Below are 117680 nucleotides of genomic sequence, written 5' to 3'. Positions count from 1 at the left end.
TCAGCTTCAATATTTTGCATCTGAACAGCAACAAGAGGTTAAATTCTTTGATAATACTTTACATAAGAAAAATGGGATAAAGGTTTTCAAACTATGTGAACACTTGTGGTGGTGTGCAGCGCTATCACAGATTCTGTTCTTATTCTTCACTTTTAGGATCCTGATGTAAACATTTACATCCTGTGTAAATGCTTTTTATAGACCAACACTATAATATGTGTACACTCTCGAACCACTTTGTTAGGTACACCTGTTAAAGTGTTTTTTAATGCAAATATGTGTCTATCAGCCAATCAAAGGGCAGCAAATCAGTCCATTTAGGCACATAGACATGGTCAAGATGACCTGCTAAAGTTCAAACTGAGCATCAGAATGATGATTGAAGTTACTTTGCCAGTCCTTTAGTATTTCAATTGTCCACACAACCATTTCCAGGGTTTACAAATATACAGCAGCAGCAAATCTTTGCCTGGTAATTAAACATCAAAACATCAGAGTCTGGCTTTTCTAATGTGAACATTAATTCAGGTTATGAAACAAACTGATTAAAATAGAGGAAAGCCAATATCATCACTAGTATATTTCAACCTAGTACTTACTGATGGATTATAATCCTAATAATGAGTTATTGTTGTTATGTTTCCCCCTTTTATTTCAAGTTTTCGAGACCTCACATCTCTCCTGTCTTGTTTAAATGATCTGAAAGTGGTTCAACATGGCTCCACGTGGTCTGCTGTTAATCCAAGTGTGCTGCCTTTGGGCAACATATGAGCCGAGGAAGCAGAAGAGCTAAAGTCTTTATCAGATAGTTTCACAGAAGATAATAAACAGTCGAGCCTTGAACTATACTGGCCAAGTGTGCCCTGCATGTAGCCACTGAGAGATGTTTAAGTATTTATTGACTTAGCCAGCTTCTCTACTGCACATCGCAGGGCTTTGACAAGCTTTCCACTCTTCTGTATTTGTGATTTCAGTGGGTCTCTGGCCTCAGGACCACAGTGATGAAAGATATCTCTAACTATATCAGGTGATCTGGCAAAGCAAGCTTGTGTGTCTCAGCACATAGCTCAGCAGTCCCTGCACCAATGTTAAGAGTTATTCGGTGGATCTTTATAAAACGCTGCCCATCACTCAGGCAGTCAGGTATGAGTACGTTTACAAAGAAGGGTCAAGAAGTCTCAACCACACTAAAATGTTTCAGTACTTACACGAAAGAAAGAGAGGTTTGTGAATAATGTTGAACACATGCTTGAGAAATGTTAACGTCATATTAGGCTGGCTTAAATCATCAGCATGACCAGATTGTTCAGATTGTTTATCCACCGTGTGCTAAAATATTACATAAATGTTTATGTGGACACAGGGGGACCACATCCCAACAAAGTAAATGTGAGGCACATAGACTATGACTGTGTGCTACAATGCGGGGTGTCCTGCTGAAAAGGTGGTCTAAAAAATCAGAAATATCTCACAAACTGCAGGCTAGAAGTTTGGCGTCCAGCATGTGAAAGACAAATCTACTTGGTTTAACTCGCTCGCTAAAGCATTCCAATAAGCATACGCCAAAGTCTATTTTTATCATGTTATCTGCTATTATTGTTATCTAGCGTCTGTGCGGTCTGGTAACACTCTTTGAGTTTCAGCGGGCTTACGTCACTACGACTCTTTTTGAGCATCACATTTTTTGTGATACTTGGGTAAACTGGTCCTTATGCAGCACGTTTCTATTTTATCTGCGCACTTAAGGCACTTTACACAACTCGCCTCATTCACACATTCATACAAGCATTTTTTTTCTATGTAAGTGCTTTCTATCTAACGATGGATTTGTTAGGAGAGAGCAACTTGGGGTTAGTATCTTTCCCAAGGATTTTTGGCATGTCCCGCTCTATCCCCTGAGCTACAGCCACCCTGTGTCACTTCATGTCATATTTACCATAGTCATGGTAAGCAGCAAAAGACAGTGATAAATAGTGCTGCTATCTTCACAGCCATTAGTTATGACAGCGAGAATTTAGAAAGTATAGAAAACGGGACATCGTCTTACTGAACTGGAAGCCTGAAAGTCAGATTCTGACGCAATGATAGTCTCATTCTGTTTAACTTCAAAGGCCAGACTGACTCTGTGCAATAACCTATTGTTTTATGTTTGAGAGGAGACTTTGTTATACCATAACCCATAGAAGCTGTAGTAGCAGTTTGTCAGGCAAGTAAGTCAGCTTTTGACATGTTAATTGAAGACTTGCTATAGGCTGATTTAAGAGCCATATGTTTTACAACCATTAGATTCTTCTTGACTTCTTCCTGCTGTGCGTCATTAAGCGCAGTACTCGATCTATTTGAAAATTCCAAAGATTCGGCCATCGAGAGGTCTGGAAACGAAGGCAGTCTGTTTTAAACAAAGAAAAGCCACAGCTGCCTCTAAAACCTCCTCCTCTCTTCTACTCCACAACCACTTCAGACACTTCTCTTATGTACACATCTGAGCTCACTCCTTCGCAACAAACATTTAGCACATCTTGAAGCATAGTCACTGAGAGCAGCACTAAACAGTTTCGCCTTCAAAGAGCCGATCGTCTTGTCCCGTCACACCGTTTGACACGTTTTGAACGGTGGATGTTTGGGTCTTGGGATCCAGGAGCATTGCTCCCTGAACAAAGGTGGTAATTCTGCAAACTTTACCTTCTTACAAGTCAGACGTATGCATTCAGCTCAATGAGTGACTCTTTCATTTTTACTGTAACGTGCAGATGGTTGAAGTGTAAATTAAAAGCCTATCGCCTCATGTAAAAACAACATATATATATATTGCCAACAGCTACAGAAACAGACATGTTTCCTGGTGTGCACAAAGAGAAAAGTCTGTTTATTGTGTATTTTGGGTGAGACTGAAGGCAAAGCACAGTACATTTTATTGCTCATTACAAGATGATTTAAGGGTGGCATAAAATGTTCCTAATTCTGATGCGCTCCTCTGGATACGTGATTATGAGAAACTTGAGCTGTGTTTTGGGTAGGAAACTTTTTGTGCGGTTAATTTTATTTGAGCTCAGGACCTGAGACAAAGCTCTTTGTTTTTTATTATATAGAGGGTTTTTTTTGTCGTTTATATATTTTGACAAATGCATCACCACAACTACCAACGCAAGGCAACTTATATAAGACTATGAGCTTATACTGGATCCTCTATTGTCGGATCAGGTCGAGCTAATACTATTCCTCCTGAACCAGGTTTTCCTACCAAAAAGGAAGAAAAGAAGAAAAACGCTCGTTCGGCCTGATCAACTGGAAGAAGAGGCACTGACAAATAAAACCCAGCTGTGTTCTCCTCCTGGATTGGATTTCATATTTATCTCTATTTGCATTCTGTTGAGATATATGCTGGCCTCTAAACAAGTTTTGCATTGTGGTTTCTGGCTCATATCACAGGGGGCTTGAGGCCCTATGATGCACTGAAAGAATTTAGGTTACTTCAACTTGGCTGAGAAACTGTTTCACGTCGAGGAGCAATCAGGAATACAGCTGAGGTTATAATTAAACTGTTTACATACTCATCATTAAAGGTGTTGATGACTGTTAGGGGTTTTTTTTCTCCTTTTGGCAAAACAATCACGATTTAATGGACAAGTATATAGGACACTATACAGGATGCTGCGAGGCATATTTGTGTGTTTTACCTCACACATATGTTTGTGTTTGTGTTTAGCTAATCAGGAAGTTTGAGCAAGGACCAGTTTAATGCAATCATAGGGTTCTGATACTTTATATTATTAGCCATACACATTGGATTTAAAGAAAAAAAAATACAAAGTTTGTAATGCTAGTTCACCTGCTGATACTAGTACATATTGTGAAACAGTAATTTTATAATACACAAATATAGACTATATCCATTACTTGCACTTGGCACAAATGATCCCTAATACATGTGTTTACTACTGAGAAGCATCTGTAACATCAATCTGAGAGCATTAGCTCAAAATCACAATAAAGAGAGTGTTCTCCATTAGCACAATACATGGCACGATGATACAGTTTATCTGAACAAGGTTTGTTGTCTATCAGTGTTTTTTCCAGCATTTGCGACAGTCCCGTCCAGTTTGTGCCTGTTTGCCACAGTCATATCATATGAAACGGAGATTTTGAATGAATAAATATTGTTGTTCTGGCTATCCCCAAATCTCTTAATTTCCTCCTAATTTAAAGCTACTAACAAAGTTATTCGAGTATTTTCACAGACTAATCCAAAAATTATCTACAATGCAGAAACATCAATCTTTATAAAAGTAAGTTCACTCGTGGTGAACAGTGTGGGGTGGCATGGAGACCATGTGTGGCCAGCTCATTGGGAACGGCTAAGATGTTCTTGATGCCCAGATTTCTTTGGTGGCAGCTTTAGCATGCAAAACTTATCTTCATCTGAAAGCTTTGGACCCGTGACCACTAGTCCACTTTTAACCAAGCTAGGATGCTCCTGCTGTTGGAGTGGCTTTGCTGTGCTATTTGTGATGTGACGGTGTTACCTCCGTTTTCTGAAACTGTCTTAATGCACTGCGTGTGAAGCTTGTTACTGTTCCTACCACACTTTTTCTTGCAGTTAGAATTCCATTAATATGACTTACAGTACTCTCCAAACAGCCAGCCTTTTCAGCGATGACCTTCTATGGCCTCCTTGTGGAGGATGTCAGTGATGGTCATCTGTCCAGCTGTCAAGTCAGCAGTGTTCCCCATGACTGCAGTTGTGTACTGAACTAGACTGAGAGACACACAATATTTACACTGTTTAAATAATATTTAACTCAAACTGCTGTTTGTGATTTTCATAAGCTATTACAAGAATAAAGCCAAGGCTTTAAATATTTCACTAAACATTTATATAGAGGATATGAAAGTTTACTTTTTCAGTTAAAAAATGAAAAATAAAAACGTTTTCACGATATTCTATTTTTTTCTAGATGCACTAGTGTATTATAATCTTTGGGGAGGGACTGATTAAACTTTTTTTGCAGAATGGTTATAATTGTTGACCCTGCTGGTTACTAGGAGCTATAATAAGCTCAAAGCAGCAGAGAGGACGTGTTTTTGTCATGGATTTTGTTTGGACTTTGTCAACATTGTGCCAAAGAAAATAGACATCATCGTCCTCACTATCATCAATCACACTGGGACACTAAATTCAGACAATTAACATGTGTGCAGCATCTATTATACAGTGGGGCAAAAAAGTATTTAGTCAGCCACCGATTGTGCAAGTTCCCCCACCTAAAATGATGACAGAGGTCAGTAATTTGCACCAGAGGTACACTTCAACTGTGAGAGACAGAATGTGAAAAAAAATCCATGAATCCACATGGTAGGATTTGTAAAGAATTTATTCGTAAATCAGGGTGGAAAATAAGTATTTGGTCAATAACAAAAATACAACTCAATACTTTGTAACATAACCTTTGTTGGCAATAACAGAGGTCAAACGTTTACTATAGGTCTTTACCAGGTTTGCACACACAGTAGCTGGTATTTTGGCCCATTCCTCCATGCAGATCTTCTCGAGAGCAGTGATGTTTTGGGGCTGTCGCCGAGCAACACGGACTTTCAACTCCCGCCACAGATTTTCTATGGGGTTGAGGTCTGGAGACTGGCTAGGCCACTCCAGGACTTTCAAATGCTTCTTACGGAGCCACTCCTTTGTTGCCCGGGCGGTGTGTTTTGGATCATTGTCATGTTGGAAGACCCAGCCTCGTTTCATCTTCAAAGTTCTCACTGATGGAAGGAGGTTTTGGCTCAAAATCTCACGATACATGGCCCCATTCATTCTGTCCTTAACACGGATCAGTCGTCCTGTTCCCTTGGCAGAAAAACAGCCCCATAGCATGATGTTTCCACCCCCATGCTTCACAGTAGGTATGGTGTTCTTGGGATGCAACTCAGTATTCTTCTTCCTCCAAACACGACGAGTTGAGTTTATACCAAAAAGTTCTACTTTGGTTTCATCTGACCACATGACATTCTCCCAATCCTCTGCTGTATCATCCATGTGCTCTCTGGCAAACTTCAGACGGGCCTGGACATGCACTGGCTTCAGCAGCGGAACACGTCTGGCACTGCGGGATTTGATTCCCTGCCGTTGTAGTGTGTTACTGATGGTGACCTTTGTTACTTTGGTCCCAGCTCTCTGCAGGTCATTCACCAGGTCCCCCCGTGTGGTTCTGGGATCTTTGCTCACCGTTCTCATGATCATTTTGACCCCACGGGATGAGATCTTGCGTGGAGCCCCAGATCGAGGGAGATTATCAGTGGTCTTGTATGTCTTCCATTTTCTGATGATTGCTCCCACAGTTGATTTTTTCACACCAAGCTGCTTGCCTATTGTAGATTCACTCTTCCCAGTCTGGTGCAGGTCTACAATACTTTTCCTGGTGTCCTTCGAAAGCTCTTTGGTCTTGGCCATGGCGGAGTTTGGAGTCTGACTGTTTGAGGCTGTGGACAGGTGTCTTTTATACAGATGATGAGTTCAAACAGGTGCCATTCATACAGGTAACGAGTGGGGGACAGAAAAGCTTCTTACAGAAGACGTTACAGGTCTGTGAGAGCCAGAGATTTTCCTTGTTTGAGGTGACCAAATACTTATTTTCCACCCTAATTTACGAATAAATTCTTTACAAATCCTACCATGTGGATTCATGGATTTTTTTTTCACATTCTGTCTCTCACAGTTGAAGTGTACCTCTGGTCCAAATTACTGACCTCTGTCATCATTTTAGGTGGGGGAACTTGCACAATCGGTGGCTGACTAAATACTTTTTTGCCCCACTGTATATGTAAATGCTGTTAAAATGTTCTGTGTAGATTTCATGATGTAGATGACTGATTTATAATAAGTTACATAATTTCATGAATATATATAGTTTGTGTTGAAATGTCTTTATTTGAAATGTACATGTGTAAAGTGTAAGAGCTAGTGTCTCGTGAGAATACCCTTAACGAGAGTACACAAGACTTTTCATGGACTGCGAGTGAGCAGATGTCTCTCATGAAGCGATTTTAAGCTAAAAGTTTGCTAAAAGAAAAGGCAATACAAGGACTTAAGGACCTCTTTTCAGGACAAGCAGCCAACGAGGTATTTGTCATTTGAGAAATGTTTTTTTTATTTGTGTTTGGACTTAATATGTGTACTGTAAAGTTGCCAATTGGTTTGTACTGTTCGCTCGTGACCAGTTCTCACGGCGTAATGGCGTATCGGCGTACTGGTGATGGTGAAGCTGAGGAGAGAAGGCCCAAGTAATAAACGCCCGTTTCAAAGAACCGACCTGTGTCTGTGTTGTCGTGAAGAGAGCTACAATATATATTTCTCCACAAATCTATAAGCTCATCCATGCTGTGCTGCTGAAAGATTATATAAACATTGTCACACTGAGTGCACGTTCTGTGATTAATTTACAGGCTTCAACGCATTTGATAGGTGACAAAAGAAAAGTTAATCATCGTGATTAATTATTAATGAGGGCCGTTTAGTATTTATTTATAATACAGAGACTTTACCCACAGACATTTATAATCTTAACAAATGATAGCAATGCTATTTACCTACAGGATTAATCACAGAACAAGTAAGCTGCACTCTGTACCCATATTTACCTCAGTTTTTATCGGAAACATGTGGAACATCCTTTCGATGCTTTTCAGATGTTTGACAAGTGTGCGGGACGATATACACCAGAGTGCCTTGCTGTGCCTGCTCCTGATGAAAATTCATACAGACATGATGTGAGATAGCTGAGCAGAGCCAGGAACAAGAGGTTGAAAATGGGGTTCACGCTGCAGAACTGCAGAAACAGACTAGAACTGTTCTGCACATTCATGTTAAGAAGGGAGTTTCCACAGGATTGCATGGAGAACTGAGTAAACTTAATTTAGAGAAAACATCCATATCTCTTAAATATACGAAATGGTTCCTTACAAACAGCAGCACTATTCTCCATTCAAATATAAGTGATAGTTTTACTCTATGCTATTTAAGAGGAAAATGTTGCACTTTGCATTGATTGTTATGAGGACTCCAATCACCTTCTCTAGTACAGTCTGTTTCCAGTTACAGCCTAAAATAGTATATATAGAAATGTCCATAAGACATTTGGTAAAGAAATTTAGTTTACATTGATTCATAAAAGTCATAAAGGTTCGATCATCTTCAAAACTTCTTGAGCACCACAATGAAGCTGTGTCCCAATTAAGAGACTGCACGCTTGAAGTACGCATTTCAAGTGCGGTTACGTCACCGCCACACGACGACGGCTGTCCCAATGCGAAGTGTACTTCAAATGCATACTCCAAATGCGCCGTCGAGTTCCCCAAATATCAAGCGTGGTCCGGTGCACGCTTCGTGTCCCATATATCCCACAATTCATAGCGCGGCGGTGGGTGTGGATAATTTTGGGGGGGGATGTGACAGACTTCATAACAACTTTGTACTTGAAAGCTGTGACAGCTCATACCTTAAACATTTCTGAATGAACTTCAATCAATGATAAACCTTTTTTATTGGAAATTAATTTAAGAGAGTTTAAGTAATATTCAATTTCAATCAAAAACAAATTAAATGATGGGGTTGAGTTTTGAAATTTACATTTATATATATGGAATTTCCCTAATAAGATGGAGCGGCCGAAGAGTGAACTGTCAAAACTACTGAATATGACGTCACTTATTTATGTGCGAATGTTTAATAATTAAAGTCAGTCATATATCCACAAACACAACAAGCTGAAAGTTAGTGATATATGTATATGTATGTGTGTGTGTGTGTGTGTGTGTGTATTTAAATATATATATATATATATATATATTAGGGGTGCAACGATATTCGTATCGATATTGAACCGTTCGATACAGTGCTTTCGGTTCGGTATGCATATGTATCGAACAATACAATTTTTTTCAATTTTTTTTTTTTTTTTTTTTGTGTCCCGTTTGGATCTATAGCCATCAGAATTGTTGTCTTGAGGCCAAGAAAGATGCCAAGAGGATTTATTTTAAGTGGATCATCATATTGGTCCATTTGATTGACCTTTATTATAATTATGAATTTATTTTATTTTCAGTTGCAAACGGGACAGACATGACTGTGGGATAGGACAGGGGGAAAGAATGAAAGAAAGAGGGGGAGAGAAAGAAAGAAAACCAAAGGGGAGAAAAAAAAAAGAACAATACAAAATTTGTAATTTATTTTATCAACTTTCCTTCTGACGATGCTGTCTGTGTTGAGTGCTCAGTGAATCTGCATTTGACTACTCCGCCTAGGCTCGAGAGTGCAGCCTAGGCGGAGTAGTCGAACGCAGATTCACTGAGCACTCAACACAGACAGCATCGTCAGAAGGAAGAGCGCAGGGCAAGCTAGCGAGACAGAAGTGGACCTCCCCCACCCTCATTCAGATCTGACGTTTGGAATTATTTTGGTTTTCATGTGACGTATGACCCTGAAGGTAAGCGAGTCATGGACTAAAGTAAAACAGTATGTTGGATGTGCCATGCAATGCTCAATTACATGGGTGGGAGCTAGTGTGTTAGCGCAGTTAGCTCGTTAACGTGTTGGCCGTCTAGCCCCTCTGTATAGGGTAGCTCGTTAACGGAGATTTGCCGTGTTGTGGCGTTAAGGTTATTTCAACGAGATTAACCTGAAAGCACTAGTGGGAACACAACGAATATGACTGCACATTTACACCGACATCATCCTAGTGCAAAGACAAGTGGAAGCAGACAAAAACAACAAGCATGCATGCTACAAACTTTAGCCGAGTCATTTAGACAGCTGTTAGCACAGGATTCTCCTTATGGAGACCTGATATGTTTAATATGCTGCTGAGAATATAGCCCAGAGGAAGCGGATAGTATAGCTTTTATTTTGGAAAGAGACATTTCTCTGTAATAAACTCTCTTTTCCAAAGATGAGTGATTCCTCAATCAGATACAGGGCTTGCAATATCGCTAGCCCGACGTCCCGGGGCTATCTCTGCCCTGCCTGTCGGGCTATTGTAGGAAGGAAAAATATATGTCAATGCTTTCGCATTCTTTCAGAAATGTAGCTGGGTAATTATGTCATTGGCATCGGCGAGCCACTGTCAATATGTGACATATTGAAATCGTGTTTGAATTTGCGCTTGTTTTTTTGCTTTCACTTTGCAATCGCGCGAACTGTGTATAGAGAGCGACAGCACTGATCTGTGAGTGATGATAATTTGTGCACCAATTCCTCTGACATCGTCTTATTAATTGTTAGCTTACTATGCAAACATGACAAGTGAAATCTCCCGCAGCTTAAACATGTGAGAGGTTGATCGCGCAGAGAATCGCTGAGCTTATGTGAGTGCGGCAGAATATATATTTCACTACAATGACCTGGATGACTGAGAACCTTCACAGACAGATATATATTTTAGTTCTGCTGAGCCAAATAAGACAGGTCAGGGTGAAGAAGTGACAGCCAAAGAAAAGCTTACCACAAAACGGAGAAGTTATGACAAATCAGACTATAAGGCAAAAAGAAAGTGCAGCTTTATGGTTTCATGGACAAAAGAATTTCTGTGGCTGCAATATGACGAGCTAAAAAACAACACGCACAAGGGTTAGGGTTAAATTTAAAAACTGTACTTTTGTGTTAAAATATATATTTATAATTTTAATAAATGACAAATTAAAAAGGCATGAACATTTTTTTTGTATCGAAAAAATATCGAACCGTGACACCAAAGTATCGAACCGAACCGAACCGTGAATTTTGTGTATCGTTGCACCCCTAATATATATATATATATATATATATATATATATATATATATATATATATATATATATATATATATATATCATAATAATCTGACAATACTATAATATTGGCCATCTTATATGTACATTACCACAGTGAGATGACTTTAGTCTCATGAACAACATTAACTAATTGTTATTTACTAACTAATCTTAAATGACTGTTCAGCACAGAAATGAAGCCCAACAATCATGTTTTACAGTCCCGTGGTCTCAGCCTCAGATACTCAGCTAATCACAGTGATGTCATGACAAAAATGAATGACCAACAAAACATTTTTCTCCTTCATTTCTGTCAAACAATGCTGTATGTACCGTGTCTCGCGGTTAGTATCATGGTTGCTAGGCAACCTGAACAGCGCGACGAAGCGTATACCGTCCCATTTCACAAGCCTCTCACTTCCGCACTTCCCGTACTTACAGTACGCACCATCCGTAGTACGCGTAGTGTGCGTACTTCAAGCGTGCATACCCTGAATTGGGACACAGCCTGAGGCTGGTATTTTATAGCTTTGAGTAAAAGATATAGATGGATTGTTCTATGTTTTAAATTGATTTGTTTGGTTTTAGACTTACCCATAATCTTCAGTTATGCTTCTGTATTGGTTCACATATTTTTCAGTTCCATTATAAGGATTTTAGTCGGCTGAAGTTTTCGATTAGCTAAAACACTACACTATTGAGGTTTAGCAATCACGTGGCATTAACTTGCCTGTTGTTTTGGATGTGACAATGACTTTGACACTGTAGGAGCCAAGAAACCAGTTCATGCCCATCTTGCAACACCAGAAAAATGTGTATTTGCTGACCAGTTGACAAGTGGTTGATGACAGGCACTGGGAAAGTGATTGCTAAAGCCCCAGGCACAGTCCCCAGTCGGTGACTCTCTGGAAAGCAAAGGTTGCTAGGGGAAAATGTATATACCCTGATTGATCGGATGGAAAAAATCTCATGGAGCACACAGACTTGTTTCCCAGCACTCACTAAATACTGCCTGAACAAGATTAAAACTGTTAAAAAGTGATAACTAGAAACAGAGTCCATTTACCTTCAAAGTAAAAGCTGCGCCCTGGCAAACATGTTGGCTGTAGTACTGAGGCACAGCTTTTACTGTGAAAAATTTTCAACCTTTTATGACCTCTAGTAGTTAGCAAGTGTTTGCACAGAGTATCTTCCATGCAAACTAGAGGAAACTGCGACAATCTCCTAGCAACCAAAGCAACAATAAGGAGGGTTTTGGTAGAGAGTGTAAGTATGGAGTTTTGCTATTTGGCTCCACTGCTAGTTTTGTTCTTTCGGTGCAATGTGTATAAAATGTCTATATGTGAATCTACCTTAGACTAAGATTTTCAAAGCCAACTTTTCAGGAGTATTTGCAACTAGTACCAGAAGTTTTTGGATGACTTTAACATTGCACAGGCTGTCACTGCAGGAGTTGTGACAGAAGTTGTGTCACACACACACACACACACACACACACACACACACACACACACACACACACACACACACACACACACACACAGATTTAGGATTGGAGCCCCTTGAACAAGACCAGTGGGGAGAGGGAAAAGGAGCTTTGTTGGGAGGGTCAGACTTTGGATGTATGAAGGAGCCTCAAGCGTCACATTTGGGTCCAATCAAATCAGTGATGTTTTTTGGCTATGATATATAAAACAGATGGACAAAAAGTGGGAGTATGATTCTTTTGTTGCAAAAGCTGTTTGGAGTGAAAAAAAATAGCATTCTTTTTCTTTCTAAAGAAAAATGACCTGCACTTTTCAGCTTTCCTTTATATTTAATTAAATGTTATCTGCTTTTCCATGTTGTTTTTTTTTATATTCATGTGTGTTTTTTGTCTCCTTGCATGCAGTCAGTTTGACTCCAGCAGTGATTATCTTTCAGGTTCTGTTTCTTCTGTAGCCTGTGTGGCCGTCTGTTAACATTAATAAAATCTCAGCTTCTAACGTGCCCATAATTGTGCCACAGACTTAAGTGTGAATGTCACATTAAAAGAGTGTCTCTGGACATGCGAAGTTGTCTCACACCCTCAAATGACCTCTAACCTCTCAGGAAAACAGTGGGGGAAGGGGGACGCCTGGGACCGTTGGGGGTGGTTTTAGCCACAAGGTGAAAACCTAAGGGCAGGTGCTCCCTGGTGCGCCCCTGTTCCCAGTATAAGAGTCTGGTTGTCCTGTGATGGATGGATCTATCTGAGATGCCAGGACCCTATGGAGCAGAGTCCACAGCAGGGGAGGCACCATCTGGGAAAAGAATGTCAAGGTTGGCCCGAGGGTGGAGATTTATGTCCCAGCCTCAGGTTCAAATGGCAGTGTCTGACGGTGTGTAGACGAGGCGGCAATGACAGCTTTCCTTCCTTCTTGTCCAAAAAGAGTCGGTCCATTTTTGTCTTTGCAGACATCAAGAGGATGAACGGGATCAAACAATGTTAAGGGTCAAGTTTTTTCCAACTGGGCCATATTCTTTTTTCACTGGGTGTCCTTCACCCAGTGACATGAAGATAAACTTAAAAATAATACAGGTAGCAAATGACACAGGCACAAACATCAATCTCTTGTGGTGCCAGTTTTGTTTTCTTATGTCAGTAGAGCTCAAAAAAGGATAGCCGATGTGAGGGATTTTTTGTCTATATCCTTCCTCCAGAGCGTTCATAAATTAAGGACAGGCCGACAGACTGGAACAAACACAGCCAAAGATTTTTTTCTTACCCTGTGGTGGGCATTACCCAAGTTGTTTTCTGGGTCACTTTACCATCCTCTATACACACTCACACGCACAATCCAGCCACAATAAACATGTGAAATAAACACAGGTGGTAAGTACCATGAGTTCATTCTCTGACTACAGAACTACTCATTGGTTAGCTCAGGATAACTGAATCAGAGACCCCGTCAGTTTTTGTTGTTGGGCTTATAAGTGTCTGTGCCGCATAGAGACGTTTGAATGGCAGAGGTATTAAATAATAAAACCCAAAGACACAGATATGTGAGACAGAGGAAATTAATCAGTACGTGTGTGTGTGTGTGTGTGTGTGTGTGTGTGTGTGTGTGTGTGTGTGTGTGTGTGTGTGTGTGTGTGTGTGTGTGTGTGTGGATGAGGTGGGGGAAGGGGTGGGAGTTTTGGGGTAGCCAGCGCTGTACAAGAGAAGGAACAATGTTCCATGTGGAGTTCATTTTATCCCTTTACTTTGCGGATAATACGGAGAGTGTAGAAGCATAATGCATCTGTGCAGTTAAACATGTTTAGTTGACTGGCATGTACAAGGAATGCGACTCTGTGTGTTTTTATTTTAGTATACAGCACACGAACAAAGACATACGTACTGTGTGTGTGCAGCCTTTACATAGAAGGAAGATGTAGTACAAAAGTGCAAGAATAGGAACCAAACAGGATTTATACATCTCCTCCATAACAGGTCGGCCACTCTCAAGGAAACTTTGTGCGCACATTGCCTCACATATATATATGTTTGTTTAAAAAGATTTTAAATTACAATTCTCTTGTTTTTAATGTATATTGGATTTGTTTCTTCATCACAGTGCGATGTTACATTCGCTGTTTGAGTCTGTCTCACACGCTATGTGCAAAGTAAATTGCCTCTATATAACTTAACGGTCGCCGAAATTTGTAACCACGATGGAATTTTGCTCAAGTCGCCTTTAAATAAAGAGCAAATAATTACAAATAAAAGTCTTAGATATCATAGACAATTAGCTTAAGGGCAGATAATTTAATGTAGTTAAGCTGAAGATATTTTTGATGAGCATTAGGACTGCGTAAAAACTCTATTTTTTATTTTGAGTGTTTGTGAGTGTTGTTAATTATTCCAGTAGCCGGTGTTCATTAACAGCCACATTTTTTCGTCTATCTGTATACAGTGAAATAACGAAGATATTATCTGTTATTCCACCGTTGCACTGTTTTAATGCAGGAGTGATGCAAAAAAGCAAAGCAGACCTGACAAAACACAGCCATAGAGTGAGGTTTTTGATAGTTAAATTGATAGTGGAAGGAATTATTTCAAGCCAAGGTTTAAAATCTCAGTAAAATGTGAATGTAGTTTCTCTTTGTTTCAAGCCATTATACTAGACTAATGCTGGCTGATAGATTCGACTGTGTGCAGTCCATAAAGATGGCGATTTCCTAAATGCTGAAAGACTTGAACTTGTATGCAATTGTGCATATTTGGAGAGCCTAAGCCGTTGGATATCTTGTTTTCTGATTCCTGGATGAAGCAACAGAAAATAACATTTATTTCCAGAAATGGGGCAATCAAAACACTACTATTATCTTGACACTGAGCAAGTTTGTCACTTTTGGCTTGCAGTTTTAGCTGTAGACATTATGCATGGAATAGATTAGAATAAATGTTATTTTCAGTCTTGTATAGGCTGAATGTGTCATCTGATAGGGCATACGTAACTTCTGGCAGAATGAGGCAGAGCCAAGGAAATGTTTTGGCAGCAACGCTGGAAGCCATTGCCATAATTTAGCCAGGACTGTCAAGAAATTATGTGGAGAGCATTTAAGTATAAATCACAGTGAAAAACAGGAATGACTATGGTTTCTCTCTGGTCACGTAGCATCTTTTGGTGCAGTGGTGATACTGCAGAAAACACAAAACAACCAGAATGTCGAACAATTGGAGCAGAACTTATGAGGAGGCTGTTTCACTGGATGTTTGAGGTTGGAAAAGCCCTCAGCCTTAAAGGGGTGCAATCATTTAGCAAATGTGAGGCCAGTCTTTAAATGTGTGCAGTGGTGTGTCTCCCCATTTTCGGCTAACTCTGGGTCTTTTCCTTTACGTCTCAGCAGGGCTCTGCAGGTTTATTATGCACCGCCTCAGGCTTGTTCCATCTGCCTCCTTACACCATTAGTCTGAAACACACACACATACATGGACACAAGGTAGGGGTGTTACTCTAAGTCAGGGCTAACATGCTCTCTTCTGGGAGTGCACTGAGGAAAAATAAACAGCCTGGTGATTCTGTCTGGTGGGTCTGTTGGACTACTCAAGACTGGGACTTTTACAGATTACGTCCATATAGGAGAAAACGTCTACTTTTGGAAAGGGTCTCCAAAATAAACTTGCAGAACTGTAAAATAAGAGCACTAGACTTTATTTGATAGAAAACCTTTAACATGAGCTATTAAATTATTAAATGCATAATGAAGTTCATCCAGTCTTTCTCTGGCTATGTGTCCTAGTGCAGCGGTCCCCAACCTTTTTAGCGCCACGGACCAGTTTATGTCCAACAATATTTTCACGGACTAGCCTTTAAGGTGTCGCGGATAAATAGAACAAAATAAAACCAGTGGCGGTACCAAAACAAGAAGATTTACTCATAACACACAAGGAAAGACCCGGGGAAACAGAGTTAACGATAAAAACGATTTAAAAAAACAACGTTAAAAAACCAAAAAAAACCCCAGAAAACCAAAAATTTTACATCCATCTACACTTTAATAATTGCTTAGACATGTTTGTAAATTAGAAGACGGCATTATATGGATGTGATCACAAGTTTCAGCTGTCGTAGCTTGGTTAGCAGCTGATATAGTAGTGTAGCTGCTGTGTTGTGACCTTGTGAGTATTCAGTGCACCTCCGTCAGACACATATGAGATATATTTAACTGTTTTATAAAGATATTCGATTTTCAAAAATAAACTATTTTTAGTAGATTATTGTTTTAATATTAAGATACGATCAAAACTCTACTGGAGTCATTTGGTATCCCAACCCGGTACCACGGCAAAACGTGTAATAGACCCCTGTCCACCATGTCCATTTCATGATTTGTCTCTCCAAAATGTGAAATGGACATGGTCACTTTGAGGCTATTAACCATGAACAATTAACAGGAGATGGAAATATAAAACAGCTGACCTCTGAGGATAGGCTAACATTTTCAGTTTTAAAAAAAAGCCATTCTACATCTAAATTTATCTGGCAGAATAAACGACCAAGGGTCAGACTCAAAATGCTAATGTCTGGAAAGGAAAAAGGGGGCCACAAGTTGCCTAACTTCAGAATGTACTATTGGGCAGTTCAATTAAAATCAATGGCTGCCTGGATTATTCATGATTCAGAAATGCAGTATCTATGGAAGAGTATTCATTACCAGGTATCTCCCTTCGGAGTCTCCCATTTCTCAACCCACAATCACGGAAAAAGATTAAAATAACTAACCCATGGGTCACCGTAAAGATTTGGAACCAAGTGTTAAAAATGTTAAAAGGGAATTTGACGATGTCTCGAGCGGTTCCCATAAATGGAAGTGTTGAGTTCCTTCCATCGTTGTCAGATCGGAGTTTTGAGAGGTGGGCGGAGAAAGGATTGATTGCAGTCAATCAGCTGTTTGAAAAGAATACTCTTAAAAGTTTTGCCCAGCTAAGGGCTAAATATGCTTTATCCCCAGGGGACCATTATAGATACTTACAGTTAAGGGCATAAAGACTGGGACAATATTAGAAGAGAACCAATCGGGTTGGAAAACCATTTTATAAAACTGCTTGAAAAGTCAGGGACATTGAAAAACCAAGTGTCTTTGATCTGCCAGAAACTACTGATTGACATGTCTGATAATACCTATCATATAAAACAACAATGGGAAATGGAGCTCAATATAATGTTGGATGATGTCACACGGGAGAGTGTCTGTTGTGGCTGCCATAGAGGGGTGGGTAGTCAAATGTGGAAGGAATTTGACTACTAAATTAAGATTTTTTTGAACTCCACTGAAAACCTTTCTATCCAAAAGTAGTGTCAGTGATAAATGTTGGAGAGGGTGTGGGTTTGTGGGGGACCAGATGCATATGTGTGTGTTTACATACAAAAGTACTGGATGGATGTCAAGAACATTATACGAAACATATTGTCAGTCAACCTCCCAAAGGATCCTCTGATCTTTTTGTTGGATATCTTTCCTGATGGTTTCTCCTATGAGCAGCACTTTCTCCTGCATCTCCTCCTCATGACTGCAAGAAAAATGATAACAATTCACTGGCTCAAACCAGAAACACCCATGGTTGCCCAGTGGCTTCTGAAAACTAGACATGTCTATACGATGGAACGGATAACAGCTCAACTACAACTAAAAGTGCCAACCTTTGAGAAAAAATGGAGACTAATTATAGAATATCTTGAAAGGACACTCAAGCCTTAACGTCTGTGCTTAGGTATTGGTATGTATGTATATGTATATGTGTATATATGTTTTTTCTTTTAAATTAAGTTTTTGAATAACCCTCACCATTATATGCTGCAGATTTGGTCTCAGGTCATGTTGTTGATGTGAATTGCCTTGTTATTTTTGGCAATAAAAGTAAAAATAAATAAATAAAAAAAAGCCATTCAATGTAATTATTAAACTACACGCAGACACATAATTATTGAGCAGTTGATCAGTATTTCACACACAGTACATGTGCGTCACACTAATAAGGTTAGTTAGCCTCTACTGGCCTTTTTATGTATATTAATTTTCTTTATTTTTTTATTTTAAGTGTATTTACTCTTACATTTTTCAGTTGCTTAACTCATTATTATTTTTTTTTTTTAATTTGTCTACTATTGGTGGAATTGAGGAAAACATGGTTAAAATCGAAATGAATTGTTAACATAAGATATTTAGGTTGTTAAGTTCTGTTTGCATTCTTCATTCTCTATTTATGGTCTTTATGTTTACATTTTTTCTACCATCATTGAAACTGAGGGCTACAATGTATAATTTAAAAACCTGGATGCCAAAGGAGGGAAAAGCTCCTTATCTAAATCTTCATTTATTAAGAAAACAGACACAATGCATGACTGCTTCCCTGATGCTTGTGCCATAGCGTCACTGTTAAACCTGCCATTACTTTGTCACATTTTTCATTGATACTATTTTATGTGTTGTGTAAAATGTCTTGCGAACCATTTCCCATTTATACAGCACTTACATATTCATAGAATAAAAGCGTTACAGGTGTTACCTTTATTTTCCAACATACCTGAGTTACCGAGTCACTTTTCCATCACACTTCTAGTAACAGTTTGTTTGAATATTATGTCGATATTAAAACTAATTTAAAAAATCAACTAAACAAACCAATATCAGCCAAAGTGCTTCACGTGGTTTTGCTTTTAATTGTTATTCTACAGCACATTCGTATGTATATCATTTGTTTATACTCCCTGTAGTTTTTGGCAGGGAAAAAAAGTTGGGCGGATGTTGGCACAATGTATGTTTTTCTAACACATCTTTATAATTTAATGGTTTTGTCCCTGTATTCAAACTGCAAGAGCAAATAGCAAGTCCAATCCTGTTTCATGGTTTTGAGCCACTTTTAGGCATAGAGGATCGCTGATACATAAGCTTAAAAATAGACATATTTAACATATTTAATCTTTTATTTGTTTTAAAACTATTAAAATACAGTTACGTGAAAAAGAAAGTAAACCCTCTTTTTACTTGTAATGTTTTATGTATCAGGACAAAATAAAAAGGACATCTGGTCATTACCAAGTTTGAAAATTACTTAAATACTGAGATGAATAACAGCACATGTCATGTTCCACCGTATCACTATTCATTTAACAAAAATGAATCTAAAGTGTAGAAGCGGTGTGTACACAGAGTAGCTCAGTAGCTTGTAGAACTACCTTTAGATGTAAGAACTTAAAGTAATCAATTTATCAGTCTCTCACGTCATTGTGGAAGACTTTTGACCCACTCTTCTTTACAGCGTTGCTTCAGTTCATTGAGGTTTGCAGGCATTCATTAATGCACAGCTCTCTCGAGGTCCCACTACAGCATTTCAATCAGGTTGAGGTCTGGACTGGACCATTGCAAAAACCTTGATACTTTTTCAGCTATTCTGTTGTAGATTAGCTTTCAGACAAATGGCCGTACATTTGACTCCAGAATACTTTGGTATACAGAAAAGTTGATTCAGTGACTCACCTCTACCACTGTGCTTGACTCTGTGCTTGCTGCTATGCTGTATTTGTTGCATTATGGCCAAACATCTCCATTTTTTTTTATCTGTCTAAAAGACATTGTTCCAAAAGTCTTGTGGTTTGTTCAGATAAATCATTGCAAATTTAAGCTCTGCTGCCATGTTCTTTTTAAAGACAAGAGGCTTTCTCCTGGCAACCCTTCCAAACAAACCATACTTTTTTTTTTGTACTGTCATGAATTTTAATGTTTATCAAGTTTAAAATGTTGACTGAAGTTCTCCTGGGAAGACCATGGCAGCTGTCTTGTATGTTGTTAACAGTCTTTTTCATTCTAGGAGGGTTTGAATACTCGCTGAATACTTTTATAAAGGTGTTCACAGTCACTGATGATCAGCTAATCAAGAGTGTTTCATTAGCAGCCTCTGCCTGCTTCTTACTTTCTCTAATCCTTAAGATCTAAGAAGGTGCTATTTTTAAGTCCTGCTGAGGCTCATTCTGGGTAAAATCTCATTTTTCTCAGCTATGAAATGTGTCCTTGTTGTGGTGTCACAACTGTGAATGAATGCCATACCTTTATTTACACTTGAGCCCATGTCTGGTATTCCGGAGGTCAGTGTGGGTCAGCTGCTAACCTACTGCCACCATCACTAAAATGTCTGTTTTCCGCCTCTCAAAGTCCTGTGATGAATGTATGTGAGGTTATATTTTACAACCCAAACTGTCAAATGGCAAATGATCAGTGACTTGTACCAGCATACTAATTAGTTTGTGTACTGGAGAACTGTAGGAAGCAACTTAACATCCTATAATTATGTAATTTTATCAAAATATTGAATTCAATTAAACATATATGCATTCGGAAACACTTTACATATTTAAAAAAGTGCTCACAATAAAAAGCTAAGGAACAAAAAAGTTCTTCATTGAGATGTTTTTATCAAGCAACAGGCGGCTACCTAGAGTCAGGTTGGGGCACAGTACTGAAGAGCGAGCTAAATGTGCTAAGATTTTTAAAAAGCACGGTCACGGGAAATTAAAATGAACTTTGTGAAGTGCAGAGAGAAAGTGCTGAAGATTTAAAACATCATTGCATAAAAGATGCTGAACAAAGAAGGCTATCACTCATTTCTGCAACACTATGCCCTGTGGTCACCACTTGTTTGGAGGCGATTTCTTTCTACAATAGCACAATGACAATTTAAAGGCCTCGATTTCAGAAAAAGCTGCAATACAGTATTATTCTTATGCAAGGTGCTTTAGGAAGCTAGACCCAAAAAAGTCAGCTGCTGATGTATTTCTTATTTGACTCAAACTGTGAAGGACAAAATAATAAGCATTATTATTTCCACTATTTAAAATTACCTCATTCCTTTCTTTTGTCGTTGTAACCGATTTGACAAGTAAATGGTGGCTTTTGATAAGATAAGATAAGAAAAAAATTATTTTGCACTCAAGTTTTGTGAGTAAAAAAGTGAAGTTTTGAGGGGGTTTAACTTTTGTGGAATGAGTGATTTGGAGAGTGGCAGGACTTTATGATGCTTTCCACCATATGGATGGAAATTCTGTACATGTAATTTAGAAAGCACTTTAGTGACTGCAGTTCTGTCACCGCAAAGTTGTAAATATTCCATCAGAGCCCTTCACGGTGTGAGTCTTCCAGTTTCAGTATGAGTCAGCGGTCAAAGAGAGAGACCCTACAGATAGACCTGCTCTCCGTGCTGATCCAGAAATATATATTTTGTGTGCTTTTGGTTGTAAAAAATAAACATTTTGTTGTTATTACTGTTATTATTTCTTACCCAGCATGTGAGTAGTACTAATTACATGACTCTATACTAGTCCTCAGTAGAGCAGTAGTTAAACATTTTGACATTTCACTCATTTGTGAGGTTGCGTCAGGAAGGCCATACATCTGGCATAAGAATCTGACAAATATAGCATGTGTTGCTACCTGCTGTGGTTGATGCCTTATGAATAAAGAAACAGCTGAAAGCAACTTTTTTTAAATTTAGATTATTTAATCTGTAAAGGAATAACAACGACTATGGTAGTAATTCCTTTTTTTTTTTTGCTATTTCAAGGTACTGCTCCTAATCAACAGCTTCAACCTCAAGCTTTTAGACTCTGAACCTTTGAACAGAGCTTATGGTTAGCTGAACTCAGCTAACACCTGTTGCTGGGTGATACTCTACAGACATAAGAGTAGGATACACATACACACTAATTTGACATTGTGATAAAAACAGATGTATTTCCATAAATGGTGGAGTTATTGCTGTCTTTAATCACCCTACAACGACTGGTCAAATCACACAAATACAAATGAATATTCTTACCCTCCACGTATTTGCCCATTTCTCTGTGCAATGCATGCATCTGTAATATGGATTTGGTTATGCCAAAGCCTGGTATTTGTGTCCCAGCTGCTGCACTGAAACCCCATACTGAGTCAATTAGACCTGTACAATAGGAACATCAATTACGCCAAGCAGGCACGATCTATATAACTCAAGGGGCTCTAACGAGATTAATTCCTCTTGGATGGGATGAATACCTTCCCAAATGTTTGTGTAGAAAAAGAGTGATTCAAGTTGACACGCTCATTAGTGCATTTCAAGACAATGTTCAGAGCCGTACAGTTGATTCTCAGTTTGGTGCCTCTGAATATAAGTAAAGGTTATCAGTCAAGGCTTTGTAGTGGACTAAGCATATTTTGTAGTTTCACAGTTAACACCAAGTAAAACCATCTCGGTAAAAATGAGTAAAGAATTTTGACTCCAGCTTGCAAAATTATTCATTATCATTATTATTAATAATAACTTTATTTGTATAGTACTTTTTAAATCCCGTGGTTACAAAGTGCATCACAAAAAAAAAAGCAAAAAAAAAAAAGCCACACATTAAATACAGACACATGCAGTCCAGCACAACTTACACACATTAGATACAGATTATGGTCAAAATTAACAGGAGAAAGATCAAAGAAACACTAAACTATAAAAATGAGTTTTCTGCAGTCATTAAATAAAAACATCTGATCTGATAGGCTGAGGAAGTTTGAAAGTTTAAGTGCTCCAACCTCAAAAGCGTTGTTGCCTTTGGTTTTAAAAAATGAGAGTGGAACAGTTAGGAGCCCCTAATCAGAAGATCAGATTGCTGTTATAAGGTCACAGTAGCTCTGCTATAAAGGCAGGAGCGTGTGTGTGTGTGTGTGTGTGTGTGCGTGCGTGCGTGCGTGCGTGCGTGCGTGCGTGCGTGCGTGCGTGCATGACATGGACTACTTTTTTCCTCAACTCAACACACAGTTGGTGTATCAGTGAGCATTGACTATAGCTGGATATGTGGGGGAGACTTACACCATGGAGCCACTGTTCGTTATAATGAAAAACATGTCACCTGGTGCAGCGCTGTGCCTCATTCATGTGTTTCCTGTTTCAGACTGACAGTAATGGATGTCAGTGACACAGTGAAGGAAACTTGATTTGCCTTTGGCTGCAAATTTCATTCTTGGATCAATTTGTTTTTGTTTATGGCTTTTTAATGAGATTTGTTGACAATCAAAAATATATAAATGATTAGCAGACCTGTCCTTTCATTTACTGAAAGCTAATGTATGAAGCTGTATGAGCCTGTCTGCGTGGAAATGGTAAAACAAAACATACCAAATGAAAAACAGCAGGCCTGCGTTTGCATCATAGTTTGCTGATGCTCCTCACACTAAGACAAGTCTTATAAACAGTCAATAAATTGATGTCTCGAAGCATTTGCCCCTAGGGTCCAACTTTGTTTTGAGCTTTGCCCCAGTCTGTGATCATATCTGTCAGTAGTTTGAGTCTTTATGAAAGAAAAAGAATGAAAGAAATGAGAGGAGCATTGTTAAGTAAAAACAGTCAAAGCATGGGGGCGAGGTTACTGAGCTAAAGATGGGATGACGAGCTGCTTCTCGATTTTACACAGAGTTGTAATGAGAACCTGCTGGGGTAACGCTCAGCTCACGTCTCCGCTGAGCCCCCAAACTTAAATGTCTGTGAAAGTGCATTTGTAATAGAGGCTTTGTGTTTGGAGAGATAAACCCTTAAACACTGTTAGACTTGATCCAGGCCATCCCCCACCCTTTGGATCTGGTTAATCTTTGATTTAAGACTTTGGTTCTTGTAATTTCCAAAGCTGAGATGAAGCCCTGACGATGCACTCCTCTGTCTGTTCGCCCACATATTTTACATATGCGATTCTGCAGCATATCTCCCATAACGGTTTGCATATGAGGCCTGCTTAAATCTGATCTTGTTTAGTGGCCCTGGGGGTAGATTTAGTAACGCGTTGCGCCATCGCAAACTGCACTTTGGTGAAAAAAAAGTACTGTCAATACTTACAAAGAGAGCGCAGTGACAAGAGTGTGTATAAGAGCTGGGAACTACAACTGACCCTGATGCATATGTGTTTCTGGGAGTTCCTTTCCCAAGGTGCAATAAAAGGGAGGAGAAATTTTAAATCAAGTGCACAAACTGATTTACTAACGTCTGCAACTGAAATTTACTATCAGCACAGGGCAAACCCATACTTATCACACTTGGGCTTTAAGTTAATGTGTTTCCATAGGTCACTTCCTGTTAAAAGGGAGTTTTTCCTTCCCACTTTTGCAAAGTGCTTGCTGAAGGGGGTGTCTGTGCATGGCGGGGCTGTATTATTACTGCATTATTGTAGTCTTTACCTTACAATATAAAGCGCCTTGAGGTGACTCTTGTTGCGATTTGATATATACATAAACTGGAATTGAATTGAATTTGCTGGTGATAAGAGAAAATTAAAAATAGAAGAATCTGAAACAGGTTACGAAACAAGTCTCTGGAATTTATGCTAATAATCGTGTTCAATTTCAAAGTCAAAAGTCTCCCTGCTTTGTTAGTTCAACCAAATTACAAAAATGACATAGCATTTAGGTCACTTACTCTAAGTGGGATATTGTCTATGAAGAATAGGTGAATTGCATGAGAACAAACAGGCACTGGATGAATGTTAAATGTATCCATCATAGTGCTATTAAACTGGTGAAAGTGTAATCCTCAACCCCCACAGCACTGCGCAGCTGCAGCTGTCATTGGGCCACGGAGGCAATATGTAACATGTGCCACTGCAAAGGTTTTGTTTCATTGTTTTAAAAAAAGAGTGTTGAAATTGCAGAAATTGTTTGACTTACTTTTAATCAAAAGCATAAATCAAGATGTAAAAAAAGAAATTAACCAGCATAGTGAAACAGCTGTTTCCTAAGAAGCAAATGACATGATGCTGAAAATTCAAATGGATAATGAAAAGTTCATCACCCCAGAGGAACTATCATGCTGATGCTTCTCTCCACTTTTGAATGAATGCTTCAGTTATCTGCTGGACGCATCGCAAAGTTTTTTCTTAGTTCTGGACAACAGTGGACGTCTATGGCACTTTGTGACATAAGCTACTAAGCAACACTTACTAGTGGAGGAATTTCAGTGTGGCTTGGGAGGAGATTTATTCCAAATAAGAAAAACATAAATCCTTAGATTTCACCTTTAATTTTGAGGGCATGCAACATTGCAACCCTGTTCTATTTTTTTCTATAATTATTATAAAGAAAATTATTTTATTTCAAATACAGGAAATACACCATTGGGACATGAATTCGCTACCACTGCTGCTGTCCTCTAACGATTCTTGGAAATAACTGCGGCTGTATCTGCAGGAGGTAAACGGTTTAACACTTCATGTAAGTGTGCAAAACTGTTCTTAAGATACTCTTTAGATGTGCCAGGTTCACCAAATCATTTATATATTCTGTCTTGTTTTCTTATGGAAAGAAAAACAGCAAAGCGAGCCCTTTCAAAACTGGCACACGTGGACCCATAAACTTTAATGACATGTTTAATTCAGAGCAAATAAACTACAACTGTTTTCAGTTCAAATACCTTTTTGACTATTACTTAGAACAAGTGACTCATAACCTTTTGGAATGATCGAAGGAATATAAAGGAGCACTGACAACACAGGAATCAGTGTGTGGCACTTAATTAATGCTCCTCAGGTCTTCGCCACTGGAAACAAAAGCCACGTTGCTGCAGGGCTCTCAGGCAGCAGGCATCTCACAACAGATATCTGGATTTGGGTAAGTAAAAGCCAAAAGCATGTGCATATCTCCACGGGGGAGTAGCCTAAGGAGGAAAATATGTTTCTGTGATTTTGCTGAACTGATCCAAAGGCCAAAGTCCTAATTCATTTCAGCTCCATTCAAGTGAATGTGAAGAGGAAGTTCAAGCCTGAGAATAACCACGCTGCTCTCTGCAGACGTGACTGTAGCTCATGGGGGTCTGCGAGTGGACATGAGCCAGAGCTGCAGTGCCGGAGGAGGCAGATTTGGTTTCACCCCTGGGTGTGCTTTGTGCAGGTCTGCTTCTCACACCAGGGCAAACAATATTTCACCATGTGGTATGGAACCTGCAGACCTGCCCGGAGGATTTCACCACTCCTAATGATGGAAAATTAACGCTCCAGTGAACTGAGCTAAATGCCCCTACTGACATTTCTAAACTATTTGCAAAAAAAAGAAAAAGAAAAGAAAACGGGGGATCACTCAGGATGAATGTCTGTTGATTTGGGCGTAATGAGGGGAACCTGTCAGACGCATTTGTTTTAATTTCCACGGAGAGCCAGAGATTAACTCGGGGGAGGGAAGCTGTCAAGAAAGCGACTGGTGATAAAATACTACGAGCCATAATTAGAAATCAAAAATGCCTCTACGCCCCAAAGGAGTAAGAATTTCGCGGGGAGGGGGGTGGGGGGTGGGGGGGGGATCTTTGACCGAGAAGACAAATTTGTCCACATGGTTCACCTGATAGGAGGAAAACCAAATGTGCTGAATGAAGAGGTCTTTGCGCATATTATACAGACTCCTCCCAGACATGCCGGGAAGAAAACCTCCTGTCACAGTAGAAGCCTGCCACTGACAGAAGCTCCGTCCAAAGCCTGAAACTTTCACATACACCAGACAGCATGAGAGCTTTGACTCCGACCGTGGCGGTGCTGTGGGTGATAACAATGCCCTGCCTGCAAGCAATCCACGGACTGTATAACTTCGGCCAGCATGAACTATTCTACAAGAAGAACAACTGCAAGGCAATCCCTGCAAATCTCCTGCTTTGCCACGATATAGAGTACACGGAGATGCGCCTCCCGAACCTGCTCGGACACGAAACCATGAACGAAGTACTGCAGCAAGCGTCGTCTTGGATCCCGCTGGTCCAGAAACAGTGTCACCCGGACACGAGAAAGTTCCTCTGCTCTCTTTTCGCTCCGGTCTGTCTGGACGATTTGGACGAACCCATACAGCCGTGCAGGTCTCTCTGTGAAAACGTCAAGCGCGGCTGCGCGCCCGTGATGTCCGCCTTTGGCTTTCCGTGGCCAAAGATGCTGGACTGCGAGCGCTTCCCACTCGACAATGACCTGTGCATACCGCCTGCAAGCATCGACAGCTTTGCGCCAGCCACCAAAGAGGGTAACCAGGCGCAAACATTCTGCATGAATCCCAAATTCACTTTGAGGCACACTGGCTCAAAATTCACACATATTTGCAGCTTCATAAAAAAAAAAAAAGTTAAACAAAAAAATTAAAATCGACGCATGTGTTCTAGTCATGTATATTTAGTAAATGCACAAATCATTTTTTAATATTTGCCTCATTTGATTCCCGTTTCAGCGCCCAGGGTGTGCGATGCTTGCAAGGAAACTGATGAAAATGACAACGAAATTGTTGAGAACCTCTGCAAAAATGACTTTGGTAAGTCTCCCAACCCATGCATCAGAGCATTAGTACATCAAGGTCAGCATAGCTTAGGGGCCCCTGAGAGCTCGCCGAGTTGTCTCAGGGCAGCATGAAGAGGAGAATCAGTTAGGCCTCCACCCCTGCATGGATTTCCCACGTCTTTCATAAGTGAGCATTTCCTTCATCTCTCGCTCTCTTTCTTCGTTCTGCATGCACTAAAGCTCTGAAAATCAAAGTGAAGGAGATCGCCTACATCAACGGCGACACCAAAATAGTGCCGGACACGAAGAGCAAGGCAATCTACATGGTGAACGGCGTGACGGAGCGAGACCTCAGGAAGACGGCGCTGTGGCTGAAGGACGGGCTGCAGTGTATCTGCGAGGAGATGGACGACATCAACGCCGCATACCTCGTCATGGGCCAGAAGATGGATGGCCATCTGGTCATCACCTCTCTGAAGCGCTGGCAGAAGGGACAGCGCGAGTTTAAAAGGATTTCACGCAGCGTCCGCAAGTTACAGTGCTAGGGAAGAGGGGGGAGGAAGAGGTGGGGTGGGTACCTGCATGTTAAGGTTGAAGGTCAAGTTTTGTTGAGGGAGTCCTTCTTTTGTGGTCGCAGTTCTGGTTTTTCTGCTCTAGAGCGCAGCAAAGACGTTTGCCTGGCCCCAGAGGACGCACAGCTTACTGTTTCTCTCATTGGTTTATCATTGAATACAGATAATGTTTAAAAAGAAGAAGAAGAAGTTGAAATGGGGTATAAAGTATAGATAAACACGCTTGAATAAACCAAAAATCTTTTATTTGACTCTAAAACTATAACTGTGGTTTTTATTGTGAAAATCAGACTTCCAGACAGACTTCCATTCAGTTTGTACGCACCGGTAACATTGGTGCCCCCTAGCTGCCAATTTCAAACTGTGCGTCCCTCCCCAGCGAATGGTCTTTGCTGCGGCCCCATCAGTTACAGTTAATTGCACTCAGCTGCTGTCCAAGGTCCAGAGCAATCACAACTTACACGGAGAGAGTGAAAACTAGCAAAGCTTTGAGTCCAGGATTTGAAAATGACTGACTCTACTTATCACTGGCAGATGTGTCATCCTGGTAAAGCTCACAGAGTGAGCTCGTCAGACTTTTAGGGCGTTTTTCTCATCTTTTCCAGGAGGTCAAATCAGGTGTTAAATCTTTTAACATTATTGTTTTTTTTAGCCGTCATTTCTATAAAAGCCCCATTTAAAATCAACAACAACACGCAGACCTGGACAGCTTTGAGATCAGCAGCAACAGATCTGGTGATGTACTGCTTGGATTAAGTTAACAATGTATTCTCATCTTATAGAAAGTCACTTCTGCCTCAGATGCTAACGCGGATTCATTTTACACAGTGCCCAGCGATTAAAGCTGTGATCCAGGGGTGCCTAGCGCGAAGCATACAGCAAATATTTGTAGTTTTGTATTCCTACCATTTCCTCAAATGAGAGATAGCTGGCTATATTCTCTTCCCGTTCAGTATTTTAATAATTCTTGGTAAACGTTTTGTACTTGAGCAACTGCATAATTTTCTACCACCATATGATAAAAATATTTTTTTACTCCTAGACACTCATGTGTCATGTAAACATTCAACTTTGCATCTTCATTCTGAGTGACGCAAACTGCTTCTTGGTATTGATGATTGGACGGTTTTGATGAGCAGGTAGTTTGGTAAATGCAAGTAACTGTGTGTCTGTGTGTGTGTGCTTGAAACATAAGTCATTTTGGATGTATTACAGTGTAAATATCAAATACTGTCATTTATTCTTGTGTAAAGTTTGCAGCAATTAAAAGATACAAAGTTAATATTTGAAATGAGCCGGTCCATTGCTGTGCACAGGAGAGAGGTCGTTTTCCTACTTTAAAATAATCTTGATCCCACAGCTATAGGATAGAGAAACATACTGATTTAACACTGCCATCTAGCGGAATTCACTGTTAAAAATCTGATCATAGATCACTGGATATGCACTCACCGGCCACTTTGTTAGGTACACCTGTTCAGATTCTCCTCTATGCAAACATCTCATCAGCCAATCACGTGGCAGCACGTTAGCGTATTTAGGCACATAGGCATGGTCAAGATGACCTGGTGAAGTTCAAACCGAGCATCAGAATGAGGAAGAAAGGTGATTTAAGCGTGTTTGAACATGGCATTTGTGAATATTTCAGAAGCTGCTGATCTGCTGGGGTTTTCCAAAACAGCCATCACTGGGTTTTACAGAGAATGGTCCAAAAAAGAGAAAATATCCAGCAAAAATAATAGCAACTTGTTAGAACCAAAGTACACAGAAGAACATCTCTGAATGCACAACATATCAAATGTACACCTGTGGTGGGCTGCATCAGCAGAAGTGGGAACCACTTCTGTCAACTAAAAACAGGAAACTGAGACTACAATTTGACCAGGCTCACCAAAACTGGCAACAGAAGACTGGAAAAACGTCGCCTGGTATGATGAGTTTTAATTTCCTTTGCAACATTCGGCTGATAGGATCCAGATTTAGCATAAACATAATGAAAGCATGAAACAATGGTTGAGGCTGCTGCTTGTGTAGTGGTGGTGTGCATTTTCTTGGCACACTTTGGGCCACAGCCTACTTAAGTATCTTTTGATGGCTGCTCCCAGCAGAATAACTATGCCACATACCATGTCATGTTCTCACACTGTACACTGTACTCAAATGGTCTCCACGGTCACCGGATCATAGTCTCAGTGTGCAGCCGACAAATCTGCAGCAATGCTATCACGTCAATATGGGCTGATATCTCTAAGGAATGTTTCCAGCACCTTGTTGAATCCGCGTCATGAAGAATTAAAGCATTTCTGGGGGCAAAAAGGGGTCCAACCAGATACTAGCAAGCTGTACCTAATACAGTGACCAGCGAGTGTAACGATGCCAGTTTGTATTTTAACATTTAAATATTTAAAAAGTTAACAGTTATAAGATCCATAAAATTAATTGTCTTATTGTAAAATTTGCTTCTGAACACATTGAGGTTTATTCAACACCTTTAGTAATTTTTTTTAAATCACTTGAAGCTCTAATCAATCGGTGTTTAAAAGGCAGATAAAGAACAACTGACACTAGTAAATGTTCATTATTTTTGATTTTCTCTTTCATCTTTGATCACTCAATCTAAAGGCTTCTTACATTCATGATGAAAAGATTAATATTTTCACTTGAGGAGCTATTTTCTCTTATGTCCCGGCTCATAAATTAAAGAAAGAGAAAGGACAAACACCCTCTAGATCAGGGGTGGGCAGTTCATCTAATATTGAGCAGAACTAAGTTCACCTTATCGTCCCCAGTTCTCACGTGGCCACTTGGGAAACCTAATTCCCCACTCCTGACCAGCAGTGTGGTCTAGCCCTTGATGTCAGAGATCTAAAAGAGAAAAAGGGAAGGGGAAACTGGAAAATAAGTGTTCTTTCCAAATTTTTCCAATCACCAAATGAAGCAACAGGTGACCTAACAAATTCCTGAGCCGACACAGGAAAAGCCCCAGCACATGATACCTTACCAAAGGTCTATACTGAACACAGAAAATAATAACCCAAGACCCATGAAAAGGTCGACATAAAAGCCACAAACCAAGTTACTACCACACATCAAACAAACATAGCAACATGTAACAGTAGGCAAAAGGAATCTGTTGCCACCACAACGCAAACTGTCACATAAAGCGTGGTCCTAAACCACAAAAGGGTTCTCAAAGTAAAGTAAACACACAAATGTCCAAGTACAAATGGAGACCCACACCCACACACATGATCACAAATAGCGTGGTCGATACCACAGAAAGTTATTTCATTCGCCACAAGTGACCTACCAAAAGTGGGCTAACGCTAAAGGTCACAACAGAAAAAGACTCACTTCATCTTTAAATAGCAACCGATAAATGTTAAAGCACACTCTTGGAAGTTCATCGAATGCTGTAACAAAAATAAAATATACGGTACTATATAATTTTATTATGATGGTGGATTATGGTAGTCCACAGCAAATACACAGCTTTCCTGCACTGAGCAGAAGACCATCAGTGGCCATATAAGACCAACAAAACCTGAAGACCTCTGTTTTAGGTTATCAGGCAACAGCCAACCATCATATTCAATGACGAAAACCGACTTTTTAATGATTTCGTTGAACTTTTCTTTTTTCAAGATGGAAGGATTGTACAGCGTGCATCTTTAATGGACGCTGTACAATGGACGCTGGCTGTAGCTCAGGTGGCAGAGCAGGTCAGCCACTAATCAGAAGGTCGGTGGTTCGATCCCAGGCTGCCTCCTGGCTGCATGCCAAATATCCTTGGGCAAGATACTAACCCCATGTTTGCCTACTGGTGGTGGTCAGAGGGCCCGGTGGCGCCAGTGTCTGGCAGCCTCGCCTCTGTCAGTGCGCCCCAGGGCAGCTGTGGCTACAAGGTAGCTTGCCATTACCTGTGTGTGTAAAGCGCTTTGGGGTCCTTAGGGACTAGTAAAGCGCTATACAAATGCAGGCCATTTACCATTTAAAGAACTGGGTGCACAAGTTTGAATTGATTTTGATTTTCTTTAATCAACAAAATAAACACAGGCAAAATATTATACATGGACTCACTTAAATCTTTTAATAACTGGTGCTGAAGATTCCACAGTGTTTTTACCTTGACTAGGCCAAGGCCTATTAACTTCTCATTAGTGATCATACATGATTAATAACCGCTGACAGTTTCTTTTTACCAGCATAGAGCATAGAAAGGATTTATTTGTTGGCACTAATTGGATTGACCAATACTCAGAAAAATGGGAAAGTCCAAGAAACTCAATGAAAATCTAAGAAGTGAGAATACAAGTTTGGAAGGTCTCTTGGGGCCATTTCTACCCAACTGCAAATTCCAAGAGCACCAGTTCAAACAGTTGTACACAAGTACAAATTATTTTTATGTGTCACCACTTTGCCAAGGTCTGGAAGAAGAGCATCACTCTTAGATGAAAGGAAATTGGTTGAGATATTCAAGAACGACCCCGGAACCACCAAGCCTGCCATGAACTGGAAACACTATTGGAATACCAGCATTTACAGAGTTTTACATCATCGTGGACTGAGAGGGTGCCAACCAAGGAAGAAGCCCCTGCTCCAAAATCAGAACCTTCAAGTTCGAGTGCAATTTGCAGCTGCCCACTTGGACGAGCCAAATACTTTGTGGAGAAAGGTTTTATGGCCAGATGAGACAAAGATTGAGCTATTTAGGCACACTGATAAGAGGAGGTTTGGAGGAGTAAAGGTGAGGCTTTCAAATCTAAGAATACTGTACGAACTGTCAAGTATGGTGGGGTAGCATCATGCTCTGTGGCTGTTTTGCTGCCAGTGGTACTGGTACATTGCACAAAGTGGATGGAATAATGAAAGAGGAGGACTATCTCCAAATCTACACCTTTCCCTCAAATCAAGAGCTAGATGGTTGAAACTTAGACAATTGGATCCAAGTTTGGGACTACGGTCCCAAACACACATCAAAAATGGATTTTGAATGGATAAAGCAGGATTCTGCCAAGAAGAGCAGTCAAATATCCAGCCAGAATTATGCCAGAAAGTTGTTGATGGCTGCCCAAAGCACCGAGGTGTAACTTACTAAGGGACATTTAAATTTGCGTATATGCATGTATTTGAGCCTATATGTCTAATTGTTAATCTGTGTGGATTACAGAAAATCCTAAATAAATTCAAACGTATACTTTCAATTTGTGTTTTTTGCGTCATTGAAATGTATGCTGTACAATCATTCCACCCTGGAAAAGAAAAGTTGAGAGAAATTGCCACAATATTCATGCCGACAATGAATCTTTGTCAGTGCTGCACCCGGCTTGAGGAAGCTTTAAGCACTAACCTTGGAAAGAGGCACCAGACCACAGATATATTTAACTACTGATCTTTAAAGTGTTATCGTGTAAGTGTTATGGGGACATAACGCTTACATGATTATTATAACTGTTGGTGCTTCATTTTCCATGGACTTACTGTTTCGGCATTGCAACAAGTACTTAACAAAGCCTCTTTTCATAGCGGAAACTCTGAAGTTTATATATTTCCATTCTACAAGTTAATGTACTACTTAACATGAATGGTGTTTAAGGTGTTTTGCCACCTGTTCACAAGGTGTCAACCGATGACTCTTTCAGGAAGTCCCAGACATTTTACTGTCACATGAGTTCTGAGACTTGCCAATCACATGAATGAAGGTGTGAATCATCAATAAGAAGGGGTGGTGTTGCTAGGATGAGACTGTAAAAGAAGGCCATAGAGAACTGAAGTGATTCAGGTCAGCATTAGGTTTTTTTATAGACAGAATCTTTTGTGGAATCAGTTAGTTTCCACCCTGACACTTCTTCCCACCTTCCTACAATTTTTTACACACTTTACACCTCAATTCTTGCTGTTGTAACAAGCGTCACATGACTGCCATGTGACATTAAAAGACATTAAGCTTCACACCTCTCATGTCTCTTGGTGTGATTGACCCAGAAATACCTGGGACTCCCCACTGGCCAATACAACTGATGAACACTCTTGGTCTTTAACTCGGTACTCCTACTGTCTAGACAGTAGTTTCATTTTGACCCGATAATGCTTAGTACACTCTTCTTGTAGTCCAGCGATGAACCTAAATGGAGCACATGTAGTAAGTGTGACCTATATATGCTAGTTACTGTGCATTTTGTTTAAAGTGTCTGAGAAAAAGGTTACACACGTAAACTTGGAGCCGTTTCAGCTAAACGATTACACACACTGTACTCTATTGGGTGTATTTATTTATTTATTACCTCCACATAAATATCTAGGTTCTTGGGACCCGTATTAAGACTATACATCCAAAGCACACATTCATTGCTAAAAGCACATCAGTCCATGATTCAACAGTATGTGTTACATCTGTATTTTATACAAAATTGCATAAAAATAAAGCCAGCTACAAACTGCAACAACAAGTATAATGAATTAATTTGGAATCAGTGGTGTTCTTTGTCATCCATGTGTAATTACGTTTTTGTAGTGAACCCTTTTTTAGGTAGCACTTAAAAAAGAGAAAATGCATAAGAAAAGTAAAGATCACGATCCGTTTATTCATGAGTATTCCCAGTTTGCAGTACCAAGAGGTCACCATGAACTGGAGCTGCTTCCAGTACAGCTTGGGTAAATTCTTGATTTGCTACCGTAAGAGACATTGTGTCACTTCCCAAAATTTCAGAACAAAAACCAAACAAACACACACAAAAACGGGATGACAATGTTCAGTCATAGACCGCTGCATCCTAAAATCAGCCATTAATACGGCACCGGTGTGGTCCTTAATGCGTAATTCTTTGAATGACAATGCATTGCGGTGCATTTAAAGCTGTGGGAAAAATTAAAGCCTGACAAAAATGAGTGGCGCGCATGGGGAATTTGTTATGACACTACGAGTAAATGCCCTAATGTGACTTTTAGGGGACTGAATGTGTAAAAACCCGGTAAACTACCGCTGGGAAATTAGCGTTTTTCATTTAGTATAATCTGATATTCCTTTCAATATTATAGTTTATACTTTCTGTAGAAACCAACAGCAAGCAGCATTTGGGTTGTATAAAATAAAGTTGACTAAAGTGCAAGCCATTCCCTTTTCTCCCTTTTAAGCCAAAGCTATGCATCCTTATAATAATGGTGGCACTAATAAAACACCGGTAAACATTTTTTTTTTACATAACTTAATTTTTGTTCGCTCTAACTAGGAGTAGTAGATTTTCCGACGTAATTGAAAGCAGCAATCGTCTCTCTTTTTTCCAGCCTTTAAGAGACCTAGCTTAAACTTTTAGCTACATTTAAAATATATGTTTCTTTGTTTACCAAGTTGTGCCAAGACGCTATAAAATGTTTTTTTTTTTCTACCTGTGGATATCTACAGTGAACCTTTTTGAACACAAGCATGGCTCCTTTTTGACGAAGCTCAAAAAACTCCGCGGGGAAGTTCCCTAGGAAATCCCCGGTTCGGGGGATATTATTCTCTGATGAGCCAAATTTGAGACAATTGACGACGGTCTTTTTCTAAAGACACGGGGCTCGAGGCAGAGGCGTCAAATGCTGGATTTTTAAGAGACTGGTGCGTCTGTCAAAGTCTACAAAACCCGCAATGGATAACGTCAGTATAAACACCACGGATAACGACATGCTCAGAGACAAAATGCGGAGTTACAGCGTGCTTAATACTCTGTATCATGAGACGCGGCAGGAAATAGACCTTCTGAACAGACAGATCTCTGTAAAGGACGGTGTTATTGCAGATTTAAAAGCCAGGCTGGGGAGACACGAGAGGCTCTACATGACGGTGGGAGATAAGGAGTCTGTGCTCATCAGTCCGTCCAACTCTTTGGTGGAGAGTTTACTCAATGAAATATGCAAACTAAAACAGAAGAAGAACGAAGGGGACTTGAAGGCAGCCCGACAAGCTGAGGTAAAAACATGCTGATGATTGTACACAGTCGATGTTTCTCCCTACAGCTCTAATCAGTGATTTATAACCATATATAGATTTTTTTAATATATCAGTTTGTTACCCTGAACTGTAAGCTGCTGTCTACTGTGACGCGTTCATTTTACAGTCTCTACTGCAGAAGTGTTCAGGGAACAAAACATAGAGCATATCTGACATATCAGTTGCAAGCTGTTGTTGCCATGCCATGAATCTGTCATCATTGTTCCTCAGGAGATCCAGAGGCTGAACACTCAGCTCAGGGAGAAAGAGCTGGAGCTGGAGACCATCAGATGTCAGCCGGACCACGAGAAGGACCGGGAGATCCAAAGGCTACGGGTAGCCTTGCAGGAGAGGGAGCAGGCTGAGGCCACCAGAAGTGTCCTCTGTACCTCCCTGGCCGAGGAGGCCGACCAGCTACGCAGGCAGCTCGGTGCAACTGTTAAGGTGTGCCAGGAGCTGATGGCGAGACTGGAGAAAGACAAAAGGGGAGGAGGAGAAGTGGAAGATGTGGCCCTTACGCAAAAGAATGCAGAGGTGTGTAAATGCTTTTAGAAGTCACCAGTTGCTTTTGTAATTTCTTTTTTAAATAGCTTTATAATACAGCTGTTTGTTTTCAACTTTTCAGGGTCCTGTTGTAACCTCTGTTTTCTAATCTTTTACAGGTGCCAGAGTCCTCTGAGATGGGTAGTGTTAATGCCCAAATCCGTCAGCTTCAGGAGGAGAATCAACAGCTAAAGCAGCGTGTGGCATATGTGAGTCTCATTAGTGTTGTCTGAAATCAGTCAGGAAAAAAAAATAGACATGTGATCTGATTATGTCCTTAAGGAAACACATTTCAATTACTTTTGCACACAATATTAACACTCCAGTGGTGGAATATAAAACATGGTGCATGATCGAAGGTGTGACGTTTTGTTTTTTTCAATTTCCTTTTAGGTACAAAGCCTGAATACTCAGTGGCAGAAGTATGACTCCAGCAGGGAGGACTATATAAGAGGTTTATGTCAGAGGCTGAAGGACAGCACCGGGCAGGGCTTGATGCCTGCGATGGGCTCCACCAACACTGGATTGCTTCATCAGGAGATTTCCAGGCTCAACGGCTTACTGGAGGAGAAAATGAGGGAGTGTGCACGGCTTGCTAGAGAAATGGATGACATCAGAAGACAAGACAAGGAGCAAATTCAGACACTTGAGCAACAGGTTGGTGCGATTTCATGCCTGGTGATTGGCTGAGTTCTGTTAAGCGTGGTTATAGTGTCAAATAACTAAATATGAAACTAAATGTGAAAGAGAATTTTTTTTTTTTACTTTTTTTTTGCTTCCTAAGGTTCTTATCTACACTGATGACTTTAAGTCAGAGCGTGCGGACAGGGAGCGAGCGCAGGGCCAGATTGATGCCCTGAAGGAGCAGGTTTCTCAGCTAAAACAGCAGCTGCACAAACAGGTGAGACAACTGCCCTGCACTTAGGTGCATGAGTGCCTCGACAGAAGCACGGACTTCCTTTTACTTGTTACCACCGTCCAGTACGTGTAGCTTGTGCTGACAGTGTACGTGCCTCCCTATCTTCAGCAGGGAGCTAGCAGAGAGAGCAGAGACGTGGTTCCCTTGTGTCACGTGCACATAGGACACAGGATCTCCTCAAAGCGAAGTAAAGACACGTCAGAGCCTCTGTTGAGGACCACTGCTGAGAGGCGGCAGCAGCACCAGAAGCACCAGCAACCTGCAGCTGCGGCGGCAACCCCAAACTCTGCCTGGAATGAACACCCAGGCATGTCAGAGTTGCAGTGCCCGCAGTGCCTCGCCACGTTCAGTGACACAAAAGCTGCAGAGTACCTGAACCACTGCTTAGAGTGTGCCCGAGTGTAAATGGAAGAACACTGATTTGGAAATAACAGTCATTTCTTACTGACAGTAACTGAACACTGAAGACCAGCACTACACTGCAGAAAATACCCCGAGTGGAGATTCCAATTCTGAGAAGCTTGACTACAAATCAAACAACTGACTTACCTTTTTTCTTTTTTTTGTACATAAAGAAACAAATCTGTACAATTGGCGCATATATATATATATATATACCTGACATTGGATAAAAACGAATATATATATATATATATATATTTATTTCGTTTTTATCCGATGTCAGGTTCTAAGAGTACTCCTGTGGCATTGCGGGAGATTATTGTGGTGGGGAAGAGGATTACTGATGCAATATACATGGAATATAATATACCTCAGTGTCAAATTACAAACCTGTTGCACTTTTTTGACATTTAGTTTAAAACTTAATCGTGGAGTCGTACGATGAAAGAGAGTCACGATGCATAAGCTTCTTATTTTGCATCTAGATGAGAATGTGGTGCTATTGAACTTGACATGTTTCTATTTTGTAAAGTATATATTAATAACAGATTTACAACTATGTAACTATTCATATTTATTCTTATTGTTTAAATGGCAAATCATTTTATTGCAATATTTGGTTGCCTTCCCCCACCCCACCAAAGCCATTAAATATATATATTTTTGGTAAAAGTTTGGGATAAAAAAACAACAAAAAAAAAACGTGGTTGAACCAGAAACAGATGTTGGAGATCAAATTTTGATCGACTTGTGTAAAGATTGCATCTCAACTGGCAGTATGCTTATTTGTGGAGATGTTTCTGTGGCGGCAGTACCTTATTTTTGTAATAAAAGACAGTTTACCCACACACGTTATCTTATGGTGATTTATAGATGGGGTGGTATTTTTAATTCTCGAGATAGACAGCACCCAAGATCCTAGCCGCTTAACCACGAAAATTCTGGCACTTCTTAATCTGTGTGCATGTCATTTTAGCATGTCACGTGTGTTTTTTATGTGTGTGTGTGTGTGCCTGGTGGAAAACCCCTTCCCAGTGTTGCCTGAATGGGCACGCTGTACTGTGACAGCCAGATTCCCAGCTGTTATGTAGCTGAAGCAAACACTACAGGGGTACTGAGAGCAGCGAGCAGATACAAGGGCTCAAGTTACATCCAAACCAAATGCCTGCATATCAGTCAGTGTCTGAAAGATCGTGCATTCAGTCACGGTGAAGTATCAGTTTGACACACACGCACCAACTGTGCTGTTTGGTGAATCACTTGTCATGGGTTTGGTGAAGTAAGTGCAGGAAGCTGGACATCCCCTGTTTTTAAAAAGGAAGTGAACAGACGCAGTCAAACAGCTGCGGTACTTTTGTGTGAGCGAAAACGTACCTACCTTTGCTGCAGTGTGTTTTTTTTTTTTTTTTTTTCTTTGTTCAGGCCATGGGCACATTTTAGGACTGGATTAGAGAGAAAACATGTTTTTCTAAGGTCTTTTAACGTAAACTTTCAACAACGAAGCAACTTCTTTCTCAATTCGGTACTCTCAGGCGGGGTTTGCCCTTTTTTTTAGCTTCTTTAGCAAGCTAGTTTTGTGCAACTTTCAACTACTGTTTCTCACTCGCAATAACTAGACATTTTTAAGATAGTAAAAGTCCCATAGTCTTACCTCAGACATTTGTCAGTGATTTTTCTAACACCATAACTTATTTACTCATTTATGTTGTGCTTTTCATCCACTGTTAACTGGTTTTATCTTTATTGCTTTTAAGGCCATTCTCCCTTTAAGCTAATCTCCTTCTAATTGGCTGTCCCTGACAAACGAAAAGGTCAACTAAATCTGTGTCCACTTGGGATGATCATATTAAGACATTAGGATGTCATATTGCCAGCCAAGAGTAGAAGAAACTGTAGCGAATTGAGTATTTAGAGCAGTCTAAAGCCTGAGCTTTAGCTCATTGGAATTACTTTGAAACTCTGGCCACATTTAACCCATTGGGGTGTACATCATTATTGGTCATAACCTTAATTCTCCCCTAACCTTCGATTCTCGAGGAGGCAAAAAAATATCTGTCAGTTAGGATGATTATTTTCTCTGCTACACGATGGCCAAGGGTCTGGGAAACAGGTTAATAAAAGCAAAAAGTTGATATTTTAATTTCCTAATGATAGAGTTGCCTCATCCATCGAGTGTTCAGTTGACAGAAGAGGAGGGTAAGGGTTAGAATCGGGGTCAGGGTTGGAGTAGTCATTGATCACTTGGACTTAAGAGGGTTAGTATGACCACTTGACCTTTCCTTGTCCACCACTGTAACAAAGACAGAGGAAAAGCACAATATTTCCTGTATACCAATAAAATTACAATCAATTCAGTTGAACTTTTTTTTTATGTCAATACATTTTTGCTTCTGTTTTTTGTTTTTTTTTTATTCTTGCATTTCAAGAGATATTGATATGGTCATATTCACTGTCAGTACAGTGAATATGACACAAACGTATGTATGACCTAATAATCCAAGACTTAATTTGTAGGGAGTTTATGGGTCATTTGTGATCATTAGACAGAACCAGGCTAGGCTTGGTTTCAGTCTTCGCATTGAAGTTTGTGGCAGACATTCTAGCAACAATAGAAATAAGGTTATTGTGGTTACGGAAAACGCTTTAAGTAAAAAGCAGTGAAACTGACTACTACTGTAAACAAATTAACGCTTCAAAGCGGGTACAGCACCCAAGTCCCCAAGGTTTTGAAAAGCTACCAGACAGCATCACATGTTTCCTTACTCATCAGCTAACTGGGGGAGATACTGGTGACTGTATCAGTTTCCAACACATTTACACACATTTTCATTTACATAACACACTATCTTGACTCCAGTTTAGAAGCCCACGGAATAACTGGTTCCAATTTTGGCTTTGAAGGGTAACTTTAGCATCTCGCCTATAAGGCAACCACAGGAAGACTGGTAGAAATACACACAGGACAAAAAAAGACCACGAGCTGCCATCTGGGGATTCTCCCCCGCCACCAAACACCTACACATTTTCAACAGGGTCTATAAGTGACTGAATTATCACACGCCGAGGCTCTACACACCAATCTGAGAGTGGAAAAAAATAAGTCACACGTCCCCACCTGAATGTCTGGGAACTTTTTCTAAGAAATAAAGAATAAAAAAGAAAGGTTACAGTGGTAGACCAGTTCCTGTTGGAAACAGGTTTCAAAGCATAAGGATGTAATGACTGACGTAGCTTTCACAGCTACTTGAACAGAGAGGGAGAACTTCACCCTGACTTCAGTCTGACACTTATCCAAGCAAATACAGAATAGATGTTTACAACCTTTAATCTTCTGTGTATCCTAAAAGAATGGGAATTTCCCGCCATCGCGAGGGAATTCCCGAAAAGCACATACGTTTAGTTGAAATGGAACACAGTAGACTTGGGAAAATCATTTTAATTTAACATTTATAGGCTTAGATCACTGGTATTAGCACCTACTTCTTCTTCTTTTTTAGGATCCCTGGTGAGGAAGTCCAAGGTTTCAGCCATCAAAAGCGACACTGTGGCAGACTGTGAAGGCAGTAAGGAAGAGGGGATTCCCTCCTTAGAAATGTATGTGATCCCAAAGTGCTCCAGGCACTTAACAATGAAAAGCCCAGCTTTCTGATTACAAGCTTTGAGGTGGATCTGATGCCTTTAATAAGCCACTGACGCTCACCCCTGTCATTGTCAGACTGATCTGCGTACACAGTTTTGTTTACCTTTATTCATCAAGTCAGCTTCAACAACAAAAGTCTATTTTTTTGTAAGAGACATCATAAAGCAAGTAAGTAATTTTTACCTGCATGTGGGATTTTTTTAAATTTTTCTATTAATTGCATAAACATGTTGACGAAAGCGGCCTTTATCTCTGCATTTATCAAAACACACACTGCACCATTTTCTCATAATATTTAGATCACGGCCTACATTTGCACCTCGTATTTTTCTAGGTGTTTTTGCCCTCTGTACATTTGCGTACTTTTGCACAGCATTTACATAATGTGGTAGATCCGATCTTACATCACCGGTGACTGAGAGCAAGGCCACGCTATAAACAGCCAGACAGTCATTCATAACTGAAATATTTTTGAGTCATATCTGCTGGTGCTCACTAACCAGTCTTTTTTGCTTATGTATGAAGTGCATCTACCCCGCTGCTCTCATTCACAACGGCTCGTACTGAAATTCCTTTGTTTTAAGAAGCAGTCGCTCATGGGAAAGTTGAGAGGAAGAAGTCATGGTGATGACCACAAATGCACCTCACTTCCTCTTCCACATTATCCATTTGGTCCTAAATATAACCTCTGAATGTACTGTACGACCAGCGTTTACCATCACTGCTTGAAAATCCATCCCAGTTTACTTTATGGGAATAAACAAATGTTACTGAAACTCATGGTCAGTTCCTGAAATCCACTGAGGCCATTTGAAAGAAGTAAAGGCTTAGTTACGGTTAATGTCCAAGTTGGTTCTTTTACAAAAATTTGTCTTTTTCATAAAAAAACCAAACAACCCAAATACATGTGCTTGTCCTGTCAGTCGTGTTCACTGAAAACTATGTATTAACTCATCTATTTCTAGAGAAGCCACAGCATGACCTCATTTCATGCTCCCTTCACCCGGAGGGAATGCACTTGATTTCGTAATTGCCTCAAATCAGCTCTACAATGAGCACATACGAAATTAAGTTACATGTAAATGTCCAAAGTAGCCCAGTGGCAGCTGTCTTTTTGTTTAATGTACCTCATAACTGAAACTAAACCTTGGGATCAACTTGACTCAGTTACAAAGCCCTGCTAGACTGACTATGACTGCAAGTTTGTGGATTTCCCAAAAGGAACTCATTTATGAGGGTGTGACTCACCCTGCAACTTTGAACATAGCCACAGACGGGCAGAAGGGCAACAACGGGTAAAATTCCTGGATTAGCAGAAGTACAACTGATTCGCAAATTCCGGATTTGGAAATGATCATCTTGAGATTTCTAATTTACATTAGCTGTAAGAAATTTTCAGAAATGTCCCTAATTGTTGAGTGTGCTTATTAGAAAAAAAGGAGTATCTGTTTTCATTGGTGTCAAATATAAAGCTACAGTTAGTCTTTTTTAAAACAAATTTAAATAACAGTAATAAATAATGGATTAATTTGTGGACTTTTCTTTCTAATGTCTAGTAAATTAAAGCCCTTCTCATAGCTGAAGGATAATTATAATGATAACTCATGCAGTTAGTATGGTAGCTAAATTGCTAATGCAACTCCACCTACCTGGTGACAAAAGTCCTCTTGTTAGCAAGCTGGTTTTCAAAGTTTGTGTGGCATGCCCCAACTTCAGAAGCCAAAAAAGGTCTGTGCCCACAGTTTTTATCTTTAATGTTTATTGTTAAATAAAAGTATAAGGGCCATGTGGAATTTTAGCTACCTAATGGTGTAGCATAGCCAAAGTCCTATTTATTCTTTCTCTCTCTCTATATATATATATGTATATATATACATATATACACACACACACACACACACACACACACACACACATACATACATATATATATATATATATATATATATACGTCACACAGATTTTGTGCTAGCACAAAATGAGCTTAGTAAAATAAATAAATAAAACCCGAGTTGAAAAATTAAGCTAATCCAAAAAGTGCTAAAACCTATAGTTTCTCGAATGGCCATTTGAGGTTTGCTCCAATAAAAGAGTCGTTATGTAAAATCAGAAGCACAGCCTGGTACAAAAACTGTTTGGGGCTATTTTTGGTGCTTGAAAAGAGTTAGACTTGAGGAAAAGATGCTTAAGACTACCTTGACTGAGATGACCGAGAAGCTACAGAGATTGTTTTGTGCTTCCGGGCTGATGTTTAGGCTGCTTAAATCATATTAATCAGAACTTCAAAGTTATAAGTCACTTAAGGATACAGGTGCTTTTAAGTAAAAGGTGTATCTTCTTGGTTTGCTTATTTGTAACAGTAGACATTATAAGGGGGTGGTTTGTGTAATGTTTTTGCTATCTGAGTTTGATGTTATGTCTGTCAGCCAAAATTTGCAGCCACGGTCCATTGTGTTTTCACCTTAAGCAGGGAAGCCCAAAATAGTGTTAACTGATTACCCGTATAGACCAAATGTGATCACAGTTGTGTTAAAGTTATTCTACAGATGTGTTTGAATATTTGTGAGAATGGTTAGAGTTACAGTCATGGTAGAAGTAAACCACGCTCTCTTTAAATTCTAATGTTTTATGTGTCAGGAAATAATCTAGTTCATAGCAGATAAATACAGCCTGAGATGAACACATATTACACTGTGCAAGCCAAAATGCAGAAGTAGCATGTAAAAACTAAGTACTGCTAACATAAGAATTAAGAGAATAAGTAGCAGCCAGGCATTGTTCATTAAATGCAATGATTAACTGAGCAAATGTGAGCACCTGTAGAAGGACAAGTTTTGACATTTTTGCTGATTTAAGACATTCAGGTCTGCGTGAACACAAGCAAATATCTTAAAGAAGCAGCTGTTGCTGCTTATTGATCTGGTGAGTCCAAGTCCATCATTCTAGAGTATAAGTATAAAATCATACAAGACAGTTTTGAGTATTCCCAGGAGTGGATAGTGAAACCAATTCACCCCAAGTTCAAAGAAACTGCAATAAATCCAGGAGCTACATCTCCTAACAGACCTCAGCTAACGTGCTAAGTGGTAATGTTCACGACAGCATAAAAATTAGAATAAAAAATGTGGCTTGGTCAAATGGAGGTGTTTGGCACGGTTGTAGAGGGATGGTGAGTCAGGCTCTAGGCATTGTAAGGATGAATGAACTGGAGTAACATTGTAAAGAAGAGAATGTCCAAAACTGTTCCACAATGAGTCTGTCGCGGTCCATACGACAAACTTGAACGAGAGACTGACAACATTCAGGCACCAGGATGGTTCCACATCTACTGAGTCATGAGGTGTACTTAGGTTTTTCCACACACTGCTTCTGCATTTTAGCTCAAATATAGTTAAAACAGTGACGCTGTGTAACATGTTCATCGAAGATTGTATTTATGTAATTTTAAGATCCACTATGAATCTGTTTTATTTATTATTATTTTTAAACATAAAAGCTTAGAAGCGACAGGGTGTGCGTTCTCATTATACTATGACTCTATGTCCCGACCAAATGTGTACTCACCAGGCAGGTGCATTTTTATAACCGCTGGACCCAGCGAGGCAAAGCTGCCCCATTTCCTTGTTTACACTAAGCTAACTGGCTGCTAACAGTAGCTTCACATATCGTGAACTGCATCTGTAAATGTATGTACGTCTTTTGACATTTTGGTTTGGCTTTTTTACCGTATGTAGGAAATAAGATGTGACACAAGACACATAATCCTGCCATACTACTGTATTCCATCTTTCAAAAAAGAAAGACAAGATTTAATATTACTTAACAATATGTTAAAAGTAGCCAGTTTGGCTTTAGTGTTAATACAATATACACTCTATAACAGACTGATAGTGTGAGTATTGTTCTTTTTCAATTTCATTCTGAAAGTATTCTGATACAAGCTGGCTACAGGTCAAAATAAAGAAAACATAAACTGTAACTGGTACACGTTTACTCAACAGTTTGTTAAACAGAACTTAAAAACCAAAAAAAAAAAAGAACAATGTCAAGTATTACGCCTTCCTCCTTTCTGTGAAATAAGGTGGAAGTAGTTGGTGGGGTGGGGGGAGGGTTTGGGAGAGTGGAAACCAGCTAACCAAGCTCCCTTGTCAATCGTGTGATGAGAGGCCGTGCTAGGAACAGGAAACGATGGGATAGTAAGCCACAATATGTCAAATACAGCTTTTAATTCATTACATTTCTCGCTTTTTTTAAGTTTCCATTGTCTCTCTTTTTTCTTTTTCTTTTTTAAGGAAACCTTCCAGACATAATAAGCATCTTTTGACTACAGTTAAGCCAATATAAGAAAATAATTTCAGACCATGGCTTTTTTTTTTTTTCTTTTCTTTTTTTTCCTTTTCAGTCAAGAGAAATGCCCAACTCAGACTAGAAGCACACAAGCAGGCAGGAAAAATTAATCAGATGTAGAGTAGCATTTTGTGATTCTGTGTCATTTCATTTCTTTTTATTTCTGCAGGTGGATCAGTCCAGATGGGTCTGTGTTGGAACCACACAGTGACAAGAACAAAGCAAGGCAGCGTGGGTGTGATTTGGGCACAGCGGGAGAAGTTCCAGGAGGATAACAGTTGGGTGGAAGTAAAGGGATAAGTGGAGGGTCGGGGTTGGGTTTGTATAGCTGTTAAGGTACTGATTCTGTCCTGACAGTCACTCACTAAACACCCTCAATGTGCAGCAAACGTAGCTTTCTTCAAGCTAAAGTTTGACCAGTTGATGGATAGCCGTTGACGGGTCTGCCGGGCAGAGTCTAAGCAAAATCTGGAAAAGAGAGAAAAGAAGGAAGAAAGCTGACATTAGGCCTTTGAGGTAGGGAAGAACACATTTTAGTAGTGTTCCTCCAGAATTTGGTCAAACGCACCTTTTGAAGTACTCCACCTCCCTCTCCGTTTCATCCATTTCAGTGCTATCCAGGTCGATGTCTTTGGGCAGGAATACATCATCTAAAATAAAAATAAAACATTTTCATATATACATACACAGAAAAATTCATCTCTCATTGGTCTCATACACATTTTCCTGGTTCTAATCTGTCAGGATTACGTTTCCAAGGTGCTTTAACATTTCACAGCACGTCCGAGTTTGGGATCACAGCAAAGCTGGATTAAGAAATACTCCCTAGCACTTGCTCATGGTGATCAAACCTTGCTTATTACAGAACATCCAGGAGACAAAGGAAAACAATGCAGAACACTTTGTTGTTCCGACTTTAGCAGCAGGACAGGGTAGTCCGGACTTGTACACACAGAAGATTAAAACCAACCTATCGAGCTGTTCATCTTGTCCGCCTTCTTCTTCTTGCTCTTCTTGGTCTTGCCTTTGGGCTGTGGGGACTCTGCGGTCGGAGGTTTGCCGTTCTGCTGGGTCTGTTCGGACTGGGAGGTTGGAGGGGGAGACGGAGAGGGGTTTGACACAGGGGGGCTTATCCTGTCTTCCTTTGTTTGGGCTAGAGGTTGGTGTTGCTGCCTTTTACCGCTGGCACTTCTGTTATTGCTCCTTTCCTCCCTCTGGGGTTCACTGGTTGGGAGAGGAGCGAGGGCTTCAACGGGCCTAGTTCGCATTGCTTTGGTGTCTGTTGTAGTGGTAGCGCCATTAGCGAGCTTTACAGGCGCATCGGAGCTCTTGGGTAACTCTGGGGCTTTCTTTACAGCAGCCTCAGAGGTGGGCACTTTAGCGGACTGCTTACCCTTAGATTTACTGCTGACCTCGAGTAGAGAGGAGGTGCCGTTGAGGAGGTCAGGTGGAGAATTGGGGATGTTGGTCTCAGCGGTAAACCCCTTTTCAGCAGCGCAGTTTGGGCTGTGCTGTAAATGGGGCCGGGGTAGTGAGTCAAATCTGGGTTCCTTCTGGTCAGGGAGGCGGATGAGAGTTTGAAGCAGCTGTGACTTTCCATTCTGAAGATTATCTAAGACGTTCTGAGCTGTCTGTTTAAGGGGCTGTGGATTGTTGTGAGGGGGAGCGGTATTTTCCTTTGCTTTCTCTTTCTTTTTCTTTTTGGCAGCGCGATGTTGCTGCAGCTCCTGCAGTCGGAGCAGTTCTTTTTGAAGCGCTTCTTCCTCTTCCTGCCTCTGTCGCCGTTGCTGTTCCTCCAACAACTGCTGCTCCTCCCTTTCGCGGGCCTCCGCCTCCAGACGGGCCTTCTCTTCCATCTGAAGCACACAGACATTTACTATTAGTGTACTGACAACTCTGACTCATAAAAAAATAATAAGAATAAAGACCACTGAGTGCTATATTTCCAAGTATTCTAGGAAAGTGGTTCATTTCAAAAAGGCCTCTGGCCTGATCAGCAGGTAGTTACCTTCTTTTGTTTGTGCCTTGCTCGTTTTGCTGCCTTAGAACTGGAAGCGGGTTTACTATCAGCACTGTTGATAAACTGCAACAGGTCCTCCACCCGCCTGTGGTCCTCCACCCCTCCATCTCTTTCTATCACCGGCTGCTGTTCCTCGCGTTTCGGCTGTTCCTCTTTGCGTTTTGTCAGACGTAAGCGAAGCTTCTCCCTCATTTCTGCATAGTTTCGACTGGTAGGAGCAGCTGGGGGCTGTGAATAAAACAAAGGGTGTCGCAATCAATGAGGGTACGGAGGAGGAAAATAAAAATAAATGAATCATTTGGAAAAAACAACAACAACAACAAAAGCAAAAAAAAAAAAAAAAAAAAAAAAAAAACACCAACAAGATGTTAATCTGAGGTCAATGTGTTTGCATAAACATGCATGTCTTACCCCGCCATGTCCGAAGAATTCGCAGTAGCAGCAGTCACAGTACTTTCCTTCTTTCTGGTTGGTGGATGTGGAGGTGGAAGAGCTGTGCTCCGAGCAGCTGTCCTCGTCCTGACTCTCCTCTCCATCATATGGCGGATGCTCGTACCCCCCATTCCCTTCACAGCGATGGCCTTCACAGTCAGGATCACTGAAATAAATAATGTTTTCATGTTTCAGTACTTTAAATTCAGTTTGGATTGCTGCGACAAAAAAGAAATAAGATAAATAATCTTTCCTGTGAAATCAGACAGCAAACTTGCCTGCAGACGCTGGGTGGGGCACTGATGGGCCCATCCATTGAGGTGGCCAGAGGTTCTGTGGGTGGGAGGCAATGACCCTGGTGGGAGTCTGCAAAGTCTGGAGCTGGAGTGGCCATTTTTGGGAAGGGTTGTGATCCTATTATCGGAAGGTGCGCAGTGGGTGCTGGAGGGAGCGGGGGCCCCGAGAGAGGAGGGAGGGAGGTAAGTCCTGTGGAGCCATTTCTAGGGGTGGTTGGAGTGGGTTGCCTGTGGTCCTCTTTACCTAGATTGTGAAATACGTCATCTAGAAGGGAGGGAAAATGGCCAGAATTACAATATTTACATTAACAAAATACACAAAAGAAAAAATCCCCACATCATCAAAAACAACATGATCGTGTTCAGAGCTTCCAGACAGGAAAACAAACAAGCCAAGTGTTGCTGACGCATGCTTCGCACGTCAATACCACTTCTTCTAAACCAGCGCAACGCAGTTTCAGCTTGATGACCTTTTGAATATGAATTATAACGCTGATATTTATATTTGCTCATCTAAACTTAGATCGACCTCATATATATATCTCTCTATCTCAAGCCACATCATTCATTTCACCACAATACAACGACCAGACATTTCAGAATAAAACACAATTTACACTTTACTCCAGGTTATCTGAGTAATTGATGAATGTGTGGACATAAGATTTGAATTCACCATTCTGTCAATTCTTAACTGTGCATTCAAGCATAGACACAGTAGCAAACCTTGCATAGTAAAACATGCTTGCTACAGTTAACACTGAGAAAAATATAAAAGAATAGGCATCCTTCCCATGTGCTTTAATATTTGGAAAGGTCAAAGAGGTAATAAATACCATAAAAAAAACCCACTATAATAGAGAAAATGAATAATTATCCTGCTGAATAAAAGCTATCAGTGACAGCAAAATTTGTATGTGATCAAAACTGATGACACACCCAAATTTTCAAGGGGACTTATCAATTAGTTAAATATGTACTCTTACAATGAAGGATGCACAATACACACTGACAAGTTTCCCCGTGAGTCAAAAACTCCGGTTTCAGACCCCTAAACGCTCAGTTTCTTCCATTTCTGCCTCTGCATAATACCAAAGACATCCGACATGATACCTGTGAGCACAGCATCCACAGCCGTCAGATGGTTGTTTTGTTTGAGTAGGTCTAACCACCTTTTTTCAGCCAATTAAAAGAAAGGCAGTTTAAATAGAGGAAGCTAAAATGGTTTGTTTCAAACAATTGATGGACCGAGGGGCTGCACCCAAAAATATTTTGATGTATGAATAACACAGAGCTGGGGTACGAGAATAAAATACGGCGGTGGAGACGACCACAACGAGTCCCTTTTAACTGTAGGTGTTAAATTGTTTGAGTGTCCCATCATTTTAATAACAAAAAAGCCCCATCAGTACAAACCTAACCACTACTCCTACTTCCTATATTACCTAAAGAGTTGGGTCTTTTAGATGCTAGGTGGATGGGTGGGTTATTACTTGACTGGACAGTGGTAGCAGTGCAGGACACTGAGGACGTGGAGGCGGAGGTAGCCATCACCACTCGATTCGTCTCCATGAAGGCATCCTGGAAATTGTAGAGACACTTCTTCTTGCCGCCGGTCTTCTTCTGCTCTTTGGCTTCTGAAGAGGAGCATGAGGACGAGGAGGATGACGACAAAGATGATGACAAGGAAGAAGACGAGGAAGGGGGCAGAGGCGTGGGCAGTGAGGCATGTTCCCCTTGGGGGCAAATAGATGATGTTGGAGGGAGGGGGACATCAGCAAGTGGTGGTCCAAGCATATCACCTGTTGGGTTAGGACAAAACATAAGGGAAGACATTGTCTTAACGATTCTTTTTAAATGATTTCAATATGATTGGTGATTTGTGCCGTGCCAGGGCGGCTCACCTGGAAGCGATTCGGGCAACAGCACAGACGGATTCCAGCTCTTCATCACAGCAGCGTCCCATAAATTCTCAAACTTGAGCGAGAGGCACTGCAGAGAGCTGTTCCAGTCACCTGCACTGCCCGCACCGCCGAAGCAGTTCTGGTATACATGCTCTGGTAAAGACGCACTGAAGGCTGGCTGCTTGGCCGCCGAGTGGTTTGATATAGGGTTGGGGGGCAGAGGCTTAAGGTGGGAAAAAAATGTGATTAGTAAGGGAATAATGAGATGAACAGGTTTGAGTTTGGCACAAAGTTCAGGACTGCTCTGTTCTTTTTGCTTTTTCCCCCCTTCCCCTAGTTTAGGTTCAGTCTGTCCCCTTGTGGCAGAAAAAAGGAACTGCAGTGACACTAAATGAAACTAGCGTACAACTAATCTTAGGATTGTTCTTGGAACCTTAAAAAAAGAAAAATCCCCAGTGATAAGGAAATGAATCAATTTTCCCCTTAAAGACACTTTCAATGCTAGAATTCTACATACTGATCGGAAGAATACAACTTACGTCTACCTCTAAAAACTTGTTATCCTCACCTTGTTGTGTGTGAGAGGTGGGCTTGGTGGGTAGAGTGTGGGGTGCAGGAGGGGCCGGGAGAAGTTGTGTAGGGGCAAGTGGCCGTGGATGTGTGGGTACAAGTGGAGGGCGGGGTGTGCAGGGGGGGTCTTGCTGTCTGTGAAGAATTGGTGTCCAACAGCGGGGGGAGGAGGCGCAGCGTGGAGCCGACTAGGGGGCAAACACGTGGCGGGGCCCAGGGTGGAAGAGCTGGGGTCCTGGTTGCACACGTGGCACTCGCAGGCATGCTGGACCTGCTCTGCCTGAGGGTGGGGGTAATATAGGTTTGAAACACGTTGATTTAAAAGAGTAATAACAGCTAAATCATGTATCAGAATGTAGTAGTGGAGTTCATTTTTCCAATTCAGCTCCATCGAGGATTTCATTATTATTATTATTTTAAATTAGTGTGACTACACTACCAAGTTTTTATCTCCACTCTTACATCAGAATTAAACTGATGTGCTTTTTGTGTCACATGAACATTAGTAAAGTGGTTCAGGTCTCATCAGTGCCACTGCACGGATACACGGATACACGGATACCCTGCCCTGCAAATAAAGCACCTCGTTTCGTCAGTAACAGCTGTACCTGGAGGTGGCAAGGATCGTGGCCAGATAAGTGTGGCATTAGCTTTAGTTATAGACTTTAAAAGACAAACGAACAAATAAAATAAATAGCAAATGTCTTCTAGTCTTTAATCCACACAAAGAGTATAAGGGGACTTTCACTGATGCACAGATGACCACGTCTAGTGTTTGTATAGTAATACCACTCATATTATAATGGACTAGCAACTCAAATTAATACTGAAACTACTGGAACCACATTGAAACTGAAATGAGCAAACCCAGTCTAAGCTATAACAAAAAAAAGAAAAATTAAAACAAAATTTAAATTCATGTAAAAAAAAAAACAAAAAAAAAAAAAAAAAAAAAACACGCTCCTGCGATAACCCCGGGACCCACAGCAACAAAGAACATTCTTGTTCTGTGATCAGTATTTTTAGATCTCTCGTCACACAATGAGTGCGTCTGAGCATATGGCCCTTAAAGGAAGACGAATGAAGGCTCATTGTATTTGTATAAATACCTGCTGGTGGTTGTAGGAGGGTGGAGGACTATTGGTCTTTCCTGAGGAAAGCTGTTCCTGCTGCCCTGGGGGCTCCCCACCACCCTCGCTATTAGCTTCCTCCTCGTCACCCTCCGATGAGCTGCTGCTGCTGGTAATGCGAGGAGACTGACACAGAGAGGTGCAGAACAAAGACTGAATTAGTATGTGAGGACAAAACATTTCCCAAATTACCCGTAACCCACTCATAATGAACTGCAGCTTCATCATCCAGAAACCCGGCAGGGAAATTCACAGCTAATCTTGGGCATTTTTTGGGGGCTGTAGAGGACTCACCCCTGTCTTTAGCGCCACGTTTTCACCTTCCCCGTTGATGTCGTTATGAAGACCGTTCACAGCAGCAGTCACCATACTGTTGTCCTCATAACCACTCATAGGGTACATGTCCCCAAACTTACTGGACAATGGAGGCACTTCGTCATCATCGCTAATGCTACAACAAGAGAGAAATGAGAAGTCAGGAAGAAGAAGAGACTATTTATCGAAATATCAGTTCCACTTTAATAGCACTTATTTTTATGTTAACGCTAAGATTGGGGAAAATACTAATAGATGACTTACAAAGTGTTGGTGTCTCCTTCAGGCAGAATGAGTCTCGGATGCTGCTGGATGGTGATGGGAGAACTGGAGTTGGAGCCGGATGCTGAACTGCCGGAAGAGAGGCTAGGAGGGTGCACCCCTGCCAAGAAGTCCCGGGGAGGATCCCCTTGCATGGGTAGTTTGATGTGGAGGTCTTCAGCGATAGGAGAGTCCATTATGCCACACGTTAGGATGTGAGAGAGGCTACAGTCGTCACATGTGCACCTGTTGAAAAAAGTTGAGACAAAATTTATATTGTGATACTGATTACAGGACTCTCTCAGTAAAGTTCTTACATGAAGTATTTTAAAAAGACAATTCCCATACAGTCAAATGAGTTAAGTGGCTTTTTTAATGGCGGAAAATGGTCTTCAATACATCACATGTTGACATCTCGCTCTCCCATCTTTAAATAGGTTCTATAGCAAAGTGACAAAAGTCTTGAGCCACACCAGTGACATGACCCTCACCTCATGTCACTGCTGATTTTCAGACCACCTCTTGTGTAATTTGGCATACCTCAGCCTTGGCTCCCCATTTCTCCCTTCCTTAAGAATGGCTTCTTGATAGCCACCCTTCCACCAACATCATTTCTAACCAGGCTACAGTAAACAATAAATGGTTACAGTGTCAGATCTTTGCTGGATTGGTTTCTACTCCGTAAGGACATGACTTTCAGACGCTTTTCATCTGCATTTTTTTCCCTCTCAAAATTTCTCAGGACACCCTACACAGCATGTAGAGATGTGCTTTGTTTTTGCAAAGACACCAGTTTAGACCTTCAAACTGTTATCTTATCATTTTTAATAGAAATCGCATTATGTGTAGACAACACTGTTTCATCCTTTGAGTTCTTATGCTGGAATGATTCATAGGTCAGTGTTAGGTGGCTAACAGAAAGAAAAGAAACCTCTGAAAATGGTCAGGTACAAGGACTGCACTGAAAAAGCCTGAAAAAGACTTAAACTATTGCACGAGCCCACAAAAAAAAAAGAAAATAAATTCTGGCTCCTTGGAAGCAAAATATAAAGAAATTGCTCAAGACTTTTGCACATAATAATAATAATAATAATAATAATACCAGCAAGTAGAGGGGGGTTCATTTAATTTCTTCACAACTAAACATAACCAGTCTGTTCACTTATTTTATACATGTTATCCTTTTTTTTTTTCCCCCTGTGAAGATAATTTGAATTATTTCTGAAATTCACTGGACTAAGAGTAACGTAATCCCAGGCCAGACAGGGACAAGCCACTGAATCCTGACAGCTCACCTTCTTCTGTAATTGCAGTTTGGACAGTCTGGAATACTCAGACGAGATGACAGCATTCTCATTGTGTCTGTGAAGTTGTTATCTCCGGTGGGGGATTTCTTACTGTTGGGTAACTACAAAAAAACAAAAACAGAAACCATTACAGCGCTTTGAAGGACACAACTGTAAAACTCCATTGTAAAATGACAGCGTCATAATCATGTGCCGTACCTGTTCTTCTATAAACCTTCTTTGCTTAAAGAATTCCCAGTCCTCTTTCAGCATTCCCTGCTTTGTCTTTAAAGTCTGGAAACAGGCAGATAGTAAGAATCAACAAAGACTTTAGAAGCTTCACAAATCAAAGACTGAAAAAAAATATCTAAACAGTCACACAGAGTTTTCATTTCACTTACATTTTTGCTAATTAAAGACTTGTGTGGCTCTGTTCTTTGGTTGGTAATATTCTGACCCTCCACCTTAAAAAGCATCTACAAAAGAAACATGTTACACAATTTATTATTCTCTGTACTGAACATGAGCGTTACACAAGACATTCTTTTACTGCCCTGCGTACCTGTTCATCCACATAGTCATCAATCCTCTTCTCACAATCCTGCCACTGAGCGGCCACTGAAGCCATCTCCTGCTGCAGTTGCTGGTAGCTCTCTAATAACGTCCTGTACGTATCTTCACTGTATGAATCATGGGAAGCTGTGCCATGCCTGTGGAAAGAAAACAAAAGCAAAAAAAACCAAATAGGGATTAGGGATAAGCCTGCTGGCTTATGGCTCAGTACTGTGGAAGCTTGTTCAAAGGCAGCATCTGAGAAGGTAATGTGCAATTTGGGTCTTTATTAGCAATCAAATCATCACGATGAGCGTCTAGTCATAGAGTCTTCCTTTAAATAGAAGTGACGTCTTACCTAAGCTGTGCAATGAGTGCCGGTAAACTGCTGTGTAAGATCGGTTCGGAGAAAACCAGATTCTCGAAAAGGTGTTTGTTGTGCAGCTCCCAGGTCACCTGAAATTTCTGGAGGTGCTCATTTTCCTGGGGAAGAGCAAAAAAAAAAAAAGGAAATAAAGTTAAGAATGCGATGAATATGTCAAACGTGTTATTGTATGTGGGGGAACAACACTCGGACGAACCAGGGTGAGCAGGAAGCTGCTGATGGTTCGTGCAGCTTGACAGAGGGCGTTGTATTCCTCCAGCAAAAGTGAGATGAACTGGTGGGCTTGAGGAGGACCTTGGGCTGCAGCTATGGTCCCAGGTGGTCCCGTGTTCTTGGAACCTGCAGAAAGGTGCTTCAATAGACGCACTTTCATTTCCAAGACGTATTCCCGAGCCTGCTGCTCCAACCGCTGGTAGAGCTGATAGGGATCCTTTTCACAGAGTCTGCGGGAGAAAAACAATGAACATAATGTGGGAAAAGAAAAAAAAATTCCCCATCTATTGATGCTACCAGCACGTAAAGCTCTTCTTTCTCTTGTAACACTGTCTGTACAGTTTAAAATCTCCCAATGTGAGTCACATAGTTTCCTCAATTACATCATATTAAGTAATCCAATAGGCTTTTTACAGGCCTGTGGACTTGTTCAAATACACTGGAAAAACAAACAAAAAAACCCAAAACAAAACAAGGCAGCAGTTTCAGTTTGTTGACATCAGCGCAAAGGCTCCCACGCCTCTGGTTGTTTTCAGAGAAGCTCCCTGTTAACAGGGACCTCTAGTGGCCAAACACACCCCTGAAAGCCCCTGAAAGAAAGACCTGAGAAAGAGAGGCAGGATTTCTGGTCGTGGTCATACCTGTCCACCAGCTCCTTCATGCCCTCCTTGTCTCTCTCTAGAGGCTGGTCGTGGTCATCTGCAAGTGGCGTTCCCGTCTGTCTGTAGATGTAGCGCACCAGGTAGCGAAGCTCCGACCAGTGGTTCTGCAGCTGCTGCGACTCCCTCTCCGACTCGGCAGAGATCTCCCTGTAATTCCCACAAATTCATTAAGAATCAGTGAAAAAAACAAAACAAAAACAAAAACGCAAGGAATCAAAGAGTCAACCTGAACTGACCGCCTCTCGTTGCAAGCTTCGCAGCTGCACACTGTATCAGCAGGCATCGGCGTGGTGAGGTCCGGGGCAGGAAGCATGGGTAGAGTAGGCGCAGCAGTGGTCAGTCTGTCCCCTGTGGCTGCCTCCTGGCCCAAGTTTCCATTACCCACAGGCATGTGCAAAAGAAAGTCCTGACTCTGTAGGCATTATGAAGGAAAACAAAGACATCACAATAAGGCATTGAACAAATCCAGAAACATTTTTATTAGTTTACTGTGATGCTGATCATTTTTCAGGAGCCGATGGTGACACTGGGCATGTCGCACGGCTGTCCAGAAAGCTGAAAATAATGTGCTAACATATAATATGAATGTCAATCACTTCTCTGTATTTAAGAGCATTTTTAATCATTTCAGTTGATTCCTCTTCAGTCTCTTCAGCTGTGGCTTGTCATAAAATAATCTCTGATCATCTCATGGATCTGGCTCTGGACACTGTGACAGCTACAAGGCCCTGAAAATGACTGCTCTGATATGTCCAGCACCACATGACGCTCAGCCTATTTACGTTTATAACGTGTTGGACAGTAACTACAACTGGGATGAGCACACAGTGCAGTCTTTTTTTGTTTAGAGAAAAGTTACAGTTACAATTGACAAGCATCAGGGCCGAGATCAGCAAACCACTGTGAGAACTGACTTATAATGTCACACCATCATTCACTCATCACCAGAAAAAGCACAGCATGTGGCAGACTAGATAGAGAATATATGTGCAAATTTTCTTTTCTGCAGCTATTTCAAAATAAAAGCTCTCCAGTTGCTTGGGCCCCTTGACTACAGGACCATAATGCTGTGAGTCAGCAGAGCACGCCCCTGCAGTTAGGATGCATTTAACAATACATTTAAGAGGAAGCCAAACCCAAGACCACCATCCAAGGCTAACGCACCAACAACTAAGAAAACATAGGACTGAGCTCCAAAAAACAAACGTTTGGGAGTTTTCAAAAGCAACTCAGACTGAGACTTTGGATGAAGAACAAAAATGTAGGCGCAATCTTACCACCTGCCTACAAATAAAAAGCAAAATTTCTTTTAGAATTTGCAAGAACGGAAACAAAGTCGAGTCGCTGCCTTTGTAAATTTGTCTGTACAAAAGTGCTTTTATTAATTACAACTAATAATCACTCCTACACACATTCAACCAGGAAAATAAAAAGTCACTTTGTATTATAGGGGGAGAAAAAAAAAAAAACCCCACTGATTTCAAATCACAAGATTTTTCCACAGGCAGTCGGTCATAAAGAAGCTCTTTATATACAGAGTAACTGGAGCGCACACTCAAACACACGTCATCTTACAACACAGGCCTGAGAGGATATTTTCAGCCACACTTGGGTGTGCAGAGGAGAAAGAGAGAAAACTAATTAAGACGACAACAGCAACACTGCCACTTATTTTCTTAATTAATCATTAGGAGTATTAAATGTGACTACGTGTTAAAATAAAGACTTAAATCATTATGATTTTTATAATTAGTTCCTTCATTTTTAGATACAGATGCAGCTAATGCCATAATCACAACTACATTTTTATGTACCATTTATTATATATCAAAAGCATTTCATCCACTGAGATACTTTTTGTTTAATTAATGTACCTGAAAAATTGAAAAAGTGCACATTTCAAGCTGAAGCTTCTAGAAGTCGCTACCTCGTTGAATCAATTCAAGCTTGTGCAATCGTATTATTCTGCTTCCATCATTACGTTCTTACAGCAGCAGCTGCTGCTCACGGTGGCTGCATCTGTTTCAGCCGTTCTGGCACAGAACCAGCAGTGCCAGGTGAACGCAGGAGCTGCATCATCCACTGAAAGACCGCAGCTGTGCACGTTAAACTGCAGATATGTGGCATCCGTGTTGAGCCAGAAAACCGACTGAACGGCGGAATCGAGCAAAGGCTTGACACGCAGCACTCTCTCTCCATGCACAAACTCTTTATAACTTTAATTCTCTTCACACTCATGTGACTTACCCCTAAAGACTGCTCTAGAGTAGTATGTCGGTCCTCCTTCTCCACTGTGCGCCTGCAGTCAGAGCACACCCACAGAGGCAGCTGTAGAGCACTGGGAGTCTTGGCAGGCTGTGCCGTACCGTTCTGGCCTGAGATGCTTGCCTCTGAAGGCACGACAGTGTCTTTACGCTCACATCGACACAAGAGGCAGCGATCACCAGCAGTGTAGGGCGCTCGCTGGTTCAGGCCAAATGTGAATGGGGTCTGTGGTGGGAAAGAAAAATATATTAGTTTACATGAAGTCACTGTGTTTGATTAAAATCCCCTAGATAGAAATGCAGTGGCTGTTGTCATTTATTACTTAAGGGAATAAATAAAAGCAGGTTATTTTTTCTTCTAATAATAATAATAATAATAATAATACAGATGTTATTTTAGAGGAAAACTCAAGTTTGTGATCACTTGAACTGCTAACCAATCTAACATTCACAACCCAATGTACTCCAGGTACAACAGCTGTTTGAACAGGCCCGCTGTACTTCATTAAATCACAGGAACTTTAACACAGAGTCCTTTCAGTGCGTGAACCACAGAGGGGCACAAACACGTAATTAGAAGCTAGAGGCTTCAATTAATGATATACACACTGACTGCTTGTGACGGTGGGTGGGATGGCTATGGGATTTTAAGAAGAAGGTTGACTTCCATCTATTTCAGCTACATTTTAAACGTGTACTCCTGGAGACTGTGACTCAGTGAGTACTCTGGGTTAGAGCGGGGCAGCTTTACACTTAACGGAATATCAGCATCTATCCAAACATGATATGGCCTCCTAGTACAGCTATGGTATGAATTTCAGAATCCTATGTTTCCGCCTTCTTAAATTATCACATTCTCAAACTCAGGTGTCGATATTGTAAATTCTTTTTTTTTTTTTTTTTTTTAAATTAGTGTAAGAAAGTAGCTGAACATTGTGTGACACATGTTAGTTAATCATTTACTCATTTGCGTTGTATCCAACTGCTCCTAATCAGTGTGTAGTGTTTCACACAACAAACAGGAGAGTTGTAAAGTGCCCTCTGTTGGACAAACTATGCAACGCCAACTCTCATAACATAGTTGAAAGGCATTTCTCACCCTTCTTCCTTACCTTTTTAATTTCCATTTATATATTATTTATCCATGTATTATTATTATTATTATTATTATTATTATAAAAGATCAGCGAAAAAAGCAAATATTTGCAGACAATATCTGCTCACTGATCAATCAGTTGGGTTCTCTATGATAAACAGTACATTTCATACATATATTTCCTCGTTCCTTGTTCAAGTTCATGTTCGTGATGTGTGTTGTATGGATTTGAATTCTGAGGAATAACGTCATTAGTAATCAGGAAAAAAAAAAGGCAGTTATCAACACTTAAACCCTACTGTTAAAAAAATAAAAAATACAAATGCTGGAGCATCTGAATGTATGAATAACTGAGGCAAGTCCTACCGAATATGAATAAGTTCCATACTTAAAAATGACTGAATTAACAGAAACACTGAATGTTTAAATCTTGAGTGGGTTTCCACCATTTAGCATACACACAGTTCTATTGTCAAGGTGTGTATTATTCTGGTAAACTGGACATGTCTTTGAGCGACAAAGGTTCTGTATCATTGAGTGGATTCAGAAACCCTTGACTGTACTTTACCTGAAGGACTCCAGAGAAGTCAGCATTCACCGGTCCTTCTGTAAACTGTGGTGTAACGCCGCTGTTCACTTTGACCTGATGGACACAAAACAGCTCATAGTTTACAATGAACTCATCCCTTTCTATTTATGCAAGTGATCAATTACACTAAGTGATGACACAGTTTCTATATTACACCTCAAAGCTTCTAATGTTTTCTGTATTATTTTCTGGGTTTTATATTCGACTGCATATATATTTATACTGATAAACCTCTCATAGGTTCACACCAGTACACACTGCATACACAGAAAACCTATAAACAAAAGTGCCCAAAAATGATGTACGCACATTTAAGGAGTCAACTCAGAAAAATTATAGCAAAACATAATCTCTATCTAGCCATGCACAGACTGGCAGAAAAGGAGTCGTAACTGATCATTTAGACTAAAGGATTAAATTCAAGCAGTTTCATGTTATGTAAACTTAAACGACAAATTACTGTTGCTGCTGCAGGCTGACACAAACCACCATGGTAGTAATCGGTGCTATGAGAAAAACAAGCTGGCTATCTGTGCATGTACTGTTAAGCATTAGTAATAACTGACATTTAAAAATAAAAATGAATGCTGCAGTAAAACATGCACATAAACATATTGTAAATGACCTGAACAACTAGGAATCCAGTTTATATCAAGGCTCTCTTCTTTTTAGTAACTGCTATACTGTCACCTTGCACTATATAGTATATAAACACGTACTAGACAGTGTATGCTTACTTTATGGATGACTAAAGTAAGGTGTTTAGTGCTAACAGCATTGGTTTTTCTTTCTCTGTGTTTCTCTCACACACTGAGATAGAGCGAGGCTGAGTCACTGAGATAGGTGCAGATAGACTGGTATTACTTTGAGGAATTAATTTTTAATTTAATTACCGTTGTCTTGACAGTTTTTCAAGCTAACACTAGCTCCTGCACTATGACTCACAGGTGTTTCTCCTGTTTAGCATAGGCCTGACTGAATGACCGGTCTTTGTTTAAGCTTCATGATATTTTGTGTACAAAAAGAGTAGACAAAACAGCAGTGGCTCCAAGTAGTCACATTTGGTTTTCCATAATGGTTTAGCCAAGAAATTTCTTATATCATTTACCTTATTAGCGCAGCAGTGAATTAACAAAGTTAAAATGAATAAAGTTACGATGAAATAAATGAAGCTTGGTATGACTAGGGGTATTTTTCTTTATTTTCAGCGATATTGTTGTTACCATGAATTCTTCTGCCCACTTGTAGCGGAAAATCTGATACTGTAACATCACTAATCCCAAACAAACAACACACACACACACACACACACACACACATTCTACGTGAGAGACCAGAATAACTACAAAAGCACAATAAACGTACACAGAAGCACAGACAGGACATAGTTCCCTTCGATGCAGAATACAAAACACTCAAGTGTTATTTACGCGACCCATTAAGCTAACCAACATCTCCGATCTTGTAAATAAGCTTGCTAACCATCTTAAGATTTCACTGTTAAGTTTCACTATCGTGGTATTGAAGTATACGGGCTCATTAGGCTAACGTGGAGGAGGTAGTCGAGTACTTTAGCTGGTCCTCTGGAAAATATGACCAAGTTAAACTCAAACCTTTACAGACTAGAGAAATAGAGAGAGAGAGAGAAAAAACGACGGAAACTCGGAATTTAAAAACGCAAAAACAGTGATGAGATTGTTAGTGCTCTTGACTGTTAGCATAAGCTAGCATCAGTGTTTACCTAGGTGATAGCGGCTTTTGAGCCACCTACGTTAATCTTAATGTTATTCCCGAATAACTTTGATTCGAGCAGCCCAATCTATACCTGTGCTAGCCATACACAGAGAAGAATATTAGATCAACCAACTGCTTGATTGTGTCTAAATCGTTGTCGATACACCTACGACCTCTTAACTTAAGCTAACGATGGTAGTGTTAGGATTTCGCCAAGACTTTAGTAAGTTAGCCTGACGTTTAAGACAGTGTGTTATATTACACTGGGGACTGTTTAACTGCTGGCGATTATTTCACAAAGAATAAACAACTATTATTAGCTGTGATTAAGCCGGTTAACTACCAGCTACGTTGCACTTGTTAGTTAGCTAGCTAGCTGCCTTCCTCGCATCAGTCTCGGGCCCAAATCAGATGTGTCGTTGATAACGCTCCAAGCTGCTTGCCCCTGTTTTGACATCCAGTAGTGTGACACTCTTACCTCGTCGTTTATGCCCGTGATGGATCCTATATTCCCGCTGCCTGCACTGCCAGGTGTCAAAAAGCCGACGACAGAGGCAGGTGCTGCTGTTCCCTCACAGCCCAGGGCCGAAGCAACCCCGGCCTTGCCACCGCTGGTATTGCAGACAGCACTGCAGCTACTGCCACCGCCCCGCTTGTTCTTCCTGCGTTTAGCCCCCCGTTTAGCATCGGTTGGACTCATTTTTCCCAATAAAAGAAGCGAGACAACTTGCCGTCCAGACTTAGCAGAGTCTCAAGTGGAATGCCTGTTGCAATCACTCGCGTATAAATCCTGGATAGCAGTATAGAGACTCTCAAAACGGCAGACACTCAGTTCCATCAAAGTGCAAGCCGACTTCATATATTCCAATATGGCCTCTGACTGGACTGCCTCAACCAGGGCTCAGATCGCGTCGAAACGTAAATGTGCGTCCTCACCCAGGCGCTCATGGGAAATTGAGTTTGCCATGGGAAATCACTTTCTAAGCAGATAACAGGGAGAAAGTTGTAGTTAGCGGAGATAAACACTGACGTTGAATGCTTTACAAACATATCGGTCTTCTTCTTATCTTATCCTTTTGCCTTAGATTATATGTCTCTACTCGGATCTAAAATAGATAATAAACGTATTACAAGCACCCGACACAAACTGCAAACAACACATTTTAACAGCAGGGGGAGAGCGCATCCTGCAAATGGTGTAGTTTGCTTCAGCTGACAGCAGAGGCCCAGCAGAGTGGAACAGTCTTTCCGGGCAGTCAAACAGCGAGTCTGGCGTCTTTGCCGAGAGCGAAAGACAGCCGATGATAAACTGCTAGTACATCTATATGCACCGTCTGCGTTAACAGCCCTTTGCGCTAAAACATCCAGTGCGGCCCGGTGCTGAGGATTTCAATAAGCATCTACAACGGCTAACGGGGCACAGCTAAAACAGTTAGCCGCATCCGCACACAGGTAACGTGAACTAAAGTTTTCTTCTTCCCTGTTTAATTGTTGCACGGATGTGCACATCCAGCGAAGCTTGAAGACACTGTCAACTTTAAGTGCTTTCATTGGAAGTTTTTCCTTAGCTGCCTGTAGGCTTGTTAGCTACTTAACGCTAGCTAACTACACGTCAACAGCTGCGATAGATTCACGTTAAGTCAAATTAGTGGGCAGCTCAGAGCTAACCGGCTAGCGGGTAAAGCTAGGGAACGGTTTGGTTGATGCATACTTATCACTTTTATTATGTTGCAATCTCAATAAATGAAATGAATTAGCTGCATTATATATTTGGTCTGGCAAGTTTGTTTTTTTTAATCACTTGTGAACAGCCTTGCAGCAAGTCACGTGACTGCACTTCAACAGGTAACCTTGATAAACTCGACTCTGTTCCGGGTTGTACTAGCAGCATCCACGTCGATTTCCACAATGTCATAAAGGCTATAAACCTGACGCGGTTAACATTATGTGAAAGGTGCACTTTGTTTCCGGCAGAGAGCTGAAAATCTGGAAATTATCCAACAGTTCTCTAATGTCGGAGGTAGTTGCTCCAGTATCACAGGTGACAGCTAACAGCCTGTAGACGTACCTGTAGTTTTACAGGTACGCTTTAAAATGCAAGGTAAAATTCAATCGAAATTTACCTTAGAATAAATAATAAATAGAACTGTAAAATCCTGTTGTGAGTTCTGGTTAGGGATTGGATTACACAGCTGCTCCTGAGTGTAGTTTAAAAATGGTGTCTATATGTGAGCCACTTCACTTTCCTGTTGTGCAAGTGCTTTCATCAATAACAGAACCCCAGTTTGTGCCTCTCACATGCATTCGACTCAAAGTTCAAACATGGCCATTCGATAGACACATTAATGTGCTGGAACTGTAGGACATACACCACAATTACAATTGGTCTTTACATGTGCCTGATAGGCAGACTATTCAGAGGTCTGGACTGGGGCAGATAAGGAAGTATAGTACATGGATGTGCTGTAGGCGTGGCCCAGAGTATGTATTGTGCAGCCTCAAATCCCACTACTCGTTTAAACAATGTGAATTTAAACGATTCTTACTTTGTACAAAAACATGACTTTGTATAAAGTTAGGAAACCGTTATTGTGATTCCCTGGTGTCGTATTTAATAAAAAGTAATCACTCAGTGAGATACAGATACACAAAGAAGACCATGAGAAGTCCTAAAATACCTTACAAGCAGCAGTTAACTAATTTCCCTTTGTTAGTAGGGGCACTATAAGCAGTCAGCCAGCTTTGTGGGACTTTTTCATACTTGCCTGTCTGTCTGTTTCCAGGTATGTCTGAAGTTAGTCTTGAGGCAGAGTCGGGGAAGACCTCATCCGAGGAGCCTCAGATGGATTGTGAGGAGGATGGCAAAGCAGAGGAGAGTTTGAGCAAGGAGTTAAAGCAGGAGAGCGTAGACAGCAGCAGTGTCAGGGAGGACGATGTGATGTACGACATTGACATTAACAGTGATGAAGAGAATGCAGAAAGCAGTAACAGGAAGGGACAGAAGCCGCATGATGAGGGCATTCAGAGCGAGACTTTGGCGTCTGGTCGTGTAGCCGATAGGGGACACGAGACGAAACGCAGCATTGAAACGGCTGAAACACCACAGGAAAGCGGAGATACTCACACTGAAACAAAGGTGACATTTACCTTCACTCTGAACAATCGACCTGTCCTGGCACTTCCTCTCTGCTCTCGCTCATGTTGCCATTTTGTCCTTGATTTGCTGTTGCGGTGGCGGTATTCTTCCTATATAATCAGGTTAAATATTGTTGCGGAGCTTTATTAGAAGTAATCCAAAACAAGAAACTGCGTTATTGTGTAGAGTGATTGTGTTTGTTTCCCTCTTTTTACGTTTGCTTTGTTTCATCTTCCACTTGCTTTGCAGGAGTTACAAATTAGCTGGTTTTCTCTCTGTTGGTGGTGCGCTTGGTTTTCTCACTAGTTACCAAGTGTTGCTTTGTAATGTGTTTGAGGATCATCAAAGCCTCGTGCACTCTGCTCTTTTGGCTTACAGCAAAGTGATTGCTAAGAAAAGAAATGAATTTCTGTTTATTACTTTGTATTATTGCAAATATACATGTGTTACAAAGTGCTGATTTGTCATGGTTATCCCCTGCTGGCTGGTAAGTATGAATCTATGCATATTTTGCCTTATTTAGATTAACTGTTAACTGAAGGTTAATGTGCGAATGACACAGTTTCCTCCACTTTTTTTGCTAAGTTGGGCATTCTTACATCTCTTGAGTTCTGCACATGCCGGTCACATGGTTGGCTAGAGAGATTTGGAGTCCTGACTGAACGTTCACAGGCAATCCCACATTTATTGTTTCTGGAATGTGACTCCTTAGGTTGTTGTTTTGTGTTCAGTTTCAGGCTCAGCGCCAGCATTGAATGTGGCATCCCAAGAATTTCATATCAGAAATTTTAATTGTTCTTCCCATTTTCCTTTAGTCACCCTGCATACTTTTGACGTAGACACATTTCAGGTTTTGCTTATTTATTTTTTTGGTGGTGGGGTGTTTTTGTTTGCAGTTTGAGCACAACATTGCGCAACGCTAATGTGTCACGTTCGTCTGTAGTTTGCAAGACGCCATTAGCTGACACAGCTAATTGGACAGTAAGCTTATTGTTATTATCCATCCCTCCCTCTTACATCATCTTGATCTGAATCCAGGTTACTGAACCGTAGGGAATGGCAACCTATGACATGCCATACCTTGTCCATTTGCACGCCTGACTCATTTGCAGCCAGTGGAATAACACTGTTAGCCAGTTTTTCTGCAGACTGTGGGTGTGATCATTTTTGCCTCAAGGCCCCTGATAATTTGTTGTTCTGTGAATCGTCTCTTTATGTTTTGTTTTGGGGGTTTTTGTTGAGATTTTTTGGATAAAAAGAGTCATTAATATGGATGCATGGACAGCTAGAATTTGCTACTAAAAGCACCAATAACAGAACTAGTCAGCAAATTTATTTACACATGTTCTTGTTCTCTGTTTGTTATGGGAGATGTACCTTTTTCAGGCAAATGGTTTGAACCTGAGTGGAGCCAGTCTTACCTGCAGCTGGTAGTTGGATAAGCAGAGCAGTGCTTATCTGTGCTGCCTGCCTGCCTGCAGGTTTCCTATGGCCTTTAAGTATTAATGTGCCAATCACATGGTGCAGCCAGCAAAGCAGTGTCTTTATCGCCCATCCCATCCTGTTTTTAATGTGTTATACTGTGGATCAATAAGTGAAGCAGACGATTCTGTTTTTGATCAACTATTTTGATTTCCATTCACTCAAACACACTAAACTATTTTACATCAAGTGTTCCCCTTGAGACAAAATGTGATCAAAGCAAAATGCCAAATCTATGGCTTTGCAAAGTATTTGAAAATGGTATAAAGTGGTTTACACACCATAGCTGTTGTAAGTAAAAATGGCTCACTGCAGCTTCCAGTATATCTTATTTAGTTGCATTACAAGCTGCAGTCGAATTCACAAGTCATAATTAGAGCTGGAAGTTCTCACAGGTGATGGTATATGTTAGAGTGAAACCTGAGCCATGAAGTTCAGACAGTTGGCACTAGTCCTTTGGTTATGATTGTGTCAAAGCACAGACCTGAGGGCAGAAGGTGTGCAGAGGATGTTGGGTTCTATCATTCTCAAACAGAAGAAGTTTGGAAACACCAAGAGTCTTTGTAAAAACGGGTCAAAAGAAGTAATTATAGACAGAGGGCCTCAGTCGAACAGGTATCCAAGAATCCAGTCTAGTCTGTTTTGGTCCATTGTGAACGACGTTCGAATAGAGGGGGGAAAATGGTGCAGCAGTCACCGATCGAGCCTGCTGGGAGACGCATACCGGTAAGCAGATCTTAACAAGGAGAAGCAAAATCCTCTGTCCTGAGGAACCAAAGAGGGAAATATCTACCCACAATTCCTAAAGACGTGTGTGGAGAAAAACCTGACACTGACCACCACCTCATTATTACGACCCCTATGCTGAAACGTGGTGGTGGCGGCATCATGCTGTGGGAATACTTTGAAGCAACAGGCCCTTGCAGATGTATGCAGATAATGTAGTGCAAGCCTGGATTGAATTTATTTCTCAGGATCTCAGGCTGTGTTCAAAGTTTATATTTCATGAACACAATGCCCTGGTGAGAAAACACAGGAGTGGCTTTGGCTGTTGCGACCCAGCTAGAGTCCAGACCAGAATCTCTGAAGAGACCTGAAAATGGCTGTGTGTCCAAAAACACGTGCCAAGTTTGTAGGATGACTTTCAAATAGTGTTGAGGCTATAGTGGCTCCCAGATACCCTGTCATGGGATATTTCAGTGTTATATTTTTTGATAAATGTACCAAACATTCCCTTTCTTATTGTGAAGTATTGTGTGTGTGGGTTGATGAGAGGGAAAATGCTGTAGGGGTCAATATAAACTTACCGTTGTGTTCTCACAGTGAAACCACTCAGCCTGTTAAGACAGGAACCGGCTCCTCTTACCAGCTGATCTGGATACTACTTGCATTATTTAGAAAGGGGTCAAGATTCATAAATAAAATATCTTGCTCAAAGATGCAAATTCCCCTGTACTGATTATAAAAACACCTCACTTTAAATGCTTTTTCCCCCCACACACTAACATTCACAGGCCTCATAAAAGCTTCCATACAGAATGTCATAGTGATTAGGTCAGTGTCCCAGTTTTCAGGTCCACAGTGATTAGGCCATAAAAAAGTACTAAAACTAGCACAGCTGTATCTTCATCCTCCAACTGCAGGCAGATTATTATAGCTTAAACCAAACTGATGTGGCCATAAACTGTCTCCACCCTGCGGTTTGCTCCGAGGTTGAGCTAAACAAGCCAATGTGTCACTGCATCATGATTAAGGCTACGATTTCTATTTTTCATGGCGAATAAAATGAGGACTGCCACATGATTATTGTGAGAATTGAGTTTTGTTCGATGCTTATTCCGGCTGGATAGGGTGAGCTAATGCTCACGTGGACATAGCCACAAAATTTGGGTATTGTCTGTTTAAGGCATTGCAGTGGCAGATATTAGGAGATGTGGAAGGCCACTGATGATGCATTCTATTCTGTGTAGCTTTAAGAAGTAATGTTGTGAAATAGGGGAGTGTGGAAAGCTGATGCCGGTTGTTGTTGCACAAAAACTTCATATCCTGATCGGTGCTGAAATCAATCAAAGCAACGATCTTAAATCTAATCATAAATGAAATCTTTTCATCCTGTCTTGATAATCAGTGAAGAAAACTGTGAGAGGAGGATGGGTTGATCAGTGTCGTGGTGATGCAGCATGGTTTAGGTATGTTAATGTAGAATAGTCAAACTGACCATGTTAAGTATTTGTTGAGGTTAAATATTAAAAAAGCAGTTTAATAGTCAAATTGTTATTTATATGTCACTGAATGTGAACAAAAGTGCTTAAGTTACAGAAAAACCCCCCCACTAAACTTCACTTGAAACTCTTACAACTATATAACCTGCAACAACTGCTGTGTTCTTGGATCTTGGCTATGAGTACATACAATCACAAAATGAACATGCTGTTGGCCATTTAGACTATAACGCACTTGGAAGATGTTTACTTAAAATTATAAATCCAGTGAGAAATAGGGGGATTTTTTTTTTCTTCCTATTGACTTCTGTATATTAAACTTATTTTCAACCAGATGATGAGTCGCCCCCTGCTGCCCATTTGAAGGACGCAGCTCCTCAGCACTAGCTTAATTTTAAGCCCTCGACGATGCCTCTCTTATTTACAGTCTATGATATCCAGTCTCCTCTTTTTTTCCTTGAGAAATAACCTGCTTCATTTAACCATCCTTATTGCAGGAGAGCACAATGGCCGAGGAGTCCCACAGAAGCACAGCGGCGGAGATCCCCGTCACCAGCAATGGAGAACTAGAGCAGAGCCCCGAGTCTGTATTCAGCAGGGTAAGAGATGAGCTTAGTTTCATTAAACCTTAAAAACTGTGCAAATATCTATGAAGAGTATGTGTCACAAAACAAGGGAAACTTGTATAAAGGGATGTATTTGCTATTTTTAACAACTGATATTTAGTTTGCCACGATTTCTAAAAAAGAGCATCAACTGTACACTTTGGAGCAGCTCTAAGTGGCAGATGTTTGAGGGTAAATTAATTTAAGGCAGTCAAGCAGTGATGTAATGGTACAGTAAAGAAAAGCACTTTCCACCAATCACATACAGACCCCAGACACATTTCTTTCTCATCAGTCTGAGAGTTGGCAGTGGTTCCAGCTGATTGCTCCTTATAGCTCACAGTCACACTGCCAAGTCTGTTCAGCTCACAGACAGTATAAAACATGGACATAGCTACCGTCATGTCACCTGCGGTTCTCTGAAGTTCTGTTTTGAAACCTCAAACGAGTGTTTTCTCAGTTACCGTCTTGGTCGCGAGACATCAGATGTGACGAGATGGGGCGGGTCTGGCAGTGAAACCACTTCGTCATTGGCTAATAACTTATGATTGACAAGCCCATGAGCGAGCAGAAAATACCCCAGCTAATCTTCTTTTTCACATATAATATGACCAAGTTTAACAATTTTATTTTTTTTTTAGTCAGTGTGACACAAGAATGAGTGACTAACGAGTGAGTTCAGTAACAAAGTGTTTAGAGTTTGGGAAAGAGAGCCATTTTCCCATAGACTTCTATAGGACTGGAAGTCTTTTTGCAACCACAGCTATCGCCATCTGGTGGTCTTCAGATAGAGTGCAAGTTTTTAAGCACTTCAACGTTGGCCTTTTTCCAGTCAGACAGCTGTGTTCAGATTTTTTTTTTTTTTTTTTTTTTTTTTAACTGTCTATGGTGTAACCACAAGCATGTGTGGAACTTTAAAATGTTTAATCCTGATAAAATAACTTGCTGAGGCAGGAACTGATAAATTACCGGAAGGTTCTTACCTGGTTTCATCTGACTTGATTTAACTTGAATGTGAATGGAGGAATGAAATAAATATTCTTATATTACTTATTCGTAAAATGATAAAAACGTTTGATACATGTGTTCCATGCCACTTGAATCCTGCTGTGATAAATCAATGTAGAGCCTGCAGCGTCTACACAAGTGGCCAAGTCCTTTGTTAGTGTGTGACAAGTATTAAGCGGGATAGCCAGATATCTGGGGAGGTGCATGTCAGGTCGCACCATATGGCTTCATATACCTATAGTGTAGATCAGGGGTCTCCAGCTCCAGTCTTCGAGAGCTACTGTCCTTGACAGCTGAATCAAATGGTTGAATGACCTCTTCAGCATGCCATCAAGTTTGGCAAAGTCCTGGTAATGAGCCATTCACTTGATTCAGGTCTGCTGGAACAAGGATGCATCTAAAAGCTGCAGCACAGTAGCTCTTGAGGATTGGAGCTGGAGACTTGTGGTGTAGATGGTGATAGTCATGGAGGGAGTGGTCCTTTTGATTGGCTCTCGCTTTAGGAAGGCCTCAATATGTGTAATGGTGACAGGAAAACCATAACGCTCCATGTTTGTTTGTTTGTTTGTTTTTTTTGTTTTTTTTTTATGGTCATGGTTGCTGGTGACCACATGGTCATAACTCTCCTGAACTTAAACACAACGATTCAGTGCTGAACGAGATGAATTGATCCTAGGCACGGCTGTTCGAGCTTTCTTGAGTGTGAGGTTAATTTGTTAGGAGTGGTGAATGTTTCACAAATTGTTGCGTGCCACCCTGTGTGTCTGCACTGTTAGTGGGCAAAAATATATTACATTAAAACTTTAGATGGTATAAAAGATTTAAACAGCTTGATAAACCACAGTGGAGGTTTTCTCTCTTCTCGACCATAGCTGTATTTCAAAAGTGACTCATAAATTTAGCTTCACTAAATCAGTTGTTAATGTGCGCACCCATAAGACCTTCTTCTGATTAAGCCTTTGGGGACACCCACCAATCATCTGTAGCTTCCACGCAAAGACTTCCTGTTCTGCTTGCTTGTCAGGAAGGCAACTAAAAGATGCTTAGAGAGAGCTAAACTGTTATCAGGGGATAACTGTAGGTTTCAGACTACAGAAGGAAGCTTCCAGTCCCTAAGAAATCAAGTCCAGATATGTTTTTATGTTTGTGTCTGTCAGGTCTACTTAAACTATTTTATCTTTGTTTTGTTTCCTCCCGTAGGACTCTTATCCCAGTGGCCCAGGGGCCATAAACCTTTCAGAGACTTGTGTCACATCAAGCAACTTTGCCTCAACCACGGAGGGCATCATTGAATCAGGACCATACAAAGGTGAGCCGTACTCTCCCCAGTTTTACGCCTGTTGCTTTGTGGACCGTTTCCTCACTATTCAGAGGTTTTATGAAGCAGCATCTCTGTCAGTGTGTTGTCAGGCTTTGTCAGCTTGTTACATTATTGGATTTTATTTGCAACATTCTGAGTTTACAAACCACCCATCTGTCCATGTTCCCACTGCCCCACTTTTGTTTTTGTTTTTTTTAAATCTCTCTGAAATATAAAAGGTAGAAATTTGAATTTCTAAAGCTGGACATCTAATTGAATTTAATGAGTTTGCTGTGATCTTCACATCGTATCGCCCCGTCTGCGTTTTATCATCATGTCCTTGTTACAAATGCAAATAAAAATCTCCCCATAGTGCGTAGAGCTGCTAGAGCCCATTCACCGCCATGTTGCCATGGCTATTTTCCATGTTATTTACACTGGCTGAGGTAGGCTTTTGTTCACAAGCACGTGAGCTTGGGGGGGGGGGGCACAGGAAATAAACACCAGTGGGAGGGGAGGGGGGGCACAGGAAATAAACACCAGTGAGAAAGTCCCCCTTATACTTGTGCTGGAAAAAAGGTAACGCACTAATGATAACTCTATCTCCCAGGGTCAGCAAGCCTGCCCGCATCTCCCGTGTCACCTGTAGCTCCCAGCTCGGCTGTTGCCAGCCGCCTGGCGCGCTCTTCCAGCGATAGTCAGGCTGAGAAAGGTACCTCGAAGCGATGGTGTATGAATCAGATGAAGCAACACCATTTTCTACGCAAAATTAACCACAATCTACTTTACCGCCTTTGGTTCTCACCAGGTCCTTACCTGCTCTTTATTCCTACAGGCTGTGCTTCGTTGCAAATCAAACCTTTCCTCTCCCTTCCTGTTTGTTGGCTCTTCAAACTTTGCCTTTGCATAAGACCGGGCTAACATAAGTAGTGTTATGCTTTGCACTGGCAATCGGTGAGCATTTAAATACCCTTTAGAGTCCTTTTACTGAGGTCTACATGTCAGAATGTCTAGATTTAACTTCTTGATACCTTTACATTTGCTTGGCTTGGAGAAAAAAACTGCCTGCAAATTTAATCTCAGTGGGTTTTCCTGCATGCAGCCTTTGTCCTCGCGTAATGTGGCACCCGGCATGTCTTTATGGAGCCTCAAAGCTGCCATCATGTTTTTGAAAGGCGGTCAGATGAGAGAAAATGGAATAAATCAAAACGTTCTTCACTGCTTTGACATTTGATTTTAAAACTATCACTTAAAGCTACTGTAGCTGACCTTTTTTTTTTACCTTCAGATGATGACCACCTTCTACAGTTTCATCAGCTCTGGAGCTCCGTATCTTTCAGCATTTCTCTAGACCCAAAACAAAATGAAGCTCCTGTCATTTACAATATTTTAATGCTGTAGAGTTAATTTCAGCTGGGCTGTTCATAGATATCACTTTGCTAAGTGAATAACTTTCAACTCTCCAGGCTCGATGACAGCACAGCCAAAGAGCGGAGCGGTGGTGCTTTCAGAAGACTTAAAGAATCCAGCGATGGAAAAACTGGACTTAGTGAGGAAGTGGAGCATCAACACATATAAAGTAAACCTCTCTTTAATTGATTTATTATTATGTCCTTTTTCTAACCTCCTGCTTCTTCTTCTTCCATTTGTAAACTGGGATGTTAGGAGAGTGATCGACATTCTGTCACTTTAGACGTTATTGTGACTACACTCTTAAGTAGAAACTCCCAGCTGTCCCTGTTCTTATGTTTAAATTTCTGTTTCTCTATTATTTGCTTGTTTTGTTTCAACAATCCTCCTGTCCTCCACAGTGTACCCGGCAGATCCTGTCAGAAAAGCTGGGTCGCGGCTCGCGGACCGTGGACCTGGAGCTAGAGGCCCAAATCGAAGTCCTCCGTGACAACAAGAGAAAGTACCAGCATGTGATCAAGCTGGCTCAGATGCTGGCCAGTCAGCTCTCCCAGATCATGCAGACACAGAGGCAGCTGGGAGATGCCTTCGCCGACCTCAGCCTCAAGACACCGGAACTCCACGTGAGTCCCCATAAAATCTGAAAACCGCCAGACTGGATTTAATACAGTTTAAAAAAAAAAAAAAAATCCTACAGAAGCTATTGGCTTGTGATCCGTCTGAGGGCTCTGAGCTTTCTTTGGGTTTTTGAGGTATGTCAAACATGAAGCCAAAATTTTCAGTGTCGTGAAGGTGGTTCTGCTTCAGTGTGTCTAGATCACCATAGCAGCTCATGCTCAACATATAACCTTGTCCAGAGGTTATGAGTTTAATTTTAAAGATGCTTTCAGTACACAAGCAGATTGGTTTTGCGTGTGTGATTTTAATTAATTTGTTTTTTTTTAAATGAATATCTGCTATGAGTGAGATATAGATCATCTAGAGCCATATTTTACTGACATCACAATAAGTCCTTCTGTGACGTTACAGCAGCACAACCTGTCTATGTTGCATTGGCGCTGTAATTTGCATGTCTTCAGTGAGGCAGGAAAGCCATTAATATGTTTTTCTGCTTGCTCCTCCTATCCTGCTGCGTCTGTTTTGTATTGTTGAATCTGCAGCTTATAAAACACTGATCAGAAAACTTGATCGGCAAGATTGGATCCCATTTCACTTTGATCTGGTCTCTTTCAGAACGCTATGGGACAGCGTCAGACCTGATATGAACTGAGTAGCCTTTAATTTTCATGCCATTTTTTTGTATGAAGTTTGAAGCTCTGATGATTAGAGATCCAGTTAGAAGTAAACAGTAGCAGTGGGCAGTAAAGGTTTTCTGCAGCAGTACTGTTGCTTTCTTGAAATATTTATTTATTCATTCATTCATTTATTTATTTTCTATAGACCTTGATCAGCCATTATCCTCTTATGTCCTTTTGTGCAGAAGTACAAAAACACATCAAATGTCCGCTGCATTAGAGACTAAGTTAACAAAGAGAGGTTTTATTCTTTTAGGTCATATTTGTTGTTTTACTTTCTAGTATTTAGAGGAATCTTATGTGACAGCATGCACACATTAGTTAACCTCCTAAGACCCAAACTCTTCCACGGCATGCATTTTTAGTTTCTCTTCGATATTTGGGCATATTGGGACCAGATGAAAGTAAAAACAAAGAATTACCAGGGTTTTTTTTTTTTTGGTTTTTTTTTAAACCTATATTTTTGTTTCTAAGAAAAATGAGAGCCACATGTGAGGATATTTGTTTAAAATTTCGACAGAACAGTAGCAGTATAATGTCCTCATAAGTGGATATCAGGTGCTTGTAGAGCAAAATTGAGTATTTTGGTCTAAATAACCCAAAATGTGATGTCCAAATATGTGGATGCCAGGTCCTAGGACATAGGTGTCAAACTCTGGCCCGCGGGCCAAATTTGGGCAGCCTAATTACATTTGGCCCGCGAAGCCATACCAAATTACTATTAGAGCTGGCCTACTGGTATTATACAGCTAATATATATATTGTTTAGTATTAAGTTTTGCTTGTTCCATATTCAGGTTTTCAGCAAAACGTGTTTGAGTCCATAAGAAAAGATTCATTCTTATATCTGGAGGAATAAATATATTTCAATAAATATTAACATTATCCCGCGACTTTGTTCCAGTTTTGAATTTTGGCCCACTGTGTATTTGAGTTTGACACCCCTGTCCTGGGAGGTTAAGAGTTGTCCACCATTATTAGATGTGATACACTGGTTGCTAGGGAACAATGTGTATTCCCTCGACTGAAACCAGTGCTTCTTTTTTCAGGTTGCTTTCAGTCACTGGTTGAAATCGGTAGCAAAGAAGTTGGTTGTTTGCCAGCAGTTTGCCACAGCTGAATTTAGCTTTTACCCCTCAGCCCTAAAAGGCTGAGGGTTATTGCCGCACCGCCGCGTGGGCGGCGTGGAAACCTAAGTTGGTGAATGCGTGAAGCTTGTTGTATTTAGTTATGGTGGTGATAATTCATCTTTAGAGGCTGCAGTTTGGGGTCATTTGAAAAAAGTGAAATCAGAGCTCTTTATTGCATTGTGTAATGCTGAACTTTAATTAAGTTAATTGAACTTACACGATGCCTTAAGTCTGCATTTTTCAAAATAAGTTTGTGTGTTAGTCAATTAAATTTGTGGAAGGTCACAGCTTAAACCCGTGTGTTTAAATTTTAATTTGGTGCAATAAACACAAATAATTGTGCCTGTTCTTTTCAGGAGGAGTTTGGATACAACGCTGAAACCCAAAAGCTGTTGTCCAAAAACGGAGAGACGCTGCTGGCTGCCATCAACTTCTTCATCTCCAGTGTGAACACGCTCGTGGACAAAACAATCGAAGACACCATGATCAATATCAAACAGTATGAAGCTGCAAGGTAATGTGCACACGGGCTTAGTTCTACTTCTGCACCAAACAGACTTTTATTTAATTGTGAGACACAAGGCTTTGGCTGGATGCCCACGGAAACGTCTTTCTCTAAAGTTCAGACATATAAGTTGTTGTGTTTAATTTGATGAATTACCATTTTAATTAAATTGGACAGTTTTAATTGTGGACAAATTGAATTGTGTTTAAGCTGCTGCCGGAGATTCAGGTTGTTGAGGTTGCGGAAAAACAGACTCAAGGACAGCTTTTACATCAGGGCAATATTTAATAATAAATTTACGATGCACTAATGTAAAACTTTCTTTTTTTTTTTTTTTTTTTGTACAAAAATTATTGTTGATTCAGTTGACGCAGTTTGCGTTTTTCTGATGTGGTTTATATATTTAAACACTCCTAGGGTTGAGTATGATGCATACCGTACAGATCTGGAGGAGCTGAATCTGGGGCCGCGTGACGCCAACACCGTGCCGAAGATCGAGGTGTCTCAGCAGCAGTTCCAGACCTACCGCGAGAAATACGAGAGGATGCGAAACGACGTCTCCGTTAAGCTGAAGTTCCTGGAGGAGAACAAGGTTGGTTAGGTGCTAGCTCGCTCTACATATCACTGCCCACGTGTTAACTTTCAGCTAATTGTGTCGCTTTTTTGCTCCTGTTGTCTCAGGTGAAAGTTCTGCATAATCAGCTCATCCTGTTCCACAATGCCATCGCTGCATACTATGCTGGAAATCAACAGCAGCTGGAACAGACACTCAAGCAGTTCCACATCAAGTTGAAAATGCCAGGCGAGGACAGTCCATCTTGGCTGGAAGAGCACTAATCATTCCTTTTCGGCTCCATTTGACAGGACATGTCAAATTTACAGAGAAACTACAGGAGCTTTCTTCCCTCTTTAATGCTATTCTCGCTGCTTTTCGAACTTTGAGAACTGTAAATGAAAATAATGCAAAAACGAAAAAAAAAAAACCTCCCACATTCCATTTGTCTTTGTTAAATCGTTTTCCTTCTTCTTGGTTATTTCACATCATTGAAACACGCACTTTTGCACTGTTTGACAGATGTGTCAAACAGATGTTGCTGCAGTAAACGCGTTTGGAAACTCTACATGGCCTTTTGTATTCCAGCGTATGATTGTTGTATCCCAGCACAGTGGACATGTTGGCTTTGTAAAGTGGGGCAGCTATGGGATCAAAACAACTGCCGTTTTACTCACATTCTTTATACTGCTCTTATCAGCCGATGAATGCTTTGCAAAAGATAAGCAGGAAGCTTTTTTTTTTTAAATGCAAATCCTTTAATGAATTGATCAATTTTACTCACAAACTCTGATTAAAGTGGTAGTTTGATATTTTGGGAATTTGCTTTCTTGCCGAGGCTCATGTAAGATCTGCTCTGTCCTCTCAGTTTAAAGCCAGCAGCCGGTTAGCTTAGGATAAAAACTAGACACGAGGGTAGCTTTACTCTTTCCACCGGTTAGAAAGGAACCTGCCTCCTAATACCTCTAAAGTTCATGAATACAGAAAGCCAAAGTGTATGAAATCAAGGTGTGCTTGTGCAGAGGTAAAACCAGGCAGCCATGTTTCTGATTGTGAATTTTATGCTAAGCTACTGTAACTGACTTCTTCCTCTGGATGAGCTAGATGGCTGTCCATCCCCACATTTGTGCAAAAACCAAAGTTTTCCCAAATGTTTGAAACACTCCGTGCAAAGAGATGGCAGTTCAGATGACCTTTACACAATCCCTCTGTTTTTAGGACTTCTGGGGGTTTTATTGTTGTTGTTTTGTCTACATTTAGGGCTCGCGGTTGAATGGGTAAAAGTGTTGATAAAATGAAGGATCAGCCTTATGTGAATAGATGTGCCTTGATTTCTTGAATTGGTTCTCCTCAAATCCATGCTGTCTGGTCTTCTTGTTAAAAGCAGGTGCGCTCGCTACCAGTGTTCAGAGAATGGAGCAAACGAGCACCTTCCACCCTCTGAGATGGATCCTGTACAATTTTACACGTTTAAACGCAGCACAAATAAAAGGAAAACTCCAGTACCTTAGTGAAGACGTGCTGTTCTCAAACATACTTATCCATATTGCACACGTGCACATTTCTGAAATTGAGATCAAAAACTTGTTAGAAGTGTGTGACATGTACGTTTTAAACCAAAATGCAATTAACTTGAGAGATATTGTCTTTTGTAAATTTAAACACCAGCATTTTTTTTGCATAGGCTGCGTACGGTTTCCTTCGATGGGCTGTGCGAAAGTATGATTATTCCAAAGGGGACGTTCTGTCTGCTAGTGTGGTCCTCACTTTGTGGATTTGTACTTCTCCTGTGGCTCGCTATAGCAGTGTGAGAGCGTGAATCTTGTACAACAATCTGTTCCTTAAAATAGATGGCTATATATTTTTAATCTCTATTTGATTTTTAGTATGACAAAAATGCTGCCCTTTGGCGTTGTTTTCCTAAAGACCTGCATAATGGTGTGCTACTGTGGTAGCACTGTGTCACAGTGGGCATCTACCTTTGTAATAATGAAACATTAACAAATGTTGAGTTAAAAGGATTCTGAATGTTGTGTAACCTTTTTGGGGGGGGGAAATAAAACATTTTTAAAAAAAGTGTCTCCAGAGTTCAGTGTTGGTGCTGTAATTGGGGGTAATGGTAGTAGCTTGTATAGAAAGTCACCACCAGGGGCCAACTAAAGAAAAGCAGGCTACTTTTGACCTGCCGGTGAAAATATATCCTTACGGGTTATTTATGCTTTTCTTTTTCTTTTTTTTCCCCCCACCTTTCCTTTTCACACAGGCTGCTGTGATACATCAGTCTGCAGCCTGCTGCATTCTGACATATGGATTCAGATTGATGTAGTTTACCCAGCAGTTCTAGAGCGTGGAGCCATTTCACTGGGGCTTGTCTGCGTTTACTTAACTCCATGTGCTTTCAGATCCCTCTGTAGGTTTTCACAATGATGAGCCCACCACACCCACAATTATACATTTGGCAGGATCCGGTTAATCCTCGGGGAAACGCTTTGAGGATGTTCATCACAAAATCAGTGACATGTTTTATCTGCAGGCACAAATGAGGCCTTTCAGTGTCCCATGCCAACAAATGAAGTCTTGGAAATGTTTTCCATTGCTGGGGGGGGAACTAATTAATCATTTTAAAATGCATTTTACATAATTTTTTTTTTTTTAGCTAAACAAAATCTTGGTATTTTGAGAGCATTTGAAATGTGAAACTGTTAAAATAATTGGGAAATTCCTTTAGATTGAATTAAATGGAATAGTGCAGAAGATTCTGGGTTTCAGCTGAGGCCTGACTGTGTGAAGTTTGCACATTCTCCTCGAGTCTGTGTGAGCTCCCGCAGTCTAAACACGCATGTCACATCCACCATAGGGGTGGCTATGACATGCACATCTTACCTATGACTACTGGGACAGGGTCGGGTTGGATGGAAGTTAAATAATGTTGTAATTGTTTGATATCAGATTTATCAAAATATCACCCCACCCCCCCACCCCCCCAAAAAAGAATCTAAATTCAATAACTTATAACAAATTTACAAATTTTAATGTGCCTGCCTCTTTCCACAAATACATAGTCCCATACTAATGAAGTATCTACATTAAAGCGCAGGACCTATCGGTGACGTAACGAAGCTAGTAAAATGTTGTGTGGTTCCAACGGTAGCTACGTTTAATTTTACTGAGCGTTATAATAACAGCGTGTCACACAACCTTTGTTTACAGTTTGCAAACTTAAGGAGTTAGGGAATGGCAGGCAGTGGATCAAACCACTGTGAGGTACATATGGGGGAGTCCGCCTTTAAAGAAACTTACACCCCCACCACCACTTCTGAAATACCTGAAATGGGAACCGCTTGTTTAATTAATGAAGCAAAAAAAACAAAAAACAAATTGATTGAAATTGAAATGATTAGCTTATTTCTGAAAAGTTTAAGTTAGGTTTCTCAAAATTTCGACTTGCTAAAATAACGCCGATTTTTTTTTTAGGGTAAACTAGCAACATGTTAATTTTTCAAGTTTTTCTTTAGAGAAGATGTGTTGTGTGAAGTGTCTAAAGCAGGGGTCGGCAACCCGAGGCACGCGTGCCACAGTTGACACCCGAAGGGTGGACTGGCCATCGGGCATACCGGGCATTTGGTCTGTGGCCTGATGATTTTTATTTATTTATTTTTTGTAACCGTATAAACAATGAAAGTGGTGGATTGGCCAGATGCTGGTCGGTGTGTAAAAAACTAACTCAGTTGTTTGGTGGTGGCTATGGCGGAGCTTCCACAGATTCAGTAACATTAATAAGTGGTGGAGGCCAGCAGGTGGATGAGAGAAAGGGGAGGCAAGAGGAGAGACCCGAGGCGGCCCCGGTCCGAGTGTCAGGTGAACTGAACTTCAGGTAAGAAGTTATGACCTGCAGTCTATCTGGGTCAGATATAAACCAAGTTTAGGTGGAGTTTATTTTTGTTATGCTGACTTTTTACAGTCAGTTACAATAACTCGTACTGCCTGAGCTAGCATGACAGAGTTTCTATACAGCTGGGTTTGTGCTTTGATGTTACTGATAGTGAACTTTATTTTATTCATAAGGTTAGTAGAGTTGCCAACCGTCAGTAAATTACCTAAATTACGTGTTTGGTGTTGAGCTGAGAAGGGACACAGTTTGTCTCGTACTTCAGCTAGAATGGAAAAAGACACAAAGGTGGATTTATTCTGTTACTCCGCACAGCTGCCTCTTCTTCTCTCATTCTCTCCCCTCTCTCTGCTGTTGCTACTTCAATCATGAAACTGATCAATGATCAGCTGATCGGCTTTTCTCTCTTGTTTGTTTATCGCCTACTTTGCGCCAAAAAGAGGAAACCGCCGGATGTCGCGCTAAACAACAGCAGCACGTTTAAGTTTGATCAGGTGTTGTTAGAATTTAGCTGATGTTTGCTGGAGCCACAGCTGTAAAACCTGCTGGTCATGATGTCGGTTTGGTTATCTGGTGAGAGGGAAACATGAAGATGAAACCAGGAGACGTCCTTACTGGATCATCAGAGCTGAACAGGTGATGGAGAAACAGGTTTACCTTTTAGGTGACATGAATGAGTTGAAGGGTTGGGTTGAATATTAACAAACATGCCATATTGGCCCAGTTTATTTCTCTTATCATTGTTGTGAGGAGACCATAAATAGCATTTGTATTTTCTGTTGTACAGTTCATTTGCTGTCATGGAGTTCTTGTTATGGATAAAAAGTGTATTTTTTTGTTTCAAAACAGCTGATAACTATTCGCTGATAGCTGCCAACATCTGCAAACAAATATAATTCTATAAAGTGGTTCTATATATTGCGTAACTGTTCATATAGAGCGTTATTAAATTTATTGCTAAAGCAATCATATGGCACACTGACTTCTGAGGAAATTTTAAATGGCACTCGTCATCAGAAAGGTTGCCTACCCCTGGTTTAAAGTATTCATAGTGTAAATACAAAAAACAAATAAATCATAGGCAGCTAAATAAAAAAAGGTTTGAATTAAAGATAGTGTTACAGGTGTGCAGATTGATCCAAATGTTGACAGTATCGATACCAACTTTGGTTTTAAACATGAACTATGAAAAATGTCTCTACCGTTTTTTGTTGACTGTCATGTCTATTTTATTTAAATAACACGCTAAAAACAGAAGCTGAGCCAGAGTTTAGAGACAGGCACTTTTACACTCCAGGTCTCCCCCCGAAAAAAGAAGAAAAAAACACGTTTCAAAATACACCAAAAACTGAAACGTGGTTTTTTTGTGTTAACTAATTATTTTTATAGGTATATATCACCACTGGTGATTTTGTGGTCATTAAAACGTGTTCAGGGTTTACAAATTAATGATGAATCATGACACACAGATCTCCCCTACATAAGCTGCCTTTATAGGTTAAAAGTATCAGCAACACTGATCCTGGCTTTACTTACACGTAAATAAGAATAACACAGCGCCAAACGCGGGGAGGTTTAATGTTGCATAAATACATGTTACGCTCCACCTGTGCTCACGCCTAATTAAACATACCCACTTATACCCAGCTCCTCACCTAGCCCACCTTCAGCGCTGTTTTCCGCCTTGTGATTGCACCAGTGCTCACACGCTAGCGCGCGCGAGGAGGGTGAGCGGCACGTGCATGCGCCCGTTCCACCTGGCCCAATCACGTACGAGGAAGCTGAGAGCAGCGCTACAGTCTGCCGCCGCTGCCGTGGAGCCTCGCATTGACCCGCAGCTCGGCCAGCAGCTCACCTGACAGGGCTGACAGCCCGAGAAGACCACGCAAGATTTTCTCCTCTGAAAAGTATCTTTCGCTAACACCAACGGCGTCGGAGCCCTGTCGTCCGTCCGGTGAGTCAAGCGGGACGGTAACCGCCGCATCATCACGCTCTGTGTGTGTATGTGTTATGTGTTTGTGAATGTGCGGTGTGTAACTCAGGTGTGGAGAGTCGTTGCACCGTGAGGAAGCATTTTAGTGAGGCGATGAGCGTTTAACCTTCCTGCTCTTTTGTGGGGGTTTTCTCTGAGGTGACAGTCGAGGTGTTCTGCAATGCAGTCCACGTCCAAAATTACATCATTTTGGTGATTTGGTGTAGTTCAAGCCCTGAATCTGTTGCTTTGCTGTGCATAAACGTCATGACTGTGTATCTCAGTATTTCTCTGTAGGACTTGACAGCATCAGTTTAAAATAAATAAATAAATAAAAAATACTTAGAAATGCTTGCTACATTACATTTCATTTTTCCTCCTTAAAGAAAAGTAGTTAAAGTTCTCCATTTAAACTATTTGAAAAGTTTCTTTATACAAGAGTGTAAAATACTCATGATTTTTAATTAAAATCAGGAAGTAACCTATCACAAAATTAAAATGTAAACAAATATGATTAGTGTGTAGTGCTCCTTTGGGGCTTTTGCATTTCCTGAAACTTTGTGCCAAAGTACAAATATATTGATTATAGCTTATATGCATATAGAGTGTGTTACTACTGGAGTAAAAACAAGTGTTTCACCAGCACAAGCTAATCCAACATGTAAGTCAGTGCTGGTTTTGTCTCAGCCCCTGCTTTCCTTGGCTTTTGTACACTGCTATCCATGCCCAGATGAGTTAGTGGAGTCCATTCAAGTGCTGGGAACAATACCCTTCAGAGGGGGGGGGGGTGTCTCCGTGGGTCAGGTCAAGGGGGGGTGGGTCGCCCCCCGGGTTGCTGTGGAGGCAGAGAGTAACATGGAAAACTCAATGCTCTGACGTCAGCCCGAGGAGGAAGATATTTAAGGGGGTTTGATTTATTTGTGTGGGAGCAGGAGAGGGGGCTGAATAGTTGGTGGCAACTCGGGTCCCAAACATGCCCAAATCTGTCAGCTGTGAGCTGTCTAATACAGGAAAAGAGCTCAAAATGAAATTAAAGGCAAGGAAGAGTGCCACGCCTTTCACAGTGCGCCTCTAAGTGTTCAGAGTGGGTAATGTCAGCCGTATGCATGTGTACCTGTGGGTAGTCTTTCCCAGGTATTAAAATGTATCCTAATGAAGCCAGCTCAAGTGTCCCTGGTGCCCCTGGGTAAACACTTTCCTCACTGCCGTGTAAACATGTTTGCATTCCCTTCATGTTAAAACCTACTGTTGTCTCTATGGTGACCTGAACACCTGCTTTATTCTCACTCAGGATGTGTTGGTTAAGGCCTAGTTTCCTCCAAAATCATACACAAAATAATGTGATTAATGCTTAAGCTTCTGTGGCAGTCAGTGAAGCCAAGCGGTGCAGCGAGATTTGCTTAAAGCCGATCTTGGCACAAGCCTCATATTGCTGAAGCAACAACTGGAGCCCAGAGCCAGAGAAGATAGACAGGCGGTTGCCTGCTGCAGGCCAGACACTGAACACCTGTTAACAAAAGAACAAACGCGAGATGAATAAAGCTCTTCTCGCTTTTTTTTTTTTTTTTTTTTATAAATCTGCAGCCTCACAGACGGTGTATCCCGTGCCATCTCATCCCTCCATTAGTGTCACTATCCCGCCTGAGTAGGTTTTGGTTTCACCTGGGTTTCTCTTCCCTCTGTATTTTTTATTAGGTTAGATTCGGGGCTTGTTTTGTGATAGGATGTGTATTGTTGTTCTGGAAAATTCCCTCTGAAGAAGCTTTGGCCATGCTTTGTCATCATTAAGGCTTTATTTTCTAGTAAAAATACAAATCCTACAAAGTACTACAGAACTAAAATACTGTGGTGTACATGGTGTTTTCTGAGCCTTCAGGGATGACATAAGCACGATCAGCATGATACAGTAAAGGCAGTGAGTTTGTGTTATATTTAACAAAACAACACCCATTTTTCTGTTAGCTCTGACCAGCTGACAAACTGTCTGTTCTGTTTGTAAAGAAATCATTGCATCTACATTGCCATTTATTGCAAAACTAACAGAAAAACAGAAATTAAATACTTGCATGCAGACTGCAGCCAGAACCTCACAGATTTGAAGCAGAAATTCCTTCATAAATACTGACGTGGTTGCTGCAGGGCTGGGGTTTAACTGCAAGATGACTTTGGAGCTTGGTTTTATATTGGAATAAAAGCAGAATACAACCAACAACTAAGTTCCCCGATGCAAAGAGACATGTTGCAGGCAAGTTGCCCTCATTAGCAACTTGTCTGCATTTATAAATTAGACTGCACTTATTTGCAAATCTTCACCTATCTGTTTAAGAGTGACTGCAACTGTTTGGAGACGGGTTGCCTCGCACTTGACGACCTGTGCAATCGCCCTGTGATCGGAAGGGATTGCACAAGGAGGCTGCTGTCCTTTTTTTACTATAGTGAGTCAATGTGGAGAAAGGCTCGGGTATAGTGAAATATCTCAGTGGTGTCATGCCAGTCCTATTAATTATAACCAGAGATATTGTAAAGCAATGACATGAAAGTCATATTGAAATACAAAGTAGACTTTTGTAATGCCAAAGTTGCTCCCTCAGACCCAATCATCAACTTATAACTGGTGAACAAGGACTCGCATCATCCAAGCCAACATGGCAGCTGAAGTTCATGACAGTTTCAGTTATTGTAGCAAAGATCTTTTTCTCGGGTATCACTGTCCATCGTGTGAATGAGCACAGCATTTGTTCAGTGCCCTGGTGCGATGGGGACAGATGCTGATTTTGTGTGTAAAATTAATGAATCTGTAATCGTATAGAATAAATATAAAATTTAGAGAACAGCTTTTTTGAGCCTCGTTTTTAAATCAGATTTGACTTGTGAGTCAATATGTGCTGTTTTACAGATTGTTTTACAGTAGTCACCAAGACTTTTAGTCTTTCATATAGATGATGGTATGGTGTAAGTTGCACAAATTAACCGTGGAGATGGCTGCTTTTTTTTTTTTTTTTTTTTTTTTTTTTAGTTTAACTTTTTGTCCACTCACTAAATTGCCTGAAGATGAAATTTAGCTCAAGAAAACATCTATTACCCAAGTAGATCTTTTTAAAAAGCCTTTGTACAAATAGCACAAATACTTAATCCAAAATATCAACAGTGCTGCAAATTAATCACTGAGTCCATTATTAATTTCAGCAGTAGTAGAAATGGTGCTAAGTTTGAGTCTGATGTGTCGAACGCTCTGGTACACATACTAAATGAGGTGTTGGTCCAAACATGTTCTGCTTGGCTGGTTATTAAGAGGATTGGCACAGATTTTTGTTTGTTTGTTTGAGATTTAGCACTGGTATTACTGCTGGTTATATGATTAAATGAATTCCCTCCGGAGTTGCAGGTTAGCTGACAGGTGTGGTACCACCAGTTCCACAGCCAGGATACTCATTCATATTGGTCTTAACTGAAGCCTGCTTAAACAGTAATTGACAGAGGCACCTCGCGTGCTCTGCAACTGGCAGCTTTAATCTTTAAAATCTGAAAACCTCGTTTCAGTGGCAGGCTGCTATTAGCAGATTTGTGCTAAGCTAGGGGGATATGTTGTGTTTTGGGCTGCTGTAGGTGTTTGTGGTACACAGTGAAGGGAAGACAGTTACAAGGTTAATTTGAGGTTTGGCATCCAAAGTTAAGATATATTTATACTAGGCTGTTGTCTTCAGCCACGAAGTGATTTGGAGTTGATGTAAGCTGTAATATAATTCGTGACGCTGTTGGCAATCCTTGTGTTTCACCCATTTACAGCTTTAAAGTGCAAAATCATTTCTCCTAGCTGTCACCAGGCTAGCGCTGTTTCTCAGTGCAGCAGAGACAATGAAAACAAAGGCTTTAAACATGCAGGGAGGCTTTTCTATTGTTGTCCATGACTGATCTGTTTGAGATAGATTTGTCAATAATTACAAAGAAGATTATTTTGGCTGCTGGCAAAGGAAATGAAGCCGGATTGAAAAACACATTCACTGACTAAGTAGTTTTTAGAAGACAAAAATAAAACAGAGTCCCTCTTACAAATCAAACATTTCATTCATGATTCCTAAAAAACAAATGGTCAGTACACTTCTTTTCCTCAGTGCCAGGCTCAAACTATTTCACCACCATGATTTAATAATGTGTCTTAACTTTAATATTACATTTGCCTGTTTTTGGTCAACTCACTGTTACTGTTATTTGATATAATAAAGCAGCTGCCTGTTTAATCTAAGTCGGATAGCCAGTGTTGAAGTACAAAAGTCTTGAAGACCCGTGTTTCTGTCAGTTTTGCTTTCAAGGAGTCAGACTTCCTTTTAATTTCTTTTATAGAAAGGTCTTTAGCAACAGCTCTCCACGCTTTGTGAAGTTTTCCTTTGGACATTGACAGCTTTTTCACCAATTTTCAGTCCAGTCCTTAAATGTGACATTTTCATAGGAATGTTTTTTTGTGGCTATTAAGCCACTTAACACTGACCTATGAATCATTCAAGCATGAAAAAGGCTCCAAACCGAAGGGATTGACAAGTGTTGTGTTTACACATAGTAGACAAAGAATAGTTTAGGCACTTTGTTTCTAGCAGCCTTTCACAAAAACACAAAAATGTATCATCAGATTTAGATCCACCATGTAATACTGTGTGAGAAGCATCAACTTTTTCAGCTTTCAGCGTGACAATGGTAAATGGACTGATTATTATTTAGCAGAGTACTCAAAGCCCTCTATACAACATGCCACATTCACCCATTCACACAAGCACTTTCTTCTAAGCTTTTAGTGCTTCCTAGCTAACATTCATACACAGTCATACTCCGATGGATGTATCGGAGAGCAATTTGGGGTTAGTATCTTGCCCAAGGAAACTTGACATGCAGACTGGAAGAGCCAGGTATTGAACCACTAACCTTCCGATAAGTAGATAACCTGCTCCACCTCCTGAGCTACAGCTCATCCCAAATACACTGCCAACACAGTAAACACATACCTGGATATAAAACACACACAGTGGAACGCCATCAGTCATGGGTTGGCTTCCTCACAATTACTGAAGCAGTGAACATATTGACAGAGAACAGAACAAAAGGCAGCCAACATCCAACTAAGAGCTTCAGAAGTCCTTCAAGAACCCTGGAGAACTTTTCCTGAAAACTACTTAAAGAAATCTTTTGTTTATTTTCTGGATGTAGCATTTGTGTAAAAGTCTGTGTTGCTTTTCAAACCATTTGTTTGTTGTGATCACCATTTGATGCTCACTTTTGTTCCTGGGAGAAGAGAGGCACTGAAGGTTTGTTTGTTTTAAGGTTAGGTTCTGACATTTGTCATAAAAACATGTACAACATGAAAAAAAAGTTGTGTGGAGTGAGTTTGGTATTTCAGTTGTCACCATGTCACAGGTAGTATTTGGACCACAGGCCTTATAAAAGATGGACAAAGCTACTGAGATGTCACCTATTGGTTTCTGAAATCCTGTTTTGAGCGTTTTCACCATCACTGCCTTGGTTTCAGAAGAACAGATGTGATGAGGAGGGGTGTGTCTGACTGCGTAACTGCATGCTCATTGATACCTTGGATAGTCTGTTTTTTGGAAACCTAGTATGACAGAGATTTGTAAAATAATTCTTAACATTTTATTCAGTATTGAGCCCATAAGCTCACACACTTGGCCAAGAAAGAACACCACTTTTGTCATAATTTGTTTTTTTTAGTTATATAAAATTTAACCTAAATGTTTAAAACTAATAAAATCTTCAAGTTTAGTGCCTGTTTTATCTTTAACTCTTATGATTAAAACAAAAATATGAAAATTGATTATTTAACGTCTTCAAGAAACAACTTCTTTGCATTGCTGCTGTTGTAGGATAGCGGCTGTAGTGCTAAGGAATTGCAACTTATTGGCACATTGTCTTAGTTTTCTTTAAAGCTAGAAGTAACTTTTGTGTGTTAGACCTCTGCAGTGTGCTTATGTGAAAAAAATTACATTTCACTATATTTAGTATCAATTTTTCATTTGACACAGATTGTCAAATGTTTAAAAACACTGGTAAAAAAAAACTGCTTTCAAGTGCATTTCCCCCATCTTTAACATACAGCGTATTAGTGAAAAGCTCTGTGAAATTACAAGAGCCATTTTTCCTAGAAAAAGGAGCTCATTCATTGATGTGAGCTTGCAGCTTCTTTATATGACTCATTAAACTTAACTGTGTAGCAGCAAAGCACAATGTCATAACTCTTGAAGTGATCATTAATCAGAACTTTATGTGCTACAAATAGCTCACTAAGTGTTTTGTGCTTTCCTGACTGTATTTAATAACTCAGAAACCCACAAAGCTGTTGTTTCAGGTTCATTCACACTGATAGCACTTGCTAACTACAACCAATTCATTGTCCCTGTAGGTGTGCCCTTTGTAAGAATGAGCTGTTGCTGGTTTTGGAACGGTTACAGAAAGACACAAGATGAACATTACAATGACCTGTAACCAACAGCTTTTCTTGGTGCTCAAATGTGAGTAGAGACAGGATGGAAAAAAAAGGATGTTTACTAGTGGCGATATTGCATCAATACAATGACTTTAAATATGAATATTTTATAAAATTAAATATATATTTATCTGAGAATACTATGAATAAGAGGGCTCACCTCAGCTAATAGCAGGCAACCTTTCTGCAAACAGCTGTCTTGCTGTATTATCAGAAACAGATTCAATGTAATTGCCAACTTGACTCCATTCAATTGCAAGCTGATATCAGACTTACTGTCTTACTGCAACATTTATGGCAGGTTTTAGTGAAATCGTTGATGCGCTTGACAATTTCATTTTGCAGCAAAAAATATCTGACTGAGATAATTTTATGTTATTAGATAAAATACATATTGAAATTTTTAACTTTAATGTGACAAATCGTAATTTGCATTCCTGCAATACACAGCATATTGCAGAATGTTAAAAATTGCAGTGATATTACACCATGAGTCAATTGTATGCCAGCTTTGTGTCACGTTTATGGGAGCATCCAGGACGTTTCCTTTAAGGATTAAACCAACACTGAGGATTGAGCAGGTGTTTTTCATCGGTTTAGAAGGCTGAGGTTCACTGTGGGCTTAAGAAACATTCTCCCCATTCCCTGCTTCTTCACGTCAGTAAAGTTGCATATCTAGAGATAAAATGGCAACATAAGCTTACTGGTGAACAGCAGTAGGTTAATATTCTGACCTGAAGCAGATTCACTTGCACTGGTACAAGTTCAGCAGTGTTGTGGGTTTAGCCTCACATGGCATGAGGTGCCACGCAGTACCTTGGCCTAACTACTCTCTAGACAAATTGAACTGTGAAATAATCTCCTCCAAACCGCTTGTTTCAGATTTGAGAGGAAAGTGCTGTGTTCTGTTTGAGCTATGTTAATCCACTGTACAGACTCTGTAACACGTTGTTGTTTGTTTCAGGCACCAATACATCACCCAACTTATTCACATCAGTTTTGGGGTGATTATTTCTTTTAACTGATTTAATAATGGTTGATTAATAAGACTAAATGCTTGTAAATGAATTAAATAGCATTTCAGTTCTGTACATGTTGCTTCTTTTGTTATTAATATGTCACTAAAGCATTAGTTTACCCAGGTGAGCTGACTCTGGGTCAGCATCTTTGAGATGCTCAGGACAGCAGCAGCTAGACTGGAAGAGAACTTACTTTATTCATGGTGGTATAAATAATTCACTCAGTCAGATTCTGAGGCTTGCTTAGAAAATGTAGACGTTGAGGTACAAGCAGGCAATCTGTGAAAATATTTGATAAATCCAGGATTTCCTGAATAATAGGTTCCTTGTTCAGTGTGTGCCAGTTAGTTTATTCTGGTGACATGGGAGGTGGTTCATTTGTGTGTTATGCAACCAGGCACGAGGTCACAAAGGTCTGGCTATTCATCCGATATTTCATATTTTATCTTTACAACAAACTTCAAGAAGAGCAATTAATATAAAGACAAGACACACTGCACAGTTTATTTGATATGCCACCCTTTTGTTTGAGGATGAGACCGGTAGCTTCATGTGATTTATGAGACGGAGCAGGTTTTTTTATTTTTTTTATTGCTTGACTACATCACTGATGCTGCTGCAGTCAGTCACCTTCAAAATCCAGAGCTGCGGTCGCTTGGCTGTTTCTGTTCTAAACGGTGTCTTTTCATATTGTCTGTGTGTGAAACGAGAAGTTTTGACAGCTCTTTTGTGCTTGGTATCCGAGCAATAGTTGCCTCGTCACTGTGTGTTTGTGCAAGCTATGTTCCTGTGTGCTGTTGCTACAGCATGCTTAACTCCCACTCTGGTCTGTGTCCTCCTTATTGCAAGCGACGCATGGAAATGAGAGCGATAAGCCAGCATCGTGAGTTTCAAAATAAACACAATGTCCTTTTCAGCTACAAGATAAAAACAGATGCTTGCTATAGAAGCACGCAGAACAAGCACTGAATTCAATGTGTGTATATTTGTTTATATTAATTGCTGTTTTGCTATTGAAAATTAATTAATAATTTACCTCCAGGGACCAAAAAGAGGCTGAGACGTTGTAGAGCAAAGAAGTGTGGCAGAGACAACTACGAAGCTTCAAGCTAGCATTATCATAGCTTTGCCCAGTTTGATGGCAAGAGAAGGGTCATGTTTAGGGTTTTTTTTTATGCAATTTGTTTCTCACCAGAGGAAAGAAAGGATTACTTTTTACATGAGACTGGAGTTAACATGCAGTGCAGTTTCCTGTGCCTGAAAAGAGGCCAGACTGCTCACGGAGGTAGAAAGCACTCGGAGAGATCAGTAAACATTAAGATAAAGTAAAGCTGCTATTTTTGTTTTATTCAAATTCAGTGTCTTTTGATCTTGGCCTGTTGATTAAAGTATGCACATTCTGTACCTTTTATTTTGTCATTTTATAGACTGGACAGAATAATGATAGTAATTGCTACTGAAATCCCATCACTGGCAGCCCATCACCACTGCTGTTTGGTGAAGTTAGGATCCAGATAGTCGGAAACAAAGAGGTCCGACAGCATCGCCCTACTGCGCTCTGCATAAGCCAGCTTCTGCTAACGAGCGTTCCCATGGAAATGATGACGAAGCAGAATTGACCAAATCCCATGTGAATGCGCCTCTGTGCCCCTACGGTGTGAGTAAAAGACTTGCGCTCTGCAGGGCCGCGCTCACCCTCAGGAAATTGAACTTGAAGCTAGCAACAGGGGATCATTATAGCATGCGGTGGCTCCTTGACCTTCACTGTCACTCATTTGAGAGTTTGAGTGGATTGTGTTTGTTTTGTACTTGGTGGCACCCTGGAAACTTGGTGACAGTTACCTCCAATTAGAATCCTTACAGGATAAAAGGGAGAAAAAATGCTTTGCATGGAGTTATGTAAGGCTGAAACACACAAATGGCAAATGCACAACAGACAAAAGAGCCCATTACTGCATGAATTTATGCAGTAATGGGCTTTCAGCTGAAACAGCTTAAAGAAGCTGCACAGCATGGTGTAGCTAATTATCATTAGATGTAATTCATTCTTCAGCACATGTCAAAGATGGGAGGCACCTCAAATTTAAATTAATTTCTGTCAGTTTTTTGGTTTGGATAAAGAGGTTGCCTGTCCTGTGCACGCATCCTTAAGTCTCCATTAGCTGCCAAGCACAAAGGCTTAGAGACCAGTTAGTGACAACTTGCTGTAGTGAAACTGAAGAGTTTGACATGAACAGGAAACAAAGAATATTCGCCTTCAAAGTAAAAGTTTTGCCTTTTTTGAAATCTGTTGATTGCAGTAGTATGACCTGACTTTTATTTTGGAGGATGGTGTACCATCCTCAAAAGCATCCATTCGCCAGCCCCTGACTGGTTGGTGAATGGATGTTGGCTGTCCCAAATGGACAATACACATTTTCCTCTAATGACCAGAGGTTGCCAGGGAGATCACCAACTCGTCTCTATACCTGTGTGACTGAAGGCTTACTGGTCTACTCCACAGTTTGTTGTTGGAGGAACAGAGGGAGTGAGGAGTAGCTTTTAAAGATGATATATAAATGCATTTCACACTTGACTTATGCTTCACTCTTTTGGTAAACTTTAGGGAGAGAACTGTATAACTTCATGATATCATCTGGTGTTTTGTTGTTTGTGAGCTCAGTCTTTGGGTCAAGCCTAGTTAAGTTTCTGTGTTTCTTTATTCCCTGATTTTTGCTTTCACCTCTCACTGAGTGTCCCCAAAGGCATAAAAGACACAACTTGTTTTTCTGTTCAACTCTCTTCTCAGTGTAAAAGTTTAGTAAGTCTAGAGGGGATTTTTTTTTTCTCCTGAGTTCTCTTATCTCACGTTAAAGTTTGTTTTTGGTTTTTTTGTGTCTTCAGTTCATAAACTTGTTATCTGTTATTTCACCTCATAGAAGAAAACACAAGAAAATTCCAATTTGGAGAGTTTTTGCTCAAAAGATATGCAGACTAGTCAGGTTCGGACAACCGGTAGAGTTGGTACAGATGCTTCTGTGGTTCTCATTGGATCAGTAGCAGTGATATATTTTGGGAGGCGAAGGATCTACAGCCTTCTGCTGTAGAAGACAGGCGAACTGCTCATAACAACGTGACTGTTGTCAGCTTGGTTTGTGTTAGAGGTGGATGGTCAGTTAGTCATAGAGGGTGTGGTGTTTGCTGTCACCAATGAAGAGTGATTGGAGCGAGATTGCCCCCGGGTCGACAGCAGGTGGATGTTTTAGATGAAGCTCGTGGCAGCAGGTGGATGTGTTGAGCCTGGCAACCGCCCGTCTGATTTCATTCCCTCAGGCCTTCCCAGTGTCGTGTTACTGACTGATGTTTTTCCTCCTCTGTGAATCACGTTAGACAGATGACATTGGTTACTGCCCTATTGTTGGTGGTTTTTCCTCATGCAGTGTGAAATTTAATTAAATGAATGTGAAATGCCACAAACCAGTCACTGACACTGGGTCATTCGCTTTAGAGACACAGAACTAATGTACATTAAACCTGAAACAAAGCTGACAGGAACGTTTGGACTCAGTTTTAGAGGAATGGTTTGGCGCATGGAGTTATCACACACATGACTGGAACCAATGAAAAACTGCTAGTTTGGCTTTTAGGTGAAAAAAGTCCACCTTTATTAAAACTTTTTAAACTTTAATTCATTTAAATAATTAAGCACAAAAAGCCCGTCCATATAGAAGGCTCATCATCTCTGGCTTTATATTTTATATATTTAGAATCTATTAGACACACGGTTAGTGCCAGCAGAAGATTCATCTTTTTTAATAACTTAGACTTTTTTATGTGAAAAGCATCTCCCGAGCTTCTTTGTCAGCATCACTTTATGTCTCATTTGTCTAGTCCATAAAGACACCATAATGTGATACAGTGGTGTTGCAGGGATTAAGTAAACAATCTGTAAAGTGTCAGTTGTGAAATAACAGATGTTTGTTGTCTTTATGGTGTTTTCAAGTTTTTATAGCTTACAGTTTATAGCTTGAGTAAACGGTTTCCTAGCTACACTGCTGCCAGGTGTATAGTAATACTCATAAGTGTCTTATAGCTTTAGTCAGAGCTCACTGTTAACCTGTGAACCTGAGCTCTGATCTTTAAATTTGTTGTGACTGACCTACACTCACAAATCACTTTGCTACGTACACCTAGCAAGTATCAGGTTGGATCTCTTTATGCTTTTAGAAGTTGAATCATGGCATAGATTTAACAAGTTGCTGCAAACATTCCACAGAGATTTTGGTTGACATGATAGCATCACGCAGTTGTTGCAGATTTCCACCACATCCCTAAGGTGCTCTGATCAAGATGTGGTGATTATAGAGGCCGTTTGAGTACAGTGAACTCGTTTTCATGTTCAAGAATCAGTTTGAGTTAAACTGAGCTTTGTGATATGGTTTATTATTCAGCTGGAAGCAGCCATTAGAAGAAGGGTACGCTGTGGTCATAAAGAGATGAACATGATGAGCAACAAGACTCAGGTAGGCTGTGGTGTTTTAAATGATGACCAGTTGGTATTTATGAGCCCAAGGTGGGCCAAAAAATATCCCCCATCACCTTCAGCCTGAACTGTTCATACAGTGTAGGTTGGATCAATGTTTTCATGTGTTTATGACCTTGGCATGAATGTTGGAGCAGAAATAAAGACTCTTCAAACCAGACCATTATGTGTAAATCCATGGTTTAAACTCCAGCAGGTTGTCTTGACACTGGCTGAGTGATGAGCGTGTATTAAAGAAGGTTTTGGTGTTCCACGGTCTGGATTTTGAACACGTGATGGTTTACAATGAATCTTGATCATTCTGCAGTCCCGTTTCTAGCATCAAGCTAATGATGCCTAGCTGGAGCCCTGTTATTAACAGACATGCAAGCTATTGATCTTCTCATCTAATGTTTCACAAGAAAGAAATCAAGTGCTTCTTTAAAGCTGATATGACAGCGAACACTGTAAACAGATCCTAAAGCAGCACGTGTTAGCAGTAGCCATTTCTCCTCACTGCAGACTGTGGGGAGTTGGTGTGAGGTCAGATGTTCTCACCATCTGATGAATTAAAGATGACTGATGGTGTGGTCCAGTTCTGAGGACAGGGCACCTGAACGTGCAAGCCAATGTTGGCAACATGAAGCTATTAGTGACGCAGGCTTTATTAATTAGTTATAACCTCATCAGTATCATGTTGACAAGGCTGCGAACCAATGGCAGACTACCATTTAAGATGTTACGATTGTGTAAGAGGCAAAGCGTTAATTCTAGAAACCAGCAGAAGGAGACCACATGGACCGTTATCGATACCAGAAATTTGTTATCACAGCAGTTCATTTTCTCTGAAACCACATTATTTTCTTCAAAGTGCTGGAAACAATGTACCCTCCCCCTCATGGCCACCATACATCTTGTTCATCTGCTGTTTTCTGTCAGATCCTCTGTTCAACTACCCTTTTATAAAGAGGAGTATCAGATCACTGTAGCCACGTCAGCTCCAGCACTGAGTGATGTGTTCTCCTGAAACTTAACACAGTTTCCCTCCAACTGAGAGCCGCAGTGAGCGCTGCCATTCAGTTAATAAAAGCAAGAGGAGGAAACTCAAGCACTTCCCTTCCTTCTGGCCTAAGTAGTGGTTCTTAGTGTCCACAAATTATCATTTGATCACTCATTTCAGAGAGTGTTCAATGAGGATGATTTTCTAAAGTGTTCATGAGCGAGACGTATAAAGAATTTAATGTTTCACAAATATCTGTGCTATATTCAAAAGCACAGCTTGTGTGTGTGTGTGGTGGTAAGCAGTTGTGTTTTTAATAATTCATTTATTAATAAATAAATGTATAATGTATAACCGTTACAGCTCGAAAGGCTGCAAGGCAAGGAGGAACACAACACCAGTTTACTTTTAAATGAACATCATTTATTAACAAAATGGTGCAGCCAGTAAGAAGTCCAGTGTGAAGGGTAGATGGTGAGGGAGCTGAGCCCATATACCTCACAGGAGTCTCTCACAGACATTGGCTGTGATGGTGACATTAACTCTGTAAAACAATGTAAATTCTAAAACTTCATAGGAGATGACTAATACTCTACTTCCAGAGATGCAGCGTCAACAAACTTAAAATGTCCTTACTGCTGTGCACCAGCCAGTGCAGAATGTCCTACAGAAATTTAAGGTGAGATAAAGAAATATTGCATCCTCTCATTTAACATTATCAATCCACTGTCGCCATACAGCGAGGCTTTTATTAAACACAGGCTCTCCTGCAAATGTGACAGATTGTCATTTTAATGATGACAAAGTCTAATTTGTCTTTAAGACAAAGAAACTGGCAGAAAATGTAGGACTGATGGAAGGTTTACAAGCCAAGGTTTTTTTCTAAAAAAAATACTTAATGTGAAAACTGTTTTCCGAGATTAGCTTGCAGAGTTGTCTGACAAAATCCACTTTTAACCATTTGTTTCTCAGACTTAGACGAACTCTTACTGGATTTTTAAAATGAACTGTATTTTCATGTTGAATAAAATGAAACACAAATAACTATTTAAATACATGTTCAGGTGTGACTTCAACCGTCACTTTTGGGATACAGTGCATATCGGTATTGTCTTGGTGGCTGCATAGATGAGGGCTGGTTTTTAAAAAAAAAAAAAAAAAAAAAAGAAAAAAAAGAAATTGTGTAACAGAACCTAAGGGGTGTGTGTCATGTCTGTAGTCATTATACACCCCACAGCTTGACTTCAAAGCCCTTCAAAAATGGAAAAGAACAGGATTTGCAGTTTCCTTCACTGGGTCCCCCTCGTCTTTGTTCTGTCGTGCCCTTGTTTAACTTCCTCAAATTCCAGATAGTCGATGACGATGATATGCATGGGTACCGCTGTATAATCCTGTCCTGTGTCATTTGTGTTGCTCTTGTAGCTCCATGGCCATCATTTCCCCCTGCCCACTACCTCTGGGAGGTGTCTTTCAAAGGCCCCACTTAGGGCGATGGATGACCAGCTGAGTGACGGAGATGAATCAATGGATGCAGCCTGTTCATAGTGACTAGATTAGGAGACACCAACCAGCGCTGCAGCGAGCTGATGTTCTCTGGAAATTCAGGAGATACAGATCACATATTTGTTTAGTTTGTGTCAGCACAGAGACTGTATGCTGACTGCTCAACCTTGCGATGCTTGTTATGAGTTGTACATCCACAACAAATGAGCCAGAGAGCTGTAGCAGCGAGGGGAGCAGCTGCACCACTTCCTCCATCACTACCTCAGACCCTTCTTCTATGTCTGGGCACGGTCAACCCACCTTGCTTTCTGACACCACCCAGAATGAAGTGCCGCCCCCTCCTCCCCTCCCTCCCCCACCTCCTGGGGCACCGCCGCCCCCTCCGCCCCTGGCAAACACATCATCCAACCACAATGGGAGGAAAAAGCGCCGGGTCCGCAGCTTCTACTGGAAGCCTATCCCAGAGGAGAAGGTGCGCGGGAAGCCGAACATCTGGACGCTGGCGGTGCGGCAGCAGCAGTACCAGATCGATGTTCGCTCGGTGGAGGAGCTGTTTGGGCAGCAGGAGGATGCGGGGACGGGCCTCCGTGGGTCAGCAGCATCAACTGCAACATCAACTCACGTATCCCGATCACGCTCCTTTAAGGAGACCAAGAAAGACGAGGTGAGTGACTGTCATGAAGGTTTAAGACGGGCGCTTAAAATACTGAACTTCTGACAATTAATGGTGAGTTTAGACTGCAGACATTAAGGTGGTGATTAAGGTTCAGGCATGAATTAACTAGATTTGATTTTTCTATTGAATGAGTTGTTAAATTATTGCAAGTATGAACTCCATCCACTCCCAGTGTCTCCAACCATGTCCAATACTGGTTAACTTAACATAGACAGTTGCAGCATGCTTTAAACACCATCTTTAGTTCAAACCACAAAAGTGCCCAGTTGCTATTTAAAAGTAGTAATTGGGCCTCAGGGTCATTTTTTAAAAATGTATGTGCTGCACAGTCACGTGTTTTCTGTGCGAGTCGTACAAGCTTCTGAAGGAGGTTTGAACCTCACGTAGAGACAACCAACAACACCCAGGAGTGGGTGTGTTTGTTTGGCTGTATTTTAACTAGAGCTTCAACAGAGTTTTATCGTAGTGTCTTGTGTTTTTTTTCTTTCCTCAGGTCAACATCCTTGACTCAAAGAGGGGGATGAACGTGGGCATTTTCCTCAAGCAGTTTAAGAAGTAAGTTTCCCAACTGTTACCATTGATTATATTGACGTATATTGATTTGAAATCTGTGTTTTTGTAAGTTCACCAAAAGGCTTCAGTTAAGAATGAGGAAAAAAGATTTGTGCTCACTTTTTCAGTTTTGTCTTATTTTACAATATTGTATTATTCAGTAAAAAAAAAAAAAGAAGCAAACGCTAGATTTTTGGAAATATTTATGGGTGTTTTCTTGTTTGTTTGTTTTTGTGCCTCTTGAACACTAAAGAGACCCTACAATGACAATGGCCAGCAGTGGCCCCCAGATCATTTAAGTTTGAGACCCCTGAGCCACAGAATAAACCAGTGTATGAATGCAAAGTTAAAATCTGACTTTTAATCTGAAGTGCTTTGAATGGTCAGTAAGACATGAAAAGTACAAACCCATTTCTGAAATTTGTTGGGAAGTTATGTAAATAAGTGTAAAAACAAAACAAACCATTGCAATGACTGAACATGCAACATTTTAAGACATATCGTGCTTCCATTTGCTCACACACACACACACTGAAACTTTGAGCATCACTTTAGTGGCAGTGGTGACGTAGTTTTCGTAAAACCTTTCTTGCTCTGTGTTACAGCCAATGTTTAATTTTGTCAAGTACAGAGCTACTTAAGTTAGAGGATTAAATGACCATCATTAGAAGAGCAGTGAGGTTTACCATAACCAAAGAGTTTACTGTGACCAACCAACAAAAAATCCCACGAACGGTTGTTTGACTTTAACTAAATTAGAGATTGTTTTTTATTTTCCCTCGTGGCTTTTCCAAGCACGCCTCTCATCAGCTCTTCATGCTGTTGCTAAGGACAGTTCAGATCAGATGCTATCATTATCATGGACACGTTCTTATTTTCAATCAATCAGTTTAACTTTCATAACTAAGGAAAGGGTCCAAATCTGTGCCAGGTAGTCTAATAAGCCTTCTTAGGCATCCATTGTTCTAAATTATTTGGTTCGGGAAGTTTCAAAGTGAGTTTGACCAGACTCAGGATTGAGTTGCATAACTTGTCTAGAATAGAGAGCAAAAAGTGTGTTAGGTATCTGTTTGCCTGAAGGTCTATTTGCATGGCTCTCCACAGGATTTTAATGACATTTGACTGCGAGCCATTGCACTGAGTCAAGACAGAGTAGGAGCAGTGACCTCATTACAGTCAGCGTTTACTTTTGTTTTTGTTGCTTTTTATTTTAAGGAGTATGCATTAATCTTCTGCTGCAATGCATTTGAGCCAATTATGTCATAAGCTGCACTTTACGCAGCACTTTACTATAAAACGTAATAAAGTATTCTGACTGTGATTGATTAGAAATTGTCTTTTTGTTGAAAATACCACCAAGTGGTTCCCCCCTTGTTTAAAAAAAATAAAGGGGGGGGGGGGTGTTCCAACTTCAGTATATTCACACTCAGTCATCAGCCTACCTGCACAGGTCTACACCACAGAACTGGAAATGAAATTCCCATCGTTGATCGGGAGGGAAAATGTGTACCCTTCCTGGTGTTGGAACAATGAACCAGCTGTTTTTCCTCTCATGGCTATTAAAGGGTTTGTGGGAATTTCCACAAACAGTCTAATATTATCTTTGTGAAAAACAAATAGATAAATAAATGTCTCGTTTTTTTTATATTGCACTGAAAAGTTCTTTATAGGCTTCAACGAGGCTTTGAACTTTTGCCGGGTTCGTTACTTAAAAAAAAAAAATCCTATCTTTGTCTCCCCGCCTGATTCGGGGTCTCCACAGCATCTCACCCCACCCCTAACATCCTCCCCTATCACACCAGCATCCATCAGTCTCCTCTGTGTTCTTCGTCTGTTCCTCCTACCTGGCAGCTCCATCTTCAACACCCTTTGTCCAGTATATCCCCTTTCCATCGTCTGCACATGTCCAAACCATGTCGGCCTTGTCGCTCAAACTTGTCGTCAAACCGCTCAACCTGAATAATCACGTGGAGCAAATAATTCCTTTTTCCGCGTTCTCATCCTAACATTGCAAGAAATTCAGAAAATAAAACCTGGTAATTTAACCTAATAAAATAAATTACCATATCACGAGTTAAATAAACATGTATTGCATACCTTTTGAAGGCTGGCGTTTGTTAAAGTGTTTGAATCACATCTAAGTGTCAGCTTACCTAATATTGTCTTTTTAGTCATTTTAAAGCCTCAAACATGAAAGTAGACCAGTTGTGCCCTAAAGGGTTTGTGAAAACAGATTTCTCTTTTATTTATATTGCTAATAAGAAAGCCAGGCAGAGACGCCTAATGCTCTCTGCAAAAGCTGTGTTTTGTGCCTTTGTAAACAGAGGAGGGCAGGCATTAAAGGAAGCACCTGTGCAATTTATCTCTGAACTTTACAGAAACAAACTGTCTTTCAGGTCCAACCGCTCCATTGTCGAAGACATACGAAAAGGAGAAGGAAAGATTTATGGAGCGGAGCTGCTCAAAGACCTGCTGAAGCTCCTGCCCGACGCAGAGGAGGTCCGTGTTTGTGTACTTGCCTGTGATTTTTAGCCAAGCATGAATAGCATTAAGCTTTTGAATCACAGAGCACAGCTAATGATAAAAGGCAGTTTACGTGGATTGAAAGCGCCCTGCTGAGCTTCCTGTTCCTCTTTATTTTCTCTGCAGATTAAGAAGCTGCAGGCATTCAAAGGAGATCCAGACAAGCTGACACTGGTCGATTCCTTTATGTACCTCTTGATCCAGGTGCCACGGTGAGTTGGTTTCAGTGGGCATGTATATAATCCAGTTTCCATTAAAAAGGAATGTCAAGTCAGCAGTTTGACAGTCAGTGGAAGATAAAGACTCAAAACTGAGTGCAGAGTTTCATGATTTTGTGCCGACTCTCCAAAGAGTTTACGGCTGCTCTCTGACTTGTATTTAATCTATCAAGTGTTCATTTTCAATAATATTAATACGACTGGGGAATGTGCACATTTGTCAGCTTTGTAAAAAAGGATATAATGCTTGATTTCATTTTATCTCCTTCCTTTGGATGATAAAACAGCCCATCCACACGTATAAAGGGTCTTATTACATAATATTTTCAGTTCATTCAACTGAAAGCATGTTTCCATCTTTTCTGAACGGGGACTGAGTAACTTCCTTTGAATTTCCTTTTTGTCCAGCAGCACTGTGTGATAGCGCATTAAAATGGTATTAGTGTCATTCAGAGGATGCAGTCCCTGCAGGGATTATTATGGAGAACTAATGCAGACTGATTGGGCTGAAATGGAGCATTTGTCCAGTGAAATTAGTCAGAAGTCGTTTTTGGTTCGTGCTATAATTGAAATGATGATTAGAAAATATTATGAGGATGTTAAGGTGCTAAAAGTCGTCAAGTTTTACTGCCACTCAGCAGCAAGATGGAGTGTTAAGGTACTCTCCAGGGGGAAGCAGGAGGCATTTCTCTCAGCCTGCTGCATTATAATAACAATTTGTCTTTTCTTAAGGATCTCAGTGTTGAGCAAGAGAGTCGAATCTTTTCTCAGATTTAAACTCTGAACTCCGTCTCGGACAGGTTCGAGGTTCGGATTGAGGCCATGGTCCTCCAGGAAGAGTTCCTCCCTTGTTGTGCTGCGATGGGCCATGAGATTGATGTCGTCCGTGTTGTGACTAAACGTAATAATAACACACTTGCTCGAACACATTTGCACACACACAGAAAGCAGGACGATCTCATTTTGACGTGAGGACACTCATGACCAAAAAAAAAGCAGTTTCATTGAAATGTAACTTAAGAGTCGAGCAGCTCTATACATATTAGTTACTCACAGTGTTGGATTATTATAAAAAATGAATAAATAAAAAATAACTTTATATAGTCACCACAGTGTGACCTGTTAGGCCATGGACTACCATTTGAAAGACCTGAGTTTGGCTAGTTTGGTCATTTCGCTTGTTTTTTATTTATTTTTGTAAGCCAGCTGTACTCTGTTAAATGTATTGCTAGCTTGGGTAGCATCGTGCTATAATCTATCATTTACTGTAATGTTAAAAGGCATGCTAACCTTCACTAGCAGCATCCTTCCATACAGTTAGAGGTGAGTTCCAACCTCACATGTGAACACGATGAAGAAATGCCGCTGTGCTTTCTCAGACCTTTCAGTCAAAGTTAAACAAGCTGTGGCTGCGTTTATACACGCAATGTTTTATTGTGAATAACATATGAGGTTTTTTGTAATTTGCAATTCATCAGTGTCCCAACTTTTCTGGAGGAATTTTGTTCATGTTTAAAAAAACAAAAAAAACACCCTCTCTACAGATGTCATAAAGAGGGAGAAGTTCTTGTACCATGAACATGTTTATTTCAGCTTTGAACGTGGATATTTTAACATACCGTAGGACTCTTTGGGGATGTTTCCAGCCTCAAGTGGCCACTTGAGGAACTGCAGTTTTGACACTTAAAATTTCAGTGGTGGAGGTTGCTGCAAGTCTCGCACTGACCACATTATGTAGTATTTATCATGTTTTTTTTACTTATTATCACTGAGACAAAGCTCAGCTGATGGAAACAGTATTTGTTTTGTATGGGTTATATAACAACGTGCTGGATCTTGTGACCTGATGGTAGCACTTAATAGGAGATCACTGTGATCCAAACGGTTATTACAGTTTATCTCATGAATGTGCACACCAATATTATATCTTTTCTTTTTTTTCTTCTGGAGCTAAAGCTGACATGTACTGTTGAATTTGTGATTTACTGTAAAATCACCATATTGATAAACTGATCTGGAAACCTTTTTAATTATATTTTCAGCCATTGGTTGAACCAGGTTGCCATTTTAGCTGAGTCACACTGTCTTGCGTCTTTGTGCTGTATTGGATTTTTTCTTAAGACCCTCCTCTACAGTACTGTGACCTTTTCACTGCATTGCAGGGCAATCACTTAAACACTGTGTGGAATAATTACCTGGAACTTTTATGACAAAATTTAATTAAAACTTTTCAATGTGCTAACATTTACCCTTTTACTTTAAAGTGGTAATTTTAGGTTTATGACTGAATCACACAAGGACACATTACTGCTGATAGATTTCCTGTATGGTAGTGATAAATGAAAACGAGATGGTTTGTCATACATCTTCTCTGGAGTCTCTAATTGAGTTTATATTGATATCTCCTTAAAGAGCTGATGAGCTGTGAGGAGCTTCATGCTATCCTGCATCTGGTGCTGCAGGCAGGAAACATTATGAACGCGGTAAGAGCTTCTCAGGTTACGTTCGCATACGCGAACACATCTCTGCTGCCTCTGAACACGCAAGATGTTTCGATTCAGTCCTGATTTATTTTTTATTTTTTGTATTTTTCCAGATAAATAAATAATAAAACCTTTTGTCAGTATTTGTTGGAAACCAAAACAAAATCACTGCTCAGAGAAGAAAGCTGTACTGTGGTCTCTCGCTATAACGCGGTTCACCTTTCGCAGTCTCGCTGTTTCGCAGAATTTTTTTGGTGCAATTTTGCATGCTTTTTTTTTTTTTCTCACAGCGCATTGTGTTCTGCATCCTGATTGGCTGTAGACCATTGTCAGGCAATCTCGTGCCATGCCTCCTGTACAGTACAGAATGCGTTCAGCTTGTCAAATTTACATAAATCTTCGATCACTAGCAGTGTGACTCTGAAGTGCTGCACTGTATGTTTGTACGTTTTCTCCCCAACAAACAATTCATTCTATACTGGACCTGTTTTTCTACGAAGGTTTGAACTTGTTTAAACAAGAGAGAAAAGTGTTAATGTTCATGTTTGTCTGAGAAAAGTGTCTAAAGTGTGTAGTGAGGGGTTTTACAGCCTTAAAATATCTATAATAATTAAAAAAAATAAAGTTGGCTACTTCGCAGATTTTACCTATCGCGGGTTATTTTTGGAACGTCACACCTGCGTTAAACGAGGGACCACTGTATCACTCGGGCAGAGTCTTATTGTTTCACGTTATTTCCAGCTGTGATTCTATGATATTGTTCATTTCTCTGTGTAAAATATCCTTCTGTTCTCAGGGTGGCTATGCAGGGAACGCTGTGGGATTCAAGCTGTCATCCCTCCTTTCACTGGCTGACACCAAAGCCAACAAGCCGGGGATGAACCTGCTGCATTTTGTGGCCATGGTCAGTGACGCTGTAGTAGAGTACACACAAAACACCTGTAGACACTGCAGATGTTTGTAATGTGGATTCAGTCCTGGTTTCAGAACCACTTGAGCATGGAATTACATTACCGCTTACACTCACTGGCCACTTTAGTAGGTACAGCTGTTCGACCGTTCGCACAGGTCAGCAAATGACGTGGCAGCAATTCATTGCATTTAGGCATATAGACACGGTCACGTGTTGAGTGCGGGTTCACAGAGAAGGGTGTGCAAAAAGAGGAGATGACCAGCAGCAGGGTGAAAATGCCTTGTGGATGCTAGAGGCCAGAGAAGAACGGCCAGACTGCTTTAAGATGATAGAAAGGCAGATAACCAAGATGTGCAGGAGAGCATCTCTGAACACACAGCACATTGAACATTGGAGCTGATGGGCTACACCAGCAGAAGAGCATCACTGGGCACCACTCCTGTCAGCTAAAACGACATGAAGGCATGTATCTGTCCTGTGCTTCTGGCTGTTGGTGTAATGTTGTGAGGGATATTTTCCTGGCACACTTCGGGCTCCATAATGCTAACTGAGCAACAGTTAAACACCACAGCTTACCTGAGTATTGATGCTGACCTTATCCTACTTTTATGAGCACAGTGTACCATCTTCTGCTTCCAGCATGTCACAAAGCTCAAATCATCTCCAACTGGTGGCCGATTACCAGGTTTCAGGTGTTGAATTAATTGTTTGTTTGCACTGAGGCTGAGATAAACGAGGAGTTATCTCATAAAGAGGAACAAACAGTACTCCAAGAACAGACAAAGCCCAGCAGAAACCTTGAGGAGGAGCTCCATTTGCCCCCACCCGGGAAGAGCCTCAGAAAGGAGAGACATCTAAGGCAAGAAGAGGGGTCCCTATTTGCCTCCAACTCTCAACAACACCAACGACCAGGACAAGGGACCTCGACCTTCCCCAGTCCCCCAAACCCCTGACAGGCCATCACCCTCCTCCCCCTCCCTTTCTCCCTCCTCCCCACACCTGAAATTCACTGAGGAGATGATGGAGTGGGTCAATGCTGGGCTCAGATCTACCCCCCGTCCCAATCCCTTTTTGTCCCCCATAAACCCCCCACCAGAGCGGCCAAAGGTTCGCCATCGAGCCCCACCCTCAACAGAGCAATCGAAGTCACATTGCCCAGCCTCGCCCCCCTTAGTTCCTCCTTACCACCTTCATGCTTTGTCTCCGCAGTCTGATGTGTGATGTGTGAAGGGTCTGGGCTGTGAGGATTATGGCAGTGGTGACTTTTCCCAGGAGAAGCTGGGACCCTGTTTACTAGAAGGTTTTAAAATTTCTGTACTTTTAGGTGACAGGAGACATGTGGCCTGGTCAAAACACAGAGAGCTGCACTCTAAAAGATCTTTAAACATAGTAAACATACCTTGTGTGTCACAGACTGCTCCCAAACACGAGGGGACAAGTAATGCCTCTAAAACACTTAAGTTGGCTTTATTAAACGTCAGATCTTTAGCTGGGAAAACATTTTTAATTAATGATTTAATCACTGAGCACAGCCTTGATTTTATGTTTTTAACTGAAACTTGGTTGGACCAAAGTAACAGTGGAGCTGTTCTCATCGAGACGACCCCTCCTAACTACAGTTTTATCAGTGAGGCCAGGGTGAGCAGGAGAGGAGGAGGGGTTGCTGTCTTATTTAATGAATCATTTCAATGTAAGCAGCTATCTCCTGGAAGTTTTCAGTCTTTTGAATATGTGGCTTTACAGCTGAAGGCCCCATCCAAAGTTGTGTTTCTTAATGTTTACAGGCCTCCCAAATACTGCACAGACTTTTTTAATGACCTCAGTGAACTGCTGTCTGTGATCTGTGTTGATTTTGACTGTGTAATTATTGCTGGGGATTTTAACATCCATGTGGACAACCCTCAGGACAAAGGGACTAAAGACCTGAGTAACACTCTGGGCAACTTTGGGCTGACTCAGCATGTAACAGAGGCCACACATAATAGAGGACACACTCTTGACCTACTGATCTCCAAGAGCCTGAGCATTTCAAAGGTTACTGTGTCTGATGTGGGCCTGTCTGATCATTACTGTGTTTTCTTTGAAAGTAAAATCTCAGCCCACACAAATATATCAACAACAGTGATCACAAAACGGTGTATAACTGAAGACAGTAGTGAGATCTTTAACCAGGTCTTCCCATTAACACCTGACCTGTCCAGAGGGTCAGTCAATGAGCTCGTCAATAGCTTCAATGCTAACATGTTAAATGTAATGGACACTATTGCCCCCATTAAGGTGAAGGTTATCTCTGGAAGGAAAAAGTCTCCATGGAGAAACTCCACACTGGTGAAAAATGAAAAAAGAGAGTGTAGGAAAGCTGAGCGCAGATGGAGAAAAACAAACCTCCAGGTTCATTGTGACATTTATAAAGAGAAACTTCACAATTATAATTTACAACTGAGGAATGCAAGGAGGTCCTACTTCTCTGACATCATCACTAAAAACAGCCATAATGCTCGGGTCTTATTTTCTACAGTTGACAGGCTAACAAACCCTCCTGTGTCAGTGGCAGCTGAACTTCATTCGACCATGGCCTGCAATGACTTTGCCAAATTCTTCACAGAAAAAATCCAAAAAATTAGACAAGCAATTGGTACATCAACAGCAGATCCAGGATATGTACTGTGTCCACCAAAAAACTGTTTAAACACCATGAAACAGTTTCAACCTATTAACAGCAAAGACCTGGGGCCTGTTCTTCGTACGTCGCTTACTACATCCAAGATCAAATGACACATCCAAGACCAAACCATCGCGCTAACCGTGAGCTCGCTAATCCGGTTCCCCGAACACGCCTGCTGTTGACGATTACTACAGCTGGACGCAGTAATGTGACATCACTGGGTGTCGTAAAAGGGGCTACGCATCGATAGTAGAAACATTGATCGGCAACCCGCTGATTGGTCGGCGAAAATGTCGAAGGGGCGTGCTCGGTATTTTCCGGCAGCAGAGCAAGAACTCATGAGTGAGGGATTTCAGGAGTTTCAGAGTTTAATTAAAACGCAAGAGAAAACTGCAAAGGCTGCAGAAGCAAGGAGAGAGGGCTGGCAGAAAGTTGCTGACAAATCAAACTCGTAGGTAATTTAATAATAATAATAATAATGGATTGGGTTTATATAGCGCTTTCCAAGGCACCCAAAGCGCTTTACAATACCACTATTCATTCACTCCCACATTCACACACTGGTGGAGGCAGCTACGGTTGTAGCCAGGCTGCCATATCGCGCCATCGGCCCCTCTGGCCAACACCAGTAGGCGGTAGGGTAGATCTATCATATGACACTATATTGTCCAATATCATATGGCATTATATTATATTATAATATGTTATATTATATCCCCTTTCACATTAGAGCCACAACAGGACCCACAAGAACATGGGAACAAGTAAAAGTGGAATACAGGAGTATTCTACAGAATGGTAATATTTATCTCTTAGATTGCTTTGCGTCTCTTGGCAAGGTAATACTGGCCTGTAATACTCTGTTAGTTTGTTCATAACAGCAACCAAGAAAAGGGCAGAGGAAAAAAAGACAGGTGGTGGTCCTGCACCCCCTCGTCAACAAGTTGGTTAAGTAAATAATACCCTCACGGGAATATCGATATCTCTCAATGAGCACACTGTCGCGCTGAGCTAAAGGATCCTGTCTATCCCGCAATATACGCTGAATTCTGAGGACTCCTTATCAATCTTGCACCTTCCGCAATGGGTGGCTCGCGTATACGGACAGGACATGGCTGCGACAGGCTTCCCAAATCCACCTTCGCTTTTATAGCCGTGGTCTCTCATCTTGATTACACGAAGTAATTTACAATTACTACTCTGAAATATGAATTACATCTGTAATAATCACATACATGTAATAGAATGTTAATAGTACATTTCCCTTTTTTAGGAAATGACCTGTATGTATCTGTGTGAAATCAATAAATGGATCAGGTGCTGCATTATCTTTAGTTACATTGATGTTATTTATTTATGGTGAAACAGTGGTGGAATATCGCTGTTGCTTTCGTATAAATGAAGCGGACATACCTGCGTGGCCGCGATCTAATCCTGTTTACATAAAGTAAACCTGCTCCCCAGCAGGTTTACGCTTACGGCTCTGTTGCTATGACAGCAAGTCCCGGATGAGCTTCGGGGAACCGAACGATCCAGGATCACGCAAAATCGTCAACAATCTAATCCAGCTAACTTACTTAGCGAGGTACGAAGAACAGGCCCCTGGAGGACATCTTAGGTAAACTGAACTCCTCCTCCTGCTGTTTAGATGTCCTGCCAACAAGTTTTTTCAAAAAGGTCTCAAAGACTTTAGAGTCAGACCTGTTACAGATCGTCAACTTTTCTTTATTATCAGGTGTGTTTCCAGAACCACTAAAAACTGCTGTAATCAAACCTATACTGAAAAAGGACAATCTTGACAAGACACAAATGAACAACTACAGGCCGATCTCAAATCTCCCATTTTTAAGTAAGATCATTGAAAAAGCAGTTTCTCAACAGCTCAGTTACTTCTTAAAACAGAATAACTACTATGATGCCTTCCAGTCAGGTTTTAGACAGAACCACAGCACTGAAACCGCTCTGACCAAAGTGTTTAATGACATATGTCTGAACACAGACAGTGGAAAAATGTCAGTCTTAGTTTTACTGGATCTCAGTGCAGCATTTGATACAGTTGACCACAACATATTACTCAAACGACTGGAGAACTGGGCAGGTCTTTCAGGAACTGTACTAAACTGGTTCAAAACATACGTAGAAAACAGGAAATACTTTGTATCAATAGGTAACTTCACATCTGAGCAGACAAGTATCACATGTGGAGTTCCCCAAGGTTCCATCTTGGGACCCCCTCTGTTTAACATTTACATGCTCCCACTGGCACAGATTATAAACAACAACAAAATAAACTATCACAGCTATGCAGATGACACACAAATATATATCACAATGTCACCAGGAGACCGAGGCCCTGTGCAGGCTCTTGGTAAATGCATTGAGGAAATCAATGACTGGTTGTGCCACAATTTTCTCCAGCTAAACAAAAACAAAACTGAGGTAATAGTCTTTGGCGCCAAAGAAAAACGATTACAGGTCACCAGAGAACTTCAATCTATACATCTAAAAACCACAAACCAGGCGAGAAATTTGGGTGTAGTGATGGATGCAGACCTAAACTTAGAAAAACACATTAAGACAATAACAAAATCAGCTTACTATCACCTCAAGAATATTTCAAGGATAAAAGATCTGATGTCTCAACAGGACCTGGAAAAACTAGTCCATGCATTCATCTTTAGTAGGCTTGATTACTGTAACAGCATCTTTACAGGTCTACCTAAAAAATCAGTCAGACAACTACAGCTCATTCAGAACTCTGCTGCTCGAGTCCTCACTAAGACCAAAAAAGTGGACCACATCAGTCCAGCTCTGAGGTCTTTACACTGGCTGCCTGTCCGTCAGAGGATAGACTTTAAAGTTCTGATGCTGGCCTATAAAGCTCTGAATGGTTTAGGACCAAAATACATCAATGACCTCCTGACCCAGTATGAACCTTCCAGATCCCTCAGGTCATCTGGATCCGGTCTTTTATGAGTTCCCAGAGTCAGAACCAGACACGGAGAAGCTGCATTCAGCTTTTATGCTCCTTATATCTGGAACAAACTCCCAGAAAGCCTCAGATCAGCTGAAACACTCAGTTTATTTAAATCCAGGTTGAAGACGCATCTGTTCTCAGCTGCATTTGAATAAAGCACCAAATCCACACTTTTAAGCTTAAATTTCAAAACTTACATTTAACTACTGATTTTATCTGTTTTGATTTTATATACTGTTTTGTTTGTTTGTTTGTTTGTTAGTTAGTTTATTTGCTTGTTTTAATCAATTTTAAATCATGCTTTTTATTTGTTCTTGTTTCTAATGTCTCTGTAAAGCACTTTGAATCACCTTGTTGTTGAATTGTGCTATACAAATAAACTTGCCTTGCCTGTGTCAAACCTCTACTCTGTGCATTTATCTTAAAAATGATGAATGGTTATATTAACAGGTTTATGGTTGTATTAACAAGACGATAGCAGAACTGAAAAAAGCTGGATTAACCTCACAATAAGCAAAGATGCATTTACTGTACAAACACTGTAGGAAAGTCTGTCATAAAGAAATTCAAATCAGTGTTTTACAGCAGTGATGAGAAAACTGTTTGACCACTGAAGCTGCAGGAGAGCAGGTGGACAGCAGATGGTGACAGGAAACAGCACAGAGCCAAGAACGGCTCGCCAAGCAGTTACATCACCATACAGATATTGGTCCTTCATCACAACAACTACGCCACTTTATCTTGTACAAAATCAGACATTTAGATGTTGACTGTGCGATGTCTCTCTCCATGCAGGAGGCGAAGAAAAAGGACGAGAAGTTGCTCAAGTTTCCTGAGAAGCTTCAAGATGTCCAGAGTGCAGCCAGGTAATCGAAGGGAATCAAATCCTTGCCAGTGAGAAATGTAGGAGTCCATTATCAGTTTTGCAGTCATGCAGAGGTGATAATGGACTCGTATAAAAGCTGTTTATTCTCCAAGTGCATGCAGTCTGAAGTTAAGGACTGTGAGAGCATAAGTGTCAGTTTGTATCAGTCAGTTGCACAGCAGACATCAGTTTTCTGTAAAGCCTCTGTAAAATGAAATGATTTCCAAATTAACCACCATCACATTTATTAAACAGCCAAATTTTCTGATGGGAAACATAATGAGGCGCTGAAGACGACGATTGCCGTAGTATTTTATTGATACGGCCAAGCACAGCCTCATTAACCAGGCTGACATCTAATTTAGGTGTAGAACAGGAGTTATATTCACAGCACAGTCTCAGGCTCTGTCAGCTTCACAAGGTCATCTCTGTGTGCTGTCAGTGCAGATACTGCACCGCAGAGAATTACTCCTCCCTCCTGCCCTCAGGATAGAGACCCTGAAAGCATTTCTCCCTGCGGTCTACATTTTCAACAGTTTGGAAGTGCATTCATCAAATTAATGTCACATGTTTGTTTGTTTTTTTAAGTAATATAAGGAAGACTGCTTACACTCCTGTCCGTCAGTTTTTATGTAATAACAAGTACAAGTGTGTTTTAAATATCTTTCTCCTGTGTTCATGTAGAATTTCAGTGGAAAACATTGAGGAGGAGTTTTCCTCCTTGTATGTCCGAATCAAATCCCTGGAAGAGAAAGTTCAAGGAGACCAGGAGCTGCTGCAGCAGCTGGAGCCCTTCCTGCAGGTGAAGCAGCAGCAGTTAGTTATGTAATACATTGTGTACACAGACACATGTACAGAAAGTTGGATCCAGCCCGCTCTACATTTGTGAAGCTGCTGACTTAAGTGCTATAGATAATGACTTGTGTAAAAGTGGATGATGCGTTATGAATAAAAAGTGTGCATGTGTGCTCGGTCTCTTGTCTTAGAGTGCAGCACTGACACTTCAGGACTTAAAGAGACGCAGGCTGGATCTGCGTAAAGAGGGAAGTACTCTCATCGATTTCTTTTGTGAAGACAAGGACACGTTCAAGCTGGACGAGGGCTTCCGGATCTTTCAGGACTTCTGCATCAAATTCAAGAAAGCTGTTAAGGTCTGCTTGAGTGAAGCAGTAATTCTGGGTTATTATAATCTCATATGATGTTGTCATTTCTTGCTTGTCTTCTATATGCGTGGTAATTGTTCATGGTGATCCACTGTTAAAAAAACTCAAAAATAAGTGAGTTGGATGTCACCATCATTCATGTTCCTGATTCTCAGAATTCTCCTTCCTTACATTTCTGTTTCCATCAGGACAACACGGACCGGGAGTTGAAGGAAGCAGCCAGACAGCGTCGTCTCAAAGAACTGGAGGAAAAGCGTTTTGCGTGGTCGAGCGGGGATCAGACCGGCGGATTTGGTCGCAGCAGCAGCGAGAACGACGTGGAAATGCTCACCAAGGAGGGCCTCCTGGAGTTTTTCCAGAGGTCTCAGAGTCCACACTGCCCGCTGGAACGTTCTGCCAGCGCACGCCGACACCGACACACCATGACCTCCATAGCAGATCGTGAACTCCAGGGATACTTGGAGCTGTTCGGAAGCACAGGGAACACCTCTGACTTTTCAAAATTTAACAGCCTACCTCGGTTAGGCCGTCCTATCCAGCGGAGGATGGCCCCCTGGATGTTAGGCCAGGACAATAACCGGGAACTGGGCCGTGAAAGAAAAGCAACGTCTCCGCATTCAGAAACTGAGCCGATCGTCTCACACGCCAAGTTTTCTTCCTCTGAGCTAAACGATAACGGGGACAACAACAACAACAACAATTACTCATCTGTGTCAGAGAGCAGCGCTCTGCCTCGGCCCTTTTGTGTCTTTCAGAAGCCTGCCCATATTCCCAACCCAGCAATTACTGGCCACATGAGTGTTAGTGTGGAGAAGCATACTTTAGTCCGAGGTCCTCAGGCTTTTGACCTAATCAGTCCAAACAATAACAGCAATCACATGCACTTTGTCAACCGGGGGGACGTTGTGGTGACGGATCTGGAAATAGGGAGACAGTCACCACCCAAGAATCTGGACAACCTTTCACATGATACATTTTTGGAAAGGGGGGGAAATCTAAAGGTAGTATGGGAAGATACAATAGTTCCTCCAACTCAGGCTGGGGTCTCTCCTCAGAGAGAGAAAGACGAAGAGGACTACAGCACAGTTTCATCCACAACCTGTGATACCCCTCTTCCACTAGATACCTCTGTATCCAACAAGAAGCCAATGTTTTATATAATGGACTGCACAGAAACGGACATCTCTGTCACCTTGGATTGCTCTGAGGTGGAATCCTCGTCTACAAAAGAAGGACTTCATTTCCAAACAGCTGACTGCATCAAAGATCAGGAGAGTCGGCAAGACCCGCAATCCACATCTCCCAACAACCAGTCTGCTTCAACTAATGAGCTCTCAGCCCCCAAATCTGTGGATGCAGCATCTATGGCTCCATCTACTACCACAGAAGAGTGGGACACGGAGAGCTGCGACACCACTGAAGGAAAACAGACTGCGGGGAAAGATGCACAACGAAGCAGCCGAAAGCCAGCGCCTACAAAGAGCAAAGGCAGCAAAGCAACCAAAACCAGTGCAGGCCATGGTGTGCGAACGCTGGCCAACAACGATAACCAGGGTATGCGGAAAGTCATCCCTATTACCAAGCTGACCAGGACAGGTAGCAGCAGGCGAGCAGAGAAACCTGCAGTTCACGATAGCGGGGAGACACGGCGGCCTCCCCGTGACCAGAGCACTCCGGCAAGAGGAAGGAGCGAGAAGACAACGAGACCTCCTCGGCACTCCAGTTTGCCTCCTGATGAGTCAAAAGCCCAGAAGGGAGGTGCTCTCACGGGCAGCGTTTCTAGATGGGCACGTGATTCAATGCCTAGGAAAGCTTCAATCCACAAGCCAAGCGCCAAACCCGTGAGGAACATTCCCAAGCCGGCGCCTGAGGAGAAGATGTGCCGCTCTACTATGAGAGCCCTCGCTCAAGCTCAAGCTCAGGCTCAAGCTCAAGCTCAGACATCTCCTGAGAACAGCAGTTCACACACACACAGTGCAAAAAACACTTCTGGAGTCCCCAGCTTCGCCCGCAATACTGTGGCCTCGTCTTCCAGGACCAGGAAAGAGCTGGGCCCTCCGTCGGTCCCTTCCACCCCGTCTCGCAGCCCCTCCCTCCTGGGTCGACAAAAGCCGACCCGGGCATCACACGCAGGTCACACCAGTGACGAGCGGCCACAGGCAACAAGCCTGCGGCGGGTGCAAAGCGTGAAGGCAACAAGCTGCAGCACCTACCGTAGCGAGACCCCGCCTCCCCCTGTAGCACGTGAGAACGTTCGTAAATCTAGCAGCTTCTCTGAAAAGTCTGTGCAGCCCAGAGACTTGATGACATCCAGCAGAAGCAGGAAGCCGAGCTGGAAGTAAAAAACAAAACAAAACAAAAAAAAACCTGACTGCAGGATAACAGGAAGCAGGAAGAGAGGACTTTTTTTTTTTTTTGTTTGCTTGTTTTTTGTTTTTTTTTACCTGCTTTGGCGTGAACTCACGTTCGCTCTGCTCGTCTAGAGTTATCCATGCATATCAAACAAAAGCATGTTAAGCTTTCTCACTGTGTAAGAATCCCTCTGTAGCTGGCTCTGTATCAGGTTTACGAATCACAAAGAGCAAGATGCAATGAAGTGCACACGTTCCTCATTTCCTCTTCTTGTTTTTTGTTTTTGTTTCTAAGGGTCGGAAGAAATCTAAACTGACAAATGGCGAATTGGTGCTTTTACACTGCAGCCTCTTTGCCTGCTTAGCTGTCTGCGTTCAGTATGTTTTGGTGTCTGTGACGCTGTTGACGTCAGACACGACTACATAAAGCTGCTAATTAGCTCTGACAGATTTGAGACCGACTTTCAGCGTCTGTTTCATTCAGGGTTACGAGATTTGTTGTACCTCACCTCGCTGCTGTCACGGTGTCTTTTTCACTTTGCTGCTTCTTCGCGTAGACTAACAGCGCTCCGTTTGCTTTGTGATTCTTTTTGCTTGATACCTCAGAACGATCGCAGTGGCCTTGCACCAGCAGAAAAAGTAGACTTGTTCATTTGGTTCTGCATGATGATGACGATGTAGACAAAATCAGATCAGTTTTACAAAAAAATAACTGCAATGTCACTTTTTAAGAAATTCCTGGTATACTGTATTAATGTTACAACAATATTAGTCACACATATTATGCCAGTGTGTATACCAACCGTGGTACTTCTCGTACTGTATCAGTAGTTTGTAAATGTGTTAGGACTCCTCCATAATATTTTGGAGTAGACATGCACGTGGGAAATGTTTCCTGTTTCAGCTAATACATGAAAAAAACGCTAACGCTGTGAAAGAAAACCACCGAGCGCAACAGAAACACAAAGACACTGATGCCATCATCAGTCATGTTTTTAGAGTCTGACCTAATTTTTCTACTGTGAACATTGTCGTCTCATATTTTCTCTAGGCTTGTTCAATTACAACAGTAAGCCCATGGTTGTAATTCAGCCTGGATCTAGTTTGTTGCTGTCATGAGTATCATCACGACGCAGAAACAGGCTCATTTAAATTTATCCCCAGTGATAAATTTATTATTAAAAAAGAAAGATTCGCTGTACTGAAGGTTTTTCCTTAAATTCTTGGAAACAATTTCAAGCATTTAAAAACACTCAGAATAAGATGTTCAGAGAGTTTCTCAGGCTGCGACTGCATTTTCTCTTCGTTCAGTCAAAAATGACTCTAGGACAAAAGTATGGTTCACGAATGACAAACTCAAAAATAGATTAGATACTTTGTTGCACCAGTGTGAACAAAAACAGCTGGCAGAGGTTATACATTTTCTTCTACATCACACAAATTGAACATAAACATGCTAAGATGATATAATGTTATAGTATATGCACTATATGGACAAAACTACCAGCTACAGATTACACTGACAGGAGCTGCTTGGACATGGAAACACAAACTGAGATTTCTGAGGTGTGCGCTAATACTTTTGTTTATTTCTGTAGTGCAACCAAACCAAATGTTTCTCCAAATGAAGTATTAGCTGTTTGTAAATTCAGATGGTTTGATGAGCTTTTAAGGATTCAGTAAAAATCTTCAGTACAGCAGCAGGAGCTGACAAACGACGGTGTTTGCTTTTCAGATGTTGGAAGTTCTTCATATTTCAGAAAATAAAAAGTAATGTAAACATCATGTAAGTGCAGCACCGCCGTCCACTTTGCACCACTTGCCTTTTAGAATACATTGTGCCATTGCCTTGATGGAAACAACACTCTCAACAGTGCATTGCCTTAAAGCTTAATGTAGCCAATCAATCACCAGTAGAAGCTCCTTGATTGTAAAAGGAGAGTAGAAACTTTACTGCCTTCCATCACATCAAAGTCAAACTCTGCTGGTCACTTTGTAAATAATGTAAAGATGTTTTCTGACCATTCATATGTTTATATTTCATAAAAACATAAAGAGTAAGAGAATAAATCATGTGTGCACGCACAGATGTTTAAATAGCAAGGGTCGACCTGTAGGGTGTGGACACGCTGCGAGTGTCTTCCTGTTCCCTGTCATGCAAATGAAGCTGATGGACTGATGACACAATAGGCCCAGTGTGACAAACCACTGTGTGTGGCCTGACGCCACCTAAATATAGATCCTCCTGTTACAGTATCAGAGTTATTTAGGGCTGTGATAGTTGCTATTAACACATGTTTTCAGGAATTTTAAATCCCACCAGTAGCAAAAATCAGAAGTAATCTTCAAGCCCATCAAACCAAAGGAATCATTTGCGATGCTTGTTTTTGTCCAACCATCTGAACCAGCTGTTTGTTTTCTAAATAAATTAGAAATCTCACATTTTCAGCACTACAATAGTGACTTCTGAACTTAATGTCTGTCTGGAGCAGTTACATTAAAATGTATTTGATGTATGAAAAAACAAGTGGATGTGTTTGAACATTTTGGAAAACCCTTAACTGACACTTTTAGACTCCTATGAGATCTTTGAAAGATTGCCCTCCTGTAAACCTTTTTCAGACTACACTGACAAAAAAAGAAAAGTGTCCACTTCATTTCTAACCAAAGCTGAGTCATGGAAATGTCCACTCTTTAAAAAAACAAACAAACTGAAAACTCCAACTGTTTGATGACCTCATGGAAAGATGATGCTTCCACAACCGCGGCATCATTTTAAGCTTTACAATGGGTGCCCTTTACATTACATGACAACAGCTTACAGCAGCAGAGCTGCTTGTGAGTTTGAATGCTTGTTCGCTCTCGTCACCACAGCTTCTGCATTTAAGGAATGGTTACCATAGTAACATTAGTTTCCATTATAAAGTGTCCTGTCAGCTCTGTACAGCAACACCTTCGTCACGTTACAAGTTTTGTAGCGCTGCTTAAAAGTTACGTGACTTTATAAAGTTTGGAGTGAGTCATTTTTATCTGTTGTATTTCGTTACTGACACACGCCAACCCCACTGCAACAAGCCTGTCTTACTGTAGCATTCGTTGCCCAAGGATGTATTTGTACTCTGATGTGATTCTCTGAGAATAGGACTTGTCTTTTGTTTTCACAGCTGAGGCAAATAGGTGCTCTGCTGCTCTGCTCGGTCATCTCTAAATCTGAAGTTTCATGATGGAAAAAACAAAAAAAGCTCCAATACATAAAGAAAATGACCACCTCTGATCACTAGACCGCAGGGCTGCGAAATGTGTTATTACTGTTCCACTTTATATTTCTGATGCTGATATAAATAAATCACATTGCTGTGTAAACTGGAAACTTGCTCCTCCCATTTCTTTAACATTTTTTCTGCATGCACAGAAAAGCTCACGCCCCCACTGGAGGCACTTTTGAATTCATTACATAAATCCAAGTAGAACAACAAATGAAAGATCAGCACATGAGCGTCAGCAAACTCATGTTTGTTTAGTTTTCCTTTCAGAAGTCATTTTATTTTATAATGTTCCTCTTGTTCATCCAAGGCCCACTTACACTGTGTCCCACAGATGGGTCCCGCCCCACAGTTTGAGAATC

The 117680-nt window shown here is 40.9% G+C and overlaps 5 protein-coding genes across 9 annotated transcripts; 4 read left to right on the top strand and 1 right to left on the bottom strand.

Moving 5' to 3' along the window:
* The first annotated feature begins 26680 nt into the window (after window positions 1-26680).
* On the top strand, window positions 26681-29399 carry sfrp2 (secreted frizzled-related protein 2). Its single transcript, XM_085460866.1, has 3 exons — window positions 26681-27303; window positions 27505-27585; window positions 27792-29399. Exons 1-3 carry the CDS (start codon window positions 26802-26804, stop codon window positions 28094-28096), a joined length of 888 nt encoding a protein of 295 aa, XP_085316992.1. The 5' UTR covers window positions 26681-26801; the 3' UTR covers window positions 28097-29399.
* A 5987-nt stretch (window positions 29400-35386) lies between these two features.
* tnip2 (TNFAIP3 interacting protein 2) lies at window positions 35387-38208 on the top strand. 2 transcript variants are annotated; one of them, XM_085458904.1, is made up of 6 exons: window positions 35387-36071; window positions 36324-36626; window positions 36755-36844; window positions 37029-37292; window positions 37420-37536; window positions 37666-38208. In XM_085458904.1, the coding sequence occupies exons 1-6, from the start codon at window positions 35751-35753 to the stop codon at window positions 37957-37959; spliced, it is 1389 nt and encodes a 462-aa protein (XP_085315030.1). In that variant the 5' UTR covers window positions 35387-35750; the 3' UTR covers window positions 37960-38208. The 2 variants fall into 2 exon arrangements, with proteins under 2 accessions (XP_085315030.1, XP_085315029.1); XM_085458903.1 differs by having other exon boundaries at window positions 35388-36071; window positions 37663-38208.
* Window positions 38209-45358: 7150 nt separating this feature from the next.
* fam193a (family with sequence similarity 193 member A) lies at window positions 45359-62522 on the bottom strand. Of its 2 annotated transcripts, none has more exons than XM_085458897.1 (23): window positions 62131-62522; window positions 59898-59972; window positions 58217-58459; window positions 56206-56381; window positions 55949-56116; window positions 55291-55537; window positions 55068-55192; window positions 54720-54867; window positions 54559-54633; window positions 54377-54451; window positions 54167-54279; window positions 52875-53117; window positions 52590-52746; window positions 52275-52421; window positions 51164-51445; window positions 50596-50818; window positions 50137-50493; window positions 48674-48956; window positions 48375-48561; window positions 47952-48191; window positions 46914-47799; window positions 46512-46593; window positions 45359-46411 (listed from the first exon to the last, which is right to left on the bottom strand). In XM_085458897.1, exons 1-23 carry the CDS (start codon window positions 62350-62352, stop codon window positions 46318-46320), a joined length of 4848 nt encoding a protein of 1615 aa, XP_085315023.1. In that variant the 5' UTR covers window positions 62353-62522; the 3' UTR covers window positions 45359-46317. The 2 variants fall into 2 exon arrangements, with proteins under 2 accessions (XP_085315023.1, XP_085315024.1); XM_085458898.1 differs by having other exon boundaries at window positions 50185-50493.
* A 316-nt stretch (window positions 62523-62838) lies between these two features.
* On the top strand, window positions 62839-77108 carry arfip1 (ADP-ribosylation factor interacting protein 1 (arfaptin 1)). Of its 3 annotated transcripts, XM_085458899.1 has the most exons (10): window positions 62839-63104; window positions 64436-64788; window positions 68990-69091; window positions 71306-71414; window positions 72016-72117; window positions 72872-72984; window positions 73217-73438; window positions 75597-75754; window positions 76163-76337; window positions 76427-77108. In XM_085458899.1, the coding sequence occupies exons 2-10, from the start codon at window positions 64438-64440 to the stop codon at window positions 76580-76582; spliced, it is 1488 nt and encodes a 495-aa protein (XP_085315025.1). In that variant the 5' UTR covers window positions 62839-63104; window positions 64436-64437; the 3' UTR covers window positions 76583-77108. The 3 variants fall into 3 exon arrangements, with proteins under 3 accessions (XP_085315025.1, XP_085315028.1, XP_085315027.1); XM_085458902.1 differs by lacking the exon at window positions 64436-64788 and having other exon boundaries at window positions 62842-63104; XM_085458901.1 differs by lacking the exon at window positions 72016-72117 and having other exon boundaries at window positions 62842-63104.
* A 4875-nt stretch (window positions 77109-81983) lies between these two features.
* Window positions 81984-114818, top strand: fhdc1 (FH2 domain containing 1). The gene is made up of 12 exons (XM_085458896.1): window positions 81984-82141; window positions 96589-97333; window positions 97839-97900; window positions 100294-100396; window positions 100547-100632; window positions 101439-101539; window positions 103051-103121; window positions 103918-104025; window positions 110472-110542; window positions 111226-111343; window positions 111528-111692; window positions 111893-114818. The coding sequence occupies exons 2-12, from the start codon at window positions 96842-96844 to the stop codon at window positions 114044-114046; spliced, it is 3531 nt and encodes a 1176-aa protein (XP_085315022.1). The 5' UTR covers window positions 81984-82141; window positions 96589-96841; the 3' UTR covers window positions 114047-114818.
* The last annotated feature ends 2862 nt before the right edge of the window (window positions 114819-117680 follow it).

Source organism: Copadichromis virginalis, linkage group LG6 (assembly GCF_057382275.1).
Source record: "Copadichromis virginalis isolate Kocher_CV1m ecotype Utaka linkage group LG6, C_Virginalis_male_GT1.1, whole genome shotgun sequence".
NCBI classification, from domain to species: Eukaryota; Metazoa; Chordata; class Actinopteri; order Cichliformes; family Cichlidae; genus Copadichromis; species Copadichromis virginalis.
Note: the sequence above shows the minus strand (reverse complement) of the source record. Positions and strands in the feature narration are given on the sequence as shown.

Excerpts from the sequence above, each read along its gene's own strand:
- sfrp2 (XM_085460866.1), top strand. The coding sequence starts at position 26,802 with ATGAGAGCTTTGACTCCGACCGTGGCGGTGCTGTGGGTGATAACAATG. Across the intron at positions 27,304-27,504 it reads TGCGCCAGCCACCAAAGAGG|CGCCCAGGGTGTGCGATGCT; the intron begins GTAACCAGGCGC and ends TTCCCGTTTCAG. Across the intron at positions 27,586-27,791 it reads CCTCTGCAAAAATGACTTTG|CTCTGAAAATCAAAGTGAAG; the intron begins GTAAGTCTCCCA and ends CATGCACTAAAG.
- tnip2 (XM_085458903.1), top strand. The coding sequence starts at position 35,751 with ATGGATAACGTCAGTATAAACACCACGGATAACGACATGCTCAGAGAC. Across the intron at positions 36,627-36,754 it reads TTACGCAAAAGAATGCAGAG|GTGCCAGAGTCCTCTGAGAT; the intron begins GTGTGTAAATGC and ends AATCTTTTACAG. Across the intron at positions 37,293-37,419 it reads TTCAGACACTTGAGCAACAG|GTTCTTATCTACACTGATGA; the intron begins GTTGGTGCGATT and ends TTGCTTCCTAAG.
- fam193a (XM_085458897.1), bottom strand. The coding sequence starts at position 62,352 with ATGAGTCCAACCGATGCTAAACGGGGGGCTAAACGCAGGAAGAACAAG. Across the intron at positions 58,460-59,897 it reads ACTTCTCTGGAGTCCTTCAG|ACCCCATTCACATTTGGCCT; the intron begins GTAAAGTACAGT and ends TTCCCACCACAG. Across the intron at positions 53,118-54,166 it reads AACTGCAATTACAGAAGAAG|GTGCACATGTGACGACTGTA; the intron begins GTGAGCTGTCAG and ends TTTTTTCAACAG.
- arfip1 (XM_085458899.1), top strand. The coding sequence starts at position 64,438 with ATGTCTGAAGTTAGTCTTGAGGCAGAGTCGGGGAAGACCTCATCCGAG. Across the intron at positions 71,415-72,015 it reads TGAATCAGGACCATACAAAG|GGTCAGCAAGCCTGCCCGCA; the intron begins GTGAGCCGTACT and ends TCTATCTCCCAG. Across the intron at positions 72,118-72,871 it reads CGATAGTCAGGCTGAGAAAG|GCTCGATGACAGCACAGCCA; the intron begins GTACCTCGAAGC and ends TCAACTCTCCAG.
- fhdc1 (XM_085458896.1), top strand. The coding sequence starts at position 96,842 with ATGCTTGTTATGAGTTGTACATCCACAACAAATGAGCCAGAGAGCTGT. Across the intron at positions 103,122-103,917 it reads CAGGAAACATTATGAACGCG|GGTGGCTATGCAGGGAACGC; the intron begins GTAAGAGCTTCT and ends TTCTGTTCTCAG. Across the intron at positions 104,026-110,471 it reads TGCTGCATTTTGTGGCCATG|GAGGCGAAGAAAAAGGACGA; the intron begins GTCAGTGACGCT and ends CTCTCCATGCAG.